Below are 144,179 nucleotides of genomic sequence, written 5' to 3'. Positions count from 1 at the left end.
ATGGTACGGAAACAACTGGTTCTCCCGTAGCCCTCTCCATAGTGACGTGGTCAAAGTTACCTTGTACAGCAGCAACTTCTCTGATGCTGACATTAGGGTTATCGTCAACTGCACGAAGAATTGCCTCGTCCATTGCTGGTGTGCTCGTCGTTCTAGGTCTTCCCCAGTCGCGAGTCATAGGCTGGAATGTTCCGTGCTCCCTAAGACGCCGATCAATTGCTTCGAACGTCTTCCTGTCGGGACACCTTCGTTCTGGAAATCTGTCTCGATACAAATGTACCGCGCCACGGCTATTGCCCCATGCTAATTCATACATCAAATGGGCATCTTCCAACTCCCCATTTGAAAACAATACACTGACTGCAAAACCACGTTCGTGATGAACACTAACCTGTTGATGCTACATACTGATGTACTATAGAGCAATAAGTCGCATGTCAACAGAAGCACCAAAGTCTGCATTACCTTCCTTCAATTGGGCCAACTGGCGGTGAATCGAGGAAGTACAGTACATACTGACGAAACTAAAATGAGCTCTAACATGGAAATTAAGCGTTTCCGGACACATGTCCACATAACATCTTTTCTTTATTTGTGTGTGAGGAATGTTTCCTGTAAGTTTGGCCGTACCTTTTTGTAACACCCTGTATATACACTCCTGGAAATGGAAAAAAGAACACATTGACACCGGTGTGTCAGACCCACCATACTTGCTCCGGACACTGCGAGAGGGCTGTACAAGCAATGATCACACGCACGGCACAGCGGACACACCAGGAACTGCGGTGTTGGCCGTCGAATGGCGCTAGCTGCGCAGCATTTGTGCACCGCCGCCGTCAGTGTCAGCCAGTTTGCCGTGGCATACGGAGCTCCATCGCAGTCTTTAACACTGGTAGCATGCCGCGACAGCGTGGACGTGAACTTTGAGCGAGGGCGTATAGTGGGCATGCGGGAGGCCGGGTGGACGTACCGCCAAAATGCTCAACACGTGGGGCGTGAGGTCTCCACAGTACATCGATGTTGTCGCCAGTGGTCGGCGGAAGGTGCACGTGCCCGTCGACCTGGGACCGGACCGCATCGACGCACGGATGCACGCCAAGACCGTAGGATCCTACGCAGTGCCGTAGGGGACCGCACCGCCACTTCCCAGCAAATTAGGGACACTGTTGCTCCTGGGGTATCGGCGAGGACCATTCGCAACCGTCTCCATGAAGCTGGGCTACGGTCACGCACACCGTTAGGCCGTCTTCCGCTCACGCCCCAACATCGTGCAGCCCGCCTCCAGTGGTGTCGCGACAGGCGTGAATGGAGGGACGAATGGAGACGTGTCGTCTTCAGCGGTGAGAGTCACTTCTGCCTTGGTGCCAATGATGGTCGTATGCGTGTTTGGCGCCGTGCAGGTGAGCGCTACAATCAGGACTGCATACGACCGAGGCACACAGGGCCAACACTCGGCATCATGGTCTGGGGAGCGATCTCCTACACTGGCCGTACACCACTGGTGATCGTCGAGGGGACACTGAATAGTGCACGGTACATCCAAACCGTCATCGAACCCATCGTTCTACCATTCCTAGACCGGCAAGGGAACTTGCTGTTCCAACAGGACAATGCACGTCCGCATGTATCCCGTGCCACCCAACGTGCTCTAGAAGGTGTAAGTCAACTACCCTGGCCAGCAAGATCTCCGGATCTGTCCCCCATTGAGCATGTTTGGGACTGGATGAAGCGTCGTCTCACGCGGTCTGCACGTCCAGCACGAACGCTGGTCCAACTGAGGCGCCAGGTGGAAATGGCATGGCAAGCCGTTCCACAGGACTACATCCAGCATCTCTACGATCGTCTCCATGGGAGAATAGCAACCTGCATTGCTGCGAAAGGTGGATATACACTGTACTAGTGCCGACATTGTGCATGCTCTGTTGCCTGTGTCTATGTGCTTGTGGTTCTGTCAGTGTGATCATGTGATGTATCTGACCCCAGGAATGTGTCAATAAAGTTTCCCCTTCCTGGGACAATGAATTCACGGTGTTCTTATTTCAATTTCCAGGAGTGTATAAACATGTTATAAATCAAACAAAAACATGCTTCTGGAAACCCAAGCTGAGACAGAAGGCATTAAGGCAAAAGCCACAGGACCTTCAAAACTACATGGGCAGATGCCCAGACATGAGCAACGAACGGAAGGGCGGAACAAGCATCCAGTTATATGCATCTGGAATGCCGATGGCATTCGCCACCAACGACACGAGCTGGAGCTGTTCCTTGACGAATAGACGTTGCACTCGTAAACGAGACCCACCTAGCACTGCAGACAACTTCCAGGTCAGAAATTACGTCACATACAGGACTGACTGACCGACGCAACCGACAAAGTCGGGGGACGACAGTACTAGTTAAGCAACATATATGCCATCGACATATATGCCATCGACATATACCCCAACCACAGCTCCAGCATATAGAAGCAACAGGCATCGAAATGATGATAAATAACCAGACCACCTACCTCATTGCTGCATACCACCCTCCTGGCCGCAATATATCTGCAATAGACCTCAACGATGTCCTAAACCAAAGCCACAGAGTCATCATACGAGGGGAACTTAATGCAAAGCACAGGGCATGGACCTATCGAGTCACGAACACCAGTGGTAGGACACTCCCAAGATACCTAGACGCTCACCCTTAAGTAGAGATAACACCGCCAGGTAGACCAACCCATTTCCACCTGCTCAAAAATCTGAACTTCATAACGGAGACAGATGTCGTAAACGCGTTGGATTCCGGCCACGACCCTGTTATCCTGAGACTCGAAAACGAACAGGCAGACCCTGCAGAAGGGAAGAGAGTGACCTTCAGCACAAACTGGGACAGGTACAAAGCACTGGTCGACCACCATATACCAGACTTTGCCCCAGAAATGCCCCGCAAGCGAGACATCGACGCAGCAGTTGAGAAGTTTACGCGCATCATGACGACATGCAGCGAGAGGGCCACAATAAAAATCACACACCATCACAGACGCGATGATCTACCTCCCGACCTCGTACAGCTAATTAGCGACGAGTAGCGCACGAAACAATTCCGGGAAGACAAAAGGACCATGGAGAGGATGGCTCGCGAAATAAGAACACGACTTCAACTGCTCAGATACGAGCGATGGGAGCGAGGCCTACAGGAAGCAGAGAGAAATCCAGTAAAGTTCTGGGACAAAATCAAAACACGAAGAAACCCACAAAAGACCGTAAATCCGCTGCACGGCGTAAACGGGATAGTTTATACACCGGAAGAGAAAGCAGACGCCAGGTCACGCACTCTCGAACCCCAATTTCAAGAAAACGACATCGACGACGAGGAGGAGGAAGTCGAGAGAAACGAGCGAAAGAAACGAGCGAGAGGTCAGACGACACCTAGCAGAGAAACTCCATCAAAGATCGGATACCTCGTTCGACGTAGCCAGCGAGCGAACAGTAGGTGGTCTCATCAGGTGAATCGGCAACATTGAAGCCCCAGGCCCTGACAATATCAGAACACTTTTCCTGAAAAACCTTCCTCAGTCAGCCATATCCCACCTCACCGCTATGCAAAATAATTGCCTAAAATTGAATTATTTCCCTTCAGCTTGGAAGGTCGCATAAATTATTTCAATCCCCAAACCAAACAAACCACCACAAAATTGTCGGAATATAGGGCCACCAAACCCTGTAAATATGTAACATCTCGCAGATTCCCCATCATGGGACAACAGCAGGAATCACTTCCATCCGATGAACAGCGTAAACCAATTCCCAAACCACATCGAACACCCTGCCAATCACCAGGCCCATCAACTCACCCATCATCATAATCATCATCATAATGAGGCGACGCTTCTGACACCGACAACAGTCTGTCAGCGCACAGTCTCGTTATTGACACAGGCACCGATTCGGCCTCAGAAGAGGAGAACCACGACTCACCGGTGTATAAGGTCCCACGGCGCCGTCGCAGGCTCCTCAAGTACAACCCTGAGCAATCAGCAAGCGCCACTGACATGTCGAAATCGGCACCAGACCAAACAGCACAAAAGAACACAACTGCAGAAACTTAAGCAGCCACCAAAGACCAGCACAGAGACGCAAAAAAATGCGCAAAGGCCGGCCGAAGTGGCCGCGCGGTTTTTTTTTTTTTTTTGGTTGTGGTTTTAGGGCGCAAAACTGCTATGGTCATTAGCGCCCAGCCCGTGACTTAAGACAGTAAAAAACCGAAATTGAAAACCAGCAGCAATGGAAACAAATTCATAAAATTGGAGAAACTAAAAGTAGAAAGAATGCTTAAAAATCCACTACAGAAAGGGGGTGGTTGTCCCCAAAAAAAACCTTCAAATGACTGACGTCATTTCACTGTCACTAATAAACTGGAGAACGCGGTCGGCTGAGCGCGTGTCATCTGCTAAAATCGACGATAGATCAGGCGATAGCTGTAGACGGGAGCGTAACGGATTAAAATAGGGGCATTCAATTAAAAGGTGTCTGACCGTCCACGGCTGAGAGCAGTGGGGACAGAGTGGAGGAGGATCACCGCTTAAAAGATGTCTATGGCTAAAAAGACAGTGCCCTATCCGGAGTCGAGCTAAAATTACCTCCTCCCGACGACGCGTTCGGGAGGAAGAAGTCCAAGCGCAAGGAAGGGCTTTCACTTCCCGCAATTTATTACGGGGAAGTGTTGACCAATGCGCATGCCATAAATGAGCAACTTGGCGACATAAACCGCTCCGTAGATCGGTGAAGGGAAGCGACTGAATAGCTGGCCGAGGAAGAGAGACTGCAGCCTTGGCCGCCATATCGGCCGCCTCATTCCCACAGATACCAGCGTGTCCCGGGAGCCAGAGGAACGCCACCGAGACGCCCCCCAGGTGGAGCAAGCGCAGACAGTCCTGAATCCGGTGGACCAGAGGGTGCACAGGGTAAAGAGCTTGGAGACTGAGGAGAGAGCTGAGAGAATCTGAGCAGATAACGTACTGTATCCGCTGATGGCGGCGGATGTAGTGGACAGCCTGGAGAACAGCGTAAAGCTCCGCAGTATAAACCGAACACTGGTCGGGAAGTCTAAAGCGATTTGGGGTGTCGCCAACAATATAGGCACTCCCTACACCTAATGATGTTTTCGAGCCGTCGGTGTAAATAAACGTGGCGTCCGTCATTTGTGCACATAGAGCAGCAAATGCCCGACGATAAACAAGTGTAGGGGTACCATCCTTGGGAAATTGACAAAGGTCACGGAGCAGGCAGATCCGGGGACGGAGCCAAGGCGGTGCTGTACCCCAAGTTGTCAAAAAGGTTTTCGGAAAGCGGCAGGAAAGAGAATCGAGCAATTGACGGAGGCGGACTCCCGGGGGTAGTAGGGAGGAGGAGCGGCCTGCATACCCTACATCAAAGGAGGCGTCGAAAAAAAGGTCATGGGCTGGATTAGCAGGCATGGAAGACAGATGGCTAGCATAACGACTCAGGAGGACTGCTCGCCGATTGGACAGCGGAGGTTCAGCAGTCTCAGCATAAAGGCTTTCCACAGGGCTAGTGTAAAAAGCTCCAGACACTAAACGTAATCCACGGTGGTGGATAGAGTCGAGACGCCGAAGAATAGACGGCCGAGCAGAGGAGTAGACTATGCTTCCGTAATCCAATTTTGAGCGCACTAAGGCGCGATAGAGGCGGAGAAGGACCACTCGGTCCGCTCCCCAGGAGGTACCATTCAGGACACGGAGGGTGTTAAGCGATCGCAGACAGCGAGCCGAAAGATAGGAAACGTGGGAGGACCAGCACAGTTTTCTGTCAAACATAAGACCCAAGAATTTAGCGACGTCTGAAAACGGAAGGTTGACAGGACCTAGATGTAAGGAGGGCGGAAGAAACTCCTTACGTCGCCAAAAATTGACACAAACGGTCTTACTGGGCGAGAAACGGAAGCCGGTTTCGATGCTCCACGAGTGGAGGCGATCGAGACATCCTTGAAGACGTCGTTCAAGAAGGCTGGTCCGTTGAGAGCTGTAGTAGATCGCAAAATCGTCCACAAAGAGGGAGCCCGAGACATCAGGAAGGAGACAATCCATAATTGGATTTATGGCGATGGCAAACAGTACAACACTCAGCACGGATCCCTGGGGTACCCCGTTTTCTTGGGAGAAAGTACGGGAGAGAGTAGTGTTCACCCGCACCCTAAAAGTGCGCTCTGCCATAAATTCGCGAAGAAAAAGGGGCAGCCAGCCTCGAAAGCCCCAAGAGAACAGTGTGCGGAGGATGCCTGTCCTCCAACAGGTATCGTATGCTCTCTCCAGATCGAAAAATATTGCTACCGTTTGGCGTTTCCGGAGAAAATTGTTCATGATATAAGTGGAGAGAGCAACAAGATGGTCAACTGCAGAACGATGCTTCCGGAATCCGCATTGGGCAGGTGTTAGACTGCGGGATTCCAGCCACCAAGCTAAACGGTAATTCACCATACGCTCCAAAACCTTACAGACACTACTCGTGAGAGAAATGGGGCGATAGCTAGAGGGGAGATGTTTGTCCTTTCCAGGTTTCGGAACAGGAACGACAATAGCTTCCCGCCACCGTTTGGGAAAGGTACTGTCGGTCCAAATTCGATTATAAAGGCGAAGGAGGTAACGCAGACTAGGGGTTGATATATGCAGCAACATTTGGACATGGATACCATCCGGTCCCGGGGCGGAGGAGCGAGAAGATGAGAGGGCATGTTGGAGTTCCCGCATGGAGAAAACAGTATTGTAGCTTTCGTGATTTTGAGAGGAGAAAGCAAGAGGTCGCACTTCCGCTGCACGTTTCTTCGGGAGAAACGCTGGCGGGTAATTTGAAGAGCTCGAAATCTCAGCAAAGTGCTGACCCAACGAGTTAGAAATTGCGACGGGGTCCACTAAGGTATCATGCGCGACAGTGAGCCCAGAGACCGGGGAGAAACTAGGCGCGCCTGAGAACCGTCGAAGCCGACTCCAAACTTCCGAGGAGGGAGTGAAGGTGTTAAATGAGCTAATAAAGAATTTCCAGCTTGCCTTCTTGCTATCGCGGATGACGCGACGGCATCGCGCACGGAGCTGCTTATAGCGGATACAGTTGGCCAAAGTAGGATGGTGACGGAAAATGCGAAGAGCACGTCGCCGCTCACGTATTGCATCACGGCATGCCTCGTTCCACCAAGGAACTGGGGGGCGCCGGGGCAATTCGGAGGTGCGTGGTATTGAACGTTCCGCAGCTGTAAGGATAACGTCGGTAATATGTGTGACCTCATCGTCGACGCTGGGAAAGCGACGGTCATCGAATGTCGCGAGAGACGAAAAAAGTGTCCAATCGGCTTGGGCAAACTTCCAGCGTCGCGGGCGCATATATGGCAGTTGAGGCTGCAGTCTGAGGACACATGGAAAGTGGTCACTCGAGTGTGTATCATCAAGGGCGAACCATTCGAAGCGCCGAGCTAGCGGAACAGTACCGACCGCAAGGTCCAAATGAGATAAGGTTGTCGTGGAGGCAGACAAAAATGTGGGGACCCCAGTGTTGAGGCAAACTAGATCCGCTTGGTGGAAGACGCCTAGCAATATGGAGCCACGTGGACAAGGATGTGGAGATCCCCAAAGCGGGTGGTGGGCATTGAAGTCCCCAACCAGCAAATAGGGGGGTGGAAGCTGACCAAGAAGATGAAGGAGATCAGCTCGTGCCATTGGTGTGGACGATGGAACGTATACAGTACAAAGAGAGAGCGTGTATCCGGAAAGGGAAAGACGGACGGCGACAGCTTGGAAGGAAGTGTTTAAGGGGATTAGGTGATAATGGAGAGTATCATGGAGAAGAATCATGAGTCCTCCATGGGCTGGAGAGCCTTCAACAGAGGGGAGATCATATCGGACGGACTGAAAATGAGGGAGAACAAAGCGGTCATGGGGACGCAGCTTCGTTTCCTTAAGACAGAAGATGACCGGCGAGTAGGATCTTAAGAGGATCGACAATTCATCCCTATTGGCTCGAATGCCGCGGATATTCCAGTGGATAATGGACATGGGGTGAACAGAAAATGGAGGACTGTGACCAAAGTTGCTGTCAAGTCAAAGACTGCTCGGAGCTAGCGACCGACAGCATGGAATGGCAGTCAGCCGAAGGCAGAAGATCCTGATCCATAGGTTGGTCAGGAGCAGCTCCTGCCACCAGCGATCGGCCGGTTGACCGGCCACCAGCAGTGCGCCTCGGCGACACAGAAGATGGCCGAGGGCGATTTCCGCCAGGTGGTGCTGTAGAGGGGGCACGCCTTGGCGGAGAAGGAGAGGAACTGGGTTTCTTTGTAGCCTTCTTGGAAGAATGTGGTTTAGATGAAGAAGGAACCGATGGTTGTGAAGTTGCGGTACGTAAAAACTCTTCACGAGTATGCTCTTTTTTCGAAGACTTGGCGTCCGACTTTTGGGCTCGAGATGTAGCAGAACCCGACGAAGGGTGAGCCATAGAGTGGGCAGGCGAAAGTGGTGAGGTTGATCGAGCGATCTTTGCGCTGGCCGATCTGACGACCGTGGTACTAAAGGTGAGGTCGCAAGTCTGCGTGGCCGCCTCCTTTGTTGGCCGAGGAGAAGCAAGGACAGCGCTGTATTTTCCTGTCTGAGGCACGGTGGGCTTGCGACTGGCGAATGATTTTCGAGCAGCAAAGGTCGACACCTTTTCCTTCACCCTTATTTCCTGGATGAGCTTCTCGTCCTTAAAAACGGGGCAATCTCGAGAGGAAGCTGCGTGGTCACCCATACAGTTGATGCAGCGAGGGGATGGAGGTGGACAAGCACCCTCAGGGGCATCCTTGCCACACGTTACACATTTGGCTGGATTGGAACAGGACTGGCTGGTGTGATTGAACCGCTGACATCGATAGCAACGCGTAGGGTTTGGGACGTAAGGGCGAACGGAAATTATCTCATAGCCAGCTTTGATTTTCGATGGGAGTTGAACTTTATCAAATGTCAAGAAGACAGTGCGGGTTGGAATGATGTTCGTGTCAACCCGTTTCATTCAGACAATCCATCGAGCGAGCGTGTATAAACGACTCCACGCGAGGAATTTAAGGTACGGTGCGGTTCCACCCGGACAGGGAAGGTGTGGAGCAGAGAAGTACGCAGCAATTTTTGTGCCTGGAGGGCACTGTGTGTTTCTAACAACAGGGTGCCATTCCGTAATCTGGAACAAGACTTTACAGGACCTGCTATTGCGTCGACACCTTTCTGAATAATGAAAGGGTTGACCGTGGAGAAGTCGTGACCTTCATCAGACCGAGAAACAACAAGGAACTGTGGCAACGATGGAAGAATCGTCTGTGGCTGAGACTCAGTTTACTTACGTTTGTGAGCAGACTTAGTGGAAGGTGAGGAAACCATTGCGGAAGAATCCCCCATGATTACCGGCGTCTCCGATGGCGCGCTCCTCCCTTGTGGGGGCCCTCTCTGAGGGCACTCCCGCCTTAGGTGATTGTTCACACCTCAGGTCACACCTCCCGACAAACGGACGGAGGGACCAATCGGCATTTTCGGAAGGTATCAGCTCGGGTAATCACCCCTCCCTGGGCCTGGCCGTTACCAGGGGGTACGTACGTGTCCTACCTGTCTACCCGGGGCGGGGAATTACGCGTTACCCCGTCACCGGCTACGCACGAAGGGCGTGGGTCGGCCTTCAGACACGCACAGGGAGGAAGAAAGAGAAAGGGAAAGGAAGGAAGAGAGGTCTCAAACGCCGCAGCGGAGAAAAGGGAAAGAGAAGAGGTAAGGAAAAGAGAAGGACAAAGGAAGGAAGAAGACAGAGAAGGACAAGGGAAGGAAGAAGACATAAAAGCAAGGAAGGCAAAGAATGCAGTACATTTACGAGCGTCCGTCTCCGGACGTAGGCACAAACCATACTCCCAGATGGGGAGAAAGGGAAGGAAAGAGCCAGAGGTGAGGGGAGGAGGGGCGAAGATAGAGATGGGGAAGGATGCGGAATGGGAAGGTATGCAGCCCGGAAAGGAAAGAAGGCCACATTAGCTCGGGGTCCCGTGCTCGCTACGCACGTATCCACAAAAGAGTTGTGGACCCCCTGGGGGCACCGCGCGGTTCTGGCGCTACAGTCTGGAACCGCGCGACCGCTACGGTCGCAGGTTCGAATCCTGCCTCGGGCACGGATGTGTGTGATGTCCTTAGGTTAGTTAGGTTTAACTAGTTCTAAGCTCTAGGGGGCTAATGACCTCAGCATTTGAGTCCCATAGTGCTCAGAGCCATTTGAACCATAGAATGCGCAAAATCGGCCCAAGAGCCAACAGGTGCAACCACGAAGGCAAATCAACAGACAACCCAGGCACAAACCGAACAATCGAAAAAAGCAGCTGCTATAACAAACAATGATACTGCAGCACCCGAACCAAAAACAGTAAACTCGCGAGGCAAACACCCAGGAGGCCCCTCAGCACAGGCGGAAAAGCCACCATCCAAACCACCTTCACTGTGCCCTGGGGCAGGAGCCACGCAAAATGCTTCGACCACAACAAAAACGGGGAATAAACGTTCCACCAATTACAGTTTACGAAACCAAAGGGTACACCACACTGACTGGCCAAATACAGAGTAAATTAACCGGCGCTCTCAGCACAACATACAAAGGGGACCACATAGTCTACCAAGCGACCAACCCAGAATATTTTCATTAACTAAAACAAGAATTCCGAAAGCGAAACCTGGAATTTTTCACTTACAGCGATGATCCGAGAGGAACACAAAGTTGTCATCAAGCGCCTCACACCCCACTGGACCACAGAAGAAGTCAAAGAAGAACTTATTGCCAAAGGCTTCCCAGTCAAGAAAGTATACCAGATGGCAAAACCATTCACCATCATCACAGAAACACGCGACTTGATCCCACAGCCACGAAACAAAATGGCAAATTTCCAGGTAAATCTGCCGAACACCGCAGAAGCACAAAAAATCTTCAAGCTAGAAAGACTACTGCACATAACAATTTCGGTCGAGAGATTTCGAAAACCAAGTGGCCCCACCCAGTGTTACCTCTGCCAAAGGTTTGGCCATGACGCAAAACAATGCGACCTAATTCCTAGACGTGTTAAATACGCCGGTCCCCATCTTTCGAGTGCCTGCACCAGGAAGCCTAGCGACCCAATAATCTGTGATAACTGCTCAGGAAATCATCCACCTTCATTTAGGGGATGCCCAGTGAGGCTTAAAATTGTCGAGGCTCGTGCCCAAAGAACTGCAGCAACCTCAAGCAAGCACCAAACCCTCCCCACACAACAACAGAGACCACCACCTGCAGCCCACCTGAGAGAAAACAACAAGCGGCCCCAAGCCTCCCCCCCCCCCCCCTCCCAAGCCTGCGACGCAACCGGAGGGAACACACACTCTCCTGCCACCTGGAACAGCGAAGAACCCGCCTGGGATGCAAAACCAAACCCATGAAACTTCACCCATTGGCGCAAAAACAATGGCAGAAATAGTAAAGGCAACTATCACTAACCGTTCGCCTGCTAACAGACCCCACCAGCAAGGTCGCCCGCAAATTGTGGAACGAGCACTAACAACCGTCAAGCAGCCCCCAGCACCTGCAGTAAAGCCACAGCATCCACTCCTCCCACTTCCACCCCCATGATGGGGAATCTGCGAGATGTTACATATTTACAGGGTTTGGTGGCCCTATATTCCGACAATTTTGTGGTGGTTTGTTTGGTTTGGGGATTGAAATAATTTATGCGACCTTCCAAGCTGAAGGGAAATAATTCAATTTTAGGCAATTATTTTGCATAGCGGTGAGGTGGTCTCATCAGGTGAATCGGCAACATTGAAGCCCCAGGCCCTGACAATATCAGACCACTTTTCCTGAAAAACCTTCCTCAGTCAGCCATATAAGCGAGGCATGCAACAAAGGATATGCACGTCTACCAGCTAAAAGGAAGGGGTCTCACAACGGCAACAAAAATCACGACATGGAAAACCATCATTCTGCCAGTCATACTATATGGCTCAGAGGTATGGAGTATGGCTGCAGACACAAATTTATCAAAAATAGAAACACTGCAAAATAAAGCACTCCGAATCATAGCTGATGTAAATAGATATATCAGCAACGAAGAAATCCGGCATATGTTAAATTACCCAACCATCTATCACATCATCCGTCAGAAATCCAACAACTTCTACGAGTGTTCACGCACATCACGCCATCATCTCATCAACACCCATGGCCGGGAAATCCACCCCCAAGTAAAAACTCCTAAAACAACTATCGATAGAATATTTAGAATCTAGGTAAAAGTGCCACCTCCTTAAAACCAACATCATCAAATCCTACCAACATCAATCCCTAGAGATGGAGACCCTAAATCAACTGCCAAATAAATCCCAAATTCCGATATCTTAAGGTAAAATCAGGAGAAGGCAGAGTGCAACTGGCACTGGTTCTTTTGAACACATGGGGGAAACTCAGCAAATTCGAGTAACAGCGGGTGCCCCACACATTGAAGACATCAGAACAAGGGTGCTCAACAGACTCCTGGCACTGTATCCAGTGCTCAACCCCACATCAACATTACCACCAAGGCTGGGCGTCGTCCTTTATCTCAGCTTGGTGCGGCCAATCCTGGAGTATGCCGCGCCAGTGTGGGGTAATGCAGCCCAAAAACACCTGAAGAGATTACAGGCAGTCCAGAACCGCACCCTGAAACGAGCACTGCACCTGGACAACCGATTCCCAACAGTACAGCTCCACGAGATGGCACACGTCGTCACACTACGAGAGCGATTCAAACAGGCTGCAGGGGCCTTCTACCGCAAGACAGAAGAATCACCGAACCCACTGATTCGTCAACTGGGACACCGAGTTCAACGACTGGCCACCACTGGATGGCCTGATTTACTGCGTGTGTGAATTTTTCCGAGGTAGGACTGCGAAGTGGACAGACCTGCGTCTACCTGTGCTCCGCGCAGCTATTTTGATTCTATCCTTGGAAATTCCCACCGCGCGCTCTGGCGGCCTTTGTCTAGAGCTGGCCTCGCTGCTTGGTTCTCGTGTGCTCGGCCGCCGCCTTGTGTGCTCACGCTGTAGCGGCGTGTTTTGCAGGATCGATAGGGCTAGCGAACCGCGCTGTTTTCTGGATTTCCGGACGTGGTCGAGTGTGTGCTATCTAGAAAATCAACATTGTCAAATCAAGAAAAGCAAAAGTCATGTTGCGCACACACACACACGACCTCGCACGGATTTCTAGACTACTGGAGCGCTCATTCTGACAGATGGCATAGCTCGAGAAGAAAATGAGAGGAGACGAACATTGCGCCTCAAGAAGGTGGCTATAAATCGTCATTATTATTCGAGAATTTCAGTGCCATAGGCGTTAGGGAAGCCGCAGTCCAGGGACCCGCCGATCCACATAGTCAATCAGCCTGACTGTGAGGACCATGGTGATATCCCGCGCCTGCGAGGTGTAGGGGAAAGTTTATCGGCGCTGAAATTGTCGAAGTATAGGGAAGATCTAATCTAGAAAACCATTTCATTTCGTGGCTCCCCCCCCCCCCCCCCCCCACCATAGAGCGCCCACACGACCTTGAATCTCGGGAGGCCAAAATGGACCTACCTGCAAACTCATCAAAATCATGCACTGCCCCACCTCCCCCGCTAATTTCACCAATTCGTTCATCCTTACTGAGCAGCAGCTCTGACTCAGATAAGCTCGTAGTAGATACTGACTCTTCTGGCTCTGACAGCAACTCTAATTCCGCAACACCTGGAATAGCACCAAATTCCGCCCTCCATCTCCGAAACAGAAAGAGAGTAACTCTTATGAGGCTACAACAGAATCCACATGGTCCAAAAGTGACACATGAACAAGAGCAGCAGTTGCTTGCAACCAAAAATATCGTGGTGCCAACCCAAAAAGTGGCACAAGGCAACCCGAAAAACATCTCACAGGAAAGGACTAGGCGCGATACAACAAATCAGGAGCCTACTACAACACAACAAGAAGTGACCGACACTGCCCAGCCTGCACCGCAAAACAAAACCACACAAGCCACCCAAAAATCAAAGGTCCTACAAGCCAGAAGAAGAAAAATACCCCCATTCCAGGTTTTGAGACAAAGGGGTACACAACATTTATCGGCCAAATACAAGGCAAGCTAAAAGGGGCCCTCAGCACGACATACAAGGGAGACAGTATTATAGAATTCGTGCTTCAGGAAATAGAAGCCATCTGAGTTGGTTGCTTGGTAGACAAAAGAAAAATTGAATTCTACACATAGAATGACCACCCCAAACACAGGCTAAAACTGGTCATAAAAAGATTAAAACCATTCTAGACCCCAAACGAAGTATAGCAGGCACTACTTGAAAGTGGGTTTCAGGTGCAGGGAGTGTACCAGGTGGCGCAACCACAAACAGAAACAGATGCAGAAGGTAGAATCATCTCTGCCCCACGGAGGAAGACGACAAATTTTCAAGTCAACTTGCTAAATACAGCGGAGTGTGTAAAGTGTGCTGGACCACACTTGTCAAATACATGCACATAACCGAGAGACACACCAGCCACCTGTGCAAACTGTGGAGGGGATCACCCTGCATCCTATGGGGGATGCCCTGTTCGGATTTAACTTGTCGAGGCCTGATCTTGGAGGAAGCGCACTTCCCCACACCACCAACACCTGCAATCGAGGGAAGAAACTTTAGAAACCAAGCCACTCCACCACCTCCTCCACAAGAGTGCACAACAGAACCAGTCGCAGAACACAGCACTGAAAACCGCACCTTAGCCCAAGTGGTTAAAACAAAACCCCAGCTAGCCAAGGTGACAAAAACAAAGGCCCAACCTTAACCTCAGCATCTACCAGTAGCGCAAAGACGCCCAACAACCCCACACAATCAACCAGCTGCCACCCAGGTCCCACGGCCCTCCCCCAAAAGGACGTAAACTCCCCCTCTACCCACAAACTCTGCCATCAATACAGATTCCCCAGCACACCCCATACCCACACCATCATCAGCAGCAACCTCCACAGAAGCAACTCCCTTGCCACCACTGGCAACAGCCACCACAGCAACTCCACCACTGCTAGCAGCATCCCAGCAGCACATGCAAGCCACTATCTCCCCCTCAACCTCCCACACAGAATCAAATATCAGCAACGTTGAGATCACAGCATCTTCAACACAGCAGCAATCACCGCATATCAACCAAGACCGAAACACCCAGGAGAACAGCTCAAACCAAAAACAGCCCTGGGACTTCCTCGAGAAGGTCATAAACTTCACCCAGGAACTACTAATCACTGACCTCTTCACGAAAGAGAACGAAACAATTAGCCAAATCCTTACAGCTCCAGACACCTTCACGAAGGTATCAATGTTTTTCACCACCATTCTCCCACTGTTTTCCAATGGCGAATAACAAACAACACATCACCATCGTCATCTGGAATGCAGACGGAGTGTTCCACGACCGATATGAGCTGGAAATGTTTCTCGAAGAATATGGTATCGATGTAGCACTACTAAATGAGACTCACCTAACCCCTGACGAGCAATTTAGAGTTAAAAATTACATACTAATCCGGACTGATCGTCCTAACAGACCCGGTGGCGGAACTGGAGTAGTCATAAAACACCGGATATGCCACCGACAAATTACCATCCCTCCATTACTTAACACAGAGGTCACTGCCATAGAAATCATGCTAAATCAGCACCCAGCAGTCCTGGTGGCAACCTATCACACCCCCCCCCCTCCAAACGAATGCTTCCATCACAGTGACCTCGACAGCTTACTAAATGTGAACAACAGGACCATAGTGGGCGGGGGGGGGGGGGGGGACTGAATGCCAAGCACGGGGCATGGGGTTGCCGTACTGGAAATACAAGTGGGAACCAGCTGCTGAGATACCTGGATATCCACCCAGCAGTTCAAGTGGTAGCCCCAGACGAACCTACCCACTTCCCATACAATTCACGACATCTGCCAGATAAGCTGGACATATTCCTACTGAAAAATATTGCCCTGGGCACAACTACAGACGTCATCAACACTCTAAACTCTGACCATAGCCCGGTCATCTTAAGATTTGAGAATGACCAGATCATACCCACAGACAGCATCCACATCACGTACCACACTAACTGGGTACAATATAAAGAACTTGTGGCACTACATATACCAGACCAAGCACCAGAATACGAATCGACAGAGGATATAGACAAAGCCACAGCAGACTTTAATACCATCATTGAAAACTGTGCCCAAGTCACAACCATCAAATTCACTCATAATAGGGGCAGGAACAACCTACCACCAGACCTAGCCCAATTAATAGCCAAGAAAAACAGAACCAGGAAACGCTGGCAAACATTCCGTTACCCACAAGACAGGAGGGTAATGGACCAAATGGACCAAAAAATAAAAACCAGATTACATATGCTGCGGTGCATCGGGTATCAACAAAGCCTGCAGGCAGCTGAATCAAAGCCTGAGCAATTCTGGCGAATCATCAAGGCTAGGCAGCAACCCCATCAACCACAAGACCACTGCATGGGCAACAGGGGCTGGTTTACACCCCTGCAGATAAGGTGACCGCCATGTCAGACACTTACAAACTCCAGTTCCAGGAAAACACAGTGGAGGATGACGAGGATGAAGCAGAGAGGCTAGAGAGGAGAGTCACCTCGAACAAAAACTTAATGACAGGATCGACACCACCTTCGTAGACACCAACGAACGAGAAATAACAGCTTACATCAAGCGGATCGGCAATTCAAAAGCCCCTGGACCCGCCCTCATAAAACCCCCACTTCTTAAACAACTTCCACGACCTGCCATCTCCCATCTAGCAAATATCCTAAACCACTGTCTCAAATTACAATATTTCCCTTCAGCCTGGAAAGTCGCCAATATCATCTCAATCCCCAAACCCAATAAAGACCATATATTCCCGCAGAACTATCGACTTATCTCCCTATTAAATCACCTCTCAAAGCTTCTCGAAATCTTCATCCTAAACGCCCTACTCAAATTCCTAAATCATAACTCTATCCTTACCCCCGAACAATTCGGTTTTCGTGCTGGCCATAGCACCACCCAGCAAGCCATCTGCCTGGTGGAGCACATCTGTGCCAAGAAACAACATGGAGACAGTACTGCAGCCATAATCCTCGACATAGAGAAAGTGTTTGACCGCGTCTGGCATGATGGCCTACTCTACAATCTGTCGAAGCTTAACTGCCCAAATCACATGCTACAAATGGATCCCTCATTTTTGACAGACAAGAGGTTTTTCGCTTCAGTTGATGGAGAGAAAAGCCAAATAACGAAAATAGAAGCGGGTGTCCCACAGGGATCTGTGCTTGGGCCCCTCCTCCATCTTGTGTTCACATACGATATCCACAAAGAGCCGGGTGCGAACATAGCGCTCTATGTTGATGATACAGCGCGATACCACAGTGGGCGCAATATCAATTGCATAACATGTAGCCTCCAATGGCACCTCAATAAAGTCAACCACTGGTGTAACTTGTGGAAAGTGAAAGCAAATCTGAGCAAGTGCCAGGCCATAATCGTCACACACAGGATCATAAGACCTATCAGAAATCTCAACCATAATGGACAGCAACTCCCATGGAAAAAAGTGATAAGATACCTGGGACTGAACATTGTGATGTGCTGTTTAAATGTGAGGTTTTTGTCAGAGGGTAAAAACAAGGGTTCCGCACGGCTCTACCAACTGTATCCCCTTCTCAAGGGTAGGGGCTTATCAACATAGGCGAAGCTCCAAATCTGGAAAACTATGATCCTACAAGTTATTCTTTATGGATCAGAGGTCTGGAACATGGCGGCAAACACACACCTGGCCTCACTAGAAGTAGTACAAAACAAAACGTTTCGAATAATCACCAATGCCCCTTGTTCTCCAGCAATGAGGAAATTAGAGGCATGCTAGGACAACCAACATTCAATCACCTCATAAAAATCAAATCAACAAAATTCTCCGAAACAGCTCATTTCTCACCTTTCCCCCTCATTAGTTCCCTGGGACCAGATTTTTCCCTACCCACAGAACTCCCATCACTACCATTCACCGTCAGTTCAGATGACGGTCGATGCTACATTTCATTACTCCCATCACAACCATCTTCAACATAAAACTAGTAACCCTCACCTACAAATCAAACAAAGTTCACATACCAGGGGAACACCCCCATACCATTACAGAGAAAAAGACAAATCCTAACCCACAGGTACCATTTTGAAAGTCACGGCATCAATAGGATGCCGGCACTTCAATGAACAAATGGGGAAGAAAAACCCCAGACATCTCAGGTCGCCAGGAGTTGCTCTCTTCCTCTCGTTCTCTTCATCGTCGCCTATCAGATCCTTCCATTCAGCTCACGCAAGATGCCATCGTTCATGTTACTCAGGCGATTGCACTGTCACAGCAGGCCAGTGTTCAGCAGGGTTCCCAAACCCCTGCTCCCACTGAGATCAGGGAAATGCCCGGTCCAGAGCCCGTGGCGCAGCCCGGTGCCCTGCGGCCGAGTAGTGTAGGGCCAGGCGCCGGCGGGAAACCTAATGGTGCCAACGACGCCGTCCTGGCTGCCCCTCCACCCGGCCCTGCTGACTCTGCTGGTCCTCCTGCGCGTCGAAAGTCTGCAAAATCATCTACGAAGTCGCGGGATGTCCCTTACTCGCATGCTTCCCGTAAGCATACCCATACCCCCTCGGTCACGGACTCTGAATCGGCGGAATCATGGCACCTGATAGGATGAAGCCATCTACCGACCGTCAGGTATCTGAGGCGGAACAGCGTCCTAAGGACGCCTCTGCTACTCTTGCGATAGCGGACACCAACCTTGTCGACATGGCTGACGCCTTTGAGGTCACTGTTCCGGTTTCAAATAGGTTTGACGTTAACCCTGCTTAACAGGACACTCCTGATCCACCGCCAGCTGCCAATTCTGTCAAGAACCCCAAGGTGCCCCCTATCATTGTTCATGACACGATCAATTACTTGGATCGTATCTGGGAATTGCAGGGGCACCTGTAGGGCTCCTTTACCTGCCAATGTAAGAGGGGAAGTATCCGTTATGAATTTCAACGTCCGTCTGACTATCGATACATGCTCGACTACATCAAAGCACGATCTATCCAGTATCACATTTATGATCTCGACCCTCTTAAGATCTTGAAGGTCGTTGTCAGACACCTTGAGCCCTCTACCCCTCCTGCTGACGTTAAGGGGGCGCTGGAGCAGCTGTGCTTCACTGTCCAGTCTGTCACTGTCATGCATCAGCAAGTGCCGGACGCACAGGGCAAACTTACTGATGTGAAATGGCCGTTGTTCATCGTCGTCCTTCACTACACGCCGAATATCTACGATGTATACAAGGTCAAGTTTCTCCTCCATATGAAGGTCGATGTGGAATCTTGTCCCAACTCTTCTGGACTCACGCAATGCTTTAATTGCCAACGATTTGGTCACGGCTTCCGCAACTGCCGCCGTATGGCGTGGTGTGTCAAGTGCGCCGGGGATCATCTTACATGTCTCTGTCAGAAGTGGCCCACTGATCCGCCCAAATGTTGAAATTGCAGTCAGGCCCACCCTGCCAATTATTGCACGTGTTCAGCCTACCAAAAGGCCCTTGCGAACTCTCGGTCTTCTTCCACTCCTGCGACCTCGATGCCTTCCACACTGGCAGCTCCACCAGCTGATACTGCCAACTTTCTGCACCTACGGGCAACCTGTTCTCCTGCTTGGGGGGCTGCAGGCCCTTCGCCGGAACCCTCTGCACCCCCCCTCCTATCTTCGCTTCCCCCTTTTCTCACCATCTCGATGCCTTGTTGCAGCAATTCAACATCCATAAACTCATCTCTATCGTCCGCTCCACCATTCAACAACTTAATGCAGCTTCTGATTCTTTCAGAAAATTAATGATAGTTCTTTCCGCTTTTTTTCCTACTTTTCTGATGGACCGTAATCTGCGTCGTCCGTTACGTCTTGTCAATTGGAGCGCCAACGGTGTTCTTCGCCAGAGATGTTCTCTTGAGGGCTTTCTCGCTGACCGGGGGATCGATGTTGCCCTTATTACTGAGGCGCATTTGAAGCCTCATCAGCAGTTTGCCGTTCTGAACTATTATGTTTTATCGGTTTGATCGTGCAAATCGGCCGCAGGGTGGTACCCTTCTCTTGGTCAAGCAGTCTCTCACATATCGGCTTCGCCAGGTTCCGCACCTCGGTCACCTGGAGGCTTCGGCGATCGATATCCAACTCTACAGTCAGTCCTTAACTCTCGTCATTGCTTAGAACTCCCCTGCCTGTGCTTTGCTCCAGCCAACTTGGATGTCCTCTTGCACCTGGGCCCTAAGGTCCGTGTGGGGGGGGGGGGGGGACTTCATCTCCAAGCACGGGACGTGGGGTTGTCGCTCCACCAATGCTAATGGATGCTGGCTGTTTCGGTAACTTCAAGCCAATGCTGCTATCCGTGTCGCCGCGTAATCTCCTATGCTCTTCCACAACACGGCCCTCCACCATCCTGATATTCTTGACAATTTCTACGCTCTAGACATCCTATGGGTTTACCAGAATACTGTGGTGTCTGAACTCTATTCCGAACACAATCCAGTGGTCCTCGAATTCTTGGATGCTCGCCCTCGGGACCAGCTCCGTCCGGTTTTTGAGATCGAAACCGACTGGGAGCACTATTAACGGTCGTTGACTTACACGTCCTTGAACTTTCACCCGTTATTCGCCGCGGTCACAGCGACAGTCGGCGGACCGCTTCATGACAATTCTTACAGAGTGCTATCACACTTCTTTCTGAAGGGTCCTAAAGCCTCCTCGTCGACAGGACCTTCCACCAGATGTCGAGGTATCCAGCTGACAAGCGGATCTGGCAATCGCTATCACAGGAGCTTCGTGTCTGTCTCCAGCAGGGTCATACTTTTCACTCATAAGGGAGTTCTGCCTGAACATTGGGTAGAACTCGGTGGCCGTCGCCTTCCGTGGTTGCGGACTGTTACCTACCTCGGTCTGACCTTTGATACTAGGCTCACATGGGAACTCCACATCGATGGATTATGCCATAAGGCCTATGGGATGCTACACCAACTCTTCCCCTGTTGAATGGCCGAGTTGGAGGCAGGAGAGTTATTTTACGTCACACGAATCAGTCTACAGTGGCAAAGCTTTTACAATGAAGTTTTATCGCCATCAGTTACACGTCTTAACCATCAATGTAAAGAAAATTACGAGCAATCGTAACATCTTTGTCTCAACTAAATGTCTACAAGACAGACAATCTGACGTCTCGTTTTTTCAAAACGTCACTGCTGAATTACTTACACCCCTTTCCACCTATAATGTCGTGGTCAATATCGATTCGGAGACATCCTATGGCAAAGCCATGTTAACGACACCTGACTTTGAAATTACCGACGTCGACGTTTTACCAAAGCGGAAGAGTGATGGCTTCTGTCTTTCAACATCTTTTTTTCTTCTAAACGTCTATGCCCCTCCTGGAACGGACGTCAAGCGTCTACGAAATGCATTCTTCCGCAACGATATATGCCAAGTTTGTTTTTTTTTTCCATCGGAACCGAGTATCATCATTTTGGCAGGAAACTTTGTCCTACGAGATGCAGAACAACTGCGTCCGAATACATGTTTCGAGCTTCAAACCTTGGTCGACACTTGGTCGATGGTAAGTGGAATAGTTTTCCAAATACAAGCGCTGTGTCGTATTTTTACAAAAGTTGCCACAGCAAACTTGACAGGATCTACATTTCCAGCGGACTGACGATTCACATTCTCCATGCAGAAATTATTCCTGCAATCTTTTCCGATCTCCGTGGCTATTTTCGTGTCTTGTAAATTCCATATCTCCAATCTGCAAGTAAACTTTCTGTTTCGAAACTCAATACGACCATTTTAGATGACGTTTCTGTCGAAGAACAGTGTCTTCAGACATAGCCACAAACTCTCTTGTATCAAATGTTCAAATGTGTGTGGATTGCTAAGGTACCAAACTGCTGCGGTCATCAGTCCCTACACTTACACACTACTTTAATTTAAACTAACTTATGCTAACACCACCACACACACACACACACACACACACACACACACACACACACACACACACACACACACACGAGAGAGGACTCGAACGTCCAGCGGGAGGGGCCGCGCAGTCCCTGACATGGCGCCTTAAACCAGGCGTCAACACACTCCTGTACCGTTCACACACGAATACCAAACTTTAATGGTGGCTCCGCTGTGCAAAATCTGATATCAGCAATTTTCCCAATTATAGTCGTGGCGAGGAATTTAGGGGAAGTGAACTTCATCGTTTTATCGAGAATGCCTCAAAAATCTTGTGTGTAAAGTTACCACTAGATCTGAACTTCTGCCCCCTTCAAAGAGCATCAGAACTATAATTTACAACAGTGTGTGCCGTGAGGCGAAGGGTGCTATCATTCATAGCGGGACTTTGGAGTCTTCGCCGTATGAGCCGCTTTCTGTGTGTCATTTAAAAAAGGAACGGCTGCGAAGTGGAAAACTTTATATCAAGGAAAGGGTCACTTCTGACGGCAGAAGAGCTTCCAACAGACATACTGTCACGACAGAATTTCTCCCGTCTTCTCTAATACCAGCCAATGGATAAAGTTGTTCTTTAGTTATTACTATAGGAAGTGCCACATGTTTTAATCCGTTCGGGTAGACTAGCTTTTACGGTGGATTATGTACAGGAGGCAGTGAAAGCCAGTCCTATGGGAAAAGCGCCAGGTAGTGACGGCATATCCGTGGCGATTTATGTCAAATTTTATGGCATTTTAAAGAGCAGTTTTGTTGCTACTGCCAAAAAAATTCACAAAGACATCGTTTTTAGAAGGCGTCATTGACCTCATTCCGAAACCAAAGGCAATGCCCGGCACTGCCACTTTGCGGCCGATCACGCTACTGAATGCGGATTACACGATTGCCCGCTGCATCTCAAACCGCGTGAAAATTACTTTGAAGAAAATCATTAACGTCATTCAAACGTGCGTCGTACCGGGAAGGCATTGCGTATGTCTTTGCAAGCCGTGGAAATAAGGCTACGATTCTTACCATCGATTTTAAAAATGCCTTTGATCGAGTTAGTCATGAATGTTTTCGTAAAATAATGAAAAAATGGATATGGACTACTCTTCACTAGGATGATTTACAATGTTCTCCAGACAGCAACATCTCGCGTCCACGTGCTGTTTTTCCAATTAGACCTAAGCGTTCTGTGCAATACGGTTGCCCTCTTTCAATGGGCCTTTTCGCCATTGCCTTAGACCAGGGGTCTCCAAACTTTTTAGTCCGCGGGCCACATTGACTCCTCCACGAAGTCATAAGGGCCAAGATCTACCTAGTGGGATTAAAACACCCTAGCACGCCATGATCACCGTAATGTATGGCGAAGGGCGAGAGGTGCATCCGCCTCTCCGGAGTGCGGGGTGCAGTTGCCGAGGAGCGTCGTGTGAATTCGTCGGCGACGAGGCCTTCGATGGGGACCAGTGCGCTGGCGACGGCGTGCTGAACCCGGCAGCTCTGGAGTGCCCTTGACCTAGGGGCGAGGTCGGTGGGCGAGCTGCAGAAGTCCCCCCCCATGCCAGAGGAGCCGGTCCGGGGCAAGAGACGGGCTCCCACTTCTTTTTATCACTCGTCAATCATGGCTGCCAACGATACGAGTGATACGTGTGCGCCTCAACGAGCTTCCATTGTGCCTGATCCCTCTCCCCAGGACGAGCAGGGACAGGCAATGAATGAAACAGTTATGGAGAGGTATACACGGATAGCGTCGCTCATGGAGCAACAAATTAAAAACGGCAAGATAAGCCAGGCTGGTCTTGCCATTATTAAGAATGAGTTGGCAGCATGGGCTATTGCCCACGCCAAACTAGAAGGAAGGGCTGAAGAGCTTGAAAAAGAAAATGAAAGATTAAGGAGTCAACCAGCTAAGACGTGGGCAGCTGTGGCCGCGCAAGCGACCACAAGGCGCCCACAAATCTCAACAAAAGACACAATTGACAGAGTCACAAAGAGAACTGACACGGCAGTCTTCCTCAGGACACTACCTGGGCAGGACACCAGTGTCAAAAAGATTCAAGAATTATTCACCAAAAATATAGATCCTGTTAAAGACAAGATAAGAATCAAAAGAATAAAACCAAGCAGAAATTCTGTTATAGTAGAAGTTGCTTCAGAAAATGACAAAGAAAAGTTGCTGAACAATCAAAAACTGAACTCGGTGGTCAAATGCGAACCACCGAGGAAACGTAATCCTTTGGTCATACTATATGACGTACCATCAGTAATAACGAACGAAGAATTAATGGAAACAATTAGGCTGCAAAATTTCGAAGAGATTAATGAAGAAGAATTCAAAAACTGCTTTAAATTAAAATTTAAGACTGGGCCACGGGGTCGTGATGTTGTTCATCACGTCGCTGAGGTGTCAGCACAGATGTGGCGAAACATCACAACAATGGGCAGAGTATATATCGGCTTTCACGCCGTTAACGCTAGGGATTATGTCGTGGTACCTCGTTGCCACAACTGTGGTGACCTGGATCACGTCTTGAGGTTGTGCACCAGGGAGCCGGCATGCACCAAATGCGGAGAACATGGTCACAGCCGCAAAGATTGTAAGGCGGCGGCGGTTTGCATACCGTGTAAAAATAGAGGCAAAAAGTCTTGCGGAGCCACAGGCAGGAATTGCCCCACATATAGAATGCTGGAGCAGAGGCTCATCTCCAGAACAGACTATGGCTGAGCCAGGTACACCAAAGAGGATGCCAAAACGGAAGTCCCCGAGCAAAAGGAGGAGGGATGCCGTGAGGGCAAATAGGTTTAAGGAGTTTCTGAGGTCGCTCTCCGGCGCCTCTAGAACTGAAACACAAGACAAAGAAACCCAGACTGATTTTCCAACAATGGACATTGGTATACAAACTAATCTCCCCCTCACGACTGAAACTCTCTCCTCTGAAAGCCGGGGAACAAAGCCGACATTACATCTACAACGGCAAGGGCATCCTGTGACTGTGGTAACGCCAAGAGACAATCACATAGTAAAGCCAAAGGACAATCAATTACCGATTCAAGAAAATACAGTGACGAGCTCCTGCACGAGCACCACTGTACTAAGCTCACCAATTGTCAAAGTCCCACCAATCGATCCGGTGAGGGTATACCCCAACTTGGAGTATACTATGCAACTGTCCAGGTTGGAGCAGCTGGCAACCCTGACCACGGCCTTACGACATGTGGTCCGGGTAGGACATGAAGACGGCAGAAAAGTAACCTTCTTGGTTATGGAGGCTGTTGACAGGATCCAGCTAAAATCAGTGAATCTCCCTACCGACTTCGGAGCCTTGCGTGATCTACTCAAGAAAGTTTTTGACAGACGAGGTGAGAAATTTGACCTTAACGAAATTTACGAGCAATCAGTAATAGCTCACGGACGAATTGCTTTTGACTGGAATAAGACTTGGCCACATGACCGAATACACACATACTACCCTTAATGACTAAAATAACCATTGGACAACTAAACAGTCATAACAGCAGACTTGTCACGCAGGAGCTCCGGAGGGAGGTGGAAGAGAGGAGATTGGATGTACTCTGTCTACAGGAGCCATACTCCCTGGCTGGAAAAATAGCTTTTGCCGCTGCAGGCTGGCAAATAGTCAGCACAGGAGATAACCCGAAGGCGGTGATTATAAGCTCCTCAGAGTTACCACACTGTCACAATTCGCAACCAGCCACTGCAACGTCGTGGAACTTCAAACCCCCATGGGAACAATAATCCTCATTAACATGTATTTCCAATATGGGGACAACATAGAACTCTATATAGACCACCTGGCTAGAGTCACCACGGCGTTGCAGGGAAGAAAAATAGTAATAACAGCAGACATTAATGCAAAATCCCCCCTGTGGTACAGTGGCACAAGGGATGCCAACGGTGAAAAAATTGAAGAACTTATAATGGCATTACAACTTGTGGTGGCTAACAGGCCTGGCAATCCTCCTACCTACGCAGCAGGGGGAGGACAAGGCACGAATATTGATGTGACCCTTGTAACACCAAATACGGCCAACCTTATTCAAAATTGGAAAGTCCTAGAAAATGCCACCACAAGCGACCACAACTTGATATCTTTTACCTTGGGTGAAAGAGAATGCCGCTGGGCCACGGGGTGGGAGGTGCAACTCAATTACAGAAGAGCTGACTGGGAGCGCCTAGCGAGGGAGTTTGACATTCCTCCATTACCGGAAGGTGACATGTTTCTAGACATAGACGTTGACCAAAGAACTGAGGAACTGGTAAACGCAGTGACAAGAGCGGTGAAGGCAGCTGTACCCACAAGGAGGAGGGCCATGGCGGCCTCTCCGTCACCATGGACTGCAGAACTGGGTGAACTACGTCGATCTGTCAGACGGCTAAGGAGGCACTACCAGCGCAGTGTCGTCTGGCAAGAACGCCAAAGGTGGCAGAGACTATACAGGGAGGAAAAACTGAAGTTCCAAAAGGAACTACGTGAAGTTAGGATGCGAAGTTGGGAGAATTTCGTGCTTAACCAGCTAGTCACGGACCCATGGGGGCTTCCATATAAGCTGGTAAGGGAAAAAATCCGCTCTCCTCTGGAGTTATCAACAGTCAGGTACGGGGACGGGATGACGGAGTCCTGGCAGGAAACTGCGAGGGTCCTCCTCCGGTCCCTGTTGCCTGACGACAACGCGGAAGGGGAAACAGAAGGGCAGCAACAACTCAGAAATGAAGATCAGGAGGAATACGAAAATGAGACAGCTGTCTACCCTTTTTCAGAGGAGGAGGTGGCAGCTCACATAAGGTCATTGCAAAAAGGTAAAGCACCTGGGCCGGACGGCATTGTGGCGGAGGTGGTGCAGTTCCTGGCGCCTCAATTAATCACGCCATTAACGCATCTTTATAATGAAGGTCTTCGACAGAGGAAATTTCCGAAGAGATGGAAGACAGCAAATGTAATCATCATAAAGAAAGGAATAGATAAGGACCCTGCTAATGTAAAATCTTACAGGCCGATTTGCTTATTGGACATTTTTGGAAAAATATTGGAGAAACTGCTGGCTGACAGATTGACGGCACACCGAGTGTTGTGCGGGATGAGCGACAGGCAGTTCGGGTTCAGGCCGGGGCGGTCAGCATCTGATGCTATAGCCCTGGCGGCCGAGGTCTGCAGCTCGACCCCGCATAAATACGTGGTTGGCATCATGGTGGATATCAGTGGCGCCTTCGACAACCTTTGGTGGCCTTCGCTCTTCTCCTGCTTGCGGGAGAAAGAGTGTCCAGGGCCGCTATATGGTTGCCTGAGGAGCTATTGTAATGAACGGGAGGTCTGGCTATCATCATCTGGCGAAAGAGTCGGTAAGAAAATCACTAAAGGATGTCCCCAAGGCTCGGTCTTAGGACCCCTTTTCTGGGACATACATATGGAGCCGTTACTAGACAGACTACAACAGAGCGATGAGGTGCTAGAGGTGATAGCCTACGCGGATGACCTCCTCCTGTTGGTTGGCGGCCGTAGCCGCGAAGACATCGAACCAAAAATAGAGACAGCACTAGACAAACTTCAGAAGTGGTGCCAATCGACAAAGATGACGATATCACCTAGTAAATCGACCTACTTACTACTAAAAGGAAATCTCATCAGAAACCCGACTGTCAGAATAGACGGATCACCAGTTCTCCGACGACGAGAGACACGCTACCTGGGAGTTATCATTGATGAGAGGTGGAATTTTGGGAAGCATATTGAAACTGTCACTCAGAGAGCACTTCAGATATTAAATAATTTAATCTCCATAGGTCACAAAAGATTTCATCTTCCTCCACACCTAATTAGACTTTATCATAACAGTATTTTAACCTCAGTAGTGGGCTACGGCTCGGGAGTCTGGGCGCACAGGCTCACGAGGGTTGTGCCCGCCATGGCAGTGAGAAGGGTTCAGAGAAGTATGATATTAAGATCCGTAGGTGCCTACAGAACATCTCCAGGGGGAGCCCTATTAATCATAATGGGACTCTGCCCTCTGGACATAAAGATTAGAGAACAGGCGGCTTGGTACTGGGCCAAGAAGGGAAATAATGAGAAAATAGTTGACATCATGGGTATTATATTGAGGGATAAAAGAGAGATAAGGATAAGAGGGGAAGAGCTCTGGCAGGAGAATTGGGAGGCAGAAGAGACTGGACGAAGAACCTTCCAGTTCCTACCCGATGTTAGGGAACGACTTGGCATGAAGTACTTTGAGCCTACGCGAGGGTTGATCCACTTTCTCACTGGCCATGGTCCCTACCCGACATATTTATGTCGATTTGGGAGAAGGGCGACACCAGCGTGCGACTGTGGCGATCCGGAGGGCACTCCCGAGCACGTGGTCTATGAATGTCCTCTCTTCAATGATATCGCCAACGAACTACGAGACAGACTACCTAACCGAGACACACACCAATTACTTAGACGAGAAGAAACGTTTCAGACCTTGAACACCCTGGCAAACGAGATATCACGAAAAATATTAATCGACTATCTAGGGGAGATACAATAAATAACGAGCGACAATAACCACCAACTGAGTCTGATAGCCCTATTCCCATACCGCCTGTGCGAGGACTGGCCGACTACCTTTAAGTTGGGAACCGCCACGTGCAGGATTAGGGGGAGTAGGGAACAACTACCGATTGCGACACACACACCGGACATGACGTAGGATAGATTAGTTTGTAGGAATTAGAAATAGGAATTTAAGATAGGGACTGCAGCGAATTAACATTGAGGCCCGCCCGGTGCCAGGGGCATGCTCTTCGGGGTTAGCTCGAAGAGCTGGGCAGTAAATAGTAGGTTTATATCTCTACTGGCACGCATGTGACGCTGCAGTAAATATATATATATAAACTAGGTTAGAAATAGGAATTAGGATAAACAATATAAGTAGATTAGATGCCCATTGTTACTAATGTTAATGTTAACTGTAGCTCACCTACTATTAAGTATAATTAAGCTGCAATAATGTAAACAATGTATCACTGTTAGGACCCACTAATGCATTAAGGTAGTGGGTTAAATTTGTATGATTACAATGATTTGGTAATAAAGAATTTTTAAAAAAAAAAAAAAAAATGTATGGCTAAGATGAAATCGCAAAAATCTAAGGTTGTGGGAATAGCTAGCACTGAAACGAACTACGATTTTTGTTTAATTACATAATTTTGATTGGTGGACGTACCTGACCGAAATTTTGGCGTATTTTATTCTGGCGAATTTCACCGACAAAAAAGTATGTCACTGCACATTCTTCACAAAAGCGTCCTACAAAGTTAACGAAATCTCAAAATGATTGTCAGCAACACTATTACTACAAGACGTAACAGAGGTAGAGTATGTCAACGCATTGTTATTTCAAGCGGCGCAACAATCAGTTTATTTATGTAGTCTTGTAGCGAGTAGCAGAGACAGAGCATATATTTGATAGTTCTGTTGCGTGATTGTGTCTATGCAGCTAGTGTCTCACGAGTTTTTTAGTGTTTTATGTGCTGTGCTGGTAGGTGAGACGACGAAGTGTGGGATAATTCAACGTTTGAATTCGAAGAGACAAGAAAAATCTGAAAATCGAAATACGTATAGCCGACTTGAGTATTTTTTCACTGTATTTTTAGTGGAACTACAGTGTAATTGTGAGTATTTAATTCAGTAATTAAAGTACCTTAAAAATAAATTCATTACATTTTGTTTAGGCAGACTACTCCCTAGTTTTATTAGTATTAAATAGCACAATTTTATTTTCAGGTTACAATGTTTTGTGAAGTTCTGTACAAATATGGAAAAGAAACGTAAGGTTGACAGTGAATGTAGAATTTTTAAAGAGCAGTGGGGATGTCAGTATGTCGTGGTGGAGTCAAGCAACAAACCAATGTTTATTATTTGCAATGAAGCAATATCAGTCTTCAAGGAATACAATATAAAACGTCATTATGAGATTAAGCACTCTCAGAATTACTCTAAGTTTACAGGATGCGAACGATTAGAAATATATGAGTCTCCGAAACGCCAGCTAAAAACCCAGCAGTCGCTGGTTAAGAAAGTAAATGCTGAACAACATGGCAGCAACTCGAAACTCAGTTGTTGGCAGTATAGGTAGCACCTCAAATATTTGGCGGGCCGGATACCGGGGATGTCCGGCCAGCTAATGCGGGCGGGTTTGCCGGCCCGGCCCGCGGGCCGTAGTTTGGAGACCCCTGCCTTAGACCCCTTGCTTCGCGAAATCAGTAGCAACTGTCATGGAATTTCCATTGGCACAAATCCTTTGGTTTCTGGTGTTTATGTGGATATGTGGATGACTTAGGGGTCTTTATAGAACGACCTGAAGATCTCTATGTATTTCATGACATCCTTATTGAACTTGAGAAGGCGTCAGGGGCAGTGGTCAAAACGAACAAATCCGTGTTGATACCTATAACCACCAGTATGAAGACCGCTCGGCGTGATTGGTTCACCGTCAAAGACCAGTACAAAATCTTAGGTACGATGATGACAGAAAATGCACAACAGATGGCTGCTGTGAATTGGCGCACTGTGCTACACTATTCGGGGTATTACGAAAAGGATCCGGCGTTAACGTCGATCGTCGGGACCTAAATTCTGGCGAAGGCGTGATATCTCGCGCAGGTTTTGCCTGTGCCCAAGGAAACTGATCGGGCTATCCAACATAGAGTGAGCTGGATGCTCTGGAGGGCAGAAATTTTATGGAGTGTCTGCAAACGTATACGCTTCCCTTAGACGAGAGGGGGACTTGGACTGGATTTCCACAATGTGTGCCACTTTGTCAAAAGCACTACAGTCGGACTATTAGAATCCTTATTCGTTACGCAGTTGATTATATGCATAAACAATGTTGCGACCTGATTCGCAACGAGCACTTGTTCAGGTACAACACATCAAGTATAGAAAAGACTTCAGCCAAAAGTATTATCTGTACCGTAGTTAGTTGGTGGATCAAGACCTATACCTTAAGTACCGCGGAAAGCATCTACAGTGGCGTTGTATCTCTATCAAGAAATAAATAGGACCTGTGCATTCCGTAGTACGACTGGCGGGCTGTGTCGAGCAGTACCTCAGATAAGCTGCTCTCGCATGATGTGAAGTCCACTTGGTTTGAAGTTGTTAATTGCACTGTGGCTACAAATGTGAAGCTTCATGCAACACTTCTTGTAACGCAGGACCTCTGAACATTGCTCTGTAGAAAACACGACCGAACACGGCCACGTAAGATCTACCAAGGACAATCCCTGCTTGTTGGTTTTGGATAACCATGAATCACATTTATCTATTGAAGTGCTCAACTTCTGCAAAGAAAATCGTATCGTCATGTTGTCGTTTCCACCGCACACTTCCCACCGCCTGCAACCGCTTGACAGGTCAGTTTATGGGTCTTCCAAGAAATTTTACTTCGCCTGAGTCGACGACTGGATGATCAACAATACAGGGAAAACTGTAACAATCTACGACATTCCTGGCATAGTAAAAATGGCACTACCTAGAGCAATAAATCTTACAAATATTATATTTGGATTTCAAGCAACAGGAATCGCGCCATACAACAGAGAAGCGTTTACTGATGATGACTTCTCGTCCAACGCAGTCACGGAGAGAGAGATGACTTCACAAGACAGCACTGTCAAGACTTCTTATGCTCCGACAACCAATGCTGATGGTCTTCAGTCCAAAGTGAACCGAACTGAAACTACAACTGCAGTTCCATCTACAAGTAAGGATGTTTCTCTGTGTGTATTCACTGTAAGCCCTGAATACATCCGCCCCTACCCTAAAGCTGAAGAGCGAAAAAATATCAAAAACGGGAAGAAACCTTTAAAATCCGCTATCCTTACTAGCACACCAGTAAAGGAGAGACTGGAAGAGGAAGCCAAAGAAAAGGAAGATAAAATGGTAGCCAAGTCAAAAAAAACCATGAACCATGGACCTTGCCGTTGGTGGGGAGGCTTGCGTGCCTCAGCGATACAGATAGCCATACCGTAGGTACAACCACAACGGAGGGGTATCTGTTGAGAGGCCAGACAAACGTGTGGTTCCTGAAGAGGGGCAGCAGCCTTTTCAGTAGTTGCAGGGGCAACAGTCTGGATGATTGACTGATCTGGCCTTGTAACAATAACCAAAACGGCCTTGCTGTGCTGGTACTGCGAACGGCTGAAAGCAAGGGGAAACTACGGCCGTAATTTTTCCCGAGGGCATGCAGCTTTACTGTATGATTAAATGATGGCGTCCTCTTAGGTAAAATATTCCAGAGGTAAAATAGTCCCCCATTCGGATCTCCGGGCGGGGACTACTCAAGAGGAAATCGTTATCAGGAGAAAGAAAACTGGCGTTCTACGGATCGGAGCGTGGAATGTCAGATCCCTTAATCGGGCAGGTAGGTTAGAAAATTTAAAAAGGGAAATGGATAGGTTAAAGTTAGATATAGTGGGAATATATAGGCACTTGGTGCAGGGAGTGGCAACTGACCCTTAACATAGACAAATGTAATGTATTGCGAATACATAGAAAGAAGGATCCTTTATTGTATGATTATATGATAGCGGAACAAACACTGGTAGCAGTTACTTCTGTAAAATATCTGGGAGTATGCGTGCGGAACGATTTGAAGTGGAATGATCATATAAAATTAATTGTTGGTAAGGCGGGTACCAGGTTGAGATTCATTGGGAGAGTCCTTAGAAAATGTAGTCCATCAACAAAGGAGGTGGCTTACAAAACACTCGTTCGACCTATACTTGAATATTGCTCATCAGTGTGGGATCCGTACCAGATCGGGTTGACGAAGGAGATAGAGAAGATCCAAAGAAGAGCGGCGCGTTTCGTCACAGGGTTATTTGGTAACCGTGATAGCGTTACGGAGATGTTTAACAAACTCAAGTGGCAGACTCTGCAAGAGAGGCGCTCTGCATCGCGGTGTAGCTTGCTCGCCAGGTTTCGAGAGGGTGCGTTTCTGGATGAGGTATCGAATATATTGCTTCCCCCTACTTATACCTCCCGAGGAGACCACGAATGTAAAATTAGAGAGATTAGAGCGCGCACAGAGGCTTTCAGACAGTCGTTCTTCCCGCGAACCATACGCGACTGAAACAGGAAAGGGAGATAATGACAGTGGCACATAAAGTGCCCTCCGCCACACACCGTTGGGTGGCTTGCGGAGTATAAATGTAGATGTAGATTAGTGAAGTTCGGTGGCAGGAGGAACAAGACTTCTGGTCAGGTGACTACAGGGTTATAAACACAAAGTCAAATAGGGGGAATGCAGGAGTAGGTTTAATAATGAATAGGAAAATAGGAACGCGGGTAAGCTACTACAAACAGCATAGTGAACGCATTATTGTGGCCAAGATAGATACGAAGCCCACACCTACTACAGTAGTACAAGTTTATATGCCAACTAGCTCTGCAGATGAAGAAGAAATTGAAGAAATGTATGATGAAATAAAAGAAATTATTCAGATAATGAAGGGAGACGAAAATTTAATAGTCATGGGTGACTGGAATTCGAGTGTAGGAAAAAGGAGAGAAGGAAACGTAGTAGGTGAATATGGATTGGGGCTAAGAAATGAAAGAGGAAACCGCCTAGTAGAATTTTGCACAGAGCACAACTTAATCATAGCTAACACTTGGTTTAAGAATCAGGATAGAAGGTTATATACACGGAAAAACCCTGGAGACACTAAAAGGTATCAGATAGATTATATAATGGTAAGACAGAGATTTAGGAACCAAGTTTTAAATTGTAAGACATTTCCAGGGGCAGATGTGGACTCTGGTTATGACCTGTAGATTAAAACTGAAGAAACTGCAAAAAGGTGGGAATTTAAGGAGATGGGACCTGGATAAACTGACTAAACTAGAGGTTGTACAGAGTTTCAGGGAGAGCATAAGGGAACAATTGACAGGAATGGGGGAAAGAAATACAGTAGAAGAAGAATGGGTAGCTTTGAGGGATGAAGTAGTGAAGGCAGCAGAGGATCAAGTAGGTAAAAAGACGAGGGCTGGTAGAAATCCTTGGGTAACAGAAGAAATATTGAATTTAATTGATGAAAGGAGAAAATATAAAAATGCAGTAAATGAAGCAGGCAAAAAGGAATACAAACGTCTCAAAAATGAGATCGACAGGAAGTGCAAAATGGCTAAGCAGGGAAGGCTAGAGGACAAATGTAAGGATGTAGAGGCTTATCTCACTAGGGCTGAGATAGATACTGCCTACAGGAAAATTAAAGAGACCTTTGGAGAGAAGAGAACCACTTGTATGAACATCAAGAGCTCAGATGGAAACCCAGTTCTAAGCAAAGAAGGGAAAGCAGAGAGGTGGAAGGAGTATATAGAGGGTCTATACAAGGGCGATGTACTTCAGGACAATATTATGGAAATGGAAGGGGATGTAGATGAAGATGAAATGGGAGATACGATACTGCGTGAAGAGTTTGACAGAGCACTGAAAGACCTGAGTCGAAACAGGGGCCCGGGAGTAGACAACATTCCATTAGAACTACTGACGGCCTTGGGAGAGCCAGTCCTGACAAAACTCTACCATCTGGTGAGCAAGATGTATGAAACAGGCGAAATACCCTCAGACTTCAAGAAGAATATAATAATTCCAATCCCAAAGAAAGCATGTGTTGACAGATGTGAAAATTACCGAACCATCAGTTTAATAAGCCACAGCTGCAAAATACTAACACGAATTCTTTACAGACGAATGGAAAAACTAGTAGAAGCCGACCTCGGGGAAGATCACTTTGGATTCCTTAGAAATACTGGAACACGTGAGGCAATACTGACTCTACGACTTATCTTAGAAGAAAGATTAAGGAAAGGCAAACCTACGTTTCTAGCATTTGTAGACTTAGAGAAAGCTTTTGACAATGTTGACTGGAATACTCTCTTTCAAATTCTAAAGGTGGCAGGGGTAAAATACAGGGAGCGAAAGGCTATTTACAATTTGTACAGAAACCAGATGGCAGTTATAGAGTGGAGGGACATGAAAGGGAAGCAGTGGTTGGGAAGGGAGTAAGACAGGGTTGTAGCCTCTCCCCGATGCTATTCAATCTGTATATTGAGCAAGCAGTAAAGGAAACAAAAGAAAAATTCGGAGTAGGTATTAAAATCCATGGAGAAGAAATAAAAACTTTGAGGTTCGCCGATGACATTGTAATTCTGTCAGAGACAGCAAAGGACTTGGAAGAGCAGTTGTACGGAATGGATGGTGTCTTGAAGGGAGGATATAAGATGAACACCAACAAAAACAAAACGAGGATAATGGAATGTAGTCGAATTAAGTCGGGTGATGTTGAGGGTATTAGATTAGGAAATGAGACACTTAAAGTAGTAAAGGAGTTTTGCTATTTGGGGAGCAAAATAACTGATGATGGTCGAAGTAGAGAGGATATAAAATGTAGACTGGCAATGGCAAGGAAAGCGTTGCTGAAGAAGAGAAAATTGTTAACATCGAGTATAGATTTAAGTGTCAGGAAGTCATTTCTGAAAGTATTTGTATGGAGTGTAGCCATGTATGGAAGTGAAACATGGACGGTAAATAGTTTGGACAAGAAGAGAATAGAAGCTTTCGAAATGTGGTGCTACAGAAGAATGCTGAAGAGTAGATGGGTAGATCACATAACTAATGAGGAAGTATTGAATAGGATTGGGGAGAAGAGAAGTTTGTGGCACAACTTGACCAGAAGAATGGATCGGTTGGTAGGACACGTTCTGAGGCATAAAGGGATCACCAGTTTAGTATTGGAGGGCAGCGTGGAGGGTAAAAATGGTAGGGGGAGACCAAGAGATGAATACACTAAGCAGATTCAGAAGGATGTAGGTTGCAGTAGGTACTGGGAGATGATGAAGCTTGCACAGGATGGAGTAGCATGGAGAGCTGCATCAAACCAGTCTCAGGACTGAAGACCACAACAACAACAAGTCAAAAAACGCCAAAAAAGGCTTTTTAAAATGAGAGAGACTCAGACTAAGGAGAAGAACAAGGCGAAGAAAAAGGAATGCGCCCCAAAGAATAAAATGAAGGTTGCATCAGAGTCTGAGAATGTTTGGAGCCATTCTCCGAATCGAAGCCAGGTCAGGACTGGATACAGTGCATTTCTTGCAAAGAATGGGCCCATATAGAATGTGGTAAAGACTGCAAGATGTACACTTGTATTCACTGTACATCTGACTTTGTAATCAGTCATTCTGAGGAGGTTATGGACACAATCTCATGATCTGTGTGTTTAAAATAAGTTGTTAATACCTTTGTACTATATTCTGCTTAATAAATGAGTGATTATTTGCTACCTTAATGTCAATTAGCTTATTATTTATACATTAGTATCAACTTTACCCCATGTGGGGAACATTGACACACTTTGCAGCATTAAACAAATATTTTAATTCTGGGAGATATGTGGTTAATCAAAGCGTCAATACCATAGAAAAGTGCACAACTAAAAGTATAATATCATAATTTTCCCAATTAAAACAAAAAATGTAAAAAATAAAATCTGAAATTTGTCTCAACATGCCCCGCTTTCCCCTACAAGTATCTGCCACTGTCGTCACAAATTGTAATGACACTAATGCAACCCTTGCTAAATATGGGATACTGCTTGACTCTAGATAATTATTATACTTCCCCCAGATCGCTGAGCTTCTGCTAACAAAAAGAACATATGTATGGCACCACCGTGCGACCTACAAGAAAAGAAATGTCGCCTTCTTTCCGGACCAAGAAACTGAAGAAAGGGGAGGTTGTAGCATTCCAGCGAGGTAAACTGACTGCCCTGTAATGGCTGTATACGAATTACAGGTACGTCTAAGAAATGTTTTTCTTTAAATACGGACTGCATAAGGGCGTCTGGCACACTGAAAGATTCCAAAGATAATTTTTTATTTCTATGATAGAACAGTACCAGCTTTACACCGAACTTGGCATAAACTCGAACTGGGAAAACCGAGTTACAAGATTTCCAGGAAAACTGAGGAGAAACACCTGGCAGTCAGTCAATGGTTTGTCTAGTGACTGTGTAGATATAAATTTAGGGGATACACTGAAGACATGTTCAGTACAATCAACAAGCTCCAAGGAAACAGGCATTGGCTTACGATCAGATATCCCTACCATTGCACCTCCTCAAGAAGACTGAGTAGATTTTTATCACAAAATTCAAGAAAAAGTCTACCCTTATTTTGAAATTACAAGAAGTAGCCTGATATAAGAAGGAAGGGGAAAAGTAATTGTGTCAGTGATTTTTAATGGATGTTTTTCTAGTAATTCATTTTTAATAAATTGTTAAAATTTATTTTACTCTAAGTTTGCTTTCCTAAGCTTAGCGCCAACTTTTTCATTAACATTAACCAATCGAATATAATTTTTTGCAGAAAGTAGTTTTGATGTATTTGCATACTTCTATGCATTAACAACATCGAAAATGTAATTTTTTATTTTATCATCATCACATTTATGTACCGATAATTAAAGCAACTTTTAGGCCTAAAATTTGAAATAAACATGGAAAACAAACTGTTATTGTTTCTCACAAAATGAATGCACACAACCTTTGAACTATGCCTTGTGAATGTACCTACAAAATTTGGCATGTCAAAAGTTGGTATTCACGGATACCATTAAAATTATATTAAAAATTCAAAACCCTAAAATCAGTGAAGTTATGGACTTGAAAACTGGGATATTTCAACATCTTTACACAACAGACACGATTTTAAAATTTTCATGCTATCGGCGAAGTAAAAGGAAAGTTAGATTTTTAGGTCGAGCCTTCCCTTGGAAGCACTGCGTTGTATACAGGTTGAGTCACTAACTATTGCCACCAATAATTGCTCAGAAACTATAATAGGAGCTGAAAAGTTTGTGGGACTAAAGTTTCATGGGACACAGCAGGCCCATAATATGACGGTGATTTTTTGTTGCTATGTGGGGTCACTTCAGAGATATGAAGGTCAACCTTTTTTTTTTTAAATGGTATGTTATAGTTTGGTACTTATTTTCTGATAGCAGCTATCGAGACAAACCCAATGATGTGTAACAGTAAGGTCTTTGAAGGTCAACGAAGGTCACAAAGGTGGCACGAACGTCCATTTACAGAAGATCTTCGAAGTGACGACTACCAATATCAATGCAGTGCTGCTGTCTTCTTATCATGGATTGAGTGGTATTCCTTATCACATCAGCACTTATCGAAGCACATGTTCTTACAATTCTCTTTATAAACAATGTCTTTTACGAACCCCCCCCTTCCCCAAAAGAAAAAAAATCCAGAGGCTTCAAGTCTGGCGAACGAGCCAGCCACATCTCCTCCGCGTCCAATCCAACGATTTGGAAATTCTCTCTGCAACTCCTTTCTAGCCATCAGCGAAAAATGTGCCTGACAACCATCTTGTTGATACCACATTCTGTTGCCTGATCCTAAAAGTATTTCTTCCAGTAACAGACCTAATGTTTATTCCAAGACTGTGGTGTACTTCCTACCATTAAGATTTCCTTCGATGAAACAGGGGCCTGTAATTCTGTCCTCCTCCAGAATTCAACACCATACATTCACCGACCATGGGTTTTTGTGTGCAACTTGCCGCAGCCAACATGGATTTTCAATTGCCCCAGAATGCATGTTATGCAAATTAACATTTCCATGGTTCGTGAATGTAGCCTCGTCAGTAAATAAAATCAAATTGATAAATGTGTCATCCCTCTGAAGTTGAGCACATCGGCAGAATTCAATGCGACGCATACAATCCGTACCAGTTAATTCTTGGTGGAAACTGATATGGTAAGAATGATATTTATGGCGATGCACAACGCGAACAACACTACTCTGGCTCATGCCATATTCCCTTGCGATTTTATGCGAACTAACACAAGGATCTCTAACGATGGTGGCAAGAGTACCAATTCCCGTTTCCTCGTTAGTAACTTTCCTTTGCCGGATATGTTTCCGATGCGTTAAAGATTAAAAAAAAAAATGGTTCAAATGGCTCTGAGCACTATGGGACTTAACAGCGGAGGTCACCAGTCGCCTAGAACTTAGAACTAAGTAAACCTAACTAACCTAAGGACATCACACACATCCATGACTGTGGCAGGATTCGAACCTGTTACCGCAGCGGTCGCTCGGTTCCAGACTGTAGCGCCTAGAACCGCACGGCCACTCCGGCCGGCTTTCAGTGAATATTTACTATTTGCACGATATACGTGAGAGAACTGTCAGAGCATGTGCTTCGATAAGTGCCGAAGTGATACGGAATACCACTCAATCTATGACAAGAAGATTGGACCACCGCACTGATACCAATTGTCATTACTTCGAACACCTTCTGTAAATTGAAATTCAGGTCACCTTTGTGACCTTCAAAGACCTTACTGTTACACATCATTGGATTCGTCTCGATAGCCAGAGTCAGAAAACAAGTACCAAGCTATAGCATCCCATTTGAAGAAAAAAAAAAAGAAAAAAGCTGACCTGATCTCTGAAGCGACACCATCTATATCTCTGACGTCGATCTGTTGTAGAATTTTAGAACATGTTTTTTGCTCGAGTATCATGTCGTTTTTGGAAACCCAGAATCTACTCTGTAGGAATCAACATGGATTCCGGAAACAGCGATCGTGTGAGACCCAATTCGCTTTATTTGTTCATGAGACCCAGAAAATTTTCCTTGACTTCCGGGAGGCGTTCGATACAGTTCCGCACTGTCTCCTGATAAACGAAGTAAGAGCCTACGGAATATCAGACCAGCTGTGTGGCTGGATTGAAGAGTTTTTAGCAAACAGAACACAGCATGTTGTTATCAATGGAGAGACATCTACAGACGTTAAAGTAACCTCTGGCGTGCCACAGGGGAGTGTTATGGGACCATTGCTTTTCACAATATATATAAATGACCTAGTAGATAGTGTCGGAAGTTCCATGCGGCTTTTCGCAGATGATGCTGTAGTATACAGAGAAGTTGCAGCATTAGAAAATTGTAGCGAAATGCAGGAAGATCTGCAGCGGATAGGCACTTGGTGCAGGGAGTGGCAACTGACCCTTAACATAGACAAATGTAATGTATTACGAATACATAGAAAGAAGGATCCTTTATTGTATGATTATATGATAGCGGAACAAACACTGGTAGCAGTTACTTCTGTAAAATATCTGGGAGTATGCGTGCGGAACGATTTGAAGTGGAATGATCATATAAAATTAATTGTTGGTAAGGCGGGTACCGGGTTGAGATTCACTGGGAGAGTCCTTAGAAAATGTAGTCCATCAACAAAGGAGGTGGCTTACAAAACACTCGTTCGACCTATACTTGAGTATTGCTCATCAGTGTGGGATCCGTACCAGATCGGGTTGACAGAGGAGATAGAGAACATCCAAAGAAGAGCAGCGCGTTTCGTCACAGGATTATTTGGTAACCGTGATAGCGTTACGGAGATGTTTAACAAACTCAAGTGGCAGACTCTGCAAGAGAGGCGCTCTGCATCGCGGTGTAGCTTGCTCGCCAGGTTTCGAGAGGGTGCGTTTCTGGATGAGGTATCGAATATATTGCTTCCCCCTACATATACCTCCCGAGGAGATCACGAATGTAAAATTAGAGAGATTCGAGCGCGCACGGAGGCTTTCAGACAGTCGTTCTTCCCGCGAACCATACGCGACTGGAACAGAAAAGGGAGGTAATGACAGTGACACGTAAAGTGCCCTCCGCCACACACCGTTGGATGGCTTGCGGAGTATGAATGTAGACGTAGATGTAACAAAAAACAAACATATTATGGCCCCTGTTGTCCCATGCAACATTTGTCCCACAAACTTTTCAGCTACTATCACACTTTCGGAGTTTTAGTATACAGGGTGAGTCACTAACTATTGCAGGGTGTGTACACGGACAAGGAAAAAAAATTCCCGGATTTCCTGGTTAAAAATACACTTTCTCCCGGGTGAAAACACACTTTTCCGCGTTAAGCGACAGTATATTTTATCTCGGAACTGCAAAACTTATCAATCTTTTGAATGGTTATAGTTTTTATACACAGGCGTAGAATTTCCCAGCACTTTAGAAAACGAAACATAGAGAAGAAGACACGTTTTGGAAATATCGTTGATATGCAGCAACATGTACGCTGCATGTTACCTTCAGGATAATTGAAATCGAGATTGCGATGCGCTTTTTTTAAGCCAGTCATAGCTCGTGTCACGTGATGTCGCCAGCCAATGACAGCGGATATTCAGAGCATAGGACACGTGATGTAGTCAGCCGACAGCAACATCACTGTTCAGTAGCACGAACACACAAACAGGAAACGTTAATAGTTTAAATTAATATACATAGTGTTGTTACAAGAAAAGCAAAGCTTTCACATATAAAACTGGTCTCTAAGGTTAATAAACTGCAAGAGAAGCTAAGCTTTCGCATATAATGTTGATTTTTTTCTGCGTGTTACACTTTAAGATATAGCACAGAAATGTGCCAGTAAAATTTTTAATAATGACGAACGTCTGATCTCCAGGGTTCGAAATTCTTCTAAATGGCTCGTAATCAAAGAGCTGATTTTTAAATGAGAGTCAACGCTCTTTGATTTAAGAAATTCATGGTACGTTCTCGCACATAGTTCAACTTACGTAAAAGCATATTCACTTTGAAATTAACGCTTTTCAAACCACCATTCGCAATATTTTCCCGCGACCTGTTAGAAATAGGTTCGTTTCAGCAGTTGCCAGAGAGCGCAGGTAACGGGCGTCACGGCGCTTGCGCAACTACCATGACGTAGGAAGACCGTTGTATGTAGGTACGTGTGAAACACTGAAAGATCATACATTAAATCATAAAAGAAACAAGACATCACAGGATACTCCAAGAGCATCGGAATTTCGTGAACCATACTAAAATGTGCACATTTAAAGTGCATACTTAAAGTGCACATTCATATGTCCAGATTCCCAATGAAGTAGACCACGACCTGATATTAAGCTTTTCAGTGTGTTTTTCAGGATATAAATTTTCTTGGAGCACCAGTACTGTATTATACCATGTTTGGTTCTTTATTGTGGCATAATGCCATACGTGCTAGAAGATGAAAACGCGCACTTGAAAAGCAGCGAACAGTTGAAACTAGCCATTACTGTGGAATTAAACATTTCGTTTCAAATACATTGACTGCCTCTGCGGAAAAGGTTAACAAAAGTCAAATTTCTTTAGCAAACAGACAAAAATAACTTCATTGTTCTGCAAGTCGGTTAATGCTTGACTGTCAGAAGGTTGGAAATAAAATAAAATCTGAAACTAAAAACATATTTTGGCCTTCCGTAATTATGTGAATGTATTTTAATTCACTTGATAGCTTCCGGCCACAGATATCCGTTTTGTTTTCATTTGACATTAGAGTAAACGAAGAGGAAACAGCAAAATCACTAAATGTAAACACGGGTCACGTGGAGACTACACACTTCCCACTGTAACTCAGACTGCTCTGCGCATCAGAGTCGGATCTAAGATATTTCCGAACAGGGGCAATACTAAAACAATCGAATTTCCAAAAAATATGTTCATCTTGTAGCGCACATCTTTATGAAAACTCTGAAACATAAGACCAAATAACATGTCTTACATTTCCTCGAACACGTATGTTTTAAGTGTGGCAAAATGCAGTGCCACGCCTCTTCGTAAGGCATTCTTTATAGCACGTCACTGTATTTCGCTCTGTAGAACCGAAACGTGTATATTTTGCAATGGATGCCATCAAACCTACACAGGACAGTGGAAACTGAAATATCTTGTGGTGCCCGTCCTGCTCCCAGTCGGCCCGTTTGACAGCTTGCCCCTCTTTTAAAAAAAAAAAAGTGGATCAAATGTCTCTGAGCACTATGGGACTTAACATCTATGGTCATCAGTCCCCTAGAACTTAGAACTACTTAAACCTAACTAACCTAAGGACATCACAGAACACCCAGTCATCACGATGCAGAGAAAATCCCTGAACCCTCTTTTTAAAAAAACTCGCAATTAATAGTGGATGGGATTATTTGTAGTCGGGAGAACAAGAACTCTTCAGAAAATTTGCACTCTTTATTGTCTATCAGCTAATAACTTGCTGTTTTGTGTGACATAAAATTAAATATATGATACATAAAACCAATAAAGACAAGAGACAAGAAAGTACATATTTCTTCAATCCTTAGCTCCTAGCATTTCTCACTCTCCGATCTTGCTACAGCTTTACACGGCGTGCTTTCCTTTCTGCGAAAGAATCTATTACCTCATCAAAGTTCATCAAACGTTTTGCTACATGAAAAATCGAAATGTCGTTATCTAATACTGAAAAAGTTGTTAATACAAATGATACCCAAGACTGGTGTGGTTTCTCGATCTGATTACGTCTATTTTGTCACTGTATGCTAGATAAAACTAAATAGGCCTTTCTAATGTTGCAGCAATGTTGTAACACACACAAAATAAACGAGACTGTTTTGGCACAAATGGCCATTGCCATTTTTTTAACACGACAGACTATAATTCACGAAGTGCCAATATCTAATGCCTATTAGGCCTACTACAAACCAAAAAGCTTTATGTTCGGAAATAGTTTCACATTTCATTCATACGCACCAGTTTCTCTATCACGAGATCGATAAATAGTGTTACGAAATTTTTATATAAATTTGAAATGGTCTTATTCTTCCATAATTTGTGTGACATCCCCGTTTCTTCACCTTTTTAGTTCTAACAAACAATCTTGTCATCAATTATGTAGCTATTCCGGCCATTGTCAAAATATGTTCGCCGATTAACTCACTGACCCTGCCAGAATAACAGGTTTAGTTATCCCGCGATTATTCTCCGGTTAGGCGTTGTTACATGTTTGTACAACACGTTTTCCGCGTTACTTCCATAAAAGAACTTAAGTGGCTGCTAGCCGGGCACTACAACTGGTCTTTACTAGTATAGCGATCTGGCCAAAAATTTTCTGTCAAAATTTCGTTTTCTTGGATACACCGAGAAGATAATACGTAATCTTTCTCACCTGTTATTCCTGTTAGTCGCTTATTTCCATTCTGGTAGCCTGAACCTATGTATTTTGCTAGTAATTATAACAACGCTGATCATTCGCAAATCCAATCAACCACATAAGCAGACAGCGATTGGTATTCATCCGTTCGGCTTTACTCCGCTCAGCTCGTATAGCCCGGTGCCCTTTTGTCTGCGGAAAGTTTATTTCTAGATGCGACGAGGATTTTCCTGACAGACACATCACGTACACACATTCAAAAATCAACTTATGATTCATTCAGAAATCAACTTATCCCGGTATCATCTGGCTGCTACATTCCTGTAGCCAGAAGCGGAAGAATCTACTACTCAAACGCGACTCAACTGCGCATGCGTATGAGCCCGCTCATAACTGCTAAAACGAATCAAATGTAAACAGTTGTGACTTTACTCTCATCGGAGGCAATTTGTTGTTACGAAGCACTACAAAGTCTTCCTAAAGCCTTTGACACATTTTGCTGTTGACACGCGCTTGTATGAGAACTGTGTGTTGTTTATGGCGCATTTCCTTTGCAATTTAAGTTTTTTCGTTTTTCTCCTCTCGTTTATGTTTCATTGTCGAAGTATTATTTTGCAGTTGTATCCTTTGTTAACATCCACTGTTGGAATATCGGTTCTTACCAGTCAACATTACAAAAATTTAACAGAAAACTAAAACAATGAAAAATTCCAGGAATTCAAAAAAATTCCCGGGTTTTTTCCCGGATCTCCCGGTTGTCCCGGGTCGTATACACCCTGTATTGGCACCTAGGATATGTTATATACGGTTACGCCAAACCTAGTTATGGCCATTCCTCTGAAGCGAGCACAAATTAAGAGATGGGGCGAGCACACCCTAACAGGATAGGCTGCCCGCACTAGTTCTAGTGACCGAGCATAGAACCCGTGAGCGAATACGTAGCACCTAACTTCAAACACATTACACGTGTCATTATCCGCGTGAGACTGCAGCCAGTACGGGCTTCTCTTTTGTGGTGTCTGTCTCTCTCTCTGTAATCATGCAGCGCGAGGAAAGAATCAGAGCCCCTGCTTCCCCCAACTCAGGCATGACCTCTTCGTGCATCAACAAAGTGATCAACCAAATGGATACCACAGACAAGGCAATAAGAGTCGCTGACAGAAGAATGTATCACCAAAGCACGGCGAGTTCTTTCAGTTAAAAAAAATAAAAATGGTCAACCAACTGCAGAAATAAAAGTCATTCTCTCTATGGAGCAAAACTACTCCAAAGAAGGTCACAACCTCTAAGGAGCACATGTATTTCTAAGGCTACTCAAAGTGAAACCCCTAAGCTACCATCTCCTCAAGCCTTCCAATGCGGTAAATACTTTAGCTTCGAGCACAACACAGAAAATTGCACCAGCAAAAACCCAAAGTGATAATGTGTGGCGGCCATAATAAGTTTGGTAGATGCAGCAAGCTTCAAGTCAAGCAGAAAGTCATCTGACACGGAGCCTACAATGCGCCAATCACATGCATGCTGCAACCGACACAAAATAGCGAACTCAACAGATTTTCAAGACCTCCACCCCCCTTCAAGATTGCATATTCATCATTCCTACCAGCAACATGATCAAATTTAAGCAACTTGATTCAGGATAGAAAGATAGAAATCATCACTATGACTCAGCAGTGAGTCAGCACACCACTGAACAAAGACTTCCATGTCATACAAATAGACATCCAACTTCATTACACAGTCTACAGACTTCACCTACAGCTCAGCCACCTGACACTATTATCTCTGTTGATCCATTGTGGATATGGGGCAGTGGCTGATCAAATATTTAACAATGAAATTCGCCAAGCAGCCGTGAACTTGACAAGTTATTTAGTTTTCCAAAAATGGTAGTGAAAATAAAATAACTTCTTAAGTATAAAGCTGTTTTACGAATTTCGTTGGTACATAAAGACAGTGTAATGGCTAGACTAGACTGGACTAGACCTGCGTGTAAGACTAAAACCGTCTGATCTGTAACAACTACTAAATCACTCAAGGCAAATCGAAGGTCCCTAAATCTGGTGTTCGTCAATGTGGCCAGCATCAGAAGTAAATTATATTAAATATATGGCTCGTCAAATAGTGCTGTTGTTTTAACAGTGAAAACAGAAACATTAACTATACTGATAACAAAGACGAACTTGTGGAGAGATTAACACAGTCACTGACAACAAGATTTTTATTTATATTAATTAATTATGTTGATAATAAATATATAACTAAAACGAAAAACTCTTACACGAATGTGAAAGTACAAGGAGAGAGAGATGGGCTGGCCAGTACTTATCTTAGCCCAGTACAGCTGACAGCCACACAAAACTGACGAAAATACATAAAACCTAGCTTTCAACTAACTTCTTGTTTTATCATGGATGAAAGATGTTGGAGGAGAAAATAAGGGAAAGAAGGGAAAGAGGATGTTGGTCACTCACAATCTAGGTTGTGAGGTAACATTGAGAAGGTAAGGGCAGATGGTGTAAAGGTTGTCAAATCCAAAAGACAGCACGTTATTATGTACTGCGCCGCTTCAAAGCATAGAAGGCAATAGTAAAGGGGAATGTGTGAGATAGGCAAGATGAATAATACTATGACGAGGAAGGTAACAATATAATTGAAACGACAACTACCAAATTGGCTGAGTATGTGAAATCAGTACAGACTAACTGTCCACTTGGGGAATGATCAACTACCACCCACGAGCCTTTAGGATCCTCCCACCTGACACCAGTCTGCGCTGAGCCGCCGCAGCATCAGGGCTCTCGGGCTCTTCGCGGCGCATTGTCTGACTCGCGCCATTGTTCACGCCCGCCTTTGTCAACCTCGGCGACCACGTGGCAGAAACAGCAGCGAACACCGCCTGCTAACGACTCGCTTGCACGTACGTGAGCAACAAAATTGTTGTGCCTACCTCAAGCTGCAATACAAATTGATTCAGAATCAATTTCTATTACGCTTAGGGAACGTTAGGGCACGCTGTGAACCAGCACCCCCTTTACGTGGGACCAGTCCGCGGTCACTCGCTTTAGGAACTCCCATCTCCTGTCTGCCTATCCATGGAAGCCGAAACCAGCGAAACGACGGGCGTGGTGGAAGCCGAAAAGGCATACGAAAGGTTCATGAGGTATGAATTAGCCGTCTACAAGACCTACCAGTTGCCACGAGAAATTCCCTTGTTGCTGCGTGAACTGCTACACGATAGCTGAGCCAGCGGACCAGGCTATCCAAGAAGCCAGTGCGCCGCTGGACGTCCCATCGGACAATCCTGGTCAAGAAACCGCAACCGCGCCAGTTCCCGCCGCGCAAGGACTGACTGTCCGAGACTCCACTGACTCTACGCGACCAACCACGACTCCAGACACTCTGGATATCCCAGAAGCAAACCTGGAGTCATTCCTACTGGCAGACACGACAATGGACGTGCAGCAGGCGTCACGTAAACGGCCGGCTACCTCCGACAGTGACGAACCGACTGCAACTACTGCACCTGACGGGCGACAAAATAAGCAGAAGGCTGCAATGCACCTAACCGGAGGCACACCGTCAAGCCCAAGAGGCTTGAACAAGTGCTTCCCTCGCCCGTAACAACGTCAAATCGCTACGCCGAGGCACCTGAAGAGGGTATGCAGGCAGAACCTGCCCCTCCGGTGCGCAGACAGACTCGACCCCCGCCAGTGGTCATGAAGTGTGACGAAGACTTCATTAACTTCCGGCGTATGATCAAGGAAGTCGAAGAGGTAAAATCATTTAAACTCACAGGGAACTATCTCTACAAGGTCTTCCCATCCACCATTGATGAGCACAAAAAGCTGGTGGATTTCGTCAGGGCTCAGGGACTGCACTGCTACACACAACACTGAGTCCCTCAATCTCCTAAAGGTGGTTATATGCAACCTTCCTCTCAAGATGGATGCCAACCATCTGAAGCAAGAACTCGTGGAATCGGGCTATGCCATCCACACAGTTGAGCAAATGACATCACCTCGGACCCACAAGAAAATGCCATTGTTCCATCTCGTCCCGGCGGACAACGAGGACAACCGCAAAATAATCCAACTCGAAAATATCGACGTCATAGTCTAGCTTCCCCGGGCCAAGGGCAAGAGACCTCTGTGTTATTCTTGCCAGGGTCTTGACCATGTCGCGTATAACTGCACCATGCCTGCACAGTGTGTAAAATGTGCAGGCTCCCACCAAAGCACGGAATGCGTCAAAAAGAGCGAAGAACAACCCCAATGCTGCAACTGCAGTGAACCGCACATAGCCAGCTACAGGAGCTGCAGTGTGTTCAAGTCACGCAAACGCTGTGAGGCTGCAAAGGAAGTGCAGCCTGGTGTCGGTTTTGCGTCCGTTACCGGGGAGCGGACTGCTGAACAGCAAATCTCACCCCGTGGCGATCGTCGCCAACCCTCCCGCAACCCATTACCAACCCACAGCCAGACTCCAGTGCCGCAAGGCTACCCCCTCCTCCTCTGACCCACGCCGAAGATGGACGGGCTGCCCCTCTTGCGCAGTCTCGTTGGAGAACAACTTGGCCCTGTCCCTCCAGCCCCAGCGCCCTCCACCCCCGTGGCAGTGGATGCTATAACCGAAGACCTGCAGACTCTACTGCAGACCTTAAGTAGGATTACGACCCAACTCCCCAGGCCGCCGTTCAGCCCCCCAGACATTAATAACGAGCATACTCATGGCTTGACTGTCTGCGTCTTCAATGCAAACAGTCTAGAACCCCAGCAGGGCGCGTTAAGGGAATGTCTTCACAGCGAGGCAGTGGTCATCTGCCTCGTCTGTGAAACGTTCCTAAAGCCCAGCGTACACGTCAGGGTCACAAATTACAGTTGCTATCGCACCGACCGGCCGACCGCTAGTGGTGGTATGGCGGCACATGTCAGGTCGTCCCTGTGGCACTATCTTGTGTAACTACTGCAGCTCTACACCCTTTAAGCCACTGGTGTGATCATTCACACATCCAACGGCAAAATCACCTTCTGCAAGAAGCAGACCGACTCCCTGCTGGCCCATGGCAGGGGGGGGGGGGGGTGGCTGTTCATCGCGGGGGACTTCAAAGCTAAGTCCGCCTGCTGGAACTCCCGTCTCACCAATGTCAGTGGGCATCGACTGGAACGCGCTGCTTTCAGACACAGTGCCATCATTCTAGGGCCCTTTGATCCTACTTACCTCCCAGCGCGTGGACAACCCGACGTGCTCGACATCGCAATTCTGATGGAGGTCTATCATTTTACGTCTGCCGAGATGAGGACAGCTCTGTCATCCGATCACATACCCGTGATCTTTGACATAGACATCATCAGTGCGGTGGTGGGGGCTGGTCGTTTGTCCTTCAGAAGGGTCAATGCCGAGCACTTCCAAGCTGAGGTATGGGAGTACGTTACCAATGCTCCTGCGGGTGCCCCTACGAGCTGCAGAGGCCGCCACCCCTTGTCGTCCTCGCCAGCCACGAGACAGGTCACGTCGTTTCCCACAGCAAATACGCGAGATCATCGTGGCAAAAAACCACCTTTTACACAAGTGGCAAATCACAAGGCAGCCAGCGACGAAGCACCGCGTTAACTGCATGCGGTGTGCCATCACAGCGGCTGTCCGAGAACACCGCAACAAAGCTTGGGCCGACCTAGTTGAGTCCCTTGACGCAGGCGACGGCAGTGCTCAGCACGTCGTGCGCGGCTTCCTGCGCTGCAGGAGCGCATTCCCCCACTGCCGTTTGGGCAGGATCACATCTGCGAACCAGACGCCAAGGCAAGTGTCCTCGCTGACACCTGTGAGGCAAATTTCCGGCCTGTAGCAGACGACGTTGATGAGGTCCACGTCTGGCTCGTGGAAGAATGTCTTCCAGCCTTCCTTGCCGCATGAGATGAGGAGGATGTCACTGATCCCATTACTGCCGAAGAAGCTGCACTGTAACTCCAGCCACTTAACGCCCGGAGGGCCTGTGGCAACGACGGCATCCCAAATTTACTCCTCCAGAACCTCCCTCAGGACTATCACCCATACCTGACTACCATCTTCAATCATAGCCTTGCTTCGGGTGATTACCCCTCGGCATGGAAGCATACCGAGGTGGTGGAAACTTGCGCTACAAGACATTCTTTCATCACATCATTCCCCTGGACTCAATTTGCGTTAAACTTGGCTTTATGTCTTATTTAGTCCTTTACTGATTTTTTATACTTTTTCCATGTCTCTTTGTTTACTATGTTACTTCTCTCTTCTTGGTGTTATATTATTTAATTACACATATACCTCTTTATTCCTCAATCTATATTCTTATCTTTGAAGCTGGCACAATACCTATGACACGCTATGTGGTACACTTTCCTCCATCTCGGCTTACCTTCCCATCATTACCTCATAACCTAGACTGAGTGACCTGCATCCAAATTCCTAACTTTTCCCTTTTTTCCCTCCCTGATCTATTCTCCCCGATTGTTTTAATTCCTTTTGTCAGTTTTTTGTGACTCTCACCTGTACTGAGGTAATTAAAGTATCGTCTACCCCAGCTGTCTCTTTGAATAAACTAAATACATGGTAAGAAAACAGTGTTGTAAATATGGTAGCTATAAGGGCATAGCCAGAAACATGTCATGAGAGTAACACAGTCACTCTTGCAACAAGATATTTACTTAAATTAATTACGTTGATAATAATACATACATGACAAGACAGGCCCTGTTGCTCTTGCATTAGAGAAAAGACAAAAGGTACCTATACTGACATTGGCAGAAACATGTGCCGAGTCACCCAGTCACTCTCTCAACGAAGAATTTACTTATATAATCTAATTATGTTAACCCAGATACCGCCTTTACCCTTCAGGCATATTTACAGAGAAGCTCAAAACTTTTTATACTACTACTTTATTCTACCTTACAATAGATGGCAATAGTATACACTCATACCATCGTTTGAAACATTTAGCTTTCATTGTTGAGTAAGCATTATTCTGCATGCATGAGAATACTTGGCTTGCTGAAAATGGACTGTCTGCCCAACCTAGTTGGTATGTAAGAACAATTTTTCTGTGCACATATTTCTTAGAGAAATAACTGTTCACACATTGCTATTTTAAAAAGAAATTTCGAGGCAAAGGACAGAATGGGTATTTGCATGCCCAATATAACCTCAGTGACTGTCGAAGTACATTATTCTAGAATTACGTTAGCTTTATGAATACAAAAATCAGATACAAAGTCTTGTCATTTCTCTTTTGCTGTGATGTAAGTACACACGTGTTTACACTGTATTTTAGCAATAAAAGCATGCTTTACCATTTCAAGTCACTAAAATTTATGGAATATGCTCTTAAACACATTTATCATCATTCAGGATGTATAAATTTACTAAGTATGGATCCTTATTTTGGGTAGCAAGGGGCAAAACTGTTTACTAGAGGCAAACCTATAAGATACAGGTTTGTTTCTGGTGTGGAGCTCCAAGTAATGGATCTCTGGCATAGCTCAAAGCGTACCAGGGCACTGGTACACTGCTAGAAAAATATACTGACAATGTCTTTATTAAGGAGTAGTCATGACAAATGACAACCAGCTAGAAGAGCTGCTGTATGCATATCATTCTGATGATAAACAATGGAAAATGTGGGATGGAGTGTAATAATATTATGAGAACAAAAGTTGCCACTCACATTATCCCTGCTGACAGGCACAACAAAAAGGCACAATTATAGCTTTCGGCTACTGTCTTCGGCAACTGAAACCACAGTGACGGTTTCAGTTGCCTGAGACTACAGTCATGCGAAAGTTGCATTTGCACGCACACATTTTGTGTGTGGGGAGGGACGTGTGCGAGAGAGAGAGAGAGAGAGAGAGAGAGAGAGAGAGAGAGAGAGAGAGAGAGAGAGAGAGCATACGTCTGTCTATTGTTGACGAAGGTCTCAACAGCTGAAAGCTGTAATTGTGAGAGTCTTTTGGTTGTGCCTATCTGCGCCTGAGTATCTCCCCCACAGAGAGAGTGGCAATTTTTCTTCACATTATATCATTTTGATGATTACTGCATTTCATCATTTGTGTGGCTTCCATCTAAGAAACATTTCAGCCGCAAGTACAGTAATAGATAACAGAAATGGTAAACAATGTAATCCACAGAAGGGAGATGAACTGAAAAAGAAACCTACAGGGGCATTTGACTTTGCATTTAACAATTCCTCTAATATATTAGTGGCTTCATGGAATGACAACAGTGTGGTGACAGTGAGCACAAACTATGATACCACAAATCCAGCGCATCCAGTATTCACATCAACAGAAAAGCGACAGCTCTGCAGAGACTACGGTGGTAAATTGGACCACATTGCATTTCATTTACGAATTGTCACCCAAAATTCCAGAATCAAACTGCTATGCAAAGTGAAAGATCAGAAAAAATTACAAAAAACTGTTTCTAGATATGACAGGATGGAATATGGTGTCACAGATGTGCTACTAGACCACCTTTTGAGAAAAAAAATACAACTTTACTGCTGCCAATGTCACAGTGCATTAAATTCTGTTTTGTGTTTCTTGCTTCATGTCAATCCATACAAAACAGTACGACAGTACTCATTTAATGGTTCTATAATGACACTGCATTAAGTGCTAGCATATTCAGCTGAAGTCCTTCCAGAAGGATGAGGTATTTTACAAAAACAATGCAAGCAAAAAACAGAAAACTATTATATACATGTAACATTTACTATAATTAACTAATTTGGGTTTTCACCAAAATGCAGACAAGAATAAATGAGCATTATCTGAGTAAATATTAGATATATGGCTAGGCAAACATTGTTGCTCTTGTATTAGTCAAAAGAAATATGGTAACTACATTGGTGGCAGCAGAAGCATGCCGAGAGTAATGCAGCCCCTCTCACAACAAGTCATTTACTTACATTAATTAATTATACTGATAATAATACATACATGGCAAGGCAAACATTGTTGCTCTTGTATTAGTCAAACGAAATATAGTAACTATATTGGTGTAGGCAGAAAATGGTGAGAGTAAAGCAGACTCTCTCACAACAAGACATTTACTTACATTAACTGATTATACTGATAGTAATAAATACACGGCAAGACAAACATTGTTGCTCTTGTATCAGTCATAAGAAATATGGTAACTACATTGGTGGCAGCAGAAGCATGCTGAGAGTAATGCAGCCTCTCTCTCTACAGGACATTTACTTACATTAACTAATTATACTGATAACAATAAATACATAGAAAAGCAAACATTGCTGCTCTTGTATCAGTCAAAACAAATATGGTAACCACATTGGTGTAGGCAGAAGCCTGATGCGAGTAATGTAGTCTCTCTCACAACAAGACATTTACTTACATTAACTAATTATACTGATAACAATACATACATGGCAAGGCAAACACTGTTGCTCTTGTATTAGTCAAAAGAAATATGGTAACTACATTGGTGGCAGCAGAAGCATGCCGAGAGTAATGCAGCCTCTCTCACAACAAGTCATTTACTTACATTAACTAATTATACTGATAACAATACATACATGGCAAGGCAAACACTGTTGCTCTTGTATTAGTCAAAAGAAATATGGTAACTACATTGGTGGCAGCAGAAGCATGCCGAGAGTAATGCAGCCTCTCTCACAACAAGTCATTTACTTACATTAATTAATTATACTGATAATAATACATACATGGCAAGGCAAACATTGTTGCTCTTGTATGAGTCAAAAGAAATATGGTAACTACATTGGTGGCAGCAGAAGCATGCTGAGAGTAATGCAGTCTCTCTGACAAGACATTTACATACATTAACTAATTATATATATAATAAATACATGGCAAGGCAAACTATTTTGCTCTTGTATCAGTCATAAGAAATATGGTAACTACATTGGTGGCAGCAGAAGCATGCTGAGAGTAATGCAGCCTCTCTCTCTACAGGACATTTACTTACATTAACTAATTATACTGATAACAATACATACATAGAAAAGCAAACATTGCTGCTCTTGTATCAGTCAAAACAAATATGGTAACCACATTGGTGTAGGCAGAAGCCTGATGCGAGTAATGTAGTCTCTCTCACAACAAGACATTTACTTACATTAACTAATTATACTGATAACAATACATACATGGCAAGGCACACACTGTTGCTCTTGTATTAGTCAAAAGAAATATGGTAACTACATTGGTGGCAGCAGAAGCATGCCGAGAGTAATGCAGCCTCTCTCACAACAAGTCATTTACTTACATTAATTAATTATACTGATAATAATACATACATGGCAAGGCAAACATTGTTGCCATACATGGCAAGGCAAACATTGTTGCTCTTGTATGAGTCAAAAGAAATATGGTAACTACATTGGTGTAGACAGAAACATGGTGAGAGTAATGCAGTCTCTCTCACAACAAGACATTTACTTACATTAACTAATTATACTGATAATAATAAATACATGGCAAGGTAATAATAAACAAAATGCAAGGCAAACATTGTTGCTCTTATATCAATAACAAGAAATATGGTAACTATGAGGAGGTACCGAAAGAAACCCATTTTTAAACTTATTTATCCACATTTTAGGCAAAAATCCTTCAAAATACTCTTGTTTACTCCTTTACTACATTTTTCAAAACATTGTTTAAATTGATCTTTTGTGATGCTTGATAGTGCATCTTTCTTTCTTCACCTCCGCAACCTATTTTCTTTCTATGTCTCTCTTCATTCTTTTATACAAAAAATGTCACACAAGTCACATTCCGGTGAGTAGAAGGAACAGGGTTTCACACCATTTTTGGTCAAGAATTGTCATACAGACATGGCTGTGTGAGCAGGAGCATTGTCATGATAGAAAAACCAGTCACCCTACTCATACAAATCAGTCCACTTACAGTGTACAATGTTGAGCTATCTTTTCTAAAGTCCCAAGTCGAAAGTCTGGTTAACTGTCTTCCATTGCCAAAAAAGTCTCTGATTTCACTTTTTTTTTAAAAAAAAAAAGGTCAGCATGATTTCACCAGTGAGGCTAACTAAGTCTTCCACTGGCTTCAATGTTGCTTGGATTCAGGATCATAGACCAACTTGTGGCACCTGTGATAATTTTTGAAATAAACTTTACATCATTTCAGGATTCTTGTTTCACAGCACAGTATGCTTCCAAGTGAACTGGTTTTTGCTCAGTAGTCATCAGTCATGGCACGAATTTGGCATGAAATTCTCAAATCCTCTGTCACAATTCACTGCACTGAACTGCATGTCACCCCTGACAGATTCACAATTTCTTCAATGGTCTGTCATTGACCTTCCTTGACAAACAAATTAATATTTACATTTTCATGTGTTCAGGCTATGGATGGACGGCCGGAATGAGGTCTGTCGTCAACTGACATTTCACCATCTTTGAAATGAGCAAACCCCTTATGCACTTGAGATTTCCCCATAGCATCATCCTTGTACGCTATTTTCAACATTTCAAGAGTTTCTGTTCGACTGTTGCAGAGCAAAAAGGACAACTTCACCACCACACATTCTTCATGAAACTCAGAGATTGAAAAAACGACAGTCACACCAAAAATTGTCACTATATGCTTTTCTGAAACTAGTCCTAATCTCATTCAGTGATGACACTCAGTTGACTAATAACGTTCATCGTATGTGCTTCTAGTGGCGCTACACTGTACTGCTAAAGCTCTGCCTTCCAAAAAAAAATTGTTTGGTATCTTTTAGGCATCTCCTTATGAAACATTATAGGCAGAAACGTATGTTTACAGTTACACAGTCACTCGTGAAACAAGCAATTTACTTACAGCAACTAATTATATTAATAATAAATACATTGTAAGATAAACATTGTTGTACAGTAACAATACCGGTGTCGTGTGAAACGTTCTGAGAATAACACAGTCACTCTCCAACAAGACATTTAATTACATTAACTAATTATGTGCATGATTATCAAAATGTGGAATGACCAACATGGTTGCTCTTTTATCACTGAAATACAATATGCTAACTATATCGATGATGTAGACAGAAATGCTGAGACATTACCAGAGTCACTCTGCCAACACGGTATTTACTTACTTTAACTAAGTATGCTGATGACAAATACATGGTGAGACAAACACTGTTGCTGTTGTACCAGAGAAATTAAATACAATACAATGGTCATTCAGTAACTGAACTAACATATAGTCATGGAACAACAATGGTTTATTAAGTCAACATTTTCCATATCTCATGTGGATATATCTAATTTGTTACAGTTGCAGAACATAGATTTGGCAACTAGTTCTGAAGCAACTGGTTCATCATCAAGTCAGACCTACTGATGTTACACTGGAAGTACCTGATTTTAATAACAAATATCAAAATGGCAATACATTCTTTACAATGTAATCATAGAAGACTGTTCCGATCAACGTGTGCCTACTTAGCAAGTCAGAATTAAACACGAGGCTAAAACATCCAACAGTACCAGGAAATGTTCAATGGCATGAGTGTTATTCCTCATGTACAAGAACGAGTCCATAGCCAATATTTTACCACAGAATCCAAAAGCACTTGTCCGCTTTCCTTACAAGTCTTCTTACAAATTCAGCAAAGAATTGTTTACCTTGATCTTGAAGTCGATCTGTACTTTTTCTGTCATTTCACTGCCGTCAAACTGTACCACAAACAAAGCTTCTTTCATTGGATCCAAAGGGGGCAAGGACAGGGCTGCACGCAAGGTAATGTTGAAGCTTCCAAACCATTTTGCCAACATCTTGGAGCATCAGCTCACGGCTAGTGTTGCTTTGGGTGGCTTATCTTTCACCTACTATCATGAATCTTTCCTCTACAGGTCAGGTTCGACTATTCTCTGTCATGCCTGTTTAATATATGCTGTTGACAGTGCATCGCTCCTCTGAAAAATAACACAATCGGACCACAGCCACTCCAAAAGATTGGTACTATGACCTTACCAGCAATTGGTTGTATTTTGAATTTCTTACAGATAGTCTCCACTGCATGCTTTTACACTGGCTCAAAATGTTGCATCTTCGTTTCCTCATAGTTTAAAATTTTGTCCAAATATGGGTTACTTTTGGAAGTGAAGTAATTTTTGAGTGCAGTGCAAATGCGAAAGTCCAAGCCTTGAGATGAATGGTAAGCTCTGTGGGAATGCATCTTGTACAAGTCTTACAGCAGTTTCGTTTGTTTTGAATGATGGAGTGAGTTGTGTGAACACTTATTTGACATTTATCAGTGATTTTTTTCAACTGTAAGTTGTCACTCTTCTTGAATACATGAATCAATATGAGCATGCAACGCTTGGGTTGATACTGCTGCCAGACACCCGACACAGTGTTCGTTTGTTTCATTTTTGTAACTGTTTTTAAACCTTTACACCCAAGCATTAAAACTTGCACAGTTCATGCAACTAACACCATATTGTTTTTTCAGCAGAGAGAGTATTTTTGATGATCTTATCATGGCACACACTTCTCAAAAAGCACTTCCTTCAAGAAGTCATGCTATCTTAACAGTCTTTCGAAGTTATGTGTATGTAAACAGGGACCAAACAAATTGTTCTTCATTAGACTGGCAACGAACACTTACAGACATGAACTACTTCCAGTGTGCATTGTGTTCATTTTTTATGTTGGTATTTAACTATGAATGACTCTCACAACAACACAGGTGTTTTATGCCCAGACAGAGAGATACAGTTGCTCTCCCATCACTAGTACAAATATCAAAAAATTCACTAAATAGTTGGATAATATTAAACACAAAGATACAAACAAAGTTGCTCTTCAGACAGTGACAGGAAATATAAATACCTTAACAGGGTGTAACATGTCAGACTAGTTTACAATCCACATTTTCTAATTATGTACGTGATACATACTACATAGTATGTAAACAGGGACCAAACAAATTGTTCTTCATTAGACTGGCAACGAACACTTACAGACATGAACTACTTCCAGTGTGCATTGTGTTCATTTTTTATGTTGGTATTTAACTATGAATGACTCTCACAACACATCGTGCAGGAATGCCCACTAAGGGCATACGAGGGTGACCCACAAGATTTCCTAATGGCGACCCAAGAGGCAATCGACTATTTACTATCTAAGCTGGACGTCTGCTTGTGACTGGTCTTCTGTGAGTGTAACTTTACAATTGGCGGTGTCCTTATATACAAACTGTTATTTATTGCTCTGTTTATACATATGTGATTTTTTTTTTAATCGTGTTGTTTCTGTAATTTTTACTGTGATGTTATGAGCCATACGCTAAATAAATAAATAGTATGGAAATTTTTGTCATTACTGAATATTTTTTTTTTTTTTTTTTTTTTTTTAAATCATGATTCTGGTCTTCTATCAGTTGGCAAATGTAATTATACTTCAATGTACTCTGTCGGATGCCACAATACTGTTACATTGCCTGACAAAAAATGAACCACCCTGAAGGGAAGGAGAATGAAATGAGATATTGTGGGTTAATAGGGTATGTGATGATATTACAAATTTCAGTCATATTTACAACGATCTTGGCAGTGTCAGACCAACACTGCCCAATTATTAGTATGATGTTGGACCCGTCTCTGGTTTGGATGCGTGCATTGGTTCATTTGAAAATGGTGTCATAAAGCCATTGTAACCCCTCCTGAGGCAAGCTGGCCCACAACTGTTGTAACTGGTCCTCAATATCCTGGATGGTGTTGACATCTGAGATGGTCCCACACATTTACACACGAGTCACATATTGACAATCATTGTCCTGTTGAAAAATGGCGCCACAATATTGTCACTTAAATACCTAACACATGAGGACGCAACATGTCTGTGATGTACCATTGTGCCCTCAAAGTCCTCTCCATCACTGCCAGCTGTGACCTGAATTTGTACCTGACAGCTCTCCACATCTTGACACCAGGAGTAATGCCACTGTATCTCTCCAACACACTGAGTGAGTGGGACGTGCCCACAAGTCGTAGCCACGCATGACGTTAAGTCATCCAGAGTAGTGTAGATCCACGATTCATCGTTTTAACACTATAAAGTGCCATTCATCAGTAGTGCATCCTGCCAGGTCACTGCACCACTCCAAATACACCCATTTGTGTGTTGTGTTAACGGCAGCCTCCACACTGAACAGTGATTCCCTCCTACAGTTGCTGCTAGTCTCTGACCAATGGTGCATGACGACACAGAATGTTGCAGGAAGTCCATTAATTGGATGGCACGTGCAGTTGTGAAGTAACTGCAATGTGGTTAGTTTGCAGCACAGCAATCCTTCCTTGCGGTGCTCAGACGTAGTTGACTGGAACCTAGACGAGTGTGTCTGTCCTCAATTCCCACGCACTCCAACAGCAGTCAAGTGTAAAATTTGTGTGTCTCACAAATCTGGATATTGCACTATTTGATCAGCCAACCAAATGGATGCACACAAGAGGTCCCTTTAAAACTCTGTCAGGTGCTGACAACACTGTCTCACACAAGTATCTAACATTTCCATGACGTCCATAGGTGAGCATCCACTGACAAATGCTGTCCACACCCCATACATACCCCACCAAGTCTAGTAAAAACACTAAACATCAACTACACTAATGCACTCTGTTGGCTGTTCTACCTGTCACAGAGAATTTTAACTCATTGTCCTTTTTTTACATAGCCACCAATGGTGCACAGGTGCACAATAAGATACATTAACATCCAACCATATCTTCTGGATGCTTCGAATTTTTTGTCAGGCAGCGTATTTTATAAAAGAAATTACTAATCGAAACAGTCTAGGAAATACAATATTTGGCAATCAGTTTAGAAATATTTATGGAGCATAAATCACATATCTGACCATTATAAATTGTTCACCTTTTGTTCAAGATTCAGTTAACATGTTAGTGGAAAAAATATTTAGTAATTGAAATGTAATTCAGAATTACTTTGGTCTGATTATTTACAGATGCTATTTCAATAAATTTTCTGTTAAAAATATTTCCATCAAAATTCTGATAATGTTAAACATGTTTCTACATTTAAAAGAAAAAAAAAAAGAAAAAAAAAACAGAAATTCTTTACTTAGAATACTGAAGATTGATAACTTTTAATTATAATTTTAGGTATGTTCATGCACCAATAACGCTATTAAATATTTTTATTTCTGGAGGAAATATATACATCAGTGTGTGCCCTGTCTAAGTCCAACTTAGTCTGCCTAGTCTGTGTTGAGTCCTCATACATAGTCATGTCATAGTGGAAATGTAAATTAATAAATGGAAGAATGCCTACATAACACATTGCAACAATGCTGGAAAAATTTGGGTCACACTTACCACAGATAAATATCCACTCAAGAAAGTGAACTTGAAATTTATATGAATTAATTTTCATCAATTAAGAAATGCTAATGTCAATGGGGATTTTATTCTCAAAATGTGGAAAGAAACTATCACTCTTGCAACTTGACAGATGTGACTTTTCAGACATTCCTGATAGATCTGCCGCATATAGAATTCTTGGAGTGATCGCAGTATTTCACTGAAACAACTGTTAAACGTCTTAAGGTGATTGCGGTAGTTACTGTTGCGAAACATAATGACTGACAATTGTACTGGGGCCAGGAGCAGGAACCCTGCATGAATGAAAAGTTCTTAAATTTGGATGGCAATTGTTTGTAGTGCCTCCTGCTGGGAGTCAAAGTGATGTTTTCCACCTCTGTGGCAATTAATGTGCTGTCAGATGTTGCTGTGGTTAAAAGCTGAATTAATATTCTGCACATCCTAGTGTAAGGTCTATTACTGGAGTTTCTTGTTGCTCTCATTTTAATTTAGTCCTATCCAATACTAACTTGGGACCGGCATTTAAATGAAATCCCACATTTTGCTTATTAGATTGTTTGCCATGCAGATATACATAGCTTTCTTAACACAGGGTGTCTACTCGGACAAGGAAAAAATTCCCGGATTTGCCGGTTACAAACACAGTTTCTCCCTGGTGAAAACACACTTTTCCATGTTAAATGACAGTAGAGTTTCCCTGGGCATCGTAAAACTTATCAATCCCTTGAATGGTTATGTTTCTCTACATGGGCGTAGAATTTCCCGGCACTTTAGAAAACGAAACTCAGGGGAAAAAAAAACATGTTTTGGAAAGATCTTGGGCAGGCAGCAACATGTATGCTGCATATTTTCGTATTACGAAGGCATAAATTCGAATTCCACCAAACACCGCATGTTACTTTCCGAATCATTGAAATCGAGATTGCGATGTGCTTTTGAAGTGTCATAGCTCATGTCACGTGATCTCGCCAGCCGATGACAGCGGATATTCAGACCATAGGACACGTGATGTACTCCGATAATAGCAATATCACTTATGTAGCGGGAATACGCAAACAGGAAAAGTTAATGTTGTAAATTAATATACGTACTGTTGCTTCTAGAAAAGCAAAGCTTTCATATATAATGTTGATCTTTTTTGCGCTTGTTTCACTTTAGGATATATCACATAAATGTGCCAGCAAAATTTTTAGCGGAGTCCAGTGACCTGTCTAAGTTTTCGACAAATAAATTAGTTACCATAGAGGAGAGAGGGCATCCCATAGTACTACATCAATGTGCTCGCAATAATGACATCGATCTCTGGTCTTTTGGGTCCAGAATTCCTCAAAATGGCTCGTCACCAAAGAGTTCATTTCTAAATGAGGGTCAAATGCTCTGTGATTTAAGAAATTCATCGTACATTCTCGCACTTAGTCCAACTTGCGTAAGAGGAAATTTACTTTGAAAGTATGTGTTCAAAAATGTTCAAAAAGCAACAGGAATGCGCTTCAAAATCATATGAATAATCGATAGACCTACGTGCGTTGGATGCTAGGCGCTTCCACCCCCCTTCCCCTACATCTGGGACTATTGTGCGTGCCAGAATCTGGCAGCTTGGGCGCGTCAGGAAGATTTTCTCGGGTAGCAACTGGCTGCTTGCTGCTAATGCTTATACAGCCGTACTGCTGTAGCCACAAGCGGGGGAAGGTGGTATTACTCGTACAAGACTTGACTGCGCATGCACAAGAGCCCGCTCGCAACTGCTCAAACAAATCAATGTAAACAGTAGTGACGTCACGCTCATCGGAGGCAATTTTTTGTTATTAAGTATTGCATAGCCTTCCTAAAGCTTTTGACACATTTTGCTGTTAGCAGACGCTTGTATGAGCTCTTATTCTGTGTCATGTGTTGTTCCCAAGTGTACCTGCCTTTGGCGGTCTCTACTTGTTTATCTGTGGTTAGGAAAGGCAGGTTTTTTCTCTTTCTTTATTGACACATTCAGAAGTACTTGGGCTCTCGTTTGGGTCCCAGTTCTTCTGTTGATTTGTCCTTTCTTGTTGGGAGATTTTCATTTTGTCATATTCTGTTGTCTTAAAAAGTTTTGTCTATTGCTTTCTTTCAAAATTCTTGTCCAGGCTGGCAGTCTTCGTAGTGAAATTAACTAGCTTTTCTAATATTTTTTGTGGTGTTATCCAATAACTATTGATTTTGGGACTTTGTATTTATGCCATGGTTGTGGTTCTATAGTGGCGTCGTTTGTAAGTTGGGGAGTATGTTGTCTACATGCGTCAAATTTTTGAAAGATTTTTTCAGCGTGGTCTTGAATTTTTTCTATGATATATTTTTCATTTAGTTCTCCGTGGATTTCTGCTATCCTCGTCCAACGAGGTACCGCGAGGGACCATCTCAGTCATGTATTTTGTAAAATTTGCAGTTGTTTAATATTGGTTCTGCAGGTAGTTCCCCATGCTGCTTATCCATATAAGATTGTTGGTTGGATTGTAGATTAGTACAGTTGTATTTTTGGTTTCGTATTTAATTCTCTACTGAAAGACCTGAGTCGAAGCAAGGCCCCAGGAGTAGACAACATTCCATTAGAACTACTGACGGCCTTGGGAGAACCAGTCCTGACAAAGCTCTACCATCTGGTGAGCAAGATGTACGAGACAGGCGAAATACCCTCAGACTTCAAGAAGAATATAATAATTCCAATCCCAAAGAAAGCAGGTGCTGACAGATGTGAAAATTACCAAACTATCAGTTTAATAAGTCACAGCTGCAAAATACTAACGCGAATTCTTTACAGACGAATGGAAAAACTGGTAGAAGCCGACCTCGGGGAAGATCACTTTGGATTCCGTAGAAATGTTGGAACACGTGAGGCACTACTGCCCCTACGACTTATCTTACAAGAAAGATTAAGGAAAGGCAAACCTACGTTTCTAGCATTTGTAGACTTTGAGAAAGCTTTTGACAATGTTGAATGGAATACTCTCTTTCAAATTCTAAAGGTGGCAGGGGTAAAATACAGGGAGCGAAAAGCTATTTACAATTTGTACAGAAAGCAGATGGCAGTTATAGAGTGGAGGGACATGAAAGGGAAGCAGTGGTTGGGAAGGGAGTAAGACAGGGTTGTAGCCTCTCGCCGATGCTATTCAATCTGTATATTGAGCAAGCAGGAAAGGAAACAAAAGAAAAGTTGGGAGTAGGTATTAAAATCCATGGAAAAGAAGTAAAAACTTTGAGGTTCGCCGATGACATAGTAATTCTGTCAGAGACAGCAAAGGACTTGGAAGAGCAGTTGAACGGAATGGATAGTGTCTTGTAAGGAGGATATAAGATGAACATCAACAAAAGCAAAATGAGAATAATGGAATGTACTTGAATTAAATCGGGTCATACTGCGGGAATTAGATTAGGAAATGAGATGCTTAAAATAGTAAATGAGTATTGCTATTTGGGGATAAAATAACTGATGATGGTCGAAGTAGAGAGGATATAAAATGTAGACTGGCAATGGCAAGAAAAGCGTTTCTGAAGAAGAGAAAATTGTTAACATCGAGTATAGATTTCAGTGTCACGAAGTCATTTCTGAAAGTATTTGTATGGAGTGTAGCCATGTATGGAAGTGAAACATGGACGGTAAATAGTTTGGACAAGAAGAGAATAGAAGCTTTCGAAATGTGGTGCTACAGAAGAATGCTGAAGAGTAGATGGGTAGATCACATAACTAATGAGGAAGTATTGAATAGGATTGGGGAGAAGAGAAGTTTGTGGCACAACTTGACCAGAAGAAGGGATCAGTTGGTAGGACATGTTCTGAGGCATCAAGGGATCACCAATTTAGTACTGGAGGGCAGCGTGGAGGGTAAAAATCGTAGAGGGAGACCAAGAGATGGATACACTAAGCACATTCAGAAGGATGTAGGCTGCAGTAGGTACTGGGAGTTGAAGAGGCTTGCACAGGATAGAGTAGCATTGAGAGCTGCATCAGACCAGTCCTAGGACTGAAGACCACAACAACCACAACTTTTAAAGAAAGAAACTTCACAATGGAAGTAGAGAAGGAGTGTTCCCTGCCGTTCTTGGACGTGCTTGTCCGCCGTAAACCCAAAGGGCCTCTAGGTCATAGCGTTTACTGCAAGCCCACCCACAGGGATCGGTATCTGTACGCCACCAGCTTCCATCATCCAGCACAGAAACAGCCAGTTCTGAGGACCTTAGTACATCGAGCTGAAACAGTCTCAGACGCTGAAAACCTGACGACAGAATTGAACCACTTATGCAAAAATTTAAGGAAAACGGTTACAACAACAAACAGATCTCACAAGCAGTGTCGTCCAAGTCTCAAAGGAAGAAGACCTCAAAGATACCAAGCAGGTTGCATTCTTACCGTTTTGTAGTTCGACAACAGGGAAGATTAGTCGGCTCCTGAATAGGCATAAAATAGACATTATCTTCAGGCCTCCGGCAAAGAATCGGTGACTAATGAAATCTGTGAAAGATGATGTAGGCCTCAGAAAGCCAGGTATTTACAAGATACCGTGTGGAAGTGGGCAGTTCTATGTCGGCCAGACTGTTCGCACTATTGAACAGCGCCGCATAGAACATGAAAGGTGTTACCGTCCGCGCTATCCCGGAAAGTCAGCTGTAGCAGAACATGCTCTGGAAAACGGACACCGAATTGCATTTTTTGAGACGTCTATTATTCAAATGTTCAAATGTGTGTGAAATCTTATGGGACTTAACTGCTAAGGTCATCAGTCCCTAAGCTTACACACTACTTAACCTAAATTATCGTAAGGATGGGGACACACACACAGGCCCGAGGGAGCATTCGAACCTCCGCCGGGACCGGCCGCACAGTCCATGACTGCAGCGCCCTAGGCCGCTCGGCTAATCCCGCGCGGCACGTCTATTATTAAACTGACGATTGGCTTCCGGGATAGCGTGATAAACGAGGCTATGGATATTAGAATTTCTGACAACACCTTCAATAGAGACGGTGGACTGCAGATGAGTACAGCGTGGGATCCGGTGGTGAGGGAGTTGAAGCGGGCCCGGCGGCTGAGACTGACACAAAGCTGTCGGCCACGGTGTCCATCAGTGAGAGGGGCACACCATTCACACACACAAGCCATCACACCTCACGCTCACATGGCTGGCAACTCCAGTAACTCGGGCTGGAATGCAACTATCACGCGGGATGCAACCAGCGATCTGGAGGAAGCAGAGAAGGCAAAGGGATAGTGATGTACAGGTGGGGAGAGATATACGAATGCTGAGTGGTGGACTGTACAGGGACTAGACTGCCAACAGGCACAGCATCAGGAGGTTGTGGGGCAGAAAGGTCGGGAGAAAAGCCAAAAGAACACTTTTAATATCACGTTTACTGAGGATTCTGGAAATTTTTGAAGAAATGCTTCCAGCAATGGGTAGAAAAGCAACTGATTTACAAGTATCCGGCGCTGGTTCACTGGATGATATATTTAAGTGTTCTTTTGCCTTTGGCCACGGCTAGAGCCCTGCTTGGACCTGTTAAAGATGATTTGGGATTGAGGAAGCCTGAAGTTTATAAAAATTCCTTATCGCGGAAAGGTCTATAATGGACATATATTCGCACTGTTCATGACCGACGCGTGTAACATCAGCGTCACATATGTTTGCTCCAGCCTGAGGAATCTGCCGTCGCCCAACATTGTCTAAATGAAAAGCATAACATGTCGTTTAAAGAGGCGCAAATTATTGCCCCAGCTTCTCGTTACTGGGATTGTGCGCTCAAGGAATTCATCGAAATACGATTATCTGATGACATTATTAATAGATATAAAGGTTTTTTTCCTGTAAGCAAGATATGGAACCCTATTTTATCTTAATTTGCAACTTAACACTTCCGCCAATTTCTACCGCCGCCGGCGCAGAAGTGTCTTGCCTACCTAGTACAAGCAAAATTGTAGTGACACCAGCGTCGCACGGCAGTCAGAGCTGCCTCCTCCCATCAGAGTAGGCCAATCTCCAAACCAGGGCCAGTGGCGCTCCCTGATACCCGCGTACGTGCAGAGTAGGCCAAGTCAGCCCGCAGCTACCTTACTGTGACAACCAAGTGGGACGGAACTGGGGCAAAACCACTGGTGCGACCACATTAACACACCACACAACTCCAACATGTACGCCGACGATCGAGGAGGGACACCCCACACCCGTCCGGCTCCCCCCAACGACACCGATGCCGGAACAGGAACGGCAACGGCAACGCCAGGGAACAACAAACGTGACAACCGGACCGTGACTTATGTTGTGGACAATCTGCCCCATGACTTCACACAAAAGACAATGGCCGCCAAAATCAACTCGCTTGTTGAATACGCAGTAAGGTCGGACATCGAATCCCCGTCGTCAGCACCACCAAGTGAGAGCGGGAAGATTTTTTGGAAATAGTCTTCAGAAACTATATGACCTCCTTAGTGACAGTATGCCCCCAGAAAATCCGCGAGCCAAGGCAGCCAATGCTAAGGTCTCGCAAAGCACCACTTAGCACGGTTATCAAAAGAGTTCCACTCGACACTGAAGAAGACGACATAATCGACCAATTGCGCAACCAGGGCCTGGAAGTTTAAAGGGCATGGTGCATGATCTCCCGAGAAAGACAGGCCCCCCACAAAAAACATTCGAGTAATCTCACGGAAATAAGACACCACACCCTTTGTCAGAATGCGGTCAGTGGTAACTGATTACGCCAAGAAAGAAGCGGAGCCATCCAAACTTTCCCCACCACAGCCTGCGCAGTGCGGTCATTGTTTGGGCTTTGACCACACCACGGCGAGCTGCAAGGCCCAACCAAAATGTCCGCATTGCGATGGAGACCATCAACTGAACAGGTGGGACACACAGAACCCGGATAAGTGCTGTAACTGTGACGACGGCCACTCGGCCTGTCATATACGTGCACGTTTTGAAGATGTTGTGAAGAAGCAACTGAACTCACTGGTGACTTCACAATGAATGATTCAGTGATTGTTGTAGCAGGTGCTAATGACATTAACCAACAAGGAAGGAACTTCAGTGTTGCTGCTCAGAAGCTAATCTCGGTGATGAACCATACACAGCTGATACTATGTACAATACCATACCGATATGACAAGCCATACTTGAACAAATCTATATTTTATCTCAATAGCATTCTCATGGATGTTATGAGTGATAAAGTCCGAGTAGTGGATATCAACTATCTTTTACAGAGGTATGATTACACGAAACATGGGTTACATCTCAAGGCAAGAGGAAAACTTAATTTGTTCAGAAGCCTTGCTATTTCAGTTAAATGCACATGGAATAGAACAGAGGTAATGAAAACAGTTCCCAGTTCAGAAAATGGGTTAAATCGGATCCGAGGCAAAGTGCTCAGTTGATGGAATGCAGTAGAACTACTACCCCGCCCCCTGGTTTATTACAGAACTCCCAACAGATTAGGATGTCTGCAAAAGCCAACACACAACCTGCAAATGTTAAATGTGATACATCTTTATTCTCTGCTGAGGTGGTGCAGAAAGCAAGCAGCCAGACCACGTGTAGCATGAAACAAACTGCAGTACAGGTGTCCTCTATGGCAAGAAAGCTACCAAAGAGCAGCAACAATTTTTTATGGTTAGCTTCAGGGAATCTGCATCACCAGCGCCTGGATCCAGCACCAACAACGAGTTAGCAGCATGTGTGAGTAAGCTAACTCCAAGAAACGGAAGACTTCATAAGGCAAGTTCACAAACTGATGTACAATTGCAGAACAATTTAGACATACCATCATGTAACAATGAATCCCTTTTATTCATGCATATAAATATCATGTCTTTAAGAAATAAAATTGATGATTTGAGTATTCTCTGAGGAAAGAACAAAACCACCATACTATGTGTTAATGAACATTGGCTAAGTGAAGGTCAGTTGGATTTGTATGTACCACCGGGCTGTAGAAAAAACAACAGCATGGTGGAGTTTCAATTTATATTAGTAGTGATCTAGATTTGCAATATAGTGTCTTTAACATTGCTGAATACTGTATAGAGAATGTGCTTGAAGCTGCTGCAATGCTACTTCCAACACTAAAACTTGTAATAGTGTCAGTATACCATACTCCAGACAGTGACAGTGAATTATTTACACAGATCTTAGACAAAAATGATCTTACACTTTGAAAAGTTAAGTAAATATAGAATATTAATATAGGGAGACATAAACATTGATATAAGGCTAAAGACATCAAAGCAGCTTTATCTACAGAATATGTTAAGATCACATAATCTATATTGCATTAATAACAATCCAACAAGGCAGTTATCCTGTTCTGATGTTATCTCCAATGTTGAAAAAGATCTGTATGAGCTAGGGTTGTTCAGTAATTATTTTCTCTCAGAACATGAGGGGATATGGTTAAAATTAAAAATCAATAAACCTATGTCTAACAGCCCCAAAGCAAAGCATATCAGGCTACTATATGATCAAAATATTGACAACTACAGGACACAGTTGCAGATGGTTAGATGGAATGACATCCTCCTTGATAGTGAAAGTGTCGAGGATGCATTTACAGTTTTCATCAATATACTCGCAGACATTTTTAAGACCTGTTGTCCAAAAGTTCTGAAAAGAATTACGGCAACAACCAGAAAACATGACTCTACACCCAAGTGGTTCACACCCACTCTGCAGAGGCTTAGAGCATTGGTTATGATTTATCATGATAAATATAAAAATCGTGATGCAGACAAAGCTAGTTATATTAAGTTAAAGAGTGAATACAGATCAGTAATCAGGTTAGCAAAGTGTGAGGCAAGCGACAATTATATTAATAATTCTGATAACAAATGTAAAGCTGCATGGAAGGTTGTAAAGACTGAACTGGGGAGAAGTAAGAACTGTAAAAGTGATGACTGTAATGTGAATATCACACCAGATGAATTCAATGCCTATTTCGTTAATGCTTGTGACATAAGCTCCTCTGCTGCAGCTGAGTCAAATAGTAAACATCAACAGGACCTAAAGGAAGCTGTATCTTTCCTACAACTTTTGGAACACATTTCTCCTACATGTAAATGGAAAGAGGTCCAGTTAAGTGATATCATGAGATCAATTGCAAAATTAAGAAGTTCAAGAGCAGAAGACATTTATGGTCTTTCTAATTGTGTAATTAAAAAAAATAGGGTATACCGGGTGATCAAAAAGTCAGTATAAATTTGAAAACTTAATAAACTACGGAATAATGTAGATAGAGAAGTAAAAATTGACACACATGCTTGGTATGACATGGGGTTTTATTAGAAAAATAAATAAATAAATAAATAAATAACACCCAATATTGCTAGACGCGAGAAAGATCTCTTGCGCGCATCGTTTGGTGATGATCGTGTGCTCAGCCACTACTTTCGTCGTGCTTGGGCTCCCAGGTCCCCAGACCTCAGCCCGTACGATTATTGGCTTTGGGGTTACCTGAAGTGTAATGTGATCGACCGACATCTCTAGGGATGCTGAAAGACAACATCCGACGCCAATGCCTCACCATAGCTCCGGACATACTTTATAGTGCTGCTCACAACATTATTCCTCGACTACAGCTACTGTTGAGGAATGATGGTGGACATATTGAGAATTTTATGTAAAGAACATCATCTTTGCTTTGTCTTACTTTGTTATGCTAATTATTGCTATTCTGGTCAGATGAAGTGCCATCTGTCGGACATTTTTTGAACTTTTGTATTTTTTTTGGGGTCTAATAAAACCCATGTCATTCTAAGCATGTGTGTCAATTTGTACCTCTCTATCTACATTATTCCGTGATTTATTCAGTTTTCAAATTTATACTGACTTTTTGATCACATGGTATAATAGCATTTCCACTCTGTGTACTTGTAAATTGGATGTTTACTAGTGGTTGTTTCCCAACATGTTTAAAAATGACAGTGGTCACACCACTACACAAACAAGGAGACAAGTCATGTCCAAGTAATTATAGACCAATTTCTCTTATACCCATTCTATCGAAAGTAATAGAGCATTGCATGCAACTCCAAATCCATAAGCATGTATCTGCCAACAACCTCCATAGTGATTCTCAATATGGATTCAGATCTATGTTATCAACTGTGAAGGCAGTGGAAAATATTATTTCTTTCACTTTGTCTGCATTCGAATCCAAACTTTCTGTCAACCACAGAATTCTATTAAATAAGCTCTGCTCGTATGGTTTTGAGAGAAACCCCTAGAGACATGAGGGGGGCCAGAGCAGGAAAGGCAATGCTCCTCCTGGCAAAATTTATGTATGTATCCACAATCACATTGAAAAAATTTGAAATTTGAGAGACCCATTTTGATGTGGAAAAGAAAAGTATTTGGATACTCGTTTAAATATCACAAAACGTCATGAGATGTTCACTAATGGCAACCCTGACTTAAAAGATACTGTCAAGTACCATTTCTACTATTCTTATTTTCATGAAAACTTTGGGTACTCATTTGGTCGACTTTGTGTATGTAATCAATGTGAAAGCCTAAACGCAAAACTGAAGGATAAATCCTCGAATGATAATGATAAACGTACTGTAACTGCAGAGCTCACTGTACACAAGAGGAGAGCCAAGAAGTTTTACATTAGTATGAGAGAAGCATCTCAAAATGATGATCAAGAAACCACCGCTTTGTGTTTTGATTATATGCAAAACATGCCACTCTCGAATTTTCCTGTTCAGGAAATTTTTTACATGTGGAAATCATGGGTTAATGTTTTTAGTATCTGTGATTTGAAAAGCAACAAGTCCAAAATCTTCCTTTATCATGAGGGTGAAAGTAACAAGTCTCTAGATGAGGTGTGCAGTTTTATATTGAATTACATAGAGACTGAAATATCCAGCAGAGTACAGAAAGTGACTTTTTAGTGATGATCCATCAGGACAGACCAAGAACCAAACATATGAATGGTGGGCTCCATGTGGTTCCTAAGTAGTGCAGCGACCGTAAACCATTAAATTATCAAATATGCAGCAACCAGTCGCAAAATCATGTTTTATTTATTCACTTTTGCAAATCGATTTCATCTGATTAACAGCCATCATCGGTGCTACAAATACAAGAATAAAAATAATTAATAACAGTGACCAGATGAATAAATGTATATAAAGCAATGTAAGCCAATTAAATGCATATAGATGCATTATACCATTTAAAATGAACATATGAATTTACCTTACAACCAATATGTGCCCTGAGTAGTAATACTGTCTTAAGCAGAGGTCAAACAAAGTGATACATCGAGAATTGAATATGACGACGAAAAACCGTAAGGGAATGCTGCAAAGCAAACCCACCCTCTATACGAAAAGATACAGCTAAAATAAAAATTAGAAGAAGAAGAAAGGTCTTAAAGTTGCAGCTGTTTTAAGGAAACTCAAGGTTAAGATTGTTTTTTTTTTCAACTAATAATAATTTGGGATACATTTTAGCTCATGGCGTAGATAAAATAAAAAGTTTTACACCAGTTGGGGGTTTACAAAATACTTTGTCCAAGCTGTAAAGCATGTTACGTAGGTCAGACTGGACGAAAAATGGAAACTAGATTTGCTGAACATGTCGCCGTTGACAGAAAGGAGCGGCTGATAGGTCTAATTTTGCAGCCCACATTATAAATAGTGGCCACAAATTTCTTCAAATTGAGACAGATGTGAGGTTATTACACAGAGCGGAAAAGGGAAATTATCTTGATTTGCTAGAGGATATGGAGATCTTTTGTCATCATAGATCAGCTAGCGTGTGCCTTCTCGAGGGGAGTTCATTCTTGGGAGCTCTTTGCCGAGCATTTGCTTGATGGGAATGGAATGACTGAGGATATGAATTACGTTATTGTGACTTAGTTTGCGTTGACGCCCTTTAACTGGGCTTCTGCCGTCTTGTCGGCTGCACTAACAGACAGATGGTGTATTTTTTTTTTTTTTTTGGTAATATTACATTACAGTTTCTTTTTCCTTCGATTAATTTTACAACGCAATTTATTCTTTGCCATTAATAGTTTATAGTTATAAATATTTTATATTACAGGTAATTACTTATGTTACTATACATATGCATTTATTTTCTATTTTGTTATTTAGTGTGCAGAGCAAGGGAGGGGGAGTAGAGGGAGTTAGATTGGGTATGTTTTGGTGGTTCTTTTGTGGCTCATGTTCTTGTGTGCTTGGTAGTGTTTGTTCTTTATTCTTGTGTTCTTTCGTCTAGGTTTGGGAGGATGGTGGTATTTGTTGTAAGTGGTGATAGGATTGGGGCGAGATCGAGGTACGTCTTTACTTCTGTTGTGTGCAATAGTGTCCTCCATGTCCGGTCTTTTGTTTCAGATATGATTTCCGTATCTGGTTCTCATTTTGGCTAATCTGGTATGTAGTGGTTCCATTCTGGTTGCCTCATATACGTCGTTGCTTGGTGTTATATACGGTAGCCTTGCGATACTTCGTGATGGTCTGCGTTCTGTTCTGAACAGTCTTTTCGTGATCGGTGCATGTATACCTCCCAGGGGGGCTGCTGCATACTCTAAAACTGGACGAATGAAGGTTTTGTACGTATGTATTGCTGTTTGAGTGTTGCAGCCATAGAAGCATCCTTGCACTTGTCGTATTAGGTTTTGTCCGAGTCGGGTTTTGTTAAGGAGGTACGTCAGGTGGGTCTTCCAGATGAGATGTTTGTCTAGGTATACTCCAAGGTATCTGGCTGTGTCGTTTAGTTGTAGGGGGCTATTCCAGAGGGTTAGTCGGATGTCATGTTCGTTCTGTTGTTTCTTTTTTGTTAAGTGTCTGTGTCTGAAGAGGACTGTCTGTCTTGGTTGGGTTAGGTTGTATCCTCCATTTTGCTATTCAGGTTTCTACACGGTGGAGGTATGTGGACGTTTTTCCTTGCAGTGTCGTTGTGCGTAATTCCGTACACCAGTAAGCCGTGTTGTCTGCATATAGTCCAATTTCTTCGTGGGGAGTCGTTACGGTAGGTATGTAAGCAGTGTAAAGGGTGTACAGTAGTGGGGACAAGATGCCACCTTGGGGGACGCCAGCTTGTGGGGTAAAGGCATCTGACACCCGATTGGCGACGTGCACCCTGCAGGTCCGGTTGGTGATATATGTTTGGATTAGCCTCACTACTTTGGATGGGATGCCCATGCTGATTAGTTTGAGCAGCAGACCCTGGTGCCATAGTTTGTCGAAGGCCCGTTCTATGTCCAGGAACACTGCGAGTGTACAGTGTCCCTGGTTGAACCCTTTGGTGATACTGTCAGTCAGTTTGAGGAGGAGGTCATTAGTCTAGTGGTTGTGTCTGAATCCTGCTTGTGTGAGAGGAAGTAGGTTTTTCGTCTCGACGTAAGTACTTATGCAGTCAGTTATTATCCGTTCCTATATTTTTCCTACCACGTCCAGTAGGGATATGGCTCTGTATGATTTTGGGTCTGTCCTAGATTTGTCGGGTTTAGGGATAATGATAGTCTTGCTTGTCTTCCAGTTTGTTGGTATTGTCTCATTGTGTAGACAGTAGTTAAAGATAAGGGATAGGATGGGGATTATGATGTGGAGGGGGGCTTTTTGTAGGTAAATGTGTCCGATTTCATTCTGTCTGGGGGCGGAGTTGCGTCCTGAGAAGATTGCGTCTTCCATTTCAACGCCTGTGATGTCTTTGGTGATGGCCTGCTGTTCTTCGGTTTCAGTTGTTGGGGAATTTATCAGGGTTTCTAGTTGCATGTCTACGTGTTGTCCGAATGTGTCATCAAATCTGTTGTCGTTCGGGAAAGAGTATACAGCTGTTAATGTTTCTTTGAAGGCTGTTGCTTGCTCAAGGGGGTCTGTTGAGGGTTCATTGTTTACTATTAGGGTGTTGGCATGTGTCTGGCGTTGCCCTGTGAGTGTTTTCAATCTATTCCAGAACTTGCCCCCATTCCTGTAGTCCAGTTTGCTGCATGTGTCGTCCCATTGTCGTCGTTTGTGTTGAGATATTAGTCTTTTGATTCTAGCGTTTATTCTGTTCCATTGTCTTTTTAAGTCTGGTTTGTCATCCCGTGTCATCTGTCGCTGTAGTCATTTCTTCTGTCGTATTAGTTCTAGTGCTGCTTCTGGGATGGTGGGTTTACAGTTTTCTACTACTTTGGTGGGGACTGCTTCCTGTACTGCTTTGGTGATAGCTGTTTCGAGTTTGTTGGTGACCAGATGTAGGTCGTCTTCGTCAGTAATTGTTACAGGAACGGATAGCTCGTGGTTGAGTGTGTCCTGATATTTTTCCCAGTCTGCTCTGTTGTATTGGCATATTGTTCTTCTGTGAGGGTGGGGAGGAAGGAGGAGGTTGGCTGATGTGGAAAAGAGGATGGGTAGGTGGTCGATGGTGATAGAGTCTCCGATTCGGGGTAGGTGGAGGGAATTGTGTAGGTCGGGGCTGTGTAGGATGTGGTCTGGGGCTGAGGCACCTTTGTGTCCTATGAAAGTAGGTTCGTTTAATGGGAGTCGGAGGATCGGGTCTGTGGTCAGGAGATAAAATAGTCTGCGTTCATTTCCGCTGTTTCTGTCGCCAAGTCTATGGTGTCTGGCATTAAAGTCTCCTACTAGGATAGATCGGGGAAATGAGGTGAAGTACTGAATCAACTGGACCTGCAGCGCCGTCCTTGGGGGGTCATACATGCACGCTATTTTGTGAGTTCTTCGGTTGCTGTCTTATTTCGACTGCGATGGCTTCTGTGTTGCCAAAGGCAGCGGGGAGGGTGACCTCTTTCGCCGCAATTGTGTTGCTGAAGTAGATAGCCACCCCTCCTATGCCGTCCTGCCTGCCTTTCCTGTACGTATTGTATTTGGGGAGGTCTCATTTGGCTCCGTCTTTGAGCTATGTTTCGGCGAAAGCAGCGACGTGTATTTTTTCTTGATGGAGCATGTGCATCAGTATGGGGCGTTTGGTTTCTATTCCTTTCGTGTTTGCGAAAAGGAGGTTCAGGTAATTTGTTTCTCTGGTTTCGTCCATGTTAGGAGGGGGGGGGGGGGGGATGTGAGTGGAGTGTACTTTCCTACTTTCATGTGTATGTTTGTGTTTCGCGTTGGTTGAGGTGTCGTGGGTCTTGCGGTGGGGTGGGAGAGGGGGAGTGGGGTCGTGGTGTGTGAACGTGGTGTGAGTGCCATTGTGTGTGTATTTCTGGGTCCCAGCGGTCTGTTACTGTAACATGGAGTAAATCTCTCACTTGTGTAGCGAACATGCCCTTTTGGAGGAGTTGTCTGGATGCTCTGTCTATTGATTTCTTTACGTCCTCACGGCGGTCTTGAAATAAATCCATCAAGACTGTTGTGAGGAGTCTGATTAGATCGTCCTTAAGTACTACTTCTTCCGGGAAGATTTCTTCTGTCGGGAGGGGCGCTGGGCTATCAATTGTTTTGAAGGGGGCCGTGGTTTCAGTGCTGGTGGCTTTCTTTGGGTGCTGGGGGCACTTGTAGGACAGTGCCGAGTGCTCCCCGCCGCAGTTTGAGCACTGTTGCTTCTCCATTTGTTTGCACTGGGAGAGGCTGTGGGCGCACATCGCGCACATTTCACCTGTTCAGTACAAACGGTGTAGATTTCTCAATTCATCCTATCGATCCAGTGTCAATTTTCCCATGTATGAAGTGTGCTAGCACTTTATTTTTGCATTTGGCCTTGTTTCGTTAATACGTTTGTTTCGTTCGTGTCCGTAATTTTCTTATCTCAACTTAAGTTTACATTACATGTGCATTCAGCAATGTGGCGCCATCTGCCGCAAAAAAGTCTGATCTTCCCGAATGTCATTAACTGTACGCTAGATGGATGCTAACACCAGTTTAAGTTTTGGCATTATAACATAACAGTGTCACCCACATCTTCCCTGTTCGTGATCACTCGTATTCACTATGTGATAGATACTTTGGGGCTATAAGCGTATCACGAATAAAGTGGATTGAATTTATACACCAGGGCAATATATGGAACTTATACTGAAAGCCAGTAAAACAATTTCCTTCCAGGATATCAGAAGTTTCAAAACATGGTGGCTGCATGCATACAAAAAGCTTACAAACTCAGCCGACACTTCTGGTAGAGGTGTTCCTAAAGACCAAAAGGAGAATTTCAAGATATCTACATACAAACAATTTTGTTGCAACAGTAATACACCTGGAAAAGTAGCAGTAAAGCCACATATTGATGGAATCATTCAGTCAACTTTCACACTGCTGACAACAGAGCCTGCTCATGACTTATCCACCAAGTTGGCCTACCCTTCCGGAAAAGTAAGTTTATAAATAATATAATGTAGTCGGCAACTTACACAAAAAATACTGATAGTTGTAACTCTTTTCTTTCATTCAAATGCTTGCCTAAAATATTGTAGTGTAGTCTGAAATAATATATTTTTTGGTCATTCTCCACTCGTGTTAGGTCTGTTTCTGTTTTAGGTTCTTATCAATATCCAGAAACTGCGAGACCTAAATTCCCTAAGACCTTACCTGGTGGGGTATGTAACATTTTATGACAGCATCCACAGAAGCAGAATGTGCTGTGGAGTTGATGAGGATTGAGTAGCTCCTATCGTTATGATTGAAGTAGTTTATTATTTCATCTGTGTACTAGTAATGTAGTTTTAATACCATTAAAAATTCTGTCCTTTTCCAAATACAGGAGTTTTATTTGTAAATCCTACAAATATGGAGAATTATACCATAAAACTACGTTTGCTCAACTCATTTACTGCAGAAACCTGTTATGTAAATTCTTTTTCTTCCATTGATAGCAGTGTTAAATGACAATTTTTATAAAATGATTTGCAACATATACTACTTTCAGAAAAAATACGACAGGAACATGTAGTATGATGGTACACAGTTTTTTGTGTTTTCCCAAAATGGACGAACTTAGTGCTTGACTGGTTTCTGAAATAAACGATTCAATTACGGGAGTGGAGAATGTGTTGTACTCATGGTAAGCTTTATGCAAGTTGTTTTAATTGTGCCTGTGTGCAACCTGACGTGCCTTCTTTACGGTAAGCAGCAATCTATTCCTACATTGTTGATATTCATACCTGGAGTTTCCATTGTTAGAAATTTTCCTTTGATATTCTTGTTCGCTTTTGATGCAAATGAGTGTGGCCACAATAGTGATGGGGAAGTATTAAAAGAGAATCACTTCGTGAAATGTATTTGCAGTTGCTAATATGAACAACCATCAGGTGTATAAGGAAAGGACAACATTGAATAGTTGTGCTGGTCCAGGCTCAACCCCAGATTTCCTGCTTTATACAAGCAGTCACCTCAACCGCTTTGGCTAGTGGTGCAATAGTCGTGGCCAGACCCAAACTTACACATACTAGGTGATCAAAGGTATCCGGACACCCCAAAAACAAACATTTTTCATATTAGGTGCACTGTGCTGCCACCTACTCCCAGGTACTCCATATCAGTGACCTCAGTAGTAATTAGACATCGTGAGATAGCAGAATGGGGTGCTCTGCGGGACTCACAAACTTCAAATGTTGTCAGGTGTTTGGGTGTCACTTGTTTCATACATCTGTACACGAGATTTCCACACTTCTAAACATCCCTAGGTCAACTGTTTCTGATGTGATAGTGATGTGGAAACGTGAACGGACAGGTACAGCACAAAAGCATACAGGCGGACCTCGTCTGTTGACTGACAGAGACCAACAACAATTGAAGAGGGTTGTAATGTGTAATAGGCAGACAGCTGTCCAGATCATCACACAGGAATTACGAACCACCTCAGGATCCACTTTAAGTATTATGACATTTAGGCAGGAGGTGAGAAAACCTAGATTTCATGGTCTAGTGGCTGCTCATAAGCCACACATCATGCCAGTAAATGCCGAAAGACGCCTTGCTTGGTGTAAGGAACGTAAACATTGGATGATTGAACAGTGTAAAAACATTGTGTGGAATGACTAATCACGGTACACAATCAGGCGATCCGATGGCAAAGTGTCGGTATGGCAAATGCCCGATGAATGCCATATGCCAGTGTGTGTACTGCCAACAGTAAAATTCAGAGGTAATGGTGTTATTGTGTGATATTTTTTTTTTTTTTTTTTTTGTGGTTTTAGGGCGCACAACTTCAATGGTCATTAGCGCCCTGACTACTTTAAGAATGCACCGCGAGGCACAAGTTGACAACAACAACTAAAAGGGAAAACACGATAAAAGACAGATTGACAAGCATAGGATTAAAAAACAGCATCATCAAATGTCCTTAGCGAGGTTTGTCAAATTGATAAAACGAAGAACACGAGCAGCTGCTCGTGGGTCATCCGCTAAAATGGCATCGAAAGTATTAGGCAGGTTAAGATCGAGGCGCAGTGTGGTAAGATCTGGACAGGACATTAAAATGTGCCTAACCGTCAGCAAGTGCCCACATGGGCAGAACGGCGCTGGCGCAGCCGTCAGCAGATGGCGATGGCTGAACCGGCAGTGTCCAATTCTTAACCGGGCTAAAACGACCTCCTCCCGCCGAGAAGGGCGTGAGGAGGACGTCCAAGCCACGGGAAGAGGTTTTAAGGCCCGAAGCTTGTTGCCGGTAAGTGCAGACCAATCGGCATGCCACAGCGATAAAATGCGCCGACAAATGACCCTGCTAAAATCGGACGAAGGGACACAACAAGAAGCTGTCCGCGGCTGGAGGACCGCAGCCTTGGCCGCGGCATCTGCAGCTTCGTTCCCAGGGATACCAACTTGGCCAGGAACACACATAAAGCTAACCGGAGAACCGACGTCCACCAGCTGCTGAAGAGAGCGTTGGATCCGGTGTACGAAAGGGTGAACCGGGTACGGATCACTGAGGCTCTGGATGGCGCTCAGGGAATCTGAGCTGATGACATAAGCAGAATGTCAGTGGCGGCAGATGTAAAGAACAGCCTGGTAGAGGGCAAAGAGCTCAGCTGTGAAGACCGAACAATGGCCATGGAGCCGGTATTTGAAACTGTGTGCCCCGACAATAAAGGAACACCCCACCCCGTCATTGGTCTTAGAGCCATCTGTATAAATGAAAGTCATGTTGATGAACTTCGAACGAAGTTCCAAAAAACGGGAGTGGTAGACCGAACCGGGGGTGACCTCTTTTGGGAGCGAGCTGAGGTCAAGGTGAACGCGGACCTGAGCCTGGAGCCAAGGTGGCGTGCGGCTCTCGCCCACTCGAAAGGTTGCAGGGAGTGAAAAATTAAGGTGTTGAAGGAGGCGACGAAAGCGAACTCCAGGGGGTAGCAGGGCAGAGACATACAACCCGTATTGACGGTCAAGAGAGTCGTCAAAAAAGGAACGATAAGACGGATGGTCGGGCATTGACAGTAGCCGACAGGCATACCGACAAAGCAGTATATCGCGCCGGTAGGTGAGTGGCAATTCGCCAGCGTCAGCATGAAAACTCTCTACGGGACTGGTATAAAATGCTCCGATCGCAAGTCGTAAACCCCGATGTTGTATGGAGTTGAGGCGGCGTAAGATGGATGGCCGTGCAGAGGAGTATACGAAGCTCCCATAATCCAGCTTGGAGCGGACGATCGACCGATATAGACCAAGTAGGACGGTTCGATCCGCTCCCCACGACATACCACTGAGAACACGGAGGACATTTAAAGAACGGGTACAACGGGCGGCCAAATATGACACATGTGGAGACCAGCTAAGTTTCCTGTCAAATGTAAGGCCTAAAAATTTGGTTGTCTCCACGACTGGGAGAGCAACGGGACCGAGTCGTAAGGACGGTGGGAGAAACTCTTTGTAGCGCCAGAAGTTAATACAGACCGTCTTCTCGGCAGAAAAACGGAAGCCATTGGCGACACTCCAGGAGTAAAGACGGTCAAGAGAACGCTGAAGACAGCGCTCCAGGACACGTGTACGCTGCGCGCTGCAATAGATGGTAAAATCGTCCACGAAACGGGAGCCTGATACATCAGCTGGGAGGTAATCCATAATTGGATTGATCGCGATGGCAAAGAGAGCGACGCTCAAAACTGAGCCCTGTGGCACCCCATTCTCCTGGCGAAAGGTGTCTGACAGGACAGAACCCACACGTACCCTGAACTGTCTATCCATTAAAAAGGAACGAATAAAAAGAGGGAGGCGACCGCGAAGGCCCCATGTATGCATGGTGCGGAGAATGCCCGCCCTCCAACAGGTGTCGTAAGCCTTCTCCAAATCAAAGAACACAGCAGCGGTCGGGCGCTTCCGCAAGAAGTTATTCATAATGAAGATCGACAAGGTAACCAGATGGTCAACAGCAGAGCGGCGCCTACGAAATCCACATTGTACATTGGTAAGTAGGCGTCGAGACTCGAGCAGCCAAACCAATCGAGAGTTAACCATTCGCTCCATCACTTTACAGACACAGCTGGTAAGCGAGATAGGTCGATAACTGGAAGGCAAGTGCTTGTCCTTCCCCGGCTTAGGAATCGGGACAACAATAGACTCGCGCCAGCATGCGGGAACATGTCCCTCAATCCAGATGCGATTGTATGTACGAAGAAGAAAACCTTTACCCGCAGGAGAAAGGTTCTTCAGCATATGAATATGAATAGAATCTGGCCCTGGAGCGGAGGACCGTGATCGGCCAAGTGTGTTTTCGAGTTCCCGCATGGTGAATGGGGCATTATAACTTTCACAATTCGAGGAGCGTAAGTTAGGTGGCCTAGCCTCCTCTGCCTGTTTGCGGGGGAGGAAGGCAGGGTGGTAATGAGCGGAGCTCGAAACCTCTGCGAAAAAGCGGCCGAAGGCATTGGAGACAGCCTCAGGGGCCACAAGGACGTCATTCGCGACCTTCAAGCCAGAAACTGGTGAGTGGACCTTAGTGCCAGATAGCCGGCGCAGGCGACCCCGGACAACAGAAGAAGGAGTAAAACTGTTGAAGGTGCTTGTGAAAGCAGCCCAGCTGGCTTTCTTGCTTTCTTTGATAATACGACGACACTGAGCACGTAATCGTTTATAATTGATACAATTCGCCACTGTAGGGTGGCGTTTAAATGTGCGTAAAGCACGTCGACGAGCACGTAAAGCGTCTCTACATGCTGCAGTCCACCAGGGGACCGGTACGCGACGTGGAGGAGGGGGGTGAGGGATGGAATATTCAGCAGCAGCGAGAATGACTTCCGCGAGGTGTGCGACCTGACGATCGCAGCTTGTGAAGGTTTGATCCTGAAAGGTCGCCCTGGAAGAGAAGAGCCCCCAGTCTACCTTGGAGATGGTCCAATTAGAGAAGCTCGGAGAGGGGGTATGCTGCAGGAGATGGATAACACACGGGAAGTGGTCGCTCGAATATGTATCAGAAAGTGCATACCACTCAAACCGGCGTGCAAGTTGGGGAGTACATATAGAGAGGTCTAAATGGGAATAGGTGTGAGATGTGTCCGAAAGAAAAGTAGGGGCGCCAGTATTGAGGCAGACAAGATTGAGCTGGTTGAAAAGGTCTGCTAACAAGGAGCCCCTCGGGCAGGATGCTGCAGAGCCCCAAAGGGGATGGTGGGCATTGAAGTCTCCAGTTAACAAAAATGGTGCAGGTAGCTGAGCAATAAGTTGCATCATGTCTGCCCTGGTAACGGCAGATGACGATGGAGTATAAACGGTACAAAAGGAAAACGTAAAAGTGGGGAGACTAATGCGGATGGCAACTGCCTGCAGGCCAGTGTGCAACGTGATGGGATCGTAGTAAATATCATCCCGCACCAGCAACATAACCCCTCCACGAGCTGGGATACCTACCACAGGGGGTAGGTCAAAACGCACAGAGGTGTAGTGTGCCAAGGCAATTTGATCGCATGGGCGTAGCTTCGTTTCCTGGAGGGCTACGACGAGCGGACGGTGCAAGCGGAGCAGCAACTTCAAGTCCTCTCGGTTGGAGCGAATGCTGCGAATATTCCAGTGAATAAGTGCCATCGTAAGAAAAGGAAGATGATAGAAGGGGTCACCTCGAAGGCCGTTTAGGGCCTGGCTTCGAGCGAGCACTGCCGCCGCTATCAGTAGGCGGACAGTCATCGTCCATTGGGTCTATAGGGTCATCGGCCATCTCGGGAGGATGGCCGGGAGGGGGAGCTTCCTCCGCCGGTGAACGGCCAGATGTACGGCTACCAGCGGTGCGGCCAGGCGAAATGGATGACGGCCTGGGGCGGCAACCGCTGGGTGGCGCAGGAGAAGAAATGCGCCGTGGCGGAGAAGGAGAACTGTGCTTCCTATGCGCCTTTTTGGAAGAACGTTTGGTGGAAGTACCGGTCGAAGGCTGGGAGGTCGAGGTACGGAGGAAGTCTGCACGGGATGGTTCCTTCTTGAAGGCCCGTGCATCTGACTTCGGGGTCTTCGTCTTAGCAGAAGCTGAGGAAGGGGCTGGTGTCTGTGGGGTGATGGGAGGAAGAGGAGACGTCGACCGCGCGATCTTAGCACTGGCTAAACGGACGACCGTGGTGCTGAAGGTCAGATCGCATGTCTGGGTTGCTACCTCCCGGGTAGTCCGAGGAGAGGCGAGGCGAGGACAGTACTGTATTTCCCCGCTGTGAGCAGCGTGGGCTTGCTACTAGCCAATAGCTTGCGAGCAGCCGAGGTGGACACTTTCTCTTTGACCCGAATTTCTTGGATACAGCGTTCTTCCTTATAGACAGGACAGTCGCGGGAGGATGCGGCATGGTCACCCTGACAGTTCACACAACGAGGAGACGGAGGTGGACAGTCACCCTCATGGGCATCCCTGCCACAAGTGACACATTTAGCCGCATTGGAACAAGACTGTCGAGTGTGATTGAAACGCTGACACTGGTAGCAGTGCGTAGGTGTCGGGACATAGGGGCGAACAGAAATAACCTCATAGCCCGCCTTGATGCGCGATGGCAGCTTAACACTATCGAAGGTCAAGAAAAGTGTCCGGGTCGTTACAAGGTCATTGTTGACCTTTTTCATGACCCTATGGACAGCCGTCACGCCCTGCTCAGCGAGGAAAGATTGAAGCTCCTCGTCAGTCAATCCGTCGAGGGAGCTAGTATAGACTACACCACGAGACGAATTCAAAGTTCGGTGGGCCTCCACCTGGACAGGGAACGTGTACAGGAGTGTGGCCCGAAGCATTTTTTGTGCCTGAAAGGCACTCTCAGTTTCTAGTAATAAGGTACCGTTACGCAACCTGGTACAAGATTTGACAGATCCAGCTATGGCATCTATGTCCTTCTGAATAACGAAAGGGTTGACAGAGGAAAAATCCTTTCCGTCCTCAGATCGAGAAACTACGAGGAACTGTGGGGCAGGCGGTAGTTCTTTTGTCACTGTTGGCTGGTCACGTTTCCGTTTTTGGGTCGAAGTCGAGAGAGATGGAGTAGAATCCATTGCGGAGGAATCCCCCATGATTGCCAGCGTCTCCGATGGCGCGCTCCTTCCTTGTGGGGACCCTCTCAGAGGGCACTCCCGCCTTAGGTGAATGTTTACACCTCAGGTCACACCTCCCGAGAAACAGACGGAGGGACCAATCGGCATGGTCAGAAGGTATCAGCTCAGGCAATCACCCCTCCCCGGGCCTGGCCTTTACCAGGGGGTACGCACGTGCCTTACATGTCTACCCAGGGCGGGGACTTACGCGTTACCCCGTCACCGGCTACGCGTGCGAACGCGTGGGTCGGCCTTCAGGCACGCACAGGGAGGAAGGAAGAAGAGGAAAAAGAAGAGAGACGGAGAAAGAGGACAGACTGTCTCAAACGCCGAGGCGGAGACCAGAGAAGGCAAGGAGAAGGAGGCAATGAGAAGGCAAGGAGAAGAAGGCAAGGAGAAGGAGGCAAGGAGAAGGCAATGAGAAGGCAATGAGAAGGCAATGAGAAGGCAATGAGAAGGCAATGAGAAGGCAATGAGAAGTCAAGGGAAAGAGTAAGGAAGACAGTGAGGTGGAGAAGAGCAAAGAAAGGAACCAACAAAAGGAAGGAAGAAACGAGAAGTGAAAAACCAAAAAGACCACAATAATAGGTCGAGGAACTGTCCGTCTCCGGACGCAGGCGCTAACTACCCCCGTGAGGGGGATGGACTCCTTTTAGTCGCCTCTTACGACAGGCAGGAATACCTCGGGCCTATTCTAATCCCCGGACCCGCAGGGGGAGTTATTGTGTGATCGTGGTTTTCATGGAAGGGGCTTGCACCCCTTGTTGTTTTGCACGGCACTATCACGGTACATGCCTAAATTGATGTTTTAAGCACTTTCTTGCTTCCCACTGTTGAAGAGCAATTTGGGGATGGGGATGCCGACTGCATCTTTGAACACAATCAAACAACTGTTCATAATGCACGGCCTCTGGCGGAGTGGTTACACAACAATAACATTCCTGTAATGGACCGGCCTGCACGGAGTCCTGATCTGAATCCTGCAGAACACCTTTGGGACGTTTTGGAACGCTGACTTCATGCCAGGCCTCACCGGCCAACATCGATACCTCTCCTCAATGCAGCATTCCGTGAAGAATGGGCTGCCATTCCCTAAGAAATCTTTCAGCACCCGATTGAACGTATGCCTACGAGAGTGAAAGCTGGTATCAAGGCTCAGGGTGCATCAACACAATACTGACTTCCAGCATTACCGATGGAGGGCGCCACGAACTTTTAAGTCATTTTCAGCCAGATGTCTGGATACTTTTAATCACGTAGTGTATGTTGTCATTCCTGCATCACAGTCGGTACTCTTACACACATTATGTAATTCCCCATGAACTTTTTAATAGACTGTATGTTCCATCTGAAATCACAAGTTACATGCAAACCTTGTGCCACGCCACACATACATCTCTTTCCACCTCGCTCTGATGGGTGCCGTGCCAAATGTAAGACTTCCCACACTGGAATGAAATCTTGTATAGACTGTTTTCGAAGGACACGGTCATTTCTGGGCAAACATAAAACTTACTCCGCACTGCATATGAGCAAATAATGCAGTTTATGTTCTATCCCTTGGGGATGCTTTTGCCTTTCAAAAATTCTGGCAGCCTGTCAGTTGCTTTGATGAAAAATTGTGCAACTTACACAATGTTAGATTAGATTAGATTAATACTAGTTCCATGGATCATGAATACAATATTTGTGGAACGAGTCAAATTAATACATGACATAATTAAGTTAATTTAACAACATACTTAAGTTAATATAACAACTTTTTCATTTTTTTGTGTTTTTATTTTTATGTTTTTTTAATTTTTTAAATATTTTTTTTTAATTTATATCTAAAAATTCCTCTACGGAGTAGAAGGAGTTGTCATTCAGAAATTCTTTTAATTTCTTCTTAAATACTTGTTGGTTATCTGTCAGACTTTTGATACTATTTGGTAAGTGACCAAAGACTTTAGTGCCAAAGTTAGATTTAATCTTGAATAGTGAAGATCATCCTTTCTCCTAGTATTGTAGTTATGCACACTGCTATTACTTTTGAATTGGGTTTGGTTGTTAATAACAAATTTCATAAGAGTATATATACTGAGAAGCTACTGTGAATATCCTAGATCCTTAAATAAATGGTTGCAGGATGATCTTGGGTGGACTCCAGCTATTATTCTGATTACACGCTTTTGTGCAATAAATACTTTATTCCTCAGTGATGAATTACCCCAAAATATGACACCATATGAAAGCAACGAGTGAAAATAGGCGTAGTAAGCTAATTTACTAAGATGTTTATCACCAAAATTTCCAATGACCCTTATTGCATAAGTAGCTGAAAAACGTTTCAGCAGATCATCAATGTGTTTCTTCCAATTTAATCTCTCATCAATGGACACACCTGAAAATTTGGAATATTCTACCTTAGCTATATGCTTCTGATTAAGGTCTACATTTATTAATGGCGTCATACCATTCACTGTACGGAACTGTATGTACTGTGTCTTATCAAAATTCAGTGAGAGTCCGTTTACAAGGAACTACTTAGTAATTTTCTGAAAGACAGTATTGACAATTTCATCAGTTAATTCTTGTTTGTCAGGTGTGATTACTATACTTGTATCATCAGCAAAGAGAACTAACTTTGCCTCTTCATGAATATAGAATGGCAAGTCATTAATATATATTAAGAACAACAAAGGACCCAAGACTGACCCTTGTGGAACCCCATTCTTGATAGTTCCCCAATTTGAGGAATGTGCTGATCTTTGCATATTATGAGAACTACTTATTTCAAGTTTCTGCACTCTTCCAGTTAGGTGCGAATTAAACAATTTGTGCACTGTCCCACTCATGCCACAATTCTTGAGCTTGTCTAGCAGAATTTCATGATTTACACAATCAAAAGCATTTGAGAGATCACAAAAAATCCCAATGGGTGGTGTTCGGTTATTCAGATCATTCAAAATTTGATTGGTGAAAGCATATATGGCATTTTCTGTTGAAAAACCTTTCTGGAAACCAAACTGACATTTTGTTAGTACTTCATTGTTACAGATATGTGAAGCTACTCTTGAATACATTACTTTCTCAAAAATTTTGGATAAAGCTGTTAGAAGGGAGATTGGATGGTAATTGTTGACATCAGATCTATCCCCCTTTTTATGCAAAGGTATAACAATAGCATATTTCAGTCTATCAGGGAAAATGCCCTGTTCCAGAGAGCTATTACACAGGTGGCTGAGAATCTTACTTATCTGTTGAGAACAAGCTTTTAGTATTTTGCTGGAAATGCCATCAATTCCATGTGAGTTTCTGCTTTTAAGGAAGTTTATTATTTTCCTAATTTCAGAGGGACAAGTGGGTGAGATTTCAATTGTATCAAATTGCATAGGTATGGCCTCTTCCATTAACAGCCTAGCATCTTCTAATGAACACCTGGATCCTACTATATCCACAACATTTAGAAAATGATTATTAAAAATATTTTCAACTTCTGACTTTTTGTTCGTAAAGTTTTCATTCAATTTGATGGTAATACTGTCTTCATGTGCTCTTGGTTGACCTGTTTCTCTTTTAATAATATTCCAAATTGTTTTAATTTTATTATCAGAGTTGCTGATTTCAGACATGATACACATACTTCAGGATTTTTTAATAACTTTTCTTAATATAACACAGTAGTTTTTATAATGTTTGATAGTTTCTGGGTCACTACTCTTTCTTGCTGTCAGATACATTTCCCTTTTCCGGTTACAAGATATTTTTATACCCTTAGTAAGCCATGGTTTGTTACAAGGTTTCTTACGAGTATATTTAATTATTTTCTTGGGGAAGCAGTTTTCAAATGCATTTACAAAAATGTCATGAAATAAATTATATTTTAAATTGGCATCAAGTTCACGGTACACCTCATCCCAGTCTAACTGCTGTAGGCTTTCCCTGAAATTTGCAATTGTTAAATCGTTGACTGAACGTACTACTTTGGGGGACTGTTTAGTATTGCTGAATGGAGCTATGTCATATATTGTAACTAGCTGTGCACCATGATCAGAAAGACCATTCTCAACAGGCTGAGCATTTATCTGGTTAAACTTATCTTGGTCTATAAAGAAGTTATCTATCAGTGAGCTGCTATCCTTTACCACCCCGAGTAGGAAAATCAATAACGGGTGTCAAATTGAAAGAACCGAGTAATACTTCAAGGTCATCTTTCAGAGAATCTACATTGAAGTCCCCACAAATAATAATTTGCTTCCCCCCGTCTGACAGATAGCACAACAAGGAGTACAAATTTTTCAGAAATAGATGAAAATTTCCTGATGGGGACCTATACAAGTTACAATTATAAATGTGGCTTTATTTAATTTAAGCTCACAGGCACATGCTTCTATATGTTTCTCCACACAAAACTTTTTTGTTTCTATACTTTTTGCACAATGATAACTTTTGACATATACGGCAACTCCTCCTTTCTCCATATTTTCTCTCATTACATGTGCAGAGAGCTTATATCCACTTACATTTACCTTACCCATATCAGTAACAAATCCAGCAGCAAATCTGAGTCACATATTTGTAAACTAAGCAAGTGAATTATTCTAAATGCATGGAAAGAAACAGTTGCTATGACAGCAGACAACAGAGGTGTACCAACATTTCAATGCCTTATACTTGAACATGGCGAGATGATAACTCAGTTACTTTCGTAAAACTAACAGAAATATACAGTGTGTTTCATAATTATTAATGAAAACTGACACTGATGAAAGTACATAATATCAGACACAAAAGATTCTAGTGAACAAGGGGTGGTAAACACACCATTTGTGAGAAAATTATGGAAGTATGGTTACATGCTGCTACTGATTTCTGTATGAATTTTTGTCCTAGTTAGTAGCAATTTATTTCAAATGTAAAATTTTAAAGCCATTCCTCATCTAATTAGGTTTAAATATTAAAGATGACCCACAGCTGGCAAAAGTGATAGATTCAAGATGGTGCATCGGCTCATTTAGCTGGTAATGTAAGATGATACCTAACATACCAATATGGTCCAGTGTGGATAGGTTGACCATGGTTAACCTCGGCTACCAAGATTAACCGACTACAATCATCTGGATTTTTCTGTCTGTGATTATCTCAAAACTGAAACCTACACAATAACCACCAATACACTTCAGGAATCTGAACATCGAACTGTACAGTCTCACCAAGATTTATGAGATGATCCAGAAATGTTTGAATTGGTAACTGAATGAAGAAACCACTGCAGTATTGCATACACATGCAAGGATGACCCACATGAACACCACCTTTAATAGGTAATTGCGTACAAAAAATAGTGGCAATGAACTGAAGCAGTATTGTATTTGTTTTTAAAGTGCCTCAAGCGCAAAATTTGAGCCAAATTACATTTAACTGAAAATTTTACACTTGATACTCATTTGTACCATGTAAGACACTATTCCACTCTGAAGTTAGTGACAGATGTTTCCACAGAGGCAATCATCTAGGTAACAGTCAGTTGGCAGACTCTCGTGTACTGGAACTTGTTTGCTTCTATTACCATATATTTTTATTTGTGCCAGCATTTGCTCTTACCTACGATACATGTTGTGTAAACTTTAACTGAATAGGTGGATTATAGCAAATCCATGAAGACAACACAGTCACTCCAATAGCAAAAAGATACTTCACACAGAAGGGACATATACCCAAAACATGCAGAGAAACCAGTTACTCTCACAGCATTAACAGAAATATATCAACATTAAGTAAACATTGGAGTTATGTACCTAACCCAGTTGTCCCGATCTTGCCAACATTGCAGATACTACAGGGAGGACAGTGAAATGAACTTACATTGTTACTCTGAGAATTATAATAGCTTTGTAGGGCTATGTGTAGAGGACATCACACACGAGTAACAAACCAGAGGTGTACTCAGCTATTAAGTGTTTTACACATGAGCTTCACTCCTGTGCTTACTATTCTTTATCCAGTCCGGCCACAGGTCCCTGGACCACGGACCTGGCACAGAGATCAGGGATGTCACAGGAGCACGATGACAACGGCAGCTCTCTGTGACACTGCTGATCAAGTAATGCGAACATGACTTGAGGTTCATGTCAAAAATGCTTCACACAAGCAAAGAGTTCACACTAGGGATGAAAAGTTGAGATCAGATGAAGTTGATGTAAATCCTTAGAAACTGTGGTAGTGATCAGGCAGCATAAGAACTACACTAGAATAATAACGTGAATCTGTGTTGAGAGCAGAGTAGCATTTTCAGATAAGAATAAAGCAGATAATATAACAACTTCAAATAAACATTTCAAGTGTAAAGTTGAGTGGAGGCAAGATCCTAGGTGGGTTATATTAAACCACAAAGAAATGCAAGCAGTCTGAAGTGCTGGCTAAAGGACTGTGTGAACACTACACTGCTACAGAATTCAGTACTGAATTATGTGAGCTACATGGAATGTATACAATGAGCTGCTTCCCACACTGACGTTCACAACTCTGATGAGAGAAATGAAAAGCATAGGTTACAGCTGAGGATTTATTAAGCTACTAAATCGACAAATTCACAGAAAAATAAAATTTCCTCCTCCTGTCATTACAGGAGGGTGTGTACCTTTTTCTCCTGATAGAAAAAGCCGATCGTTTTGGTTTGTCTTCATGGCAAATGACAGATTCCTCTTATGTATTTACATAGAATGTGAATTGTGGACACTGCAAGTGTCCAGTGCATAGAGTCGATGGACGTCAGGCTTGCTGCTAACTGGATGGTAAAGAGGTGAGACATTCAAGAGCTTTAGACGCAAAATGCAGGTCTTATGATGATCAGTAAATGGATGGGGAGCTGATGCCGCCACCACCTCCAGCTGCTCCAGATCACCCCTTCCAGTGATTAGCGGAGCTGTACAGGGTAACTTCAAAAGCCAGCTGACAGAGATTGTACTTCCACACTGTTGTAGAAGTGTAGTTAAGTACAAAAACTACCAGTATGATTTACATTGTCCTGAGCTTATGGCAACTTTAAATTGTAAGGTAGTATAGTTAGGAAATATTGCCATTCTATTTTACATCCATATAATTAATCGATGATTGATGGAGCTGTTCACTCAATGTCACTTGTAATTTTGTATCAGATTACGAAACTGACAACTGTCAAGATTAGGTATTTTGTGTATGATAAACTTATTAATAGTGCATAACAATGTTTCATTCCGACAGTGTATTAACTCTGTAAATATTAGCTGTTCCAGTTAACTGTATTTTATTCACCTAGTTTGGCAACCTCCAATAATGTTACCATTTTTCATCAAAATATCCTGGGACTGAAGAATAAAGGAGATGAGCTCCTGGTTTGTTTAGATGACATTGAATCTTATAATGTAATATATATAATATGCCTGTTTGAGAATCACACTGTGTCTGATATGGAAAAGGTAAATATCAGTGGTTATAAACTAACTGCACATATGAGTAGAGAAAGGCGAGATGAGGAGTTGCCATATATGTCAGAAGTTATCACTGTGTAGAAAGCTTACATACAAAAACATTTTGTCTAGATCAACATATAGAAGCATGTGCTTGTCAACTTAAACTGAAGGACTCTTTTATAATTGTAACAGTATATAGGTAGCCTTCAGGAAACTTTCATTTATTCCTGGAAAACTTGGATGCCTTTTTGTGCTATCTGTCAGGTAGGGGAAAGCAAATTATTATTTGTGGGGACTTCAATGTTGATTCACTGAAAGAGTGTAATAGGAAGAATGACCCGGATGTCTTGCTCGGTTCTTTCAATTGGACATCTGTCAATTTTCCTACTCAGGTAGTAAAGGACATCAGCACATTGATAGATAACACTTTTATAGACCAAGATAGGTTTAAAAACATAAATTCTTGTCCTGTTGAGAATGGCCTTTCTGATTATGATGCTCAACTGATTACAGTATTTGACATAGCTCCATTCAGTAATTCAAAACCACCCTCCAAAGTTGTGCGTTCAATTAATGACTCAACAATCAGAAATTTCAGAGAAAATCTTCAGCAGTTAGACTGTGATGAGCATTGCCTTTGAATATGTCTGTTTGTGTCTGTATATGTGTGGATGTGTGTGTGTGTGTGTGTGTGTGTGTGTGTGTGGGCGCGCGCACGAGAGTGTATACCGGTCCTTTTTTCCCCTAAGGTGAGTCTCTCCGCTCCCGGGATTGGAATGACTCCTTACCCTCTCCCTTAAAACCCACATCCTTTCGTCTTTCCCTCTCCTTCCCTCTTTCCTGATGAAGCAACCGTTGGTTGCGAAAGCTTGAGTTTTGTGTGTATGTTTGTGTGTCTATCGACCTGCCAGTGCTTTCTTTTGGTAAGTCACGTCAACAATCCAAACGAATTCAAAACCAATTGCAGTGTACATGGCTACAACACTAGGAGAAAGGATGATCTTCACTACTTAAGGTTAAATCTAACTTTGACTCAGAAGGGGGTAAATTATGCTGCCACAAAAATCTTTGGTCACTGACCTAATAGCATCAAAAGTCTGACAGATAGCCATATAGCATTTAAAAGGAAATTAAAAGAATTTCTTAATGGAAACTACTACTGCTCATTAGATGAATTTTTTTGATATAATAAGTGGGTAATTTCCCCAACCCCCACAAAAATTAAAAAAAAAAAATTATTGAGTGTCATGTAATATTTTGTGTAATATAATATCTTGTATAGACACCTTTTATAACCTCACACGTTCCACATTATTACGAAGTGTTGTATTCATGATCTATGGAACAGGTACTAATCTAATCTAATCTGACAAATGATCAGGGTAGTAAGTAGTAAGTATTATATTCAAATGTGTATTGTTTCTTATGTTATACTTTCTGACTTGTTCCACACCCACGAGAATCATCTCATTTTTTGGGTCTATGGAACGAAAACTGAATCTAATCCCCTGCTTTACTATTACTGATAGCCTAATTTAAAGATGGGATTGTACCACACACAGCTAATGTTTACTACAGCTAACTTTTGCATTTCATTCAAATGTGTTAGGATTACTGTATTTACAACTGCTCCTAATTACATCTGCTTCCTATCTACTGAACACAGCCAAATGCAATTATTCAATAACCAAAACGGAATTGTGTGCACTTTTCAATGGCATAAACTACTACCAATTTGTCTTAGTTGACCAAGAATTCAGTGTAGTAATTAATCACGCCGCACTGAAGTGGCTGCTCAATCTGAAGAACTCCAACAGTAAATTAAACATACGGGCCTTACGTTTTAAGTGAGTTCCAATTCAAACAGTTCAATGACCCAAGAAAATGCATAGCTGCATGGATAGGTAGAGTAGGAAGTCTGAATACACTTCCAAATTGGCACAGAAGAGGAATCAGTACACATCCAAAAGGCTGAGAAACAGTGTCAAGCCCAGAAATGACAGTAAATCCACAGTAGTTGTTGGGATACTGTTCATGAGTACTACTAAAGGAAACCGTATAATTGCACCTCAAGTCCAATGAGACCAAGTTTTGGAAGGATGTCGTAGTAGTCCACTGGCTGGACATAGTGGCAAAATAGCAACTAAACTGCAAATAGCGCAAATCTATTGGTGGCCAAATCGGAAAGATGAAGCTTGCAGTTCTTCTCACGTTGTTACACAATAAGCAGAATGATATGGTCAAGATGAAAGAATCTCTACAAAGAGCTTCCACAAACAAGTGCACTTTGAACAGCTAGATCTTGATATTGTAGGTCCCTAGCAAAATCAAAAAATGGCAATCATTATATTTTGACTATTCTGAATCTTCACTCTTCTACACTTACCAAACAAGGTTCCAATTTCCCTTGTGACTTATTACAGCAAGTATACAGATTGATAAGCTAGGAGCAACGCCAGCTCATTTAGTGAGGAATTGGCGACTGTTCATCTAATCGTGACAAAAATGTTAAGTCACTGTATTGGCAGTAAGTATGATTCATGGGACATCTACATATCGCACATATTCAGTGCTTACCATACAGAAGTATAAACTACCACACAACTCAGCCCTTATGAAATTGTCTATGGCAGCCGAATGACTTTGCCTGTTGGCTTCCCAACATCAGCAAGAGGCAGCAGCAAGGAACACATCAGGGACTTAACCAACAAACTACGTGAAGTATGGAAGCATGTAAATGGTCAAAATCTTCAGTCATTTCTCTAGCAGGTTGCTCAACATTACAGCAGAGCTGTTGTACCTAAATACTGTGTTGGGGAGTCAGTTTATATGACCAATACAGTACTGAAGAAGTGTTACATCCAGAAGAATGAATTTCATTGGAACAGACTGTCTAAACTCCTTGGTATCAACTCCCTGGTTACATGTAAAGCCCTATTGCAGTTTCGTTCTATCACAGTGCACGTGCACTGTGTAAATCTGTATTTGAGTAGGCTAGCAACTGAAGCAGCTGATGAATCAGAAGAACAGCCCCGAGGCAGATCTTCGAAGCAGCTGAGACAGCCGCACAATGCATTGAATGGTGACCAGCTAGTGACCTCTATGACAAAGTGGTAGCCTACCAATGCCGAGATCCATTGCTGACTGACCAGCCAGGACACAGTCAGATGAGCCAGTGTGTGGGCACAAGTCACACTTTGACACAATATCTACAACACCAAACACAGCACTAAGGATATGACATGTGTGTCTATACTGACCAGCCAGAACATTATGCGCACCAACCAAATATCAACATAAACCTGTCCACATGATAGCATCTTCACCTGGCTAGGAATGAATGCTAGTCATACACACACACATGGTGTATGTACTATCAGTGAGCGAGCTGTCCGTGTTTGGAATGGGGAACGCGCGCAGTCTATCCGAGTTTGACCGAGGACTGATTGTGATGGCCCAGAGGCTCGGCACAAGTACTTCGGAAACATAACAACTTGCTGATTGTTCAAGAATGCTCTGGTGAGTGTCTTTCAACACATGGTGAAACCAAGGTGAAAACACGTCTAGACGTCGTAGGGTTGGGCAGCCATTCCTCATTACAGATGTTGGACATCGTAGGCTGGGCAGATTGGTAAAGAAGGACAGGCAGCAACTGTGGCAGAACCAAAATAAGACTTTAATGATGGTCAGAGCACTAGTGTTTGTGAACACAGTACACCAAACATTCGTAACGATGGGCCTGAGCAGCCGACGACCCATGCATGTGCCAAAGTTACCACCATGACATTGGCAACTATGACTGAAATAGACATGTGACCATCGCCACTGGACATTGGCAGAGTGTTGCATGGTCTGACGAATCCCCTTTGTCACGCCAACAGAAAAGTGCAAATCTGTCATCCTCCAAGGAAAGATCTCCTTGACAACTGCAGTGCAGTACAGACACAAGCTGGCACCGGCTCCATTATGCTCTGCGGAACAGTCACGTGGGCATCCATGGGTCCAGTGGAGCTCATGCAAAGCACCATGGCCAAGGAGTATTTGCAGGCAATGTACATCCCTTCATGACGATCATTTTTCCTGACAGCAGTAACATTTTTCAACAAGATAATGCACTATGTCACAATACCAAGAGCGTGACAGAGTGATTCAAGGAATACAGTGATTAACTGCAGTTGATGTACTGGCCCCCCTCCGCCCCCCACCACCAACTTGCCAATCTCAACCTGATCGGACACATCTGGGATGTGACAATGTCGTGTTGGAGCTCATTGCCCCCCTCCAAGGAATTTACGGGAAATAGGCGAGTTGTGCCTGCAGATGTGGTGCCAACTCCCTCCAGCAACCAATCACGGCCTCACTGCTTCCATGCCGTGATGCGTCGCTTCTGTTGTCCATGTCAAAGGTGGACAGTGTCTATACTGGCAGTCATAATGTTCTGGCTGATCAGTGTACATCACTTACGGATAGCACCCAAGTATGTGAGCGTATGTGGAAGTGGAAAGAATGTTCATCACCTGTAAGTTGGATGGATGGTTTAAAAGAGGGGGCGAAGGGACCAACTACAAGGTCATCGGTCCCTCGTTCCTGATAAAACAAGTGTGAGAATAAAAAGGACGAGACACATAACACAAAATGGAAACAAAGGAAAAACCACAAGAACAAAGAAAAGGCAACGATCACTAAAAGGAACGAAAGAGGACAATAAAACAACAGAGAGATGCTAGAAATAGAAGAGAGAAACAAGAAATCAGATTACAGGGGCTGGCCGACCACAATAATAAAAAGGAAAAGCCAGCCACTCTGCAACACATTAAAACCTCCACCCGAAAAGCACTAGGGTGGAGGACACAGAGGGACAAAGCATACGTGCTAAAACTTAGATCAAATGATAAAACCCATCCTCACGAATAAAACTTTAAACTTAATCAGCTGATGAGGTGTTGTCAGATAAAATTAGTGGCACGGAGTCTGGCAAACCACGATTTCGTCGCTGGGCAGTCAAAGTAGGACAGCACACCAGAAAATAGGCCACTGTCAACCATGCGCCACACTGGGTCTTCATGGCCTAAGAGCTAACTGTGGGTCGCCCGAGAGTGGCCAATGCGGAGACGGCGAGCACAACTGATTCCCTGCAAGAGGCCCGCATGGAAGGCTTCCACACATTTGTAGTCTCCTTAATGACATGCAGTTTGTTGTGTGTACTATTATGCCATTCCGTCTCCCGAAGCCATAAACTGTGTGGTGTAAGTCAGAACGCAGGTCAGGTTCAGAGGTACCCATCTGCAGAAGCGGTTTCTGCATAGCCTGTTTGGCCAGCCTATCAGCACGTTCGCTGCCTGGGATGCCGAGGTGTCCTGGGATCAACACCAACACCACTGAACAATGGGACTGGTCCAGGGCATGGATGGCCACCACCAAAGGATGGTGGGAGTAGCACTGGTCGACAGCTTGTAGGCTGCTCAAGGAGTCAGTACACGGAAGAAATGATTCCTCAGGGCATGAACGGATATACTGAAGTGCATGAGATATGGTCACCAGCTCTGCAGTGAATGCACTGCAGCCATAGGGCAAGGAATGCTGTTCAATATGGCCACTGTGAACAAAGGCGAAGCCAACATTACCATCAGCCGTCGACGTAAACCACTTCAGAACCTAGGAACACTTCACTTCATGGATTGAGAGGAAATGACAGCGGAGAGCCACAGGGTTAACGCACTCCTTCGGGCCACACAGAAGGCCCAATTGAAGCTTCAGCCTACAGCTACGCCATGGAGGTGTACGTGAAGGGATCTCGAGGAGAGGTGGTGAAGGGAAAGACACCAGTTCAGACAGAAGCAATCGCACACGAACCGGAATCGTTAGCCCTGACCTGCGCCACCTATGCAGGAGGTAAACTGCCGTAGTTGGGAAGAGAAGTAATTAGGACGTTTAGGAGAGCTGTAGCTGGCAAGCAGTTGTGAACATCTGATCTTCAATGGAGGGACTCCAGCCTCCACCAGCACACTTGTCACTGGACTGAGGAAGCCAAGTCAAACAACGGTCGAAAACCAGACCTAAGGATCGATATGTCTCCACTACAGTGAGTGGATTGTCATTAGTGATTGGAAGCTCCAATGTTAGGCGGGTGATGGAGCCCCTTAGGGAAATAGTGGAAAGATTGAGGAAGAAGGCCAGTGTTCACTCTGTCTGCTTGCCATGGGGGGGTTCATCCGAGATGTGGAGGAGGCCATGCTGGCGGCAATAGAGAGCACTGGGTGCACTCGACTGCAAATTGTCGCTCATGTCGGTACAAATGACACCTGCCGTCTGGGTTCAAAGGTCATCCTCAGTTCATACAGGCAGTTGGCAGACTTGGTGAAGGCAGAAAGACTCACTCGTGGGGTGGAATCTGAGCTAACTATTTGTAGTGTCATTCCCAGAACCGATTGTGGACCTCTGGTTTGGAGCCGATTGGAAGGCTTAAACCAGAGGGTCAGACGATTCTGCAGAGATCTGGGGGTGCAAATTTCTCGACCTCTTCTATTGGGTGGGGAAATGTGGGGTCCCTCGGAATCGGTCAGGTGTGCACTACATTCAGGAAGCAGCTACAAGGGTAGCGGAGTACGTATGGAGTGCACATGTGGGTTTTTTAGGTTAGAGAATTCCCTCCCTAGGCCCAACAAGACACCTCCTGAGATGCAACAAGGTACCAGTAGGCAAAACACAACAGGGAATGACAATATTAATGTGGTAATAGTAAACTGCAGGAGTGTCTATAGAAAGGTCCCAGAACGGCTCTTATTAATAAAAAGTCACAATGCCCACATAGTACTATGGACTGAAATTTGGCTGAAACCAGATGTAAACAGTAATGAAATTCTAAACTCAGATTGGAATGTATACCGCAGAGACAGCCTGGACAGTGAAGGGGGAGGAGTGTTTATAGCAATAAAACGTGCAATAGTATCGAACGTAATTGACGGAGATCCGAAATGTGAAATAATTTGGGTGAACGTCAGGGTTAAAGCAGGTAATTGAATGTCTCTATAGGCCACCTGGCTCAGCAGCTGTTGTGGCAGAGCAACTGAAGGAAAAGTCGGAAAATATTTTGAGTAGATTTCCTGACCATGTTATAGTTCTGGGTGGAGATTTTAAGTTACCAGATATAGACTGGGAGACTCAAACGTTTATAACGGGTGGCAGGGACAAAGAATCCAGTGAAATTTTTTTAAATGCACTGTCTGGAAACTACCTTGAGCAGTTAAACAAAGAACTGACTCATAGTGATAACGTATTAGACCTTCTGGTGACAAACAGACCTGAACTATTTGAAACAGTTAACACAGAACAGGGAATCAGCAATCATAAAGCGGTTACTGCATTGGTGATTTCAGCTGTAAATAGAAATATTAAAAAAAGTAGGTAGATTTTTCTCTTTAGCAAAAGAGACAAAAAGCAGATTTCAGAGTACTTGATGGCTCATGTACAGATAGAGTTGAGGATCAGTGGACAAAGTTCAAAACCATCGTACAATATGCATTAGATGAGTATGTACCAAGCAAAATCGTAAGAGATGGAAAAGAGCCACCGTGGTACAAAAACAGAGTTAGAAAACTGCTGCGGAAGCAAAGGGAACTTCACAGCAAACAAACATAGCCACAGCCTTGCAGACAAACAAAAATTACACAAAGCGAAATGTAGTGTGAGGAGACCTATGCGAAAGGCGTTCAGCGAATTCGAAAGTAAAGTTCTATGTACTGACTTGGCAGAAAATCCTAAGAAATTTTGGTCTTATGTCAAAGCAGTAGATGGATCAAAACAAAATGTCCAGACAGTCTGTGACCAAAATGGTACTGAAACAGAGGATGACAGACTAAAAACCGAAATACTAAATGCCTTTTTCCAAAGCTGTTTCACAGAGGAAGACTGCACTGTAGTTCCTTCTCTAGATTGTCGCATAGATGACAAAATGGTAGATATCAAAATAGATGACAGAGGGGTAGAAAAACAATTAAGATCACTCAAAAGAGTTAAGGCTGCTGGACCTGATGGGATACCAGTTTGCTTTTACACAGAGTATTTGTAGGTACTTGCCCGCCTCCTTGCAGCAGTGTACCATAGGTGTCTAGAAGAGTGTACCGGTAGCGTTCCAAAAGATTGGAAAAAGGCACAGGTCATCAAGAAGGGACTTCGAACAGATGTGCAGAACTATAGACCTGTATCTCTAACGTCAATCACTTGTAGAATTTTGGAGCACGTATTATGTTCAAGTATAATGACTTTTCTGGAGACTAGAAATCTACTCTGTATGAATCAGCATGGGTTTTGAAAAAGACTATCGTGTGTTACCCAGCTTGCACTATTCGTCCACGAGATCCAGAGGGCCATATACAAGGGCTCCCAGGTAGATGCTGTGTTTCTTGACTTCCACAAGGCATTTGATACAGTTCCCCACAGTTGTTTAATGAACAAAGTAAGAGCATATGGACTATCAGACAAATTGTGTGATTAGATTGAAGAGTTTGTCATTCTCAATGCAGAGAAGTCTTCTGAAGTAAGAATGATTTCAGGTGTGCCGCATGGTAGTGTCTTAGGACCGTTGCTATTCACAATATACATAAATGACCTTGTGGATAACATTGGAAGTTCACCGAGGCTTTTTGCAGATAACACTGTAGTATATCAAAGGGTTTGGAACAATGGAAAATTGTACTGAAATGCAGGAAGATCTGCAATGAATTGACGGATGGTGTAGGGAATGGCAATTTAATCTCAATGTAGACAAGTGTAACGTGCTGTGAATATATAGAAAGAAAGATCCTTTATCATTTAGCTACACTATCGCAGCTCAGACACTGGAAACAGTTAATTTCATAAATTATCTGGGAGTAGGTATTAGGAGGGATTTGAAATGGAATGACCATATAATATTAATCGTCAGTGAAGCAGATGCCAGACAGATTCATTGGAAGAATCCCAAGGAAATGCAGTCCGAAAACAAAGTAAGTAGGTTACAGTACACTTGTTAGCCCACTGCTTGAATACTGCTCACCGGTGTGGGATCCGTACCAGATAGGGTAAATAGAAGAGAGAAAGAGAGAAGATCCAACGGAGAGCAGCAAGCTTCGTTACAGGATCATTTAGTAACCTGTAAAGCATTACGGAGATGATAGATAAACTCCAGTGGAATACTCTGCAAGAGAGATGCTCAATAGCTCGGTACAGGGTTTGTTGAAGTTTCGGGAACATTCCTTCACTGAGGAGTCAAGCAGTATATTGTTCCTTCCTAGGTATCTCTCGCGAAGAGACCATGAGGATAAAATCAGAGAGATTAGAGCCCACACAGAGACATACCAACTATCTTTCTTTCCAGAAACAGTAAGAGACTGGAATAGAAGCGAGAGCCGATAGAGGTACTCAAAGTACCCTCCGCCAAACCCTGTCAGATGGCTTACGGAGTATGGATGTAGATGTAGATTAAGGTAAAGTGCTGGTTCTGGATAAACGGTGCAACGACAACAGAAATGCATGACACACATCTACACAGCAGAAAACTGGAAGCCACGACTGCGCCTAGTGGATGTCATTCTCAATGGAAAGAAGTCTTCCGAAGTGAGAGTGATTTCAGGTGTGCCGCATGGTATTGTCGTAGGATCGTTGCTATTCAAAATATACATAAATGACCTTGTGTATAACATTGGAAGTTCACTGAGGCTCAGCAACACATCGCCAAGTCACGTCGTATGCTTTACGTAAGTCAAAACAGACGGCAATCAGGTGTTGCTGCCTGGAAAAGGCTGTTCGGATGGCATACTCTATAGACACAAGATTATCTGTGGTAGAGCGACCCTGGTGGAAGCCGCCCTGAGATGGAGCCAGCAAGCCACGTGACTCCAGGACCCAACCCAACGGCCAACATACCATACATTCCAGCAGCTTACAAAGAATGTTAGTGAGGCTGATGGGCTGATGGCTATCCACATCAAGTGAGATTTTACCGGGTTCGAGCACCGAAATGATGGTGCTCTCCCGCCAATGCGATGGAAAGATGCCATTGCACAAGACCCGGCTGAAGGTGGTGATAAATGTCGCTTGTAGTCAGTGCAAGGGCACTGAGGAGCTCCTACTCTGTAAATGGCATGTTATAAGATTCACTGCAGCATGTAGTGAATGAGAGGGCATTCCCTTCCAGCCACTATTTGCGTGTGCGAAAGGTTGGGGGGTAATTCTCCGATGCAGAGGCTCGAGCAAAGTGCACGGCAATTGCGTTTGCGTCGGTACATAACTCACCATTTATGGATACACCGGGGACAGCTGTTGGGGCCTGGTACCTGAAAAGACATTTGATCATTACCCAGACTTGGGAAGGTGATGTATGGCACCCAATGGTGGAGACTTATCTCTCCCAACACTCCTCCTTCCATTGTTTGATAAGGTAGTGAACATGGGCGCAGAGCCGTTTAAAGGCTCTGAGGTGCTCCACAGAAGGGTGCTGCTTATGCCGCTGTAGAGCTCGCCGATGCTCCTTAACTGCCTCAGTGACTTCCGATGACCACCAAGGGACTGCCTTACACCTCGGGCACCCTAAAAAGTGAGGGATTGAGTTTTCTGCCGCAGAAACAATTGTGCTAATCACCTGCTCAACCGTCACATCGATTTACCGTGTGGGCGAGATTCCGCGGTGACAGCCCATCTGGGCAGGCGTCCATGTGAATGACACTGGGACAGTGACAGGAAGATGGGGAAGTGGTCACTAACACACAGGTCGTCATGTGCTCTCCAGTGGATAGATGGGAGAAGTCCTGGGCTGAAAACTGATAAATCAGTGGTCTAGTAACTACCATGTGCCACACTGAAATGTGTGGCGGCCCCAGTATTTAAGAGGCAGAGGTCGAAACGAGACAGGAAAGTTTCGACATCTGCCGTGACCAGTAAGCACAGTGCCACCCCACAAGGGGTTACGAGTGTTAAAATCTCCCAAAAGTGGGAAAGGTTTAGGGAGTTGATCAAGCCGTGCACCCAGTGCATTCAAGGGTACTGCACCATCTAGACGAAGATATACATTGCACAGTTATTTCCTTGTCCTGACAGCCTCAGCTTCTTCTTCTACTTTTTTTTTTTTTTTTTTTTTTTTTTTGTGGTTTTAGGGCGCACAACTTCAATGGTCATTAGCGCCCTGACTACTCTAAGAATGCACCGCGAGGCACAAGTTCACAACAACAACTAAAAGGGAAAACACAATAAAAGACAGACTGACAGGCATAGGATTAAAAAACAGCATCATCAAATGTCCTTAGCGAGGTTTGTTAAATTGATAAAACGAAGAACACGAGCAGCTGCTCGTGGGTCATCCGCTAAAATGGCATCGAAAGTATTTGGCAGGTTAAGATCGAGGCGCAGTGTGTTAAGATCTGGACAGGACATTAAAATGTGCCTAACCGTCAGCAAGTGCCCACATGGGCAGAACGGCGCCGGCGCAGCCGTCAGCAGATGGCGATGGCTGAACCGGCAGTGTCCAATTCTTAACTGGGCTAAAACGACCTCCTCCCGCCGAGAAGGGCGTGAGGAGGACGTCCAAGCCACGGGAAGAGGTTTTAAGGCCCGAAGCTTGTTGTCGGTAAGTGCAGACCAATCGGCATGCCACAGCGATAAGATGCGCCGACAAATGACCCTGCTAAAATCGGACGAAGGGACACAACAAGAAGCTGTCTGAGGCTGGAGGACCGCAGCCTTGGCCGCGGCATCTGCAGCTTCGTTCCCAGGGATACCAACATGGCCAGGAACCCACATGAAGCTAACTGGAGAACCGACGTCCACCAGCTGCTGAAGAGAGCGTTGGATCCGGTGTACGAAAGGGTGAACCGGGTACGGATCACTGAGGCTCTGGATGGCGCTCAGGGAATCTGAGCTGATGACATAAGCAGAATGTCGGTGGCGGCAGATGTAAAGAACAGCCTGGTAGAGGGCAAAGAGCTCAGCTGTGAAGACCGAACAATGGCCATGGAGCCGGTATTTGAAACTTTGTGCCCCGACAATAAAGGAACACCCCACCCCGTCATTGGTCTTAGAGCCATCTGTATAAATGAAAGTCATGTTGATGAACTTCGAACGAAGTTCCAAAAAACGGGAGTGGTAGACCGAACCGGGGGTGACCTCTTTTGGGAGCGAGCTGAGGTCAAGGTGAACGCGGACCTGAGCCTGGAGCCAAGGCGGCGTGCGGCTCTCGCCCACTCGAAAGGTTGCAGGGAGTGAAAAATTAAGGTGTTGAAGGAGGCGACGAAAGCGAACTCCAGGGGGTAGCAGGGCAGAGACATACAACCCGTATTGACGGTCGAGAGAGTCGTCAAAAAAGGAACGATAAGACGGATGGTCGGGCATTGACAGTAGCCGACAGGCATACCGACAAAGCAGTATATCGCGCCGGTAGGTGAGTGGCAATTCGCCAGCGTCAGCATGAAAACTCTCTACGGGACTGGTATAAAATGCTCCGATCGCAAGTCGTAAACCCCGATGTTGTATGGAGTTGAGGCGGCGTAAGATGGATGGCCGTGCAGAGGAGTATACGAAGCTCCCATAATCCAGCTTGGAGCGGACGATCGACCGATATAGACCAAGTAGGACGGTTCAATCCGCTCCCCACGACATACCACTGAGAACACGGAGGACATTTAAAGAACGGGTACAACGGGCGGCCAAATATGACACATGTGGAGACCAGCTAAGTTTCCTGTCAAATGTAAGAACTAAAAATTTGGTTGTCTCCACGATTGGGAGAGCAACGGGACCGAGTCGTAAGGACGGTGGGAGAAACTCTTTGTAGCGCCAGAAGTTAATACAGACCGTCTTCTCGGCAGAAAAACGGAAGCCATTGGCGACACTCCAGGAGTAAAGACGGTCAAGAGAACGCTGAAGACAGCGCTCCAGGACACGTGTACACTGCGCGCTGCAATAGATGGTAAAATCGTCCACGAAAAGGGAGCCTGATACATCAGCTGGGAGGCAATCCATTATTGGATTGATCGCGATGGCGAAGAGAGCGACGCTCAAAACTGAGCCCTGTGGCACCCCATTCTCCTGGCGAAAGGTGTCTGACAGGACAAAACCCACACGTACCCTGAACTGTCGATCCATTAAAAAGGAACGAATAAAAAGAGGGAGGCGACCGCGAAGGCCCCATGTATGCATGGTGCGGAGAATGCCCGCCCTCCAACAGGTGTCTTAAGCCTTCTCCAAATCAAAGAACACAGCCGCGGTCGGGCGCTTCCGCAAGAAGTTATTCATAATGAAGGTCGACAAGGTAACCAGATGGTCAACAGCAGAGCGGCGCCTACGAAATCCACATTGTACATTGGTAAGTAGGCGTCGAGACTCGAGCAGCCAAACCAATCGAGAGTTAACCATTCGCTCCATCACTTTACAGACACAGCTGGTAAGCGAGATAGGTCGATAACTGGAAGGCAAGTGCTTGTCCTTCCCCGGCTTAGGAATCGGGACAATAGACTCGCGCCAGCATGCGGGAACATGTCCCTCAATCCAGATGCGATTGTATGTACGAAGAAGAAAACCTTTACCCGCAGGAGAAAGGTTCCTCAGCATCTGAATATGAATAGAATCTGGCCCTGGAGCTGAGGACCGTGATCGGCCAAGTGCGTTTTCGAGTTCCCGCATGGTGAATGGGGCATTATAACTTTCACAATTCGAGGAGCGGAAGTCAGGTGGCCTAGCCTCCTCTGCCTGTTTGCGGGGGAGGAAGGCAGGGTGGTAATGAGCGGAGCTCGAAACCTCTGCGAAAAAGCGGCCGAAGGCATTGGAGACAGCCTCAGGGGCCACAAGGACGTCATTCGCGACCTTCAAGCCAGAAACTGGTGAGTGGACCTTAGTGCCAGATAGCCGGCGTAGGCAACCCCAGACAACAGAAGAAGGAGTAAAACTGTTGAAGGTGCTTGTGAAAGCAGCCCAGCTGGCTTTCTTGCTTTCTTTAATAATACGACGACACTGAGCACGTAATCGTTTATAATTAATACAATTCGCCACTGTAGGGTGGCGTTTAAAGGTGCGTAAAGCACGTCGACGAGCACGTAAAGCGTCTCTACATGCTGCGGTCCACCAGGGGACCGGTACGCGACGTGGAGAAGAAGGAGGGTGAGGGATGGAATATTTAGCAGCAGCGAGAATGACTTCCGTGAGGTGTGCAACCTGACGATCGCAGCTTGTAAAGGTTTGATCCTGAAAGGTCGCCCTGGAAGAGAAGAGCCCCCAGTCTGCCTTGGAGATGGTCCAATTAGAGAAGCACGGAGAGGGGGTATGCTGCAGGAGATGGATAACACACGGGAAGTGGTCGCTCGAATATGTATCAGAAAGTGCATACCATTCAAACCGGCGTGCAAGTTGGGGAGTACATATAGAGAGGTCTAAATGGGAATAGGTGTGAGATGTGTCCGAAAGAAAAGTAGGGGCGCCAGTATTGAGGCAGACAAGATTGAGCTGGTTGAAAAGGTCTGCTAACAAGGAGCCCCTCGGGCAGGATGCTGGAGAGCCCCAAAGGGGATGGTGGGCATTGAAGTCTCCAGTTAACAAAAATGGTGCAGGTAGCTGAGCAATAAGTTGCATCATGTCTGCCCTGGTAACGGCAGATGACGATGGAGTGTAAATGGTACAATAGGAAAACGTAAAAGTGGGGAGAGTAATGCAGATGGCAACTGCCTGCAGGCCGGTGTGCAACGTGATGGGATCGTAGTAAATATCATCCCGGACCAGCAACATAACCCCTCCACGAGCTGCGATACCTACCACAGGGGGTAGGTCAAAACGCACAGAGGTGTAGTGTGCCAAGGCAATTTGATCGCATGGGCGTAGCTTCGTTTCCTGGAGGGCTACGACGAGCGGACGATGCAAGCGGAGCAGCAACTTCAAGTCCTCTCGGTTGGAGTGAATGCTGCGAATATTCCAGTGAATAAGTGCCATCGTAAGAAAAGGAAGATGATAGAAGGGGTCACCTCGAAGGCCGTTTAGGGCCTGGCTTCGAGCGAGCACTGCCGCCGCTATCAGTAGGCGGACAGTCATCGTCCATGGGGCCTATAGGGTCATCGGCCATCTCGGGAGGATGGCCGGGAGGGGGAGCTTCCTCCGCCGGTGAACGGCCAGATGTACGGCTACCAGCGGTGCGGCCAGGCGAAACGGATGACGGCCTGGGGCGGCAACCGCTGGGTGGCGCAGGAGAAGAAATGCGCCGTGGCGGAGAAGGAGAACTATGCTTCCTATGCGCCTTTTTGGAAGGACGTTTGGTGGAAGTACCGGTCGAAGGCTGGGAGGTCGAGGGACGGAGGAAGTCTGCACGGGATGGTTCCTTCTTGAAGGCCCGTGCATCTGACTTCGGGGTCTTCGACTTAGCAGAAGCTGAGGAAGGGGCTGGTGTCTGTGGGGTGATGGGAGGAAGAGGAGACGTCGACCGCGCGATCTTAGCACTGGCCGAACGGACGACCGTGGTGCTGAAGGTCAGATCGCATGTCTGGGTTGCTACCTCCCGGGTAGTCCGAGGAGAGGCGAGGACAGTACTGTATTTCCCCGCTGGGAGCAGCGTGGGCTTCCTACTAGCCAATAGCTTGCGAGCAGTCGAGGTGGACACTTTCTCTTTGACCCGAATTTCTTGGATACAGCGTTCTTCCTTATAGACAGGACAGTCGCGGGAGGATGCGGCATGGTCACCCTAACAGTTCACACAACGAGGAGACGGAGGTGGACAGTCACCCTCATGGGCATCCCTGCCACAAGTGACACATTTAGCCGCATTGGAACAAGACTGTCGAGTGTGATTGAAACGCTGACACTGGTAGCAGCGCGTAGGTGTCGGGACATAGGGGCGAACAGAAATAACCTCATAGCCCGCCTTGATGCGCGATGGCAGCTTAACACTATCGAAGGTCAAGAAAAGTGTCCGGGTCGTTACAAGGTCATTGTTGACCTTTTTCATGACCCTATGGACAGCCGTCACGCCCTGCTCAGCGAGGAAAGATTGAAGCTCCTCGTCAGTCAATCCGTCGAGGGAGCTAGTATAGACTACACCACGAGACGAATTCAAAGTTCAGTGGGCCTCCACCCGGACAGGGAACGTGTACAGGAGGGTGGCCCGAAGCAGTTTTTGTGCCTGAAAGGGAATTCTCAGTTTCTATTAATAAGGTGCCGTTACGCAACCTGGTACAAGATTTGACAGATCCGGCTATGGCATCTACGCCCTTCTGAATAACGAAAGGGTTGACAGAGGAAAAATCCTTTCCGTCCTCAGATCGAGAAACTACGAGGAACTGTGGGGCAGGCGGTAGTACTTTTGTCACTGTTGGCTGGTCACGTTTCCGTTTTTGGGTCGAAGTCGAGAGAGATGGAGTAGAATCCATTGCGGAGGAATCCCCCATGATTGCCAGCGTCTCCGATGGCGCGCTCCTTCCTTGTGGGGACCCTCTCAGAGGGCACTCCCGCCTTAGGTGAATGTTTACACCTCAGGTCACACCTCCCGAGAAACAGACGGAGGGACCAATCGGCATGGTCAGAAGGTATCAGCTCAGGCTATCACCCCTCCCCGGGCCTGGCCTTTACCAGGGGGTACGCACATGCCTTACATGTCTACCCAGGGCGGGGACTTACGCGTTACCCCGTCACCGGCTACGCGTGCGAACGCGTGGGTCGGCCTTCAGGCACGCACAGGGAGGAAGGAAGAAGAGGAAAAAGAAGAGAGAGGGAGAAAGAGGACAGACTGTCTCAAACGCCGAGGCGGAGACCAGAGAAGGCAAGGAGAAGAAGGCAATGAGAAGGCAAGGAGAAGAAGGCAATGAGAAGGCAAGGAGAAGAAGGCAATGAGAAGGCAAGGAGAAGAAGGCAATGAGAAGGCAAGGAGAAGGCAAGGAGAAGGCAAGGAGAAGGCAAGGAGAAGGCAAGGAGAAGGCAAGGAGAAGGCAAGGAGAAGGCAAGGAGAAGGCAAGGAGAAGGCAAGGAGAAGGCAAGGAGAAGGCAATGAGAAGGCAATGAGAAGGCAAGGAGAAGGCAAGGAGAAGGCAAGGGAAAGAGTAAGGAAGACAGTGAGGTGGAGAAGAGCAAAGAAAGGAACCAACAAAAGGAAGGAAGAGACGAGAAGTGAAAAACCAAAAAGACCACGATTATAGGTCGTGGAACCGTCCGTCTCCGGACGCAGGCGCTAACTACCCCCGTGAGGGGGATGGACTCCTTTTAGTCGCCTCTTACGACAGGCAGGAATACCTCGGGCCTATTCTAATCCCCGGACCCGCAGGGGGGGCTGCTCCTTGGGTTTCCCTGGTTGAGAGGACTTCACTGATTCAGTCTCCGGAACTGAGAATGAGCATGAAGACTTACGACCGGCTGCTTTTGGGCTGTTCAGCCACTGGCGGGTGTCATCTTTCCCACTAGCAGAAACCTGGGAAAGAAATGACCATTGAGACCCCTTCCTAGCGAGAGGAGCCGAAGAAAACTTACACTCATCTGGCTGAGAAGTGGGGACTGATATCCTCGATGGTTGGGGGGTGTTGCTCCCGAAGTAGGTAGTGCAGGAGCAACAGGGAGGGAAATGCCCCCTACCATCAAGGGGGCAGTTGTAGTTTTCCAGCCTTGAGAGGTGACTAGGGTTGGCAGAGCTCATGGTGCCAGAACTGTTGTAGCGGCAGCGTAAGACAATGCCACACATACAGGATGCAAGTGTTCAAATTTTCTCTTAGCCTCAGTGTAGGTCAGTCGGTCCAGGGCCTTGTACGCCATGATTTTCCTTTCTTTCTAAACAATCCTACAGTCTGGTGAGAAAGGAAAATGGTGCTCTCCGCAGTAAACACAGATGGGAGGCAGGGCACATGGAATATTGAGATGTGATGGGCGTCCACAATCTCGGCATGTGACACTGGAAGTACAGCAGGAAGACAAATGGCCGAACTTCCAGCACTTAAAGCACCGCATCGGGGGAGGGATATAGGGCTTTACAACACCGGTAGACCATCACCTTGACCTTCTCGGGCAATGAATTACCCTCAAACGCCAAGATGAAGGCACAGATGGCAACCTGATTATCCTTCGGAGCCTGATGGACACGCCAGACGAAATGTACACGTCGCCGCTCTAAATTGGCACGCAGCTCATCGTTGGACAGCAATATGATACCCTGGACCATATTTAAGCTCTTATGGGGCATGATGGTTACAGAAACATCCCACAGCATGTCACAAGCGAGTAATGCCCATGACTGGGCAGAGGATGCTGTTTTGACCAAGACTGACCCAGATTTCATCTTCGACAATCCCTCCACCTTCCCGAACATTGCCCTCTAAATGTGCAACAAAAAATTGAGGCTTCATTGTCATGAAAGTTTCCCCATCAGCTCTTGAACATATAAAGTACTGGGGCAAGTCAGATCTGCTCCCATCCTTAGCCTGACATTCCTCCCATGGTGTGGCCAGGGAGGGGAATGATTTGGGGTCATACTTCTGTGCGTGACCGCTTAGAGACCGCTGGTGTTTCACCACTAACAAGAGATGATGGGCTATGCTTCATCGCGTGTCATCCGCCCTGATGCCACTCCAACCAGGGGCCCTCCCCACGGGTGGCATCCATCCGCAGCAAGGGTCACCTGGCAGCATGGCCATTGCCGGGAGTCCCAATGCTGCAGGGAGATGGGCATCTACCCCTTGGCATACATGGGGAGTTAACGATGCAGGCATCAGCAGAGTGGTCCCTGTATGGTCAGGGGGCTACAACCAACAGGGTACATGGCGGGCAACCAAAACGGACTGGCTACTATGCAGTATATCAAGTGCAAAGAAATCCGCGGCCATCATCGACGGAGAAATCAACACTGCATAGTGCATGGTGGAAAACGCACCCAGGAAGGTGTCCTCGCCGAAGAGATGGAGAATGGGCAGGACCACAATGCGACAACGAGAAAGGGGGGTAAAGATCTCAATGCACGATGGACACGATGCACCAAGTAAGGCGCCCTTCCGCGACTGGCTCGCTCTTCGGGAAAATTTTGAAGAATGGAGGTCGAACCCTACAGGGGAGCATCACATAAAGGCCGAAATGTGTGAATCACCTTTTAGTCGCCTCGTACGACAGGCAGGAATACCTTGGGCCTATTCTAAACTCGGACCCGCAGGGGGAGCAAAAGCTGTCAACAAAAAATTTCTTAATCCAGACTTAAACCTAACGATTATGTACAAGCTGTACAAAGAGTCATGTGTGGAAAGAGGAATCGTGCCTGAAAAAGAAAGCTTCTATCGAAAAATTTTCAACACAAACTTTAATTTCGGTTCCCAGAGGCCTCAGACAGATACCTGTGTCACTTGCGACAAGTTCTAAATAAAAATTTTGCATGGCTCGAAAGCAGAAAAAAGCTGTCGATGAAACAAAAAGAATTACACTTGAGATAGGCTGAAACTATAAAACAATTAGAAGAAGAACACCAAAAACAAGGCACAAGATACAGCATCAATCTCTTTCGACCTTCAAAGAATGACACCAATGCTTGCAGTTAGAAACTCCAAAGCATATTATATGCGACAACTGCAGAAACATAACTTACATGTCCATCATCTCAAAGACTGTACCAGAAACATGTACATGTGGCATGAGGGGAAAGCCAACAGGGGGTGTCAGGAAATAACGAGTTGCCTTCTAAAATACATTAAGACCCTCCCTAGCTACATCAAACACACTGAGGCACTTGCCAGCAATTGTGGAGTACACAACAAGAGCCACTTGACATCAAAGTTTTGGTTCTACATAGTAAGAAACACAGGCACTGAGACAGTCACACAGCATCAATTTGTACCTGGCCACTCGTAGAATGAATGTGACCGAGACTTTGGACATATAGAGATCAAAAAGAAAAGAAAAAATAAACAACAGAGACATGTACGTTCCGGACGAGTGTGTGAACCTTGTAGCATCAGCAAATCAGAAGTTTACTGTAACTAAAATGAGAGAAGACTGTTGATATTGATGCCTTGAACAATGTTTTCCCCAAAAAGGCATTAAAAATGCAAATTCTTAAATTTAAAAAGAGTACTCCAAGCATCCTATACTACAAGTATTTGAAAGGATACCTAGAGCCATACAGTCAACTTAGCCTGGAACAAAACGCCACTGGGAAACTACCTGCAAAGTTCCCAAATCTACAACCAACAACCGAGTCCAAACTAAAACCTCAAAGAGTACAGACCTGACAGAACTAACCCAGTTTGTACTACCCATCCATCATCTCTTTTATTTGGAGTTAAAAAATGTAGCCATTTGGCCTAAAATCCAAGCAGCCAGTCGGCGTGATTGCACGTTTTTCGATTGATGTTTATTTTTTTGTAATAAAAATTTTTAGGTCTTAAAAATAAAGACAAGTGCTTTTCTACTTTCAAAATAATTTCATTATTGACCTACATTCAGAAGGCAAGGAGTCCGAGTGCAGGTGTACAAGAGATCCAAGTGCAGCGTGCAAAACACGGTGAACTTTCAGTATATAAAAATATGTTCATATATAATTAAAATAAATATTTAAAATGCTTTTATGATGAACTATATCCTTGAGATATGTATCCCCAGACGTTTGCGAGCATTTGCTGGTGACGCAGCTGTGGAAATCTTTCGCATTCTGGACTAATTCTGGGTGATGACAGACCAACCTGTTGCGAGGTCAACTGACCCACAGGCTTAGGTTAGTGTCTCACTGTTACTTTGAATGACATTACTTATACTTTACCTTAGGTATGTGTTGATTCCTCATTCTGGAACTTCTATAATTTGCCTACAGTTGAAGCATGGCTCAACGAGTACTAAGAAGTAATCAGTATTAAGATATACCGGTGCAGTGCAGCCTATAATTTACGAATGCCCAGCATTCAGCAGTGCAGATATTTAGTGAATTAACCACTGGTTATCAATTTTACTGCATTCTAGTGCTTTGATTAAATATTAACTAACTTTATATAAACTATACATTCAAAGCCGGTGATCATGAGATGGTACCCAAGTGCTCCAAACAGCTGGACAGTAATTTGTTGAATCTATGTACCTCCCCTCTCCCACCTCGTTCCCGTGCAGAACACACAATAATGAGGCCAAGGCACTCAGGAAGAAAAAGCAGGAAATTGTGTAATTCTGCATAACCATATCCTACACGACTTTCACAGAATTGTGGCCTGACATTCACAGAATGTCCACATTGAGGACAAAGTACACTGTTTTACCAGTGACAGAACTACACACACTTGTGTCGAATAGGGAAAAAAGTCCTCTTTCCTGAGTTTACACAAAACTTTGTGTTTTAATGTTGAAGGTACACATGAGTGAAATCATTCATAGAAACACAAGAAAACTGTTTCCTAGATAGTAACCGAAATCCAAGAGCAGCAAGGAACCTCCTTCCTGGTTGATCTGTTCACCTAAACTGAGGTTCTGGACAACCTCCAATGAAATGCAAAAGGATGAAGCAGCCAAGCTGCAAGTATCAATAGCAAAATAATTTTCCTCGAGTATTACAATAATTTTCAGATGAAATGGTAACAATGTCTTATGGAACAGGACTTGCCACTGTACAAAAGGTAGAAGTAGATAGTGAAGAGTGGAATGCAGAAGAAAAGGAGTCTATGGGAGGTCCAAGAAACCATCATTGTATATTTACGTGTAAATTAAGACTCATAAAGAGTAAGGAAACAGGGCCATACAGTGAAATATATGTAATCACACCACCAATCAAAAATAGGTTAAAAGAGAAACTGCTGCATTTATCAGAGCAGAATACAAACAAATTTTATATACTATTCTGAGAATTCACATGGTCATTTAATAGAAGGCAGGAGTTACATGCCACTGCCTGGGCACCACAAAGAATTCTGACAGGAGGTAAAAACTGTACTAGTCAACAGCATACTTTTATTTTCTAGTCTATAAGGCGATATATTCACTAAATTCACTACTAAATGAAAACTACAAATTGTGCAATGAAATTATATTTAACTGTGTTGTGAGATGTTACTGTAAAGAAACCTCTAAAGAAACAGAGACTACTGCACAACAGTTGTGAAACAAAGTGAAGTAATATAGATAGAGAGATGCTGAATGGAATGCATTTGGCTGTCAAGAGAGCAACGCGTAATGCCTTCAATGACTACCACAGCAGAATATTGTCAAATGACATTTCACAAAATCCAAACCAATTCTGGTCGTATGTAAAGGCTGTTAGTGGCACCAAAGCTAGTGTCCAGTCCCTAGCAAATGAGACAGGAACTGAAATTGAGGGTCACAAAGCAATAGCTGAAGGGCTTAACTGATTTCAAATGTACCTTTACAAAGGAAAACCCAGCCGAATTGCCCCAATTTAATCCTTTTACCAATGAAAGGTGAATGAAATAAATATTGCTGTCAGCAGTACTGAGAAACAGCTGAAATCATTAAAATTGCCTGAAGCTCCAGGCCCTTATGAAATACCTGTCAGATTCTACAGTGAACTTGCGACTGAGTTAGCCCCTCTTAACTATGATCTATTGTTGCTCCCTTGACCAAAAAACAGTGCCCAGTTCTTGGAAAAAGGTACACATCACACCAGTCTACGAGAAGGATAAAAAACTATCGTCCAGTACCCCGACATCGATTTTTTGTAGAATCTTGTAACATATTCTCAGATCAAACCAGCATGCATTTCAAAAACATCAATCATCTGAAACCCAACTCACACTTTTCTCACATGACATACTGATAGCTTTGGATCAAAGCAACCTGGTAGATGCAGTGTTCTTGATTTCTGAAAAGCATTTGACTCAGTGCTGCGCCTGTGTTTATTGTCAAAAGTATGATCATATGGGGTATTAAGTGAAATTTTTAACTGATTTGTGGACTTTTTCGTAGAGAGGACACAGCGTGTTATCTTGGATGGGGAGTAATCATTGGATGTAGAATTAACTTCAGGTGTGCCCCAGGGAAGTGTGTTGGGATCCTTGCTGCTCATGTTGTATATTAACAGCCTTTCAGGCAATATTAACACTAAAATGAGGATTTCTGCAGATGATGCAGTTGTCTATAATAAAGTACTATCTGAAAGAAGCTGCATAAATATTCAGTCATATCTTAATAAGATTTCAATGTGGTCCAGAAATTGGCAACTTGCTCCAAATGTTCATAAAAGTAAAATTTTGCACTTCATAAAATGAAAAAAAACTGAAGTATCCTAAGACTATACCAATGAATCACTGTTGGAATTTGCTAACTCATACAAATGCCTGGGTGTAACACACCGCAGGGTTATGGAATGGAATGATCACATAGGTTCAGTGATGGGTAAAGCAAGTGATATACTTGGGTTTATTGGTAGAATATTGGGGATGTGCAATCGGTCTACAAAAGACACTGCTTACAAATCACTTGTGTGAGCAGTTCTAGTATTTTACTCAAGTGTGTGGCACCCGTACCACATAGGACTAACAGTGGATATTGAACATATACAGAGAAGGGCAGCACGAATGGTTACAGGTTTGTTTAACCTGTGAGAGTGTCACAGGGATACTGAAGGAACTGAACTGGCAGACTCTTGAAGACTATACCAAGATGGTCCATTAACAAAGTTTCAAGAACCAGCTTTAAATGATTACTCTAGGGATATACTACAATCGCCCATGTATCGCTCACATAGTATTTGTGAGGATACGATTTGAAATAATTACCGTATGCACAGAAGCACTCAAGCAATCATTCTTCCAGCACTACATATGTGAATGGAATAGGTAGAAAGCCTAATAACTGATACAATGGAATGTACCCTCTGCATAGCACCTCACATTGGTTTGCAGAGTAGATGTAGATGTGTTTGAAGGACAGAACTACGTTACTTCAATTCAATGCACAATGCGAAGAGTTATTCGAAAATGTTTACTAAAACATGAAAACTGACTACAAAAAAGCATCCAACATTTCATCCACAGTGACACGAGGACTGTTCAAAAATTGTCCAACTTCTATTTATAAAATCGATCTTTATTCTGATGCAGTTGTTTAATACTAGGTCACTTTCAAAGCAGTCATCTTCAGCTTCTGTACACCTCTTCCAATGCTGCTGCCACTGCTGAAAGCATTGCTAGAAAGCCTCTTTCGGAACGGTGTGCAGCTGCTCCAATTTCTGCATAATGTTTCCTCTATTCTGAAATCTGGTTCCTTTCAGACTCACTCTTGGTTTAGGGAAAAGTCAGAAGTCACTCTGTGCTAGGCCAGGGGAACAAGGAGGCTGACAAACCATAGCCATGTTGTGTCTGGCCAAAAAAAATCAAGTTTATCAAAAATGATGAGCAGCTGCATTATCATGGTTAAATTGCCAACTGTCTGCTGCCCCAAGTGTAGCTGTTTGCATCTTACTGCTTCAAGAAGGCAATGCACGCACTCTTTTCTAGTACTCCTTACTGACATTAGCACCATCTGCAGCGCATTTGTGATGAAACATGCTACTGGAATCAAAAGAGATGGCCACCATGACTTTCATCATTGCTGTGGACCTGTCTTGTTTTTCTGTGTCACTGGGATGATGGAAGTTTCCACTCGATAACAAACTTTGCTCCTGGGTCATAAAAACCCAGGGCTCATCACCAGTTATCACTGTGTTATAAAAGCAGGGATTACTGTTCACAGTGTCCAGTATGTCATGTGCGATCACTGAACAAAGTTGCTTATGCTTATTTGTTTGCAAGCTTAGCACAGATTTTGCTGAGATTCTCCCGAGAGGCTATAGCTCGCAGCAGACAAAAAGATAAACCCCTCACTTGCTGCTCTGTAGACTTGTCTGTGTTTTCCATATAGTATATCAATTAAATTTTGTGCGTGTTTCTCTGTTTACGAGATTTAATATCGAATTTTTGTAACTGTACATTCATTCTGTAGCGCAACAGCTGCTCACTGAACAGCCAGCTACACAGCTCATTAACACAGCAGCATCCAATGGTGACATCAGGAGGGTTGCAAGTTGCACACCTTGGACTGTCTGCTTTTGTTGTTCACTTTTTCAGTTAGTATTGCTAGCATGGCTAGGATGTCTGCATGGTATGTGTGAACACAGTAGGAGCTGGCCACAGTTCGTGAATAGCTGAACATGGTTTTTGCTACGATCAGTCACCTCGGGGGGTGTAGCAATGGTGGAAAATCTGGCGCACTGCATGAGACACCTCAGGTGTCACATGTTTTGCCCACGGTCTGCTTCAGAGGCACCTCCTAGTGCACCTGATGTGGGTCCACCCTCACAGCGGGGTGAGTGCCAGGTGGTAACATATCTGCATCACTCGAGGCAGATGGCCGATGTGGAAACTGGTCGCCTGGCCTCGCCCATTCACCCTGTGAGTAGACAGGTGGTCGCACCTTCAGCAGGGTCTGAGCAGGCCACTGCATCATGTTGAGGAATTCCTGTGCAACCCTCCTGTGTGGGGACGGGACCTCATCTTTTTGCTTGAAGTACTGATTGTATTTTGCAATCTTACCTTCAACAGGTTGTGATTCTTATTAGTTTCTAAGCTTGTGGTTGTCAAAGTTGTTCTGCATCCTGAGCTATGTTGTATACGATGCTTGCCGCAGCTGGGTGCAGCAGGTTGGCTTTGTTGCTACTACTTTGTAGCTCTTCACCAGTCCTGTTCTGCGTCGATTCGACGGCGCAGCAGGTCAGGCCAGCGAAGCGTTGCTCGCCAGTGTGGCCTGTTGCCGAGCTCGCACACCAGGAGTTTGGTGACTGTTCGGCATTCACGCAGAAGTTGGCCGCCAGTTCTTTGTACCGCTGTCTTAGCAGCAGGACGTCGGCGAGCCTGTGTAGTTCCTCCGTCGGGAAGTCCCATGGGAGTTGGAGTGCAAACCTGAGGGCTCTGTTTTGGATTGTCTGGAGTCTCCTGAGATTTGTTTCGGCCAGTAGAGGTCGAATGGCGGCCTTGTAAAGTGTGAGGCCGACCTGTCCTGGGAGTGTGGAGGTCGGATTTAGCAGGGTATAGCAGTTTCAGTCGCCCCAGTGCTTTCCCCCTGATTTCTTCGATATGTTGCCTCCAAGTAAGTCGACGGTCCAGTGTGACCCCCAGGTACTTAGCTGTGGCACTCCACGGGACTGGGACTCCCCGTACTGCGACGTTTGGAGTGTCTTCACGCAGGTGGCGCGTAGCAACAATGAGGGCTTAGGATTTCTCCCCATTATATGCTAGGCGCCACTTTGTTGCCCACTCGGTGAGGGTGTCTGCGGCTGCTTGCAGTCGCCGCTGGAGTGCATTGACGCACCTACTGCGGCTGAAGATGGCTGTGTCGTCCGCATACAGAGCGAGATGTGTGCGGTCTGTATGCGGAAGGTCAGCGGTGTATACGGAATGAAGCATCGGCCCAAGGACCGAGCCTTGAGGTACACCCGCAAGTACCTGGCGCTCCGTGGAATTTCCACTGTCTACTCGAATGTGAAACGTTCTGCCCTCTAGGTAGCTCTTTATGAGCTTCACATGTGGCACAGGTCAAGTAGCTTGAACAGGCGGCTGTCATGCCACACGGAGTCGAAGGCAAGTGACACGTCGAGTAGGAGAGCGCCGAAGTACTCACGTCGGTCGATGGCACTGAACGCTTCCTCCGTTAGGTGCAGCAGCCAGTGCATTGCTGCGTGATGTTGCCCGAAGCCGAACTGATCATCCGGTAAGATTCTTTCCGCTTCCATATGTGCCTGCAGGTGGGCTAGGTATAGTCGTTCGAAGACTTTTGACAATGCCGGAAGCAGACTGATCGGCCGATAGTTTTTGGGTAGGCGAGCGTCCTTGCCTGGATTGGGAAGGGCGATCACCGCTGCATGCTTCCAGCATGTTGGGAAAGTCTTCGTTTGTAGCACCTGATTGAATATGCAGGTGATGTGAGTTGCTGCCTCGTCCGGCAGCTGTTTCAGGAGCAGATTTGTAACCTCGTCAGGCCTTCAACACATGAGAGGCAACTTTTTTGTGGTGGGGGTAAAGAGGAGGTTGGGGAAGAGGGGGAGGGATAATAGGGTAGGGGGAGGAGTGCAATGTGGTCAAGTGCTGCTTTTGGGAGAGAGTAGGCATGAGGCGGACAGAGTGTAGGGCAGCTAGGTGCAGTTGGGAGGTTAGCCAGAGAAGGGAGGGAAGGAGGAGGACAGAGGAAAAGGACTTCACACTATTGAACACTACCTTTCCCAATGCCCGACGAATTCCAAACCAACCAACCTCCTTCCTAGTCACCGTGACCAAATATATCCTCACCCACAATTACTTCTCCTTTGAAGGCATTACTACAAACAAATCTGGGGCACAGCTATGGGCACCTGCATGGCACCAACCTATTTACGGGCCATCTAGAGGAATCCTTCCTAAACACCCATAATCCCAAACCCCTCACCTGGTTCAGAGTCGTTCATGACATCATCTTGATATGGATTGAAGGTGAGGACACCCTATCCACATACCTCCAGAACCTCAACAGCTTCTGCCTCATTGGTTCACCTGATGCTTAACCCAACAAGCCACCTTCCTCGACGTTGACCTCCACCTCTGAGATGGCGACATGAGTACCTCTGTACATAAAAGACCTACCAACCATCAGCAATACCTCCACTTAAACAGCTGCTATTCATTCCATACAAGAAGACCCTTCCATACAGCCTTGGCCATCACATCTTTAGTGATGAGCAGTCCCTCTCGAAATATACCGAGGATATCACTGAGAACTTCACAGATCCTAATTACCCTAATTGTACAAAATAGAACTCCTGGGCCTTGTCTCTTCAGTCACCCACCACCCCCCAAAGTCCCACCATTCAGCCACACAGGGTCATTCACCCTCATGACCCAGTACTACCCAGAACTGGAGCAACCAAATTATATTCTCTGTCAGGGTTTCGACTACCTCTTGTTGCGCCCTAAAATGAGAAATGTCCTACCAACTTTCTTTCCCAACCCTCCCACACTGGTATTCTGCTGCCCACCAAACATACCCAAAATCCTCCTCCATCCCTACACGCCTGCTCCCAACCCCTTGCCTCATGGCTCATATTCCTGTAATAGGCCTAGATGCAAGACTTGTCCCATACATCCTCTCACCACCACCACCTATTCCAGTCTGGTCACAAGTATCACCTATCCCAACAAAGACAGGGCTATTTGAGAAACCAGTCGTGATATACAAATTAAGCTGCAACCATTGTGCTTCACTCTATGTGGGCTTGACAACCAACTAGCTGTCTGTCTGCATGAATGGCCACCAACAAACTGTGGCCAAGAGACAACTGGACCACCCTGTTGCTGAGCACGCTGCCCAAAACAATGTTCTTCATTTCAGTGACTGCGTCACAGCCTGTGCCATCTGGATCCTTCCCACCAACACCAGTTTTTCTGAATTGCGCATGTGGGAACTGTCTCTATAATATATTCTAGGTTCCTGTAACCATCCAGGGCTCCACCTTCGTTAGTCGTCGTCCTTTACCCATCTGTCCCCTTCCCTGTTTCCATTCCAGCACTACACAACCCCCTGTTCCACCAATGCACCCACAGGCATTTTACTTCTCCCCTTTTCCGCTAATCTCCCCTCCCCTCACCCCAGCGATCTGTCTAATTCCTGACTCCACCTAGCTGCCCTACCCTCTCACCACCTCGTCTCTGCTTGCTCGCACAAGCAGCACTTTACTGTCCCCCGCCACTACCCTGCTATTCACACTAGGCTGCTCAATGGTCTGACTGATGCCGAAATCAAAATATACCTTTCTGATCAGTCTGTCATTGCTGTCCATTGGGTGATGAAAAATGTAGATGCCTCCTTAGTGCCCACATGCACTCTTTTTCTCACTTTTGATAGAGTGGTACTGCCATTCAAGATGAAATCAGGCTATGAAATTATCACAGTCTGACAGTATGTTCTGAACACGGTGCACTGCTACCAGTCTCACCATTTCAACTGCACTACAATGTCCTGTCGACGCCTGACCAAATGTGTAACTTGTGGTAGGGATGCGCACGAGAGCGATTGCCATAGTCCGCCTCCTTCGATGGTGATCATGCCACCGCCTCTCGAGATTGTTCCATGTATCTCAATAAGCAGGCTATCCAGGAGATCTGAGTAAAGTAAAAAGTACCGTATCCAGTCAGTTGCAAATGATAACCTCACCCAACCAGCCTCTGTGTCGCCGGTGCGCACCACCAACTGTTTTTCTGCACCCTGCACACTAGATAGCCACAGGCAAGGTTGCCTCCACATCTTGGATGATCGCGAGTGCAGTGACATGGCGTGCCAACCCACGGAGAAGCCCACCAACTCAACTTCACCACAAGGAGATAGTGACGATGGCCTCCAACTTCTCATAGGTCTCATGCCACAAGCCTCTGCCATGGAGCTGCCGGCATCGGACGATGACGAGGAGTTCATGGAGCATAAACCTGCGCCAGAGAAAGACCAGCCATCCTCGCAGAAACGTGTGCAGTCTGATGACGTGCCACCTGCCCAAAAATATTGAAATAAGGCAAGCGCCACACCACTCTCCGTCTCCGAACACAGCGCGAAGATGCGCCAACACAATGACGACGGATGCCGACGACTTCACCAAGGCCACCAAAACGGCAAAAGTCGCGGCACAGCAAGGGCCAGCACCTGTCAGAGTCGCCAACAGCTTCAGCACTCTAAGCGAATCAGAGGACGAAGACATTGTGCTCCCTCCACCACAACAACGACGGACACCATAACCGATCATAATGGAGTACAGAGGAGCCTTCAGAGAGTTCCAAAACACAGTCAACATCACGATTGGCAAGAACAACTATTCAGTTCACGCAGTCGGAGGAGAATTAGCAAAGGTTAATATAAAAATGACGGAGGACTACAGGAAAGTGCTAACGCTGGTAGAAGAATGCTCCTGGAACTTCTACACGTATAGTGCTGACAGAAAGAAGCCACTTAAAGTAGTTTTCCATTACCTTCCGAGGTCACTCAAAACTGAAGAAAACAAAGAAGACATCGAATGCATGGGCTTCGTTGTCGAAGATGTGATAAAAATGAAGCCACTGCGCACCAGAGGTCGCGGCCCCCTGACGCTTGTTATAGCGAAAAACACATGTTAAAGCAAGAAACTGTACCAGCTGACCAAAATCGGGAATTTGGAAGTGAAAGCCGAGGAGCTAAGGATCTACATCTACATCTACATTTATATGTTTGTTTTTTGTTACATCTACGTCTACATTCATACTCCGCAAGCCACCCAAGGGTGTGTGGCAGAGGGCACTTTACGTGCCACTGTCATTACCTCCCTTTCCTGTTCCAGTCGTGTATGGTTCGCGGGAAGAACGACTGTCTGAAAGCCTCTGTGTGCGCTCTAATCTCTCTAATTTTACATTCGTGATCTCCTCGGGAGGTATAAGTAGGGGGAAGCAATATATTCGATACCTCATCCAGAAACGCACTCTCTCGAAACCTGGCGAGCAAGCTACACCGCGATGCAGAGCGCCTCTCTTGCAGAGTCTGCCACTTGAGTTTGTTAAACATCTCCGTAACGCTATCACAGTTACCAAATAACCCTGTGACGAAACGCGCCGCTCTTCTTTGGATGTTCTCTATCTCCTCTGTCAACCCGATCTGGTACGGATCCCACACTGATGAGCAATACTCAAGTATAGGTCGAACGAGTGTTTTGTAAGCCACCTCCTTTGTTGATGGACTACATTTTCTAAGGACTCTCCCAATGAATCTCAACCTGGTACCCGCCTTACCAACAATTAATTTTATATGATCATTCCACTTCAAATCGTTCCGCACGCATACTCCCAGATATTTTACAGAAGTAACTGCTACCAGTGTTTGTTCCGCTATCATATAATCATACAATAAAGGATCCTTCTTTCTATGTATTCTCAATACATTACATTTGTCTATGTTAAGGGTCAGTTGCCACTCCCTGCACCAAGTGCCTATCCGCTGCAGATCTTCCTGCATTTCGCTACAATTTTCTAATGCTGCAACTTCTCTGTATACTACAGCATCATCCGCGAAAAGCCGCATTGAACTTCCGACACTATCTACTAGGTCATTTATATATATTGTTAAAAGCAATGGTCCCATAACACTCCCCTGTGGCACGCCAGAGGTTACTTTAACGTCTGTAGACGTCTCTCCGTTGAGAACAACATGCTGTGTTCTGTTTGCTAAAAACTCTTCAATCCAGGATGTTACCGTTGCCTCGAACCCGGACACGTGCAAAAATAATGCCGCATGCCGGACTATTGTGTGAAATGCGGCGAAAATCATACCAACGAGTCGTGTGTACTTAAAGGTGTTCCACATCAGGACTTTGTTCCAAGTGCAAACTGTGCTCAGGCACCCATGTAGCCTGCTATCACGGCTACCCAGTGCTCCTGAACTTCAGCGATCGCGCGAGCGGGAAAGCACAGCAGCAACCACAAAGGAACTCTGCCACGAGTTCCCACAGCCGACTGCCAGCTCCGCAGACAAAGGAAGGAGAGGTGGATACGCACCCGTCGCGGCAGGGGAAGGAATGCGGAAACGTGAGCTGGACAACATCAGTCGCCTAATAGCACCCCTCGCCGCCAAGCCACACCTGCTCCTCCTGCGGTCCCGAAGCCTGCAAGCAATGGAGGACAAGCTCCACTCATCGCTGCACTGTGAGCCCGCAGGCCTCCCACCGCTGGCCCAGCAGCGAGCCAACAACAGGTATCCACACCCGCTGAGCCACAGCAACACCAGCTAGCGCCGTCCCCTGCACCGCAGCCGGGCACCGCGAGCCAACCAGCACAGCCGGCACCCGACCCAGCCAGCATGGCCGACTTCCCTCGGTCAAGATGGAGGCAGCCCAAAAACTGCGACACAGCTGCCCGCCATGCTGTCGGCAGACAAAATGGCGCACACGTGCACGCGACCAGGCAGCCCCGCCTCCAACACTGCCAGCTACCGCTGGCAGACAACCAGCACCCCCTGCACCCGTGGCAGCCAGCATGGCTGACCCGCCGCATACAAGATGGCGGCTGCCGGACAGCTGCGCCGCAGCGTCCCACCAAGATGTCGGCGCCCGACAAGATGGCACGTACCGACTGCCCGCCGACCGCCATGTTTTCGGCCCCAGCACAGATGACAGATGCATCAACCGAATTCTGTCATGCATGGAGAAAATGCTGCAGCAGATGAATGACCTCATGGCCATGGTGTAACATGTAGCATCCACCGTCAGACCAGCAGAAACTCAACATCCCTGAACGTACAAGAAACTTAAAAATCTTGCATCTTCAACGCAGAGGGGCTCAACAACCAGGGCGCCGAATAAAGGCAGATAATCAGAGAAGAAGATATCGACATTTGCTTGTTTTCGGAGTTCCACCTAACGCCAGGCGTCCGTGTTGGTGTAGCGAACTATAAATGCTACAGACACGACAGGCCGACGCACGGCAGGGGCACGGCCGTGTATGTGCGTCGTACGCTAGCAATTACCAAGTACCAATTCCAGAACTGACAGCGATGGAACCAGCAGTCGTCGCAGTCGAAATGGGAGTAGGGAAAATAACCTTCTGCGCAGTATACAGGCCGCCAAGGAGGGCACTTCATGCAGCAGATGTAAACGCTTTACTGTCGCTCCCTGGTAAGCTCATCCTAGATGGTGACTTCAATGCAAAGCACACTGCTTGGATCAGCCGCCTCACCAACACCAGCAGCCGTCGGCTGCTCAACGTGACGGAGAGACACAAAGCGATAGTCATAGTACCACACAGCCCGACCATTTACACCAGAAATGGCGGGCAACCAGACGTACTTGACATCGCGATCCTGAAGGGCATGCGTCTACACGCGACAGCCACCACACTAACAGAGATGTCATCTGATCACCTGCCGGTCATAAGTGGAGTTAAACGCCAATGTCATCCACCAAACACGCAGAGGACTGGACCTGCGTGGTATCAACTGGGACACATTCTGTGAAACAGTAATTGACAAACTTGACGACGCCCCCAACGCGGCAACGCTTGGCACCGATGCTGCAATTAACCACCTCACTCACAGCATCACTGATGCTGCGGCCGCAGCTACACCTGAAAGGAGACAACAACCTGACGACTGCAAACTGTACCCGCTCCCTCAGCACATAAGAGAAGCCATCACTGAGAAAAACAGCCTCCAGCGCAAGTGGCAGCGCACCAGGCTCCCAGGCACAAAGCGCGAACTAAACAGAATGTGTTGCCACATTAAAGCTGAGGTGGACAGACACAGAAACCAAGAATGAGCGCACAAAGTGGCACAACTGAACTTGGAGAACAGCTCAGCCTGAAGGTCTGTAAAAGGTCACATCCGCCAAGTGCAACGGACTCCTTCACTTCAAGTGGGCGCAATGTATGTCAGCGAGCCGTCTGCAAAGGTCAACGCCCTAGCAGACGCGTTCGTTGCGAAGTTTGAATCCGTGGACAATCCTGTAGACGCCGCGCACATCCGACTGGTAGCAGATCGCCTCCTGGTTTTCCTACACGCACGAAACGACGAAGAGGACATCTTAACATCCATCTCAGAGGAAGAGGTAAAACAATAACTCAACAGTTACACTTCAGCTGCGAGAAACCGGTCTCTCTCTCTCTCTCTCTCTCTCTCTCTCTCTCTCTCTCTCTCTCTCTCTCTGTGTGTGTCTGTCTGTCTGTGGGAGGGGGGGAGTGGGGGGGAGGACAGAGAGAGAGAGAGAGAGAGAGAGAGAGAGAGAGAGAGAGAGAGAGAGAGAGAGAGAGAGAATTTTTGACATAGGTCTTGTTGGCTGAAAGACCACTTTCCGACAGTCTTAGTTGTGCCTATCTGTGACTCAGCATCTTTTTCATATGGTGAGTAGCAATTATCCTTTTCATAATAATGTTTTTAATTAAAAGTTTTTTTCAACCCACAAGGATGCACCAGAAACAGAGGAATGAAGAAGAGATGCCCACAACTAACAGCTCTTGGGCTAGAGTTTCAGAAGCTTTAACACTTGTTAAATTCACTGAGAGTAGCCAAAAACACAATGCTTCTGTAGTTATGAATCAGAATCTGACACAAAATAGTTTTTGTCATAAGACAGCTCAATCAAAGAAACAAGTTAGCTCAGAGAAACATTTGATTAAACCACCTGTGGCAGATACCACTCCGATAATTCCACATCCTCGACAACGTCAGAGATGTGTGCTGTTCCTACAGACAGTGATTTCAGCCTATCTCAAATTTATTACGTAGATGAATCTTTCATGAAACAAAGCATTGCAAGGGCTCAGTGTTGGAATACAAGCAATGGGTATGATGGGTACGAAGTTTCAGTTGGCAAGAGTAGTAGAATACCGTGTTTCACATTGGATTATCAGAAAGTGGCTGTATTCCCTAGAGTAAGTTGGTTTTTAAGGATTCAAAGGCTAAGAATTCTGCAAATTACCACTCTGAAATTAGATTTTGTGTTTCAAACAGTGGTTTAAGGAACAATTGTCAATTATGAACTCCATAAGGGCAGATATTTAGAACGGTTGTCCTCTGATGGAATACCTCCTCAAGGTTTATCACATTCAAGAGAACAATTGTTGGTTCCTGTTGATGCCCACCAGCCTGCGTTAAGAGGCTATGAGACAGCCAGAATACAAATCAGCATGGGCACCATCCTGTTAGGTTACCCCTACACCAGTTTCATTAGAACCCAGCTAATCTGTTTTGAGCTCAAGTGAAAGTATATATTGCAGAAAAAAACTATGCACTTCAATTTGCAGGTGTTGACACATTTACACACAAGGCAGTAGACAGCATCTCAACATCTGCATGGCTAGCATATGTTTGACATGTAGAAAAACTACAGGATGAATATTATGAAGAGAAATTGGCAGAAGCACAACAGTTGAACATTTCATTACAAATCTTGCTGAGTGCAAGTCATCCAAGTCAGACACAAAGACGGTGGCAAGGATTTCTTACTGTGATGTGTGTAAGCATTAATTACTGTTACTTATTAATTTGTTTGTATGCCTGTGTCTGCAGCTGTACTATAAATTATTAATAGCTCAAGTATTCCTCTTTGGTTTCATAATAATGCAGTTTTCTTCATAAAACATATTACATTCAATTAAATACATAAATCAAAGCTGTAGCGGGCTGCACAATGAAGGAAAATCAGTTTTTAATAATCCCTTAAATGATCCATTTCTGATATCCTTAAGCTCATATATTTTTAAAATTTAAAAACACAATCACAGTGGATGATTCATAGACAGAAGCTTCATCACGATTACTTACAGAATTGTGTGTGTTTGTTGATAGGGAGGGGGAGGCGGGGCTGCACGTGCACTTACATATGTTCTCCCTCCCTCTGCTCAGAAAATGCACCATGCCCACCTTTACAGCTGCTCTGGACTAATATAGCCAGGCGCACAAACACTAGAATCAGTAGGGTCTTCACTTCGCCATCATCTTGTTGTCTTTACACAACATTGGTTCTTGGTCTCTGCGTTTGCTACATCTCAGGTTCTCTCTCAACGGACTACTTGTTAGACTTTGTGTATCTGTAGTGCCATTCCACTTCTCAGTTTCTTGTTGTTTGTCTTTCTGTTCGTATTCTGCGATCCATTTTTGATTACCCCAGGCAGGTCGTTCTAGTCTCTGTGTGTTTTTTTTTTTTTTTTTTTTTTTTTTTTTTTAAGACATTCCTCACATTCAGTTGAACCCCAGCCACAAACAGAACTCACATTTATCATAATGTATCCTGGCACAGCAAGGCATCCAAAATTTCACCAACGTTTTGGGAAATTTATTTCTCTTAATGCAGGGATGCGCCGACCACAGCCCATGAGCTTGCTATTGGTGTGATGGCATCTCTCTTTCTTCCGCCATTACATCATCACAGTGAGGGATTTGCAACTTCCATTACTAACAAGTCAGTACATCACTGTCTTAATGGGTATATATTTCACCTCTTCTCTAACAAGAAATCAAATGTACACCCGTTAATCAAAAGTCTGTCAAAATTAAACTGTTCAGCAAAATAACTCACAATGTAGACAGTAACAAAGTAGTATCTATGCAAGCCCCCCCAAGCAACATAACTAATTGTACAAAAAAAATGGCCTGCCTCATAACCACTAGTCGTCCACATAGGTAGTAAGGCCATGAAAATAATCCCACATGCGTATTTATCAGTTCATTATAGAAGAAACAATGCTGGTTACCTTTGTCGATTCACTTCGTGCCAGAGTTTAGTAATCAGTGTCAGCAGCCGCAGGAAATCCAGACAACTGCAGCTCCTTCAGGTTTCCGAATAAATCCTGAGAAATTTCATTCAGTAATTAGATATAAATGCAAAGAGCTTGTATAATAGAACTTTGTAGTCAGTACTGCGTGGAGTGGGAGAGGGTAGCATGGGAGAGGAGGTGGGAGGGGGTGGTGGCTAACAGAATAAGACAGACAGTAAATGTTTTTATTTGCACAAGTCTGAAAATGTGGTATTTATTGTTCGTATCTCAGTACCAATGTAGCAGATCTCGTGAACAAAAATAAATGCACTGTCAAGAACAGAAGGCTTAAAGCAAAACAATAATGATACCAGACCCCAACGAGACAAAAGCAGATCAACAAATGTATCACAACCTCACCCTTGGAATGATGTGTAGGAAACAGGTGAAAGAGAACACCAACAACCAAGTTCCTGTCCCACTCCCTCCTCCTCTTCCCTGCCACCTTCAGCTGCCACCACTACAGTGCTAATGATCCCCTCTTCAAGACCACATGATGTATCAAGTAGGACATAAACCTGGGACAGTGCAGTATAATGGTGTTATCTGAAAACAAAATGCACCTTCCTTAACCTATACCCCTTTGATTTCCTGTGCAGTCTCTATCAAAACTGTAAAAATCATAAAACCACAGACCACACATAGTACATGCAGGGTTCAGTAACTTCGTAAATGATCTGAGTCTCATCCCTACCAGGGCATGGTAGCGATACAGCCTTATGCACTGCTTGAAGGTAACACTTCACAAATATTTCAAATCACAGTTACAACTTACCATGGTAGAGAAATGATGTAATACAAATGGAGTCCAACATGGTAAAGGCAAAAATTTCATTTTTCCCCAAAAAGATTTATAACAGCCCTGTTGGAAAAAACATATTAATGGTGGTGGTGGTGAGGGGGGGATTGTGTAGCAACAAATTTTTTGCAGAGCACTAGAACGGAGAGTTATGAACAACATATTAAAACTCCTGACTGGAGGGGGTGTGAAATGTTGAGGTTGTGACGTTGGGCCAAGGGTGTGGGAAGGGGTGGATGACGTTTTTTTTTTCCTCAAATAATTCTAAAAACTGTAGCTTCTAACAACCATGTTTCCCCACTACAAAACTGAACTACTTTAAATTTCCTACAAAGAAAGCTCCTATCCATTTTTTTCCTGCAACTTATAGTTTCCGTGTTGCAAGGATTGGAAAAATCGCAATTATTAAAAATACTGTTTTAACAGTATAAAATTCACGTTTATATTTAAATGAAATGAGTTGAAAATAAATATTTAATGTTTGTGCCATACCTAAACACAGTAGAGCTGTATTAAGAGAGAAACTGCATAACAGCGTGAAAGGGGAGAGGGAGGGGAGGAGGTGGGGGTGGGGTGGGGGTGTACAGTAGAAATACAAGGAAAGGTATGTTGCAGGATTGTGTTCAGGCATTTCCCTTCTTCATAGGTTTGCAAACTGAAAGTCGAGAAAGTGATTACCAACTCCATTCACCCCAACACGTCAGAACAAGTAACTACAGCGTGTGTCACAAAGTTATGCCGACCTTCCACTGTGCGCCTTGTAAAACACTGGTGATGCAGTGTGCTGAAAAGTCTGGAAGATGTTTATTTTTCCACATAATGTGTCAACACTACATGTAATGCAAATATGTGTTAGTAATAACACGAGCACAAGAAATGCATGTTAGTAATAACACGAGCACAAGAAATGCATATGTACAAAGTCTATGTACAACTCTGCTAAAGGGGATATTGATTCTGTCATTCTATATGGCACCTGTAGCATTATTCCAGGAAAGGCCAATTCCCCTCCATGAGCACTGTTTGCTTTTCATTTTGTAGACAGACTATACCTCCACAGTATTTCCTGCGCAGGTCTCTTGAGTGATTAGACAATACAACTTCACTGAGTTCATGTTTCTGTAGTGGAGTTACTTGAAGTTTCTGAAATGAGTACATGCAATTGTTAAGTTCGCTGTTATGTAAAAAGCTGAACACATTGAAGAACCTGTCCCAAGTGGAATGTGCTGTCAGTAAGTACTCGACAGTGTCTCACACCAAAGTGAATAAAATAATGACAATTTCATTATCTCCACTATCACTGTCAGGAATGCTTTTCAGAGCATGAGGGGTAAAAAATGCACTTCCCCAGCCTCAGATCTCAACATTTGAAGAGACCCAGGGGCTTAAATTGCACCCTCCTTCAACAGAGGTAGGTACCATAGGTGTTATACAACTCCAGATATTTCAATGTAAGTCAAGAAATGCTTAACAGCAGATTACTGCTCTACATTTGAGCACAATTAGTCCCCATTCCTTTGGACATATTCAAACCCACCTTGGAAGACACACTGTGGATGTGAGGTGAGTGGGTGCAAAACTGCTATGGTCATTAGCGCCCGGTCCGTGGCTTAGGAAACAGTAAAAAACCGAAAATGGAAACCAGCAGCAATGGGAACAAAAGTCATAAAATTGGAGAAACTAAAAGCAGAAGGAAGACTTAAAAATCCACTACAGAAAGGGGTTGGTTGTCCCCAAAAAAAGCTTCAAATGACTGACGTCATTTCACTGGCACTAATAAACTCGACAACCCGATCGGCTGAGCGCGTGTCATCTGCTAAAATCTACGATAGATCAGGCGACAGCTGCAGACGGGAGCGTAACGGATTAAAATAGGGGCACTCAATTAAAAGGTGTCTTACCGTCCACAGCTGAAAGCAGTGGGGACAGAGTGGGGGAGGATCGCCTCTTAAAAGATGTCGATGGCTAAAAAGACAGTGCCCTATCCGGAGTCTAGTTAAAATTACCTTCTCCTGACGACGCATTCAGGAGGAAGAGATCCAAGCACAAGGAAGAGCTTTCACGTCCCGCAATTTATTATGGGGAAGTGTCGACCAATGTGCGTGCCATAAAAGAACAACACGACGACATAAAACGCTCCGTAGATCGGCGAAGGGAATCGATTGAATAGCTGGCCGAAGAAGAGAGACTGCAGCCTTGGCTGCAGTATCGGCCGCCTCATTTCCACAGATACTAACGTGTCCAGGGAGCCAGAGAAACGCCACCGAGATGCCCCCCAGGTGGAGCAAGCGCAGACAGTCCTGAATCCGGTGGACCAGAGGGTGCACAGGGTAAAGAGCTTGGAGACTGAGGAGAGAGCTGAGAGAATCGGAGCAGATAATGTACTGTATCCGCTCATGGCGGCGGATGTAGTGGACAGCCTGGAGAACAGCGTAAAGCTCCGCAGTATAAACCGAACACTGGTCAGGAAGCCGAAAGTGATTTGGGGTGTCGCCAACAATATAGGCACTCCTTCCACCTAACGATGTTTTCGAGCCATCGGTGTAAATAAATGTGGCTTCCTTCATTTGTGCACATAGAGCAGCAAATGCCCGACGATAAACAAGTGAAGGGGTACCATCCTTGGGAAATCGACAAAGATCACAGAGCAGGCAGATCCGGGGACGGAGCCAAGGCGGTGCTGTACCCCAAGTTGTCAAGAAGGTTTTAGGAAAGCGGAAGGAAAGAGAATGGAGCAGTTGACGGAAGCGGACTCCCGGTAGTAGTAGGGAGGAGGAGCGGCCTGCATACCCTACATCAAAGGAGGCGTCGAAAAAAATGTCATGGGCTGGATTAGCAGGCATGGAAGACAGATGGCTAGCATAACGACTCAGAAGGACTGCTCGCCGATTGGACAGCGGAGGTTCAGCAGTCTCAGCATAAAGGCTTTCCACAGAGCTGGTGTAAAAAGCTCCAGACACTGAACGTAATCCACGGTGGAGGATAGAGTCGAGACACCGAAGAATAGATGGCCGAGCAGGAGTAGACTATGCTTCCATAGTCCAATTTCGAGTGCACTAAGGCGCGATAGAGGCGGAGAAGGACCACTCGGTCCGCTCCCCAGGAGGTACCATTCAGGACACGGAGGGTGTTGAGGGATCGCAGACAGCGAGCCGAAAGATAGGAAACGTGGGAGGACCAGCACAGTTTTCTGTCAAACATAACACCCAAGAATTTAGCGACGTCTGAAAACAGAAGGTTGACAGGTCCTAGATGTAAGGAGGGTGGAAGAAACTCCTTACGTCGCCAAAAATTAACACAAATGGTCTTACTGGGAGAAAAACGGAAGCCGGTTTCGATGCTCCAAGAGTGGAGGCGATCGAGGCATCCTCGAAGACGTCATTCAAGAAGGCTGGTCCGTTGAGAGCTGTAGTAGATCGCAAAATCGTCCACAAAGAGGGAGCCCGAGACATCAGGAAGGAGACAATCCATAATTGGATTTATGGCAATGGCAAACAGTACAACACTCAGCACGGAGCCCTGGGGTACCCAGTTTTATTGGGAGAAAGTACGGGAGAGAGTAGTGTTCACCCGCACCCTAAACGTGTGCTCTGCCATAAATTCGCGAAGAAAAAGGGGCAGCCGACCTCGAAAGCCCCAAGACAACAGTGTGCGGAGGATGCCTGTCCTCCAACAGGTATCGTATGCTCTCTCAAGATCAAAAAATATTGCTACTGTTTGGCGTTTCCAGAGAAAATTGTTCATGATATAAGTGGAGAGAGCAACAAGATGGTCAACTGCAGAACAATGCTTTCGGAAACCGCATTGGGCAGGTGTTAAAAGACTGCGGGATTCCAGCAACCAAGCTAAACGGTAATTCACCATACGCTCCAAAACCTTACAGACACTACTCGTGAGAGAAATGGGGCGATAGCTAGAGGGGAGATGTTTGTCCTTTCCAGGTTTCGGAACAGGAACGACGATAGCTTCCCACCATCGTCTGGGGAAAGTACTGTCGGTGCAAATTAGATTATAAAGGCGAAGGAGGTAACGCGGACTATGGGTTGATAAATGCAGCAACATTTGGACGTGGATACAATCAGGTCCTGGGGCGGAGGAGCGAGAAGAAGAGAGTGCATGTTGGAGTTCCCGCATGGAGAAAACAGTATTGTAGCTTTCGCAATTTTGAGAGGAGAAAGCAAGAGGTCGCACTTCCGCTGCACGTTTCTTCGGGAGAAACGCTGGCGGGTAATTTGAAGAACTCGAAATCTCAGCAAAGTGCTGACCCAATGAGTTAGAAATTGCGACGGGGTCCACTAATGTATCATGCGCGACAGTGAGCCCACAGACCGGGGAGAAACTAGGCGCGCCTGAGAACCGTCGAAGCCGACTCCAAACTTCCGAGGAGGGAGTTTTTTTTTTGTGGTTTTAGGGCGCACAACTTCAATGGTCATTAGCGCCCTGACTACTCTAAAAATGCACCGTGAGGCACAAGTTGACAACAACAACTAAAAGGGAAAACACAATAAAAGACAGACGGACAGGCAGAGGATTAAAAAACATCATCAAATGTCCTTAGCGAGGTTTGTCAAATTGATAAAACAAAGAACACGAGCAGCTGCTCGTGGGTCATCCGCTAAAATGGCATCGAAAGTATTAGGCAGGTTAAGATCGAGGCGCAGTGTGGTAAGATCTGGACAGGACATTAAAATGTGCCTAACCGTCAGCAAGTGCCCACATGGGCAGAACGGCGCTGGCGCAGCCGTCAGCAGATGGCGATGGCTGAACCGGCAGTGTCCAATTCTTAACTGGGCTAAAACGACCTCCTCCCGCCGAGAAGGGCGTGAGGAGGACGTCCAAGCCACGGGAAGAGGTTTTAAGGCCCGAAGCTTGTTGTCGGCAAGTGCAGCCCAATCGGCATGCCACAGCGACACGACGCGCCGACAAATGACCCTGCTAAAATCGGACGAAGGGACACAACAAGAAGCTGTCCGAGGCTGGAGGACCGCAGCCTTGGCCGCGGCATCTGCAGCTTCGTTCCCAGGGATACCGACATGGCCAGGAACCCACATAAAGCTAACCGGCGTACCGACGTCCACCAGCTGCTGGAGAGAGCCTTGGATCCAGTGTACGAAAGGGTGAACCGGGTACGGATCACTGAGGCTCTGGATGGCGCTCAGGGAATCTGAGCATATGACATAAGCAGAATGTCGGTGGCGGCAGATGTAAAGAACAGCCTGGTAGAGGGCAAAGAGCTCAGCTGTGAAGACCGAACAATGGCCATGGAGCCGGTATTTGAAACTTTGTGCCCCGACAATAAAGGAACACCCCACCCCGTCATTGGTCTTAGAGCCATCTGTATAAATGAAAGTCATGTTGATGAACTTCGAACGAAGTTCCAAAAAACGGGAGTGGTAGACCGAACTGGGGGTGACCTCTTTTGGGAGCGAGCTGAGGTCAAGGTGAATGCGGACCTGAGCCTGGAGCCAAGGTGGCGTGCGGCTCTCGCCCACTCGAAAGGTTGCAGGGAGTGAAAAATTAAGGTGTTGAAGGAGGCGACGAAAGCGAACTCCAGGGGGTAGCAAGGCAGAGACATACAACCCGTATTGAAGGTCAAGAGAGTCGTCAAAAAAGGAACGATAAGACGGATGGTCGGGCATTGACAGTAGCCGACAGGCATACCGACAAAGCAGTATATCGCGCCGGTAGGTGAGTGGCAATTCGCCAGCGTCAGCATGAAGACTCTCTACGGGACTGGTATAAAATGCTCCGATCGCAAGTCGTAAACCCCGATGTTGTATGGAGTTGAGGCGGCGTAAGATGGATGGCCGTGCAGAGGAGTATACGAAGCTCCCATAATCCAGCTTGGAGCGGACGATCGACCGATATAGACCAAGTAGGACGGTTCGATCCGCTCCCCACGACATACCACTGAGAACACGGAGGACATTTAAAGAACGGGTACAACGGGCGACCAAATATGACACATGTGTAGACCAGCTAAGTTTCCTGTCAAAGGTAAGGCCTAAAAATTTGGTTGTCTCCACGATTGGGAGAGCAACGGGACCGAGTCGTAAGGACGGTGGGAGAAACTCCTTGTAGCGCCAGAAGTTAATACAGACCGTCTTCTCGGCAGAGAAACGGAAGCCATTGGCGACACTCCAGGAGTAAAGACGGTCAAGAGAACGCTGAAGACAGCGCTCCAGGACACGTGTACGCTGCGCGCTGCAATAGATGGTAAAATCGTCCACGAAAAGGGAGCCTGATACATCAGCTGGGAGGCAATCCATTATTGGATTGATCGCGATGGCGAAGAGAGCGACGCTCAAAACTGAGCCCTGTGGCACCCCATTCTCCTGGCGAAAGGTGTCGGACAGGACAGAACCCACACGTACCCTGAACTGTCGATCCAATAAAAAGGAACAAATAAAAAGAGGGAGGCGACCGCGAAAGCCCCATGTATGCATGGTGCGGAGAATGCCCGCCCTCCAACAGGTGTCGTAAGCCTTCTCTAAATCAAAGAACACAGCCGCGGTCGGGCGCTTCCGCAAGAAGTTATTCATAATGAAGGTCGACAAGGTAACCAGATGGTCAACAGCAGAGCGGCGCCTACGAAATCCACATTGTACATTGGTAAGTAGGCGTCGAGACTCGAGCAGCCAAACCAATCGAGAGTTAACCATTCGCTCCATCACTTTACAGACACAGCTGGTAAGCGAGATAGGTCGATAACTGGAAGGCAAGTGCTTGTCCTTCCCCGGCTTAGGAATCGGGACAACAATAGACTCGCGCCAGCATGCGGGAACATGTCCCTCAATCCAGATGCGATTGTATGTACGAAGAAGAAAACCTTTACCCGCAGGAGAAAGGTTCTTCAACATCTGAATATGAATAGAATCAGGCCCTGGAGCGGAGGATCGTGATCGGCCAAGTGCGGTTTCGAGTTCCCGCATGGTGAATGGTGCATTATAACTTTCACAATTCGAGGAGCGGAATTCAGGTGGCCTAGCCTCCTCTGCCTGTTTGCGGGGGAGGAAGGCAGGGTGGTAATGAGCGGAGCTCGAAACCTCGGCGAAAAAGCGGCCGAAGGCATTGGAGACAGCCTCAGGGGCCACAAGGACTTCATTCGCGACCTTCAAGCCAGAAACTGGGGAGTGGACCTTAGTGCCAGATAGCCGGCGCAGGCTACCCCAGACAACAGAAGAAGGAGTAAAACTGTTGAAGGTGCTTGTGAAAGCAGCCCAGCTGGCTTTCTTGCTTTCTTTAATAATACGACGACACTGAGCACGTAATCGTTTATAATTAATACAATTCGCCACTGTAGGGTGGCGTTTAAAGGTGCGTAAAGCACGTCGACGAGAACGTAAAGCGTCTCTACATGCTGCGGTCCACCAGGGGACCGGTACGCGACGTGGAGAAGAAGTAGGGTGAGGGATGGAATATTCAGCAGCAGCGAGAATGACTTCCGTGAGGTGTGCGACCTGACGATCGCAGCTTGTGAAGGTTTGATCCTGAAAGGTCGCCCTGGAAGAGAAGAGCCCCCAGTCTGCCTTGGAGATGGTCCAACTAGAGGAGCACGGAGAGGGAGTATGCTGCAGGAGATGGATAACACACGGGAAGTGGTCGCTCGAATATGTATCAGCAAGTGTATACCACTCAAACCGGCGTGCAAGTTGGGGAGTACAGATAGAGTGGTCTAAATGGGAATAGGTATGAGATGTGTCCGAAAGGAAAGTAGGGGCGCCAGTATTGAGGCAGACAAGATTGAGCTGGTTGAAAAGGTCTGCTAACAAGGAGCCCCTCGGGCAGGATGCTGCAGAGCCCCAAAGGGGATGGTGGGCATTGAAGTCTCCAGTTAACAAAAATGGTGCAGGTAGCTGAGCAATAAGTTGCATCATGTCTGCCCTGGTAACGGCAGATGACGATGGAGTGTAAACGGTACAAAAGGAAAACGTAAAGGTGGGGAGAGTAATGCGGATGGCAACTGCCTGCAGGCCGGTGTGCAACGTGATGGGATTGTAGTAAATATCATCCCGGACCAGCAACATAACCCCTCCATGAGCTGGGATACCTACCACAGGGGGTAGGTCAAAACGCACAGAGGTGTAGTGTGCCAAGGCAATTTGATCGCATGGGCGTAGCTTCGTTTCCTGGAGGGCTACAACGAGCGGACGATGCAAGCGGAGCAGCAACTTCAAGTCCTCTCGGTTGGAGCGAATGCTGCGAATATTCCAGTTAATAAGTGCCATCGTAAGAAAAGGAAGATGAGAGAAGGGGTCACCTCGAAGGCCGCTTAGGGCCTGGCTTCGAGCGAGCACTGCCGCCGCTATCAGTAGGCGGACAGTCATCGTCCATGGGGTCTATAGGGTCATCGGCCATCTCAGGAGGATGGCCGGGAGGGGGAGCTTCCTCCGCCGGTGAACGGCCAGATGTTCGGCTACCAGCGGTGCGGCCAGGCGAAACGGATGACGGCCTGGGGCGGCAACCGCTGGGTGGCGCAGGAGAAGAAAGGCGCCGTGGCGGAGAAGGAGAACTGTGCTTCCTATGCGCCTTTTTAGAAGGACGTTTGGTGGAAGTACCGGTCGAAGGCTGGGAGGTCGAGGGACGGAGGAAGTCTGCACGGGATGGTTCCTTCTTGAAGGCCCGTGCATCTGACTTCGGGGTCTTCGACTTAGCAGAAGCTGAGGAAGTGGCTGGTGTCTGTGGGGTGATGGGAGGAAGAGGAGACGTCGACCGCGCGATCTTAGCACTGGCCGAACGGACGACCGTGGTGCTGAAGGTCAGATCGCATGTCTGGGTTGCTACCTCCCGGGTAGTCGGAGGAGAGGCGAGGACAGTGCTGTATTTCCCCGCTGGGAGCAGCGTGGGCTTCCTACTAGCCAATAGCTTGCGAGCAGCCGAGGTGGACACTTTCTCTTTGACCCGAATTTCTTGGATACAGCGTTCTTCCTTATAGACAGGACAGTCGCGGGAGGATGCGGCATGGTCACCCTGACAGTTCACACAATGAGGAGACGGAGGTGGACAGTCACCCTCATGGGCATCCCTGCCACAAGTGACACATTTAGCCGCATTGGAGCAAGACTGTCGAGTGTGATTGAAACGCTGACACTGGTAGCAGCGCGTAGGTGTCGGGACATAGGGGCGAACAGAAATAACCTCGTAGCCCGCCTTGATGCGCGATGGCAGCTTAACACTATCGAAGGTCAAGAAAAGGGTCCGGGTCGGTACAAGGTTATTGTTGACCTTTTTCATGACCCTATGGACAGCCGTCACGCCCTGCTCAGCGAGGAAAGATTGAAGCTCCTCGTCAGTCAATCCGTCGAGGGAGCTACTATAGACCACACCAACAGACGAATTCAAAGTTCGGTAGGCCTCCACCCGAACAGGGAACGTGTACAAGAGTGTGGCCCGAAGCAGTTTTTGTGCCTGAAAGGCATTCTCAGTTTCTAGTAATAAGGTACCGTTACGCAACCTGGTACAAGATTTGACAAATCCGGCTATGGCATCTACGCCCTTCTGAATAACGAAAGGGTTGACAGAGGAAAAATCCTTTCCGTCCTCAGATCGAGAAACTACGAGGAACTGTGGGGCAGGCGGTAGTACTTTTGTCACTGTTGGCTGGTCACGTTTCCGTTTTTGGGTCGAAGTCGAAAGCGATGGAGTAGAATCCATTGCGGAGGAATCCCCCATGATTGCCAGTGTCTCCGATGGCGCGCACCTTCCTTGTGGGGACCCTCTCAGAGGGCACTCCCGCCTTAGGTGAATGTTTACACCTCAGGTCACACCACCCGAGAAACAGACGGAGGGACCAATCGGCATGGTCAGAAGGTATCAGCTCAGGCAATCACCCCTCCCCGGGCCTGGCCTTTACCAGGGGGTACGCGCGTGCCTTACATGTCTACCCAGGGCGGGGACTTACGCGTTACCCCGTCACCGGCTACGCGTGCGAACGCGTGGGTCGGCCTTCAGACACGCACAGGGAGGAAGGAAGAAGAGGAAAAAGAAGAGAGAGAGGGAGAAAGAGGACAGACTGTCTCAAACGCCGAGGCGGAGACCAGAGAAGGCAAGGAGAAGAAGGCAATGAGGAAGCAAGGAGAAGAAGGCAATGAGAAGGCAAGGAGAAAAAGGCAATGAGAAGGCAAGGAGAAAAAGGCAATGAGAAGGCAAGGAGAAAAAGGCAATGAGAAGGCAAGGAGAAAAAGGCAATGAGAAGGCAAGGAGAAGTCAAGGGAAAGAGTAAGGAAGACAGTGAGGTGGAGAAGAGCAAAGAAAGGAACCAACAAAAGGAAGGAAGAAACGAGAAGTGAAAAACCAAAAAGACCACGATTATAGGTCGTGAAACCGTCCGTCTCCGGACGCAGGCGCTAACTACCCCCGTGAGGGGGATGGACACCTTTTAGTCGCCTCTTACGACAGGCAGGAATACCTCGGGCCTATTCTAATCCCCGGACCCGCAGGGGGGCGAGGAGGGAGTGAAGGTGTTAAATGAGCTAATAAAGAATTTCCAGCCTGCCTTCTTGCTATCGCGGATGACACGACGGCATCGCGCACGGAACTGCTTATAGCGGATACAGTTGGCCAATGTAGGATGGTGGTGGAAAACGCGAAGAGCATGTCGCCGCTCACGTATTGCGTCACGGCATGCCCCGTTCCACCAAGGAACTGGGGGGCGCCGGGGCAATTCGGAGGTGCATGGTATTGAACGTTCCGCAGCTGTAAGAATAACGTCTGTAATATGTGTGACCTCATTGTCGATGCTGGGAAAGTGACGGTCATCGAATGTCGCTAGAGACGAAAAAAGTGTCCAATCGGCTTGGGCAAACTTCCAGCATCGCGGGCGCATATATGGCAGTTGAGGCTGCAGTCTAAGGACACATAGAAAGTGGTCACTCGAGTGTGTGTCATCAAGGGCGAACCATTCGAAGCGCCGAGCTAGCAGAACAGTACAGACCGCAAGGTCCAAATGAGATAAATTTGTCGTGGAGGCAGACAAAAATGTAGGGACCCCAGTGTTGAGGCAAACTAGATCCGCTTGGTGGAAGACTTCTAGCAATAGTGAGCCACGTGGACAAGGATGTGGTGATCCCCAAAGCGGGTGGTGGGCATTGAAGTCCCCAACCAGCAAATAGGGGGGTTGAAGCTGACTAAGAAGATGAAGGAGATCAGCTTGTGCCATTGGTGTGGACGATGGAATGTATACAGTACAAAGAGAGAATGTGTATCCAGAAAGGGAAAGACAGATAGTGACAGCTTGGAAGTAAGTGTTTAAGTGGATTGGGTGATAATGGAGAGTATCATGGAGAAGAATCATGAGTCCTCCATGGGCTGGAGTGCCTTCAACAAAGGGGAGATCTTATCGGACGGACTGAAAATGAGGGAGAACAAAGCGGTCATGGGGACGCAGCTTTGTTTCCTGAAGACAGAAGATGACCGGCGAGTAGGATTGTAAGAGGATCGACAATTCATCCCGATTGGCTCGAATGCCATCGATATTCCAGGCATAGGGTGAACAGAAAACGGAGGAATGTGACCAAGGTTGCTGTCAACTCAACGACTGCTCAGAGCTTGCGATCGACAGCATGGAATGGCATTCAGCCGAAGGCAGAAGATCCTGATCCATAGGTTGTTCAGGAGCAGCTCCTGCCACCAGCGATCGGCCGGCTGATCGGCCGCCAGCAGTGCGCCTCGGCGACACAGAAGACGGCCGAGGGCAATTTCTGCCATGTGGTGCTGTAGATGGGACACGCCTTTGTGGAGAAGGAGATGAACTGGGTTTCTTTGTAGCCTTCTTGGAAATATGATGTTTAGATGAAGGAGGAACCGATGGTTGTGAAGTTGGGGTACGTAAAAAATCTTCACGAGTATGCTCTTTTTTCGAAGTCTTGGTGTCTGACTTTTGGGCTCGAGATTTAGCAGAACCCGATGAAGGGTGAGCCACAGAGTGGGCAGGCGAAAGTGGTGAGGTTGAACGGGCGATCTTTGCGCTGGCCGATCTGACGACCGTGGCAGTAAAGGTGAGGTCACAAGTTTGCGTGGCCACCTCCTTTGTTGGCCGAGGAGAAGCAAGGACAGTGCTGTATTTTCCTGTCTGAGGCATGGTGGGCTGTCGACTGGCGAATAATTTTTGAGCAGCACAGGTCGACACCTTTCCCTTCACTCTGATTTCCTGGATGAGCTTTTCGTCCTTAAAAACGGGGCAATCTCGAGAGGAAGCAGCGTGGTCACCCATACAGTTGATGCAGCGAGGGGATGGAGGTGGACAAGCACCCTCATGGGCATCCTTGCCACATGTAACACATTTGGCCGGATTGGAACAGGACTGGCTGGTGTGATTGAACTGCTGACAACGATAGCATTGTGTAGGGTTTGGGACGTAAGGGCGAACGGAAATTATCTCATAGCCTGCTTTGATTTTCGATGGGAGTTGAACTTTGTCAAATGTCAAGAAGACAATGCGGGTTGGAATGATGTTCGTGTCAACCCTTTTCATAACTCTATGAACAGCCGTTACGCCCTGGTCAGACAGGTAGTGCTGAATTTCTTCGTCAGACAATCCATCGAGGGAGCGTGTATAAACGACTCCACGTGAGGAATTTAAAGTTTTTTTTTTTTTTTTTTTTTTTTGTGGTTTTAGGGCGCAAAACTTCTATGGTCATTAGCGCCCAGCCCGTGACTTAAGACAGTAAAAAACCGAAATTGAAAACCAGCAGCAATGGGAACAAACTCATAAAATTGGAGAAACTAAAAGTAGAAAGAATGCTTAAAAATCCACTACAGACAGGGGGTGAGTGTCCCCCCAAAAAAAAAAAAAAAAAAAAAAAAAACTTCAAATGACTGACGTCATTTCACTGTCACTAATAAACTGGAGAACGCGGTCGGCTGAGCGCGTGTCATCTGCTAAAATCGACGATAGATCAGGCGATAGCTGTAGACGGGAGCATAACGGATTAAAATAGGGGCATTCAATTAAACGGTGTCTGACCGTCCACGGCTGAGAGCAGTGGGGACAGAGTGGAGGAGGATCACCGCTTAAAAGATGTCTATGGCTAAAAAGACAGTGCCCTATCCGGAGTCTAGCTAAAATTACCTCCTCCCGACGACGCGTTCGGGAGGAAGAGGTCCAAGCGCAAGGAAGGGCTTTCACTTCCCGCAATTTATTACGGGGAAGTGTTGACCAATGCGCATGCCATAAAAGAGCCAGAGGAACGCCACCGAGACGCCCCCCAGGTGGAGCAAGCGCAGACAGTCCTGAATCCGGTGGACCAGAGGGTGCACAGGGTAAAGAGCTTGGAGACTGAGGAGAGAGCTGAGAGAATCGGAGCAGATAATGTACTGTATCCGCTGATGGCGGCGGATGTAGTGGACAGCCTGGAGAACAGCGTAAAGCTCCGCAGTATAAACCGAACACTGGTCGGGAAGTCGAAAGCGATTTGGGGTGTCGCCAACAATATAGGCACTCCCTACACCTAAGGATGTTTTTGAGCCGTCGGTGTAAATAAATGTGGCGTCCGTCATTTGTGCACATAGAGCAGCAAATGCCCGACGATAAACAAGTGTAGAGGTACCATCCTTGGGAAATTGACAAAGGTCACGGAGCAGGCAGATCCGGGGACGGAGCCAAGGCGGTGCTGTACCCCAAGTTGTCAAAAAGGTTTTCGGAAAGCGGCAGGAAAGAGAATCGAGCAATTGACGGAGGCGGACTCCCGGGGGTAGTAGGGAGGAGGAGCGGCCTGCATACCCTACATCAAAGGAGGCGTCGAAAAAAATGTCATAGGCTGGATTAGCAGGCATGGAAGACAAATGGCTAGCATAACGACTCAGGAGGACTGCTCGCCGATTGGACAGCGGAGGTTCAGCAGTCTCAGCATAAAGGCTTTCCACAGGGCTAGTGTAAAAAGCTCCAGACACTATACGTAATCCACGGTGGTGGATAGAGTCGAGACGCCGAAGAATAGACGGCCGAGCAGAGGAGTAGACTATGCTTCCATAATCCAATTTCGAGCGCACTAAGGCGCGATAGAGGCGGAGAAGGACCACTCGGTCCGCTCCCCAGGAGGTACCATTCAGGACACGGAGGGTGTTAAGCGATCGCAGACAGCGAGCCGAAAGATAGGAAACGTGGGAGGACCAGCACAGTTTTCTGTCAAACATAACACCCAAGAATTTAGCGACGTCTGAAAACGGAAGGTTGACAGGACCTAGATGTAAGGAGGGCGGAAGAAACTCCTTCCGTCGCCAAAAATTGACACAAACGGTCTTACTGGGTGAGAAACGGAAGCCGGTTTCGATGCTCCACGAGTGGAGGCGATCAAGACATCCTTGAAGACGTCGTTCAAGAAGGCTGGTCCGTTGAGAGCTGTAGTAGATCGCAAAATCGTCCACAAAGAGGGAGCCCGAGACATCAGGAAGGAGACAATCCATAATTGGATTTATGGCGATGGCAAACAGTACAACACTCAGCACGGATCCCTGGGGTACCCCGTTTTCTTGGGAGAAAGTACGGGAGAGAGTAGTGTTCACCCGCACCCTAAAAGTGCGCTCTGCCACAAATTCGCGAAGAAAAAGGGGCAGCCGGCCTCGAAAGCCCCAAGAGAACAGTGTGCGAAGGATGCCTGTCCTCCAACAGGTATCGTATGCTCTCTCCAGATCAAAGAATATTGCTACCGTTTGGCGTTGCCGGAGAAAATTGTTCATGATATAAGTGGAGAGAGCAACAAGATGGTCAACTGCAGAACGATGCTTCCGAAATCCGCATTGGGCTGGTGTTAAAAGACTGTGGGATTCCAGCCACCAAGCTAAACGGTAATTCACCATACGCTCCAAAACCTTACAGACACTACTTGTGAGAGAAATGGGGCGATAGCTAGAGGGGAGATGTTTGTCCTTTCCAGGTTTCGGAACGGGAACGACAATAGCTTCCCGCCACCGTTTAGGAAAGGTACTGCCGGTCCAAATTCGATTATAAAGGCGAAGGAGGTAACGCAGACTAGGGGTTGGTAAATGCAATAACATTTGGACATGGATACCATCCGGTCCTGGGGCGGAGGAGCGAGAAGATGAGAGGGCATGTTGGAGTTCCCGCATGGAGAAAACAGTATTGTAGCTTTCGTGATTTTGGGAGGAGAAAGCAAGAGGTCGCACTTCCGCTGCACGTTTCTTCGGGAGAAACGCTGGCGGGTAATTTGAAGAGCTCGAAATCTCAGCAAAGTGCTGACCCAACGAGTTAGAAATTGCGACGGGGTCCACTAAGGTATCATGCGCGACAGTGAGCCCAGAAACCGGGGAGAAACTAGGCGCGCCTGAGAACCGTCGAAGCCGACTCCAAACTTCCGAGGAGGGAGTGAAGGTGTTAAATGAGCTAATAAAGAATTTCCAGCTTGCCTTCTTGCTATCGCGGATGACACGACGGCATCGCGCACGGAGCTGCTTATAGCGGATACAGTTGGCCAAAGTAGGATGGTGACGGAAAATGCGAAGAGCACGTCGCCGCTCACGTATTGCGTCTCGGCATGCCTCGTTCCACCAAGGAACTGGGGGGGCGCCGGGGCAATTCGGAGGTGCGTGGTATTGAACGTTCCGCAGCTGTAAGAATAACGTCGGTAATGTGTGTGGCCTCATCGTCGATGCTGGGAAAGCGACGGTCATCGAATGTCGCGAGAGACGAAAAAAGTGTCCAATCGGCTTGGGCAAACTTCCAGCGTCGCGGGCGCATATATGGCAGTTGATGCTGCAGTCTGAGGACACACGGAAAGTGGTCACTCGAGTGTGTATCATCAAGGGCGAACCATTCGAAGCGCCGAGCTAGCAGAACAGTACCGACCGCAAGGTCCAAATGAGAT

This window comes from Schistocerca cancellata, chromosome 9, assembly GCF_023864275.1.
Source record: "Schistocerca cancellata isolate TAMUIC-IGC-003103 chromosome 9, iqSchCanc2.1, whole genome shotgun sequence".
Classification (NCBI taxonomy): domain Eukaryota; kingdom Metazoa; phylum Arthropoda; class Insecta; order Orthoptera; family Acrididae; genus Schistocerca; species Schistocerca cancellata.
Note: the sequence above shows the minus strand (reverse complement) of the source record.